A 116277-nucleotide genomic window follows, 5' to 3' on the forward strand; every position below is an offset into this window, starting at 1 on the left:
CACAAATGAATTTAAAAGAGGACAATAACGATGTATGGATTAATTTAGAGCATTGATAATGCCATCGTGCTATTTTTGATAGGCTTTACCAGTTTTCAGCTAGAAAATGACAAGATATAAATTTTAAATCTTCTCTTTCCCGATTCACTAGTTACTTATTCTGTTTTAGATATTCTACCCTCTGCTTTGACGTTTTGCAGTAAGATCTATTTATAATTTTCTCTGTAACTATGATGTATGTCGCAGGGATTCATCTCAATTTTGTGGCTTGTCTTATTCTCCTCCGAACAGTACATTTTATCGTGAAATACAATAGCTGTTTTCATGGATGCATCTGGTTTTTTCCGAATCCCTAACGCTACCTTAATAGACAACTACGTTATTTTTTATTTTTCATTGATACTAAATCAACACCCTCGCAGGTTTATTGTAGAAAGATCTGTTACACACTTTTTACTGTACTGTGTTCATTTTTTTTCACAAACACACACCCATGCAAACACAATTAAAGATCCTGATCATTTGGGGGGGGGGGGGGGGCAACTGATGGGGTAACACCCTGCCGGAGATGGCAACTCTTCTTTTCATCTCTCATATCTTCCTATGCTATTACAGGTATCAGGACACCCTATACAATTTATTGGTCGATAGGTGGCGCTGTTCATCCTGTCGGTCTCGTGGGCCTTCTTTGCTTAGTGTCGGTCTCGTGAACCTCTTTTGCGTAATGTCGGTCTCGTGAGCCTTGTATGCGTAGCGTCGGTCTCGTGGACCTTTTAAGTGTAGTGTCGGTCTCGTGGGCTTTATTTGCTTACTGTCGGTCTCATGAGCCTTTTGTGCGCAGTGTCGGTCTCGTGAGCCGTATAACTCCTGGGCTTATTTTACTCAGTGTCGAACTCGTGGGCTGTATAACTGGTGGGCTGTATGACTTGTGAGCTGTATGACTCGTGGGCTGTATGACTTGTGAGCTGTATAACTTGTGGGCTGTATGACTCGTGGGTGTCGGTCTCGTGACGTGCACCCATTGCACCATTAGCCTTTATATTCAATTTGTCCTTTAAAAACTGGTAAAATTCCGACTTCACTGAAATGTTCAAAAATCAACCCTATTCATAAAAAGGGAAAGAAGACAGATGTCAATAATTATCGACCAATCTCCATTCTGCCGATCACCTGTGAAGATACTTGAAAAGATTGTGTACAATCAGGTTTATTCCTATTTGCATTCAGTAGACGCCATTAACAAACACCAGTCAGGTTTTCGCCCCACAACATTCAACAATGACCATATGTTTTAAAAAAAGTATGTCATTTTTACCCTCATGATGCACGGACATGAGGAAGAACAGCCGTCTGGCTGATCATGTGTCGTGTTGAAATAAATAAATGAAATGAAATGAAAATGAAATAATTGTTATGCCATTCTCCTGATGTCGCTGCCAGTAATTGCCAGCAGTTGCACCCGGCGAAGCGCCCCCTTAATTTCCAAAACGAAAATAATATAGCTACAAACGGCAGTTTGGGATTATAAAATGTCAAATATTTCAAGCTTACTCGCTCCGCTCGCTCATATTAATCTTTATGCCATTCTCCTGATGTTGCTGCTAGCAGTTGTGCCCGGTGCGCCCCTTTAATTTCCAAAGCGAAAAAATAATATTATAGCTACAAACGGCAGCCTTGGGACTGTAAAATGTCAACATTTTCAAGCTCAATCGCTTCGCTCGCTCGCATATTTAATCGTTATGCCATTCTCCTGATGTTGCTGCCAGTAATTTGTCGTTTCACCCGTCATTCCATAATCCATGTAAGGAAAACTTACAATGTTGCTCAATGACTGCGCTGTGGAATGTATCACATTCCGCTATGTATGGTAGTCCCCATTAAGTTTGCAGACTTACAGCGCACGCACACATGCGCACACACACATACACACGCACACACTCACAAGCATACACACCTTCAAAATTACTTTTCCACGAGGTGCCCCCCCCCCCCCTCCCCATGTCGTGACCCACGGTACGCCACTGGTCATGGATAGAGAATCTCATATTAGCCAGCGGAAGCGCCTGAGATCCAACCGCCAGATCTACCGGCATGGGTACCCCTTCGCGGAGACCGAAATGAAAGCACCGGCTGTGCATCCAAGCAGAGCCGTCGAAAACGCGGGAAGAAAGGCGGTGTCAGGCAGCGCGTCGGTCGCCGTAGCAACAAGCCTCAGATACCGACAATCACTATGGCGAATGTAAGGTGTATTTATAACAAAATTGACGAGATAAGAGGCTTAGCGAGATGCATTACGCTTTTCGGAAGTCCAGTCTCTTGTGTTTCACAGAAACATTGCTGTCACCCAAGATCCCTAGCGACGAAATCGACATCGACGGCTTTTAGCTCATCCTAATGGACAGATCACAGGAGGCGACACGAAACACGAAAGGGGGCAGATCTGTATCTACATGAACAAAAACTGGTGCGGAAACTATACTATGAGGTCACAGATGTGTGAGCAAAATATCGAATTATTATGTATATCTTGACGACCATATCCCGGGAGAGTTTGATTAAAGGACAAGTTCACCTTCATAAACATAAGGATTGAGAGAATGTAGCAATATTAGTAGAACACATCATTGAAAGTTTGAGGAAAATCAGACAATCCGTTCAAAAGTTATGAATTTTTGAAGTTTTTTTTTGCAGTACCCGCTGGATGAGAAGACTACTGCAGTGTATGAATAACTTAGATGTCACATGCGTACAACAATATAAGGAAAATATAAAGAGAATTTCACAAAATTCCATCTTTTGAAAAAAGTACACATTCCCCTGACTCGTTACCGATAAATGTTATGGGTAATATCATTCCCCCTGCCTTTAGAAAGAGGCAAGTCAATTGCTCTTTTATTATGCGAAAAAAATGAAAATATGTTGAATTTTCTTTTATGTTTTCTTTATACTGTTGTACGCATATGACTCACCAGCTGTAGTAGTCTCCTCATCCAGCGGTTTCAACACAAAAATTTAAAAAAATTCATAACTTTTGCATCGATTGTCCAATTTTCCTCAAACTTTCACTGATGTGTTCTACTAATATTGTTGCATTTTCTCAATCCTTATGTTTATGAAGGTGAACTTGTCCTTTAAGTACACGTTCTCCTGGCTTACGTCCCTCCCGATTGAGATAAAATGACCTGGGCCCTGTTTTTATCAAAACTTATAATCGAGTATAAGTCCCCAAAATTAATGGGAGTCTGAGTTCTGCGAATAGGAAATAATCTTTAACAGAGTAAAAAAGGTTATACATTACGACAGCTGCAATGTAAACATTGCGTGCTTGCAAGTTGATTTCAATATTAATGGATTGATTATTAATACGGCGGGAAACGATTCCTGTATAACATGATTGTGACGCGATTTCTTGAGCATCGTTATGTCCTTTTTGGTAACGTGACGATTACGTCTCCTAAAATGATCCTATGCTTTATTAGGGTCTAGGACTTGTCCCCCGGATGACAACTCCCCCGGGGACTACTCCCACCTGACAACTCCCCCGGAAGACGTCTCCCCCGGAGGAGTACTCCTCCTTTACACTTGTACTGGCTATGAGTGAAACTATGACTGAGAATTTTCTTATCCCGATTTGTTCGCTAATCATGAAATGTCCACTTCCGTTCAACTGGCATGGAACATGTAAATATTAATGATATATAAATACGAAATGAAAAAGAAAATGGCTTCGTTAAAGAAATAGTGTAAGTCCAAACCCCTCGCTTTATTGCAGCATATTTCGTTGTCGCAAGTTTGTTTTCTAAAATACGTTGGTAACAAGAGCGTCAGAATTTGCAAGTTCGACTCGTAACTATAAAATCATTGGGTAAAAAAGAGGTTACGTATACATACGAAGCAGGTTACTATAATGCTTTCTATAGACAGGTAGGCCTAGAGACTTTCACTAATCGACCCATGACCTCTTATAATGTTCATAATCCCCGACCTTCCATTTCTCCTGCGAGTGCGTATATCTAGGAATGTTTTTGTATCTACAGCCTGTCTTTTCGTTTAGATACAATTCAACCTGATGATCTTACCAGCTGGTCTATTCAAAATATTCTCGCCCATAACACGCGCACATGAGACGCTGTGTTTCTTTATGGGGATGATCAATACGACTTCGATAAAGTGGCACTATTGACTCTTGCGTTGTTTGTATACACAATATCCTTTTCTCAGTTTGTTCTTATACAAGTATTTTTTTTAACAACGTAATAATATTATCAGAATAATATTATTAATGACACTTAAACCCTTCAAGCAACTACATGTAACATTGCTGTTTTGATAACACACAGACGCACAAACATTCACACACAAAACACGCAAGGACACACTGGAGGTATACCTTTAAATTAATTCAATTTCCTGATTTCCGGTGAACCCAGGACTCCTCAGCGGAAGAAGGCCAACATTTAATGCCAATTATGGTACTCAGGTCGCATTATACCAAGATGGCTATCATAGAAAATCCAAAAGGAAGTACGACATAGCCAGTACTGATACACGCAGAAGTATTTCACAATATCTTTTTTGTCATGTACATGTGTACTGTATAATGTTATAGTCGTGGACAGTGGCGTAACTACGGGGGAGGGGGGGGGGGGCATGGGGCACGTGCCCCCCCCCCCCCCCCCTCCGCTGGGGAAAAAAAATTACCAAAATGGTGATTCAAGGGTTAGTAAACTGCTTTTTAAATCGACATGAAAGGGTGATCAAGAAATAACATATTTTCCTAAGATTTCTTTTAACCGTAATTAAAGAGGTATATAGTGTGAAACATTGTTCAAAAAGCCCGGAGCCGACAACGAATTGTGATTCATTGTGAGTCCTTGTTGGCAATCTGTATATAAGCAGGACGTGAGCAGTGTACTCAGAACATCCGAACGGCAAAAAGAGTCGCTGCAATGTTGCGCCACGTGATGTAGAATGTACCCCTTTGTACCTTACGCTTCGTTATATCAAATCTATAGATCATTGATTTTGCAGTTGTTGTTGTTGTTTTTGTATTTGAGGCGCGTCATTCAAATATGAATATTTACGCCTTTATCTTTATAATATAATTATTTTACATATAATAAATCAATGAAAAATTATAAATCTTTACTATCATTTTTATGCGCGCTATGTGTCTGCTGTTATACGGTTGGGACAAATACGTTCTGGTGCATGCTGATAGCAAACTCTGATCAGCCCGGCTCGTTACATTGAGCAGGCTTCTCGGTCGCGCACACAGACCTAGATCCCTCATTTGCCGCACTCAGGACCCTCTGCCCAACGCATATATGGTGCACAAGCAGACTCCCGAATGCGATATATAAACATCAAAATTATGATATTATTTAATATATACTGTCCATTACATAAACATATAATTTACAATAATTCATTTTTTTTTCATTATATAATAAGCAAACATCCGGTTGTGCAGTGTGCAAATCTAAATTAAATAAAACTCAAGAGATAATTATCTGTATAACTCTAGAAGACTTATATAAGTCTTTTAGAAAACCTTCTTGTTCTCTTCACATATGAGATTAATGCCCTCAAATGATCAACATTTTTTGTGGATAATACTTTTCTGATATCCCGTTGATCTTTGCCTCCAATGTCTGCGATCAACATGGCTCTCTCTATCAAATATTTCGGACAATCATATAAAAAATGACTTAAATTTTCCTTTTCGGGGCAATAGGGGCAGTTGCCTGTTTCATGCAAATTTACTTTCCACTTATCATAATTCAGTCCAATATTACCCATACGGACTTGATGAATAAGTATTTGTTCTTTCCTGTTTTTTAATCTGCATTCATATTTTCCACTTACATACTTCTGTACTTCTTTTAAAGGGGACTGTGTTTCTTCCCATCTTTTTTGCCACTTCTTATTAAAATAACTACTCAAAACACATTTAACTTCCATCTTATTGAGTCCATTATTGATTCCGATATGTTTCTCTTGTAGGGCTGTTTTTGCCGCTTTATCTACTGTCTCATTGCCCGTGATGCCACAGTGGCCGGGCACCCATTCAAAGTGTACTATCATACCCCCGAACAGCAGGTGCATCGAAAGAACGTGTATTTCTTTCACAAAAGCATCTTCGAATTTACATGTTTCAAGGGCCCGGAGAGCGCTTAAACTGTCAGTAAAAATTACTACTCCTGTATACACATTACTAAGTTGTCTCAACCAGGTTAGTGCCATAAAAATTGCAGCAAGTTCCGCCCTATATGATGACGTGAAATCCTGCAGTCTTTTCGATTCACTGTATTTGTAATAGGGTGCGAAAAAAGCAGCTCCCACTATGCCTGTTTGACTTCTGGATCCGTCCGTGTATACATGCAAGTAGTGACTCCACTTCTTTTGTGTAATTTCTAAACTCATTTGATTTTGAAACAATGGATTATCTGACTTCGATATTAATCCACTTAACTCAGTTGAGACATTCACTTTTGGGATATGCCAAAGTGGGATAGTTAAAGGAGTTACCGGTTCAACAGGCATATCGAGGTAGACTTCCTCTTTCATCTGCTTTATCCTGTTTCCAAAGGAGTTACTTGAACAAGTTTTGTTATCATAAAATCTATATTGCCAACAATCCCCTACATCTTCCAGCAAGGGGTGGTCGGGAGTTGTTTCAATTCTCTTGATATACCTTGCACTCAGTAATTTTCTCCGCATATCTAAGGGCATCTCTCCTGACTCTGTTTGGAGAGTTCTCAGGGAGGTTCCGACTTTCTACCCAAACATATTGTCAGAGCCTGATATTGAACTGAATTGAGTATATTTTTGACAAAATCAGATGCCGAGTCATATGCTTCACATGCATAATCCAATAAAGAAAGAATAAGGGATTTATATACTGTTATCAAATCCTTTATTCCACCACTCCATTTTACATATGCCAAACATTTAAGTATATTTATTTTCTTTTTACTTCTACATGCTAAGTCTTGTATATGAGATTTCCACGTTAACCTCTTGTCTAAAATAACTCCGAGATATCGGTGTTCTTTTCTCTGAATAAGTGGTTGTTTGTCTAGATAGAGTAAAATGGGCTCTTCTTTGTTGGATCTTGAAAACAGTATTGGTACTGTTTTGAGGGATGAGATGAGCATGCCCCATCTTTTGAACCACTCGTTAAGTATATTCAAGTATCCTTGTAAGCATAACACAACCTCGGTGATGTCGTTACCTGATTGCCAAATTACGCAATCGTCGGCGTATAATAGGACTTTGGGGTTAGGCCCAACTGGAATATCCCTGAGCATCAGGTTGAACAGAATGGGGCTCAAAGGGCTTCCTTGGGGTAATCCGTTAACCATCTCCATTGTTTCAGATATTGCATTGCCCACACGCACCTGAAAGGTGCGCTTTGACAGCATGTTTGCTATAAAATGTAGCAAATTCCCTCGAATGTTTGCCTTCCACAGTTTGACCAGGACGGCTTCGGGCCACAGTCTATCATATGCTTTAACTAAATCAATAAATACTGCGACTGTTTTAATACTCACTTTCAAATTTTTCTGTATTTCATTTTCCAGGTGAATTATATTATCCACACAGCTTCTGCCTTTACGGAATCCACTCTGTATCGGAGATAATAAATCATTCTTTTCCACCAAGAAGTTTATCCTCTCTTTAACCATAATTTCCATAATTTTCATAAAACAGGGTAATAATGTAATTGGTCGGTAAGAACTCAATTCTGTGGGGGGTTTATTTGCTTTCAGGATTGGGATAAAAATTGAGTGTTTGCATGCTTGTGGTATAAGACCAGTTTCCCAAATTCGATTGTAAATTAATAGTAAAAGTTCTTTAGAATGTATGGGCATGTTGCAATAAACCTCATATCCTATTCCATCAAATCCAGGCGTTGTGCCTTTTCTTGAACTAAGTGCTCTCTCTAATTCCCGGAACTGAAAAGGTTCATTATAAACTAATTCAAGACTGCTGTCAGAATCTGTCCTCACCGATCCCCAAACTTCACATATATCCTTATAATTCTCATCATTTTCCTCTTTCCCGCCTACACTACCGAAATATTTTCCTAAAACATGTGCTTTGCTTTTATCGTTGATGATAATGTCCTCTTCGGAGTGTAAAGCAGGCATGTTTTTTTTTTGTTTGTTTCACAGGTATTCCGTTTAACCTCTTTATTGTTTGCCAAACCTTTGAAACTGAGGAGAAGCGGTTTAGTTTCGCACTGAAGGACTGCCAGTAGTCGTGTTTGGCTTTACGGATGGTCCTCTGTGCTTCTGCTTTCCTTCGTATGAATTCGTTTTGCAAAGCCTTTGACCATTGTCTCCTTAACTTTCTCTGTATTTTGTTTCTCTGTTTTATTTTGTCCGCACAATCCTTCGTCCACCATGGGACAGGGTTACGCTTTATGTCTTTTGGGCGGTAGCTTGATATTCCTAATATTTTGGTTAAGCGTACCATAAATTCTTCAAACAACGTTGTTGAAGAGGCGTCTTTCTCGAATTTGTCAACACAATCAACAGTTAACTGATCATTACATAAGGAGGCAAATTTCTTCCAGTTGATCTTTCTGAAAGATTGGTTTTCATCTCCTGTGTTGATTTCACGTAAATGAAAAGGATTTGCGCTAATGTGTAACTGAGTGCATACTACATAATGATCACTTCCAAGTGATTCTGTTAACACTTGCCACATGCATTTACCGGCCAGGGTTGCCGATGTGATAGACAGATCTAAACAAGATGTCTTGCCGGTGTGACTATCCAGTCTTGTTCCAGAACCATCATTTAAAACAACTAAGTTATTACACATCATAAACTTTTCAAGTAATTTACCGTTGAGGTCTGTTCGTAAACTACCCCATAATACATTATGAGAATTAAAATCACCGACTATTAATACTTTCGATGCATCTCTCACCTTCGAAAGTAACATATTCAGAGTATCATCATTCAATTTCTTGCAAGGATTATAATAATTCACTACCGACAACACATAATCGTCCAAATATATATCAATCAGTTGCATCTCTATTTCTTCGTAAATTCGAACCTCCTCAAAACTTACTGAGTCATGAACGTATATAGTTACCCCTCCACCACGTTGTCCATTTTTTCTGTTTCTTGACAGTGTGGTGTATTGGGGAATATTTAACTCAGTATTTTCCGCAAACCAAGATTCTTGTATACATATCAAATGAATTGCTCCTACATGTTCAGAATTTATATATCTAATCAATTCCCCTCCATGAGCATTCATCCCTTGGGCGTTCCACTGGAGAATGACCAGCGCAGTCATGAAAAGGTTTCTGTTTAACTGCTGCATTTTGATCTTTCGATCAATACCTGTTCCATAAGAGAACGAATGAGTGCGAGTATCTCTGGTTCCGTTTGCTCACTTACGAAAATTAGAACAATTTTGACCACAAAGGAAATTATTTCCTCGTTTGAAGCATTCACAAGAAAGTTACTTCCAGGTGGATTTCCTTGTTTACATTCATATGATTGTGTTTATGATGCGTATCGATAATTAAGCTCAATTATTTTATTGTTCAGAAATTTAATTACTCCCTGCTCAGTTCAGTTACTCAATGATTTTTACACCTTTGTACAATCATTTGTTTCTTTACATGTGCAATATTTTTCAGTATTCGTACTCCATTATTGATGATTTTAATACATGCATTTTCATTGAGGGTTAAGAGGTCAAAGGTTTTAATCAACGAAAAAGAAAATATTTATGCATGTATTGTTTGTTGATAATCTCCATGGGAATTTTAGGGTCTTGGTTCAAAATTCAGGGATTTGAGGCCGGGTTAAAATATCATTTTTTTTTATCTTTGTGTATAGTGTTTCCGTCATATCGTTTGTACAGTGTTTCCGTCATTTCGATTCATATCGATAGCCAATTTCACAAATATATCTATTTATTTTGTACAATGTTGTTTTTCTGTTTTAATTGTAAAATGAACAATTTCAGCTAATGAGCTGCATGTTTTTTATTGTCAATAAACCTCCATTGAATTGAATTGAATTGAATTGATTTTTGTTCAGTTTTGTCAGTAGTTGAGTTCGATGCTTGGCTTTCCACTGCCTTACCCTTATTTGTATCTGTTTTCCTGTCTGTTCCCACCATCAGATTGCTGATAGTTTCAACAGCTTGGCTTACAGTACTGGAAGGGAGAGATGGGGAATGCGTGGCGCCGTTTGTTTCTGTGGTTTTGTTCTTGCCAACCCTTCGGCACCGGCTACCGGCAGATTGCCGCTATTGGTTGCCATGGTTGCCGCTGAGGCGTAGCTCACTCGATTGTAGTCTGGGCTCCGTCCCCTTTTCCTTGGTGCGACCAAGAGAGGGCGCAAATTTTCTGATTGCGATAATCGAGAGACTGTGGTCGAAAAAGGGTCCGGGAAGAAAGTTTCAGTTTTACGACTTTCCGATCGGATTTTGACTGAACGCGATAAATCATTCGCTCTGACAGGTCCCGCCCACTGGTCCCGCCCACCGAGAATGGTAGTAGTCTGTTGAGTCAGTCTCAGTAAATGGAATTTGCATCTATCTGATTTCGTATGTGATCTATATTAATGACATGTAGATTCATATAGGTCACAAACTGGTTTCAGAGTATTCAATTCTTCTGCAGAAAAGATACAGTACCTTTTTCTTCACAGTAGGCCTAATACGAACACATGATACTGAATTTACTGCTGAATTTGGATTAGACTGGTCATCGACTGTTATAGGTATTACACAGTTCAGTACCTGTCTCCAGGGAGGCCTCTCACCTCCCTGCTGTCTCCCAACACCCTGCAGATCTTCTCACCATGGGCGGATGGTGTACTGCATGCATGCATTGCATAATTATGTAACTTACCCAATATAAGTGTTTAGTTTGGCCATGGAGCTAAAAACGAATGGCGATCTACGATCGTTTATCTCTAGTACAGAATCCAGTGGTTTCTCTCTAATGTTTTTTTTTCAACTTTGTACAAAAAAAAAAAAATAGGGCCCAACAGTAGCCATGACTGTTCGTATCATAATTAGAAATGTTCTTGATTTTTCGATCTTGTTTGTGCAGCAGGATTTGGTAAGAGAGACTTATTTCAGTCGGCTGCACTGTGTCCGAGTGAATCCATAAACACTTTGAAGATCGAGGCACTGAGTCTAAATATCAAACTGTTCATGATATTATATGCAAATTGACTGGGTATACTACGACTGCAGTCGACTGTATGTTGTACTTGTGGGACAATCCTATAAGATGATACCTTGAACTTCTGGAATCCCCCTTTTTTTTAGCCAAGTATAGGCCTAAACGTATAAAGTAGGTTTACAATTGAATTTCTATGTCTGGAGAACAATAATTCACACCACATGAACCACAATACTAACAGCATAGGCCTAAATACCACGCAATTTCAAATAAAAACATCCACAAATCTTTCTGAGTGTGGCTCTGACGATGAAATTACTAGTAATAAGTGATTTCATTGATGAAATATGTAGCCATCAAAGCTTTATGTGTTATAAAATATAACAGGTTAGAATACAAAAACACGCTTTGATTACGGAGCATAAAAGGTCTACCGCGTTGAGCTTCACAAGGAATAGTATTTTATCAGTTTTGATTAAAAAAACAAGTAAGCTGGTATTTTCTTCAGACCTAATTTACCAAAAGAAGATAAAGATATCACATGTTTGATGGAGAATTTACGTGGCAATTAAACCTACACACTATTTATCCAAAAATTGAATAGCAGGGCTCGACACTAACTTTTATTTTTGGTGGCCCGATCGGGCCACCAAAATCATTAATATTTATTTTTTGATGGCCCGAAAGTAAAATCTGGTGGCCCGCAAAAAAAAAAACATAAGAAATACTAAATCGGTCCTACTGAACATAGAAAATGAAATATCAAGTATTACTGAAGTGATACATGTACCCATGTCTAAAATAAATAAAGAGAAATTTCAATCATCTTACCGTTATTCTGAGTTCTAAGATTTAGCAAATAGGCTTATAGATTATTATAAAAGTTGATGCCTATTTAGGTGCTGGTCAAAACTTAAGTTTGAAACGATAGAGTGGGAGCATTTGCAGACATTTGTGAACATCCGACATCTGTTTTGGCATTAAAAGAGCTGGAAGTTAATAACCGTTATTCATTTCTGATTGTAAAAGCAATTATCCAACATTTACTATTATTTTAACACCGTACGGAGCCGAATGTTACTATCAATTATTTTTTTTTTCAAATGTAAAAGCAAAGAACTGACATTCATTTTAGCATCTTACGGAGCTGAATGTTATCCTTATTCATTTCTGAACGTGAAAGCAAACATCCCAAATTCATTTTAGCATCTAACTGAGCCGATTGATACCATTAATCATTTCCAAATGTAAAAGCAATAATCTGTTATTCATTTTAGCATCGTACGGAGCAGAATATTACCGTTATTCATTTCAAAATTAAAAAAGCAAACATCCAACATTTGTTTTATTATTGTATACGGAGCCGAATGTTACTGCTGTCCACTTCCGAAAGTGAAATGAATTATCTGACAATTTAGCATTGTATACGGAGCCGAATTTTACTGTTTTTCATTTTTGAACGTCAAGGCAGACATCAGACATTAAATATTTTACCATCAAACGCAGCTGAAAGTTACTGTTATTCATTTCGAAATGTAATAGCAAATATCCGACGTTCATTTTAGCATCGTATGGAGCAGAATATTACTGCTATTCACTTCCGAACGTAAAAGCAATCATCTGACATTTATTTTAGCATCTTCCTTAGCCGAATGTTATTGCTATTTACTTTCGAAAGTAAAAGCACACATCCGACATTTATTTAATCATCATTCGGGGTTGAATATCATTGTTATTCATTTCCGAACGTCAAAGGGCAAGGGATCATTCGACATTCATTTTAGCATCTTCCGCAGCTGATCTGTTATTGCTATTTACTTCAAACCTGAACGTGAACATCCGGTATTTATTTTACTATCTATATGGAGTTGAATATTATTGTTGTTCATTTCCGAGCGTCAGAGCAAAATTAATATCCGACATCTATTTTAGCATCTTCCGGAGCTGAATGTTGTTGCTATATACATTCGAACACAAAAGCAAACATGAGACATTATTCTTATCATTCACTTGAATGTGAACATCCGGTATTTAATTTATTATCTATATGGAGTTGAATATCATGTTTATTCATTTCCGAACGTCAAATGGATCATTCGACACTTACTTTAGCATCTTCTGGAGCTGAATGTTGTTGTTATTTACTTTCCAACGTAAAAGCAAACATCCGGCATTTATTTTCTTATCGTATACGGAGTTGAATATTACTAGTATTCATTTCCGAACGTCAAAGCTAACATTCCACATTTATTTCAGCATCTTCTGGAGCCGAATGTTATCCTTATTCATTTCCGAACGCAAAACCAAACATCCGACATTTCTTTTAGTATCATACGGAGCCGAATATTACCGTTATTCATTTCCAAAATAAAAAGCAAACATCCGGCATTTATTTTCTCATCGTACGGAGTTGAATGTTATTAGTATTCATTCCCGAACGTCAAAGCTAACATTCAACATTTATTTCATCATCTTCTGGAGCTGAATGTTATCCTTATTCATTTCCGAACGCAAAATCAAACATCCGACACTTATTTTAGTATCATACGGAGTCGAATATTACTGTTATTCATTTCCAAAATAAAAATCAAACATCTGACATTTATTTTAGCATCTTACGGAGCCGATTGTTACCGCTGTCCATCTGCAAAAGTAAAGGCAATTATCCGACTTTTTGGTGGCCCGAGTGGGCCACCAAAATTTCAGAAATGAAGATTTATTATTTCTGAAATTTTGGTGGCCCGACGCGCGTTTTTGGTGGCCCCGGGCCACCGGGCCACCGTTAGTGTCGAGCCCTGAATAGGCATTGTTTTTCCGAAGGTTCGTTGATCTGAAAATATAAGAGAAACTTTATCATTTTGAAGGTTTGATAGCCCCCCCCCCAAAAAAAACAAACAAACAAACAAACAAACAAACAAACAAACAAACAAACAAACAAGCAAGCAAACGAGCAAACATCAAACAAACAAGCAAACAAATGAAACAAGGTTCGTAAATCCACAAATGGAAAAATTGCATACTTTGTCTTATAACAAACATTCGGAATTACTAACCAATATCGTTCTAAATTAACGAACCTACGGGATTGCAAACTTTTTTTCTTAATTTTTCTTTTAGGGGCTATACAAACAAACATTCGGAAGACCAATCCTTTAGTATTTTAAACGAACCTTATATCGTTTTGGATTACCGAACCATCGTAACAATAAACCCTGAAAATGAACTTCCAGAAAAACAAACTGTAAACAGAAATAAGACATTTCTGACTCCAGAATCATTCAGCATTTGACAATCCCAGCGGATATTATACAATTCTGATATTCACCTTGCATTATAATGATGATGCCATGTAACCATCAGGAGGTAAACTATAATCATCGAGAAGGCGAGAGAGCCTCCTTGATAAACAGGCAAACTCCACAACACCATGCTGAAGGGCATAGATCGACACTTGCTTATATGAATATATCGAAGTGCAAAATAAATTTATTGATTATTCATTTAAACTTTATGATACCACAGTCTCCGGGGTTCACCCCTCAGAACAATACGTATTTACATGATAACAACATGGTATGGACTCCTATAAAGTTTATCTAGCTGCCCTAGATTTTTAATCCTTCATTGTTGGACGATAATTAAAGATGTTCATTTACAGCATGATTAAAAGGAGAAATATCTGGTATTTCCAATGAAACATAATAGTATACGTTACCGTTAAGACAAATTGCAATATGTCGTGCCCCACACTGCGCATCATCAATTTTTATACTACAGATGTTCAATGCATATAAATGCAATTTTACTAATAGCTGGGCTCGAAAGTTATATCATCTGTGATGTGTAAATATTTGCTAAACCATTTACTTCTGGGTATTGATTTCCAATAGGTGATCTTCAACCACACGACAAGAGAAAGTCCACTCCCCATTGAAAAAGAGAAGTAAAATGCATGTCTTTTCAACAGTATGGTTTTGCGGGAGGTAAATTGCTATAGTCGTATCTTATTCAATTTTGCCCCCATTTGTTTGTTTTTTTTTTTTTGTGTGTGTATCAACTATCAATGAGAATGACCTGTATTCCCTCCTGCATTCACATTGGTGAGAACCCATTAAAAAAGTGTTCGCTTTCAAAGTCATAAGACATTTGAGTCACTGGGTACCTGCGTCTGTGAAGCATTCTGCTTCTCATCATTACAATGTCATGATGTATTATCATACTTCGATCAACGCGGCTTGTTTCCTTTAGCTTTGTTTTTCTTTACTGCTATAGGTTACACTAACACCTTTTTATGGAAATAGATGTGTGTAACCCTCCTGTTACTTCTAAATCCATTCAGTTGATAAAATCAAAAGAATTGGCATATTGTTATCGCCACGTATCAGCACATGCCGTGTGATAATAACGACGGGTATTGTTGTGATGGTTAAGTGTGCTATTAATTACAAGTACATAACTACAAACCCTTCTTTTAAGTTTTGTCTAATGAACATTGTTTCATTATCAGAAAAAAATAGTGAACAATAGTTTATTTTCGAATAAGCGAACCTTCGGAATAACAGACATAGCTTTCTTAATAAAGAACCTGTGGAAGAACGCACCATTTTAACCAGCACCATATTTCCCACGAATATATAGCTGCACTATCAGCAAAATCTGTTTTAAAGGCAAGCCACAAGTGTTTTGGTAAAAGGACGAAAGGAATAATGTTGCTTTTACGTTTAGATGAAGTAGTTTGACTATATATGAAAGTTGTTGAATGAATTCCCTTGAGCGTTTGAGTTTATAATTGGATGAATCCTGCGAGTTATGTTGGCCAGGGAGTGAGTTTTCGTAACGTATACGTTTCTCACCTGCACTTTTCCATGGAAATGAGATAATAAAGTTACTTTAATGTGTTCTATAGTGAGATATGGGAGGAGTTCCTTGCAGTTGAGCTATAAGGCTGTCATAATCCTTGAGGAGAAATCTCATGGCAGGGTATTATGTTTCGTTGAATCTTAAAATACCTTATGGAATTCGTCAGTGAAATCCGTCTGTATATGACTCGACCTATATATATAAAAAAAAACAATAACAAAAACACGAACCTCTTCGTTATCCTACCCGCAGGCGCAATCCAATGAATTTCACTTGCCTTTGTTGACCATGACAATTTTTTAATTCCTATCTACAATCAGGCTTTTAAAGACAAAAATTTATTTGGGCACTATCGACTCTTTGAATCTGGTTCCTATACATTTGATATTTTGTAATGATAATATTTTTTTTTTTTTTTTTTTTTTTGGGGGGGGGGTCTGGTTTTTAATATCTTTGCTAGAGTAGCTTTACCAAAAATATGACTTCTGTGACACGGGATCAGAAGTCATGTATATGAAGATCACATAGTTTAGTGATATAGTGGGATTGACCCTTTTACCGATGTCATTCTGTTATTCTCGGAGGAATCAATCTAAAATAAAGTCTGTAATCTGCAATAAGCCTATGGTAGTATAATGTCCAATGAAACATTTTTTTTTTCATTGTATCATAAATCGTGGTATAGGGCCTATGCACCTCCCCTATTTGGATGGAGGCTACGTTTCATGAAAAGACTTCTCTCTCATAAGACACACAGACTTTACTTCTCTTTAATACATAAATAGCTACATAATTGTGAGAGTCTTTGGAATTTCCTTGATTTTAGACTTTGTATAGGCCTATATGATGACTTCGTGAAATCATGGAATGGGCAGCTTGTCTCTCATCATGCATAAAGAAAGCACGTAGGCCTACATAGTGCAGTATGATGAGCTGGCGGTCGAAGTAGTGGGCTCAACTTCAGAACAAAACCCCCTATTTTGGTGGACAATGCTGTAGTGTAGTCATGGAGCTAGTACAAAATGTAGCTCCATGGTTTGTAGCTCCATGGTGTAGTGGAGGTGGGCAGCACTGCCACACACTACCAGCGGGAGTGCGATCAGCTGGTATTCTCGTTAACTAGTAAAACTGTCTGATTGACTGCGAGTCATGAATATTCATGACTACTTTAGCGTGAACTCTTGACCCTGCTCGACCCGGCGAAAGTATTTTACTGGACTCTTTTTTTTCGGGTATCGCAGTTCTCGGCGTATCGCAATCCTCGGGTGTCACGCCCTCATACGGCTTGTCGCGTACAATCACGGCTACGAGTAAAAAGAGTCCAGAAGCTAGACTAACTCGATTGGGAAGAGGAGTTTTCTGTGTCTTTTCTTTTGTTTGTTCTTCTTTTGCCCGATACGTTCTTGCGGCCTCAGCGTATATGACAAACTATGTACCGTCTTTAGCTTTTGAATTTCTTTCGCTCTCTTTATCATCTTACATCCATTCTAAGCCGCAGAGTGGTCGTCGCCACAGTTAACACATTTGGGATTTTCTTTTCTGGGACATTCCTCAAAAGAGTGAGATTCCCCACATCTGACACATCGGGTCTTTGAACGGCAGTTGGCTGCCGTATGACCGTGACGCTGACACTTAAAGCATCTTACAACAGGTGGAATCCACTGTTTTACATTAAATGATTGAAAGCAGAGAATTACCTCTTCAGGGATTTGTTTTGAGTCAAATGTTAAAATGACACTGCGTGTTGGGGTGTAGAAAGTATCTTTCTTTTCCTGGTTGTAGGTTTTTCTAGTTATTCTCTTTACATTAATCACTTTTTGTCTTTTAAGTTCTGACTTGATCTCTTCCTCTCCCATTTCTATGGGTACCCCTGAGATAACTCCTTTGGCGCTCTGATGCTTTTGCGTTTTGACCGGGACATTACCGATTTGCTGAATATCGGAAATTTGTCTGAGTTGTTTTTCGTTGCGGCATTTAACTAAGATTCCTGCGTTCATACTTTTCATGAATTCTGGCGGGCTTCCTGACACGTTTTGGATTGATTTGGCAATTACCAGTAAACTTATGTTGCGAAGAGATTTGGAACGCTCGATGGGGGTGATAAACACTTTCAGATCTGGAGGATTTGCTTTTGGCGTACGAAAGACGTTTTCGTAATTGTCATAGTCCGTTTCGGAATCTGTGGAATTTGACATAGAGTCCCTTTTGGTGCTTATCTCTTCCACCGTACTTGAGCCTTCTCTGTACTTTCGTGTCTTACGCCTGCCTGAAACAACTCTGTAATCTTCTTCATGAACTTTATCATAGCTAGTGTCGCTGTCTGTCCCCTTGGGGTCAAAAGCCCCTTTGGAGTCTACAGCTCTATCGTATTCTCGTGAGGCGGCAGCCACCGCCATGGTTTCACAAGACGCCAATTGGCGGGAAAGTTGAGTTATGTCTATATTGGTGCGAAGTGCGAAATTCCGGATGTTTGCTTACCTTAAAACTGTTCGACGGCGTGCTTCTAGAAAGGCGTATATTCCATATGCCTCAACTATGGCCCAAAAAACATGCAAAGTGAGTCCAAAATATCAAAATATCAAAATTATCCAAATAACAGAGATTCCAAGTTCGGAGCTAGAGGTGGACACGTCCGGCGTCCGTGACCACCGCCTGGCGCAACCTAGTGTTGCTTTACATACTAGTCTATATTAAAATGTCTTGCATTGCCAATAATAAGACTTGACCTGGGCTATTTCCTAACTTTTCCATGTATATAAAACACACACACACAAACAAACACAAACAATATAGGGGATGCTCTAAAGTGCAGATTTTGGATATCCTCCCTCCGCTTGGTCACTTCGACGCCCCCTCGCTGGTCATATCTCCCCCAATCATGAACATAAACCGACACCCTTGACTACCAGTGGCGGATGGGGGGGGGGGAGGGGGGTGCACCGCGGGCACCCCTCTGGCCCCTCTCTTAATTTCCAAAGCGAGTATAGCTACAAATGGCAGTATTTGGGCTGTGAAATGTCAAAATTTTCAAGCTCGCTCGCTCCGCTCACTCACATATAATCGTTATGCCATTCTCCTGATGTTACTGCCATCAATTGCAAGCAGTTGCACCCATTGCGTCCCCCTTAATTTCCAAAGCGAAAAAATATAGCTACAAACGGCTGTTTTGGGACTTTAAAATGTCAAAATTTTCAAGCTCGCTCGCTCCTCTCGCTCGCATTTAATCGTTATGCCATTCTCCTGATGTTGCTGCTAGTATTATTGCCAGCAGTTGTGCCTGGTGCGCCCCCTTAATTTCCAAAGCGAAAGAAATGTAGCTACAAACGGCAGTTTTTGGACCATATAGGGCTCACACCTGTAAATAAAATGGACTGTCCCAGACCCCTTCACAAATTCGTACCAAAGATACCAAAATAAATGAAGAAAAAAATTAATTAAAAATCAATGATGTAGTTTGGCAAAAAACTGAATAGCTGTAGATATTGAGTATGAATTCCTCTACAAACTGCATTTTGGTTGGAAGATGAAAGCTTTTCTGATGGAATTTGAGGGGACTATATTTCATTGGGTACGTGTACGGAAAATAGGTGATTTTTTGAGTGACAAGAACTCGTAGTCTGGCTTTGCGGACCCCTGGACAGAATTAGAGCAGAACAACCCACCCTGGCAATCTGATGGATGAAAGGTAATATCTCACTTATTCAGGTTAGTGAAGATGAAACACCTCATTTCTCCCAGCTATTCTACAGAATTTTTTGAAATTTGAATTTTAACACACGTCTCTATGGGGAATTATTTACCCGTGTGAGCCCTATAGAGAATGCACGCAATACATGCAAGTCTATGGGAAGTATTCATCCCATACAAGCTCTGCTGGTTTATGTTGATCTTGTATTGTGTCAGATCTCTCTTCCTCCCTCCCCCTTCTCATCCCTACTCCCCCCCCCCCCCCATCTCTATCTTGCTACAATTTCTTTTCTTAACATTATGTTCTTGTGGTACTAGATCTTAGTAAATAGCAGTCATCAGTATCACACAACTTTGAATGACTTCTTGTATTGTGTATCTTGTATTGTGTCAGATCTCTTCCTCCCTCCCCCTTCTGCTCCCTACCCCCCTCCCTCTACCTCTCTCCTCTATTCCCCCCCCCCCTCTTCCTTGCTACAATTTCTTTTCTTAATATTATGTTCTTGTGGTACTAGATCTTAAATAGCAGTCATCAGTATCACACAACTTTGAATGACTGTGTTAATCTTGTATTGGGTATCTTGTATTGTATCAGAGCTCTTCCTCCGTCCCCTTCCCCTCCCTACCCCCTCTCTCTCTCTACCTCTCTCCTCTACTCCCCCTCCTCAACTCTGCCTTGCTACTATTTCTTTTCTTAATATTATGTTCTTGTCACTAGATCTTAGTACATAGCAGTCAGTCATCAGTATCACACAACTTTGAATGACTGTGTTAATCTTGTATTGTGTATCTTGTATTGTATCAGATCTCTTCCTCCCTCCCCTTCCCCTCCCTACCCCCCCCCCCTCTCTCTCTACCTCTCTCCTCTACTCTCCCCTCCTCAACTCTGCCTTGCTACTATTTCTTTTCTTAATATTATGTTCTTGTCACTAGATCTTAGTACATAGCAGTCAGTCATCAGTATCACACAACTTTGAATGACTGTGTTATTTTAATGTATTTCTTTGTTTTGGCTACCACTGAAACAGCTCAAAATACATAAAGTTAGTCTGTTTGACAAAACAAAGTCTTATCAAGTACTTTGTAGGCTATAAGGTGATGATGACACACCCACAATCAAGGATAACTGCCTGGATCTATGTATTCATCTTATGAAGAACTGATCAAAACTGCAAGATTTATTTTCAAAAAAACCCTAAAGGGCATGATTTTCTAAAAGTGTCCCTTTGAGAAGCTTTATAATACTTGAAAGTGTAATTTCTCATATGATGTAGGGGCAAATACCATAAAAAACACATTTATGATGTTTAAAAGTCAAATAAGAAATATGACCTCCACTATAATGTCAAAATTTTCAAGATCGCTCGCTTCGCTCGCTCGCCTAATTGTTATGCCATTCTCCTGATGTTGCTGCCAGTAATTTCCAGCAGTTGCACCCGGTGTAGCGCCCCCCCCCCCTTAATTTCCAAAACGAAAATAATATAGCTACAAACGGCAGTTTGGGGATTATAAAATGTCAAAATTGTCAAGCTCGCTCGCCCCGCTCGCTCATATTTAATCGTTATGCCATTCTCCTGATGTTGCTGCCAGCAGTTGTGCACGGTGCGCCCCTTTAAAGGAGACCTCCAGATGATTTTCAGACTTTTACATATGAACAACTATAAATTGGTTATACCGGGTACAGAGTTTCAGAATTTATAGTGATTGGGATGAGGAAAGAGAATGTTTTCAAAATTTATAACAAATCACTATGAACAAGGATGATGACATGACAGCCTCACTAAAGGAATGCCCAAGTTGGGGCTCAAGGAAGCAGAACAAAAGAAGAAGGCATGCATACATTATCGACAGGTGAACTTGCAAACTGGCAGTATTGTAATGGGAATTACACTGCTACATTTCTGAAATATGTGAGGCTCCTATGTCATCATCATTGTTCAGTGTAATTTGTTTAAGGTTTTTCAAAGTATTTTTTCTCTGCTCAAGGACCACAATAAATTCCACAAATCTACACATGGAGTTGTTGATTTATGTACTACATGATGTGAAATTATGAAAATCGTCTGGAATGCCCCTTTAATTTCCAAAGCGAAAAAATAGTATTATAGCTACAAACGGCAGCTTTGGGACTGTAAAATGTCAACATTTTCAAGTCCAATCTCTTCGCTCGCTCGCATTTAATTGTTATGCCATTCTCCTGATGTTGCTGCCAGTAATTTGTCGTTTCACACCGTCATTCCATAATCCATGTAAGGAAAACTTACAATGTTGCTCAATGACTGCGCTGTGGAATGTATCACATTCCGTTATGTATGGTAGTCCCCATTAAGTTTGCAGACTTACAGCGCACGCACACATGCGCACACACACATACACACGCACACACTCACAAGCATACACACCTTCAAAATTACTTTTCCACGAGGTGCCCCTCCCCTCCCCCCAATGTCTTGACCCACGGTACGCCACTGGTCATGGATAGAGAATCTCATATGAGCCAGCGGAAGCGCCTGAGATCCAACCGCCAGATCTACCGGCATGTGTGCCCCTTCGCGGAGACCGAAATGAAAGCACCGGCTGTGCATCCAAGCAGAGCCGACGAAAACGCGGGAAGAAAGGCGGCGTCAGGCAGCGCGTCGGTCGCCGTAGCAACAAGCCTCAGATACCGACAATCACTATGGCGAATGTAAGGTGCACTGCAAAAAATGCGGTGTTAAAAGTGTAACACCAACCGGGTGTTAAACTGTGGGTGTTAAATTTGGTGTTAAATTGACACAATTTGACACCCTTCGGTGTTAATTTAACACCAACATTCTCTCATCCATTGGGTGTTAGATTCTCGGTGTTAAAATGACACCCAAGTGGTGTTATAGTTTTGTCATGAAAAGGGGGTTTTCACTAATAACACCGTATCGGTGTTAGTTGTCCACCAGAGAAGATCACGTGTTCGCAGTCCGATGATCTCATTGGTTACACATGCCAATGCCTGAAATTTGTTGCTGTGGCGCGGAGTCGTCAACGTCTGTCATCGCGATAGTCAGGTTTTCGATGTCGTCTGGGGCTAAAAATGACATTGAATCTATGATGGTGACTTTGCTAAGTCTGTCAGCAGGGATAAGTATCTTTTAAGGTAATTATTTCCTGTACCAGTTATTTTCTATCATAAACGATGTGCATGATTTTCACGGATTTCATCGCATATTATAGACAACTTTGTCTTTGCACGCACATAATACTATAGTATACTATGTAGCGCGGCATACTGTACTAAGTAGCCTATAGTGTTTGCCATACATAATAGGCCATAACACCAACGCGCTGCAGCGGTGAATTGAGTCCGAATTTCGCTGAGGGTTCCTTTGTCCAATAATTGCATTTTAAAAATATCATCAAATTTTTAATATAAAATGTTCCGTGGCATTTTGTATTGTTATTGATGTAGTTTTCTTACCTCTGAGGCTCTGGTGCGGATCTTTGTTAGCGCGCAAATCATTTGTAACCAATGAACCCGACCCGCTACTGACGTGCACGAAGACGAAGTTCGAACAATGTTTGTGTGTACATGTTCGTAGGTTTGTACATGTTCGTAGGTATACTGGTAGGCCCCTAGGCCTACTATATTTTTTTGTAGGGCCTACTGTAACTGTTCTAGGTCCAAACTGTTAGGTTTAAATTAGTACTAGGTACTAGTAACAAATATCGCTCTAAAAAGAGCGTAAATACGCGATTAAAGGGGCTGGGTGGGGGGTTCTTCCGACCCGATTTTTGTTTATCACAACAGGTTACGTGATGTTTTCAGTAGCTACACGTAGGAACGTAGGGGCCTATATAGGACGCTAGTGTTTGCGCGTGGATCTTACGTTAGAATCTACTAACTAGTTTCTAATATGAGTACTACTATTTATGAGTTTGCTAACCGCTTACAAATTTACCGGTATTTCCACCGAGTCCATGTTAAGACAGTGCACTAGATCTATTGTAAGGTGCGAGTTCAAGGGTAGCAAGAAACAGAATCACAGCCCCTTTTAATAACTGGCAGTTGTTCTCTGTCTGAGAACTGATCCTAAATTTTACAAATGAGTCAAAATGGAATACATGTATCATCACTTTTTTTCATGATTCAGGTGAGGGAATATACGTCTACTTTGATGGTAGTATAAATTTGTTGAAATAATCTCTTGAAAAAAAAAAATCCCTTCTGGAATATGCCTCTTCCCCATACTTATGTTATTGCCACACTTAATGATATTGGCAATAGTGCACTTGAGAATCTTGAAAATGACAGAATTGCAAAAAGACCTTTTATTATCTATCTAAAAAACCTTGAAAATGAGAGTAGATCAATTGCAAAATGGCATTTGATTTTTCCATTTCTCCTCAAATAATATTTGCATAAATGTACACTGCATAAAGATGATGAATACCTGGAAGCAGGATATTATTGCCCCCCCCCCCCCCTTGGTGGCTAATTAAAACGAACTTGAAATTATGAGCATATCTCAAGTAGGTATATATAATAGAATCACCGACTGAATTAATCTGAAGCCACCTGAACAAAACCCTTTGTTTTCTGCAGTTCTGATCAAATCTTTCATGCACACAAGATAAATCTGTTTCATGCACTTGTATACAGTAAATACACTAGTGCAGTTATGTGGATGTTCAGTACTTTGAATCCTAAGCCAGTGCATCACACCTTGCGCACCAGTTTGACAGTTTGCGGACTTGTAGCCACTTGATAATTATGTATGTTCATGGTCCTTACACTTGCAGGTTGAACAGTACTTCTCACTCCTTCTCTCCCAGGCAACGATGCCAAGCTTTTTTGAGCAGTGGCCAGTTCTTGGTGGAAGGTCTTGTCAAGCTAGCAAGAGGAAAGCCTTCAGAAACCACAGTCAAGCTGTTGAGTTTGCTGGGAGAACACATGCGGAAAACTGATGTGGATTCATGAGACTTGGAGCAATCATCAAATAGTGTACCACCAGACCTGGTAGCAGTCAGGGTATGCACAATACTATAGGTTTTGAAAGCCCCTTTTTATGTTCTAGATGTCTATCCATCCAATATCGTTTCTTGTGTATCATGCCGCAAGTTGAAAACAATCATCTGTGAATGAAACTTGGTAAGGCTATGTAAATCCAGGGGCGTTCCACAAAACTTGTCATTGGTGACAACTGTTATAAGTAGCTGAAATCTTTGCATAATTATCTGACAATACATTTTATCAAACGTTTCCCTGGAGTCGATGAGGGTCATGAGGTCAATAATCAAGGGTCAGGAGCCCTTCATTATGAAAAAAAAAATGCAGGAAATATCTTGTGACTTTGATTTTTCAAAGGCAGTTGAATGGATTTCACCAAACTCAATTGTAATATAAAAGTTCACAGTCACAAATCAATATGTAATGTAATTTTGTGTAATTTTTAGATGCTGATGAAATAAAGAAGAGTTTTTTTTTTCTTTTTTTTTTATAGAAGCCACACAACAACCCATGGGTTCATCCTACATGAAGGATCATATGTTTTACTTAATGCTCCCTGATAATGCAATGCAATTCACTGATAATTTCTGTTGATACCTGGATACTTTGTTAATGAGTCGTAGAATATATTGTATATAACATGCATTTCTTACAACACAGCATAGAATGTAAGTAACCTGCAAATCCTTCTTGTACTCTATCTGCTTCCACCTCTGAACCAGGGCGCAAGGATTGTGCAAGATTTCTGTGGCTTTGGCTATAGACTACCTTATCCGATTTCAAAAGGTAAGTCTACATGACTATAAGGTTTGTTCAAATATGCAACAAACCCCCTGACATTTTTAGTGTTCAGATATGGTGCGCCGAACCACGCCACTTTCATTATGTTAATGAATGCACATGACTCAAAAAAAAAATAAGATAAAGATAAACTCATGACATTGTATCTTCACTTACTTTTGAGCTTGATTGCACCATAACTTCTTGCCACTGTGTGGCAAAATATATTCCTCTTGCCTCAGTGTTTTTGTTTTGTTTTGTTGCATTTTGACCTGTTTATTTGTTTGTTTTTTGCCATCTCATATCGCATTGATTTGTGCACTAAAATGTTGCCGGAGTTTGTCTCATCATATCTGAACGAGCCTTTATGAGTCATTTTGGACAGGCAGTTAGAACTCACAGTACTTTGGTATTCTGAAAATGAAATTGATTTTTACGAGTTTAATTGATTTTGCATTTTCTACTTTCTATGATCTGTTTTTGTATTAGAAAAGAAATTAGAGGTCAAGGGAAATTTTCTGGGGTTTTTTGTGTTGTTGGACTATGTAATTTATTAAGATCACTTGCTTTTCAATGTTTCACAGGTTAACTTTTTTTTTTGGATGTTGTGAATATTTTTGCGCACTTGCCTTTGTCAGGGTTATGTCCTGATGTCGACGAGAACTTTACTCGTGAATGCTTCAAAGTCGATCCTTGAACTTTAAAGATTGTCTTCCCCATATGTAGGCTAAAATTTTGAAGTTGCTTTTTGATCAGTCACGAATAAGAGAAAAGTGATAAATTTCAAAGCTTCTTTAAGAAAAAATAGGTATAAGTGAGTTTTAATTGTGAAATTATAGTGATATTTAAGTAAAATGGAATAAGATCCATTTATTATCCTCTGCCAAGAAGTGGTGCCTGAATTGTTATGGTTTTGAGTAGTCCATCCCTCCGTGTGTGTGATAGCTTGAAATCTGTTCAAATAATCATAAATGTGAATAAAATGTGTTAAGCCTATGTATGACTGAGTCTATCAAATTGCATTATGGGATCAAAATAAAGGTCACAGTCAAATTTGTCTAGTTTTTATTTGTAATAGATTCATACAATGTCTGTTTGTTTTTCATTGTTTCCTTACATTTTCAGCCTGATGCTAGTTTTGATCACCACTTGAAGAGGGAAAGCAGAAGAAGATGCAGCTCTTGATGCAGCTTGCTTGCTTGAAGATCAGAAGATGCAGCTTGCTTGACAGAGGACGTCAGAAGGATAACATACATGTGTACCAATATTACTTCATTGTTGACCACTTGGCACTACCCTGCCCTGGTGATATCATTCAGAGTGCCTTCGACACATTGTTCAAAGCACATTAAATATGTGTTTTGTCTACGGTATGCAAAACCTCTCATCAACCATTTGGAATTACCCCGAGTTCGTGAACCGAGATCTAAACTTTCAAATAGATAATGTGGTGCTCTTTTCTTTAGGAGTTCCCACTGAAACTGCTTTTTTTTTTCACTGTTTGCCATACGAACATGGACTGAGTGATGGACAAACAATAAATTGCGCCCAGGGGGCCTGTGTACGGACATAATTTGATTCGTTCAATGGTTTTAGAAGACACTTGAAGAATCATCATTGTGACAATGAAACTGTGAAGATACTCCAAGTCCAGTTCTATGGAGGAACCGAGATAGAGACTGATGATATACAGTTGATGAAGCAGTACTCTTCTTTAGTCGATGACAGTTTTTGATGAGGAGGTGATTACCTTTAGTCCAGGGGACATTGAACAACAACCTTGTAATTTTTACATGTCCTAGTTTACATGTGTCAGTATGGAGTAATGCATTACCATGGTAACATCAAATGTTCATAAAGATTACAAATACAGAATGTGGATCAAGCTACTCAGTTTTAAATCAATTCTGTTGAAATTCGATTGTCCAGAAATCTGTTGCCATGGCAATTGCAGTTTTTAAACAAATCATACAAAATTGTGTGGATCACGCTGCTCTCTTAGTTTCTTTTTTTTTTAGCATTCAAATTTGAATTTGATACATATGGTCACTATGATAATATGTTATCTTGCAAGACACTTTTTGTGGAGGTCATAAATCCGTTTCCATGGCAACAGCATGTTCATACAAATCATCCACAAGTACGATGTGGATTCAGCTAACTTCCTCAGATTTTGAGCATTTGACTTTAAATTTGGCACTTGTGACCACTGTATTATGTACCTGTGCAAATCTTATTTTTCGTCATTGTCAAATAGTATGTTGTCAAGTTAATGGTATTTTGTAATGAGAATCGTATAAACTACAAGTGGATTGAGCTTACTCTCTCAATTTTTAGCAATAACCTTGAGATATGACACCTATATATTGTGACAAGATAAATTCTAGATGTGCAAAACACTTTTCTCGTCAATGTTAAACAATGCGTTGCCGTGCTAACTTAATTTTTTTTTAATACAAAGCAATCGAAGATATTGTGATTGACTCATAATTCCCTCATGTTTTAGGCATTTGACTTGAAATTTGGCACGTGACCACTGTAGTGCGCTAATGTGCAAATGTCATCTTTTGTATCGGTCAAAGAAAGTGTTATGGCAGTGACATTTTCAAATTAAAAACTTACACAACAGCTGATTATGCAATCTCCCTCAGTTTCTGAGCATCTGGCCTGAAATATTGCACAGAGTGCTAATGTAATGGCAACCATCTTTTAAAATGAAAATCAAACAAAAAATACTGTGAATTGGGTGAGCTCCCTCAGTTTTCTAGCATTTGACTTGAGGTTTCGCTCATGTAACCAGTGTAATCTTAAAATGAGTCGCACACTGATCTCATTGTTGAGTAATCTTGCTATGGTAACAACTTTTTTTTTTACATTGTACTTTTTTTTTCAACAAAAGGCATACAAGAATATTGTGAATTGAGCTAACTCTCTAAGTTTTAGGTGGGGGTATCAATTACATCCAGTTCGAGTTGAAAATATTGGCCCAAGAAGGCCTTATGTGTGTCATTTGAATATTTAAATGATCCGAATTTCACATGCTTGTATCGTCACTTGCAATAGCATTGGTCAAAAGAAAGAGTATAATTTTTTTTTTTATATTAACATTTTACAACCAGACTGGATGATCTATGTTGAATATTTGAATTATACAGCTGAGTAGGCAATTCAATTTGAACATTTGAATGATAGAGCCAAGAAGATATAATACAGGTACTAGTATCAATTTCATTTGAAAATTCAACTTGATAGTGCCAAGAAGGCCAAAGGTATTCAGAGTGAGTATTTAAATTTGATATTTTAGCCTACAATAGCCATAATGTATCTCATTTGCATAGATAATCAAAGAACCAACTGAAAGGGTCAAAGGTATTCCATTTTGATGCTTATATTGTAGAGATGAGGCTTTCATTACATGTAATGGAATTATTGTGTTTTGTTGTGACAGACAGAATTTATTAAATATTTTGATCAACCTAGTAGCACGTGACTGTCTTTCACCTACTTACATTACTGTGTTATTTTGTGCGATTGAATGTGGAGAGTGTGAAATGATGTCGAGGTATCCACACTTCAAATTGTTAATAAGTTGGCATCACTTGGAATTTATTTCTCACTCTGAAGCGTTGAATCAACACTTCTGTGGTGTCAAATAAACACCAAATAATGCAAACTTATAACACTTTGAAGTGTTAGAATAACACCATGACAGGTGTTGGGGTATAGATTCTAACAACAAATAGTGTTGAAGTTACACCGTCATTGGTGTTAAAGGGTGTCAAAAGAACACCAAAGTGGTGTCAACTTATCAATAATCTAAGCAACACCAAAGCTGGTGTTGGTATATTTTAACACCACGGGTGTTGAACTTACACCATAACTGGTGTTGGGATGCCAAATGAACACCATTATGGTGTCAACTTCTTAACACTCTCTTAAGTGTTGAAAAAACACCGAGGCTGGTGTTGGTATATTTTTACACCCTTTAACACCCATGGGTGTTGGATATTTTAACACCAGAGACGGTGTTACTTCAACACCAGATGGTGTGGTCCTTTATTGAAGTTCGGCCGGTGTTAGATTCAACACCAGTGGTGTTAAATCTAACACCACTGTTTTTGCAGTGTGTATTTATAACAAAATTGACGAGATAAGAGGCTTAGCGAGATGCAATTACGCTTTTCGGAAGTCCAGTCTCTTGTGTTTCACAGAAACATTGCTGTCACCCAAGATCCCTAGCGACGAAATCGACATCGACGGCTTTTAGCTCATCCTAATGGACAGATCACAGGAGGCGACACGAAACACGAAAGGGGGCAGGATCTGCATCTACATGAACAAAAACTGGTGCGGAAACTATACTATGAGGTCACAGATGTGTGAGCAAAATATCGAATTATTATGTATATCTTGACGACCATATCCCGGGAGAGTTTGATTAAGTACACGTTCTCCTGGCTTACGTCCCTCCCGATTGAGATAAAATGACCTGGGCCCTGTTTTTATCAAAACTTATAATCGAGTATAAGTCCCCAAAATTAATGGGAGTCTGAGTTCTGCGAATAGGAAATAATCTTTAACAGAGTAAAAAAGGTTATACATTACGACAGCTGCAATGTAAACATTGCGTGCTTGCAAGTTGATTTCAATACTAATGGATTGATTATTAATACGGCGGGAAACGATTCCTGTATATCATGATTGTGACGCGATTTCTTGAGCATCGTTATGTCCTTTTTGGTAACGTGACGATTACGTCTCCTAAAATGATCCTATGCTTTATTAGGGTCTAGGACTTGTCCCCCGGAGGACAACTCCCCCGGGGACTACTCCCACCTGACAACTCCCCCCGGAAGACGTCTCCCCCGGAGGAGTACTCCTCCTTTACACTTGTACTGGCTATGAGTGAAACTATGACTGAGAATTTTCTTATCCCGATTTGTTCGCTAATCATGAAAATGTCCACTTCCGTTCAACTGGCATGGAACATGTAAATATTAATGATATATAAATACGAAATGAAAAAAAAAGATGGCATCGTTAAAGAAATAGTGTAAGTCCAAAACCCCTCGCTTTATTGCAGCATATTTCGTTGTCGCAAGTTTGTTTTCTAAAATACGTTGGTAACAAGAGCGTCAGAATTTGCAAGTTCGACTCGTAACTATAAAATCATTGGGTAAAAAAGAGGTTACGTATACATACGAAGCAGGTTACTATAATGCTTTCTATAGACAGGTAGGCCTAGAGACTTTCACTAATCGACCCATGACCTCTTATAATGTTCATAATCCCCGACCTTCCATTTCTCCTGCGACATATTGAAAACTTTCGCCCTAATTCACGCAGAAAATCCGACGTAGCAGACGCTGGAGAAAGTGAGTGCGTGTGGGGCGAGTGGCTAGTCGACACGTTAATGGGGGTGGCCTGCAGCACCGTGCGTGGAGGGACATCATGTTCACATAATTTCACGCGTAGCGTGTTGTGTGTAGGCGGCAGAAATTGGGTTAAATCTACAGTTGAGATATAATCTAGGACCTTATCATTCCTTTACAACATTATTTCAGTTGATTACCTGTGCACAACACGTGTATATAAGCACCCGATTGCAGACAGCAGGTGGCAAGCGACCGTTGCAACTACTTACATTATTACCACCTCCGAAGAAAATGCACCAGTCCGACTAGAGCCATCATCGAAAAATGAGACGGAATATGAAATATATTTGGTTGTTTTTGCTCCCAAACTTAACAGTTATGTTGCTCATAAGGCTGCTACGTATCTAGATAATGTCTCACATACAACTGTATCTTCATATTGCATTGAAAATGATATTTGACTAGAAATAAAAGCTTGAAATCACAGGAATTCACACTGCTGACGACGGCAGACAGTGAAGGTCAACGGCTCAAATTTTCGTTGGTAGTCTCGTCACGTGATAGCTCTGTGTGGATTGTACACGTTCCCTATGACAGCAATTGTGACTGGGTAGTCTAGCTTTACTGCTTATTTGCGTCAGGACTGCTCAACCAATGAACAAGATTCTTATATCACAAAAATGGACAGAATCTCTACTTTCTAAAACCGTGCGCCCCAAGTTCGTGCGACTTTCCGTTCTCGAGATATCCCGTGTGGAAGAATTGCAAGACGGCAAAATATGCTCAAATTCGTCAAATTTGGACTGTTCGCCATAGACAAATCTACTCATAAGGTACTTTTCTGATCAAATTTGCGTCACGACTACAAATGTTACAATAATGATATGTACACATGAATAATCCCTAAAGTGTCTACATTCAGAATCCGGGCGCCCCAAGTTTGCTTCTTAAATAGTTTAAAAGTTATGGCAGATTTTGTGGGAAAATGCGTCGATTTTTGACCCGTTTTACGTGTTGTAGCGTTCGCGCGGAAGCGCGGCTTCGCAGATGACCGAAAGTTTTCAATATGGTGCGTATATCTAGGGATGTTTTTGTATCTACATCCTGTCTTTTCGTTTAGATACAATTCAACCTGATGATCTTACCAGCTGGTCTATTCAAAATATTCTCGCCCATAACACGCGCACATGAGACGCTGTGTTTCTTTATGGGGATGATCAATACGACTTCGATAAAGTGGCACTATTGACTCTTGCGTTGTTTGTATACACAATATCCTTTTCTCAGTTTGTTCTTTTACAAGTATTTTTTTTAACAACGTAATAATATTATCAGAATAATATTATTAATGACACTTAAACCCTTCAAGCAATTACATGTAACATTGCTGTTTTGATAACACACAGACGCACAAACATTCACACACAAAACACGCAAGGACACACTGGAGGTATACCTTTAAATTAATTCAATTTCCTGATTTCCGGTGAACCCAGGACTCCTCAGCGGAAGAAGGCCAACATTTAATGCCAATTATGGTACTCAGGTCGCATTATACCAAGATGGCTATCATAGAAAATCCAAAAGGAAGTACGACATAGCCAGTACTGATACACGCAGAAGTATTTCACAATATCTTTTTTGTCATATACATGTGTACTGTGTAATGTTATAGTCATGGACAGTGGCGTAACTACAGGGGGAGGGGGAGGGGGGGGGGGTGGCATGGGGCACCTGCCCCCTCCCACCACCCCTCCCCCCATCCGCTGGGGGGAAAAAATACCAAAATGGTGATTCAAGAGTTAGTAAACTGCCTTTTAAATCGACATGAAAGGGTGATCAAGAAATAACATATTTTTCTAAGATTTCTTTTAACCGTAAAAGAGGTATATAGTGTGAAACATTGTTCAAAAAGCCCGGAGCCGACAAAAAATTGTGATTCATTGTGAGTCCTTGTTGGCAATCTGAACATAAGCAGGACGTGAGCAGTGTACTCAGAACATCCGAACGGCAAAAAGAGTCGCTGCAATGTTGCGCCACGTGATGTAGAATGTACCCCTTTGTACCTTTAATACGCTTCGTTATATCAAATCTATAGATCATTGATTTTGCAGTGTTGCTTTACATACTAGTCTACTAAGTATATTAAAATGTCTTCCATTGCCAATAATAAGACTTGACCTGGGCTATTTCCTAACTTTTCCATGTATATAAAACACACACACACAAACAAACACAAGCAATATAGGGGATGCTCTAAAGTGCAGATTTTGGATATCCTCCCTCCGCTTGGTCACTTCGACGCCCCCTCGCTGGTCATATTTCCCCCAATCATGAACATAAACCGACACCCTTCACTACCAGTGGCGGATGGGGGGGGGGGGGGGGTGGTGTGCACCGCGGGCGCCCCTCTGGCCCCTCTCTTAATTTCCAAAGCGAGTATAGCTACAAACGGCAGTATTTGGGCTGTGAAATGTCAAAATTTTCAAGCTCGCTCGCTCCGCTCACTCACATATAATCGTTATGCCATTCTCCTGATGTTACTGCCATCAATTGCAAGCAGTTGCACCCATTGCGTCCCTCTTAATTTCCAAAGCGAAAAAATATAGCTACAAACGGCTGTTTTGGGACTTTAAAATGTCAAAATTTTCAAGCTCGCTCGCATTTATTCGTTATGCCATTCTCCTGATGTTGCTGCTAGTAATTGCCAGCAGTTGTGCCTGGTGCGCCCCCTTAATTTCCAAAGCAAAAAAAAAAAAAAATGTAGCTACAAACGGCAGTTTTTGGACCATATAATGTCCAAATTTTCAAGATCGCTCGCTTCGCTCGCTCGCCTAATTGTTATGCCATTCTCCTGATGTTGCTGCCAGTAATTTCCAGCAGTTGCACCCGGTGTAGCGCCCCCCTTAATTTCCAAAACGAAAATAATATAGCTATCAACGGCAGTTTGGGGATTATAAAATGTCAAAATTTTCAAGCTCGCTCGCTCCGCTCGCTCATATTTAATCTTTATGCCATTCTCCTGATGTTGCTGCCAGCAGTTGTGCACGGTGCGCCCCTTTAATTTCCAAAGCGAAAAAAATAGTATTATAGCTACAAAGGGCAGCTTTGGGACTGTAAAATGTCAACATTTTCAAGCCCAATCTCTTCGCTCGCTCGCATTTAATTGTCATGCCATTCTCCTGATGTTGCTGCCAGTAATTTGTCGTTTCACACCGTCATTCCATAATCCATGTAAGGAAAACTTACAATGTTGCTCAATGACTGCGCTGTGGAATGTATCAAATTCCGTTATGTATGGTAGTCCCCATTAAAGGCAGCCGATCGCCATCCCTCATGGTACGTAAACTCCGAACGACCGAAGTTTGTGTAATGCTACCACTGAGACAAGTGTATGTGTGTGCGTGTGTGTGTACGCATCATACACAAACATTGTCACCGCGAGCTGCGGTGATTGGAGGAGAGAGGCCAGAAGACGTGTGGCTCTTTTGGCCTCTCTTCATGCGCATGCGCACTGAGAGTGTGCGTCCATTCGGAAGCTCTCGTGGCTCGCTGGGACAGCCATTTCGGGTTAGGAGATAAGCACAGGGAGCTTTCTTGTAGCCTACCGTATTTTCGCTGACCCATTGAGCCAGCGCTATTCTCATTCGGGGGTCACTACATTTGATACAGAATGGGGGAGGCAGCGTGTTGCGTTCGTCTCCGTGCCGCACAAACCACTCGCCACGACTGAGTGTCTTTAAGTTTCAGACTTACAGCGCACGCACACATGCGCGACACACATACACACGCACGCACTCACAAGCATATACACCTTCAAAATTACTTTTCCACGAGGTGCCCCCCCCCCCATGTCTTGACCAACGGTACGCCACTGGTCATGGATAGAGAATCTCATATTAGCCAGAATTATTATGTATATCTTGACGACCATATCCCGGGAGAGTTTGATTAAGTACACGTTCTCCTGGTTTACGTCCCTCCCAATTGAGATAAAATGACCCGGGCCCTTTTTTTTATCAAAACTTATAATCGAGTATAAGTCCCCAAAATTAATGGGAGTCTGAGTTCTGCGAATAGGAAATAAGCTTTAACAGAGTAAAAAAGGTTTTCCATTACGACAGCTGCAATGTAAACATTGCGTGCTTGCAAGTTGATTTCAATATTAATGGATTGATTATTAATACGGCGGGAAACGATTCCTGTGTAACATGATTGTGACGCGATTTCTTGAGCATCGTTATGTCCTTTTTGGTAACGTGACGATTACGTCTCCTAAAATGATCCTATGCTTTATTAGGGTCTAGGACTTGTCCCCCGGAGGACAACTCCCCGGGGACTACTCCCACCTGACAACTCCCCCCGGAAGACGTCTCCCCCGGAGGAGTACTCCTCCTTTACACTTGTACTGGCTATGAGTGAAACTATGACTGAGAATTTTCTTATCCCGATTTGTTCGCTAATCATGAAATGTCCACTTCCGTTCAACTGGCATGGAACATGTAAATATTAATGATATATAGATACGAAATGAAAAAAAAAATGGCATCGTTAAAGAAATAGTGTAAGTCCAAAACCCCTCGCTTTATTGCAGCATATTTCGTTGTCGCAAGTTTGTTTTCTACAATACGTTGGTAACAAGAGCGTCAGAATTTGCAAGTTCGACTTGTAACTATAAAATCATTGGGTAAAAAAGAGGTTACGTATACATACGAAGCAGGTTACTATAATGCTTTCTATAGACAGGTAGGCCTAGAGACTTTCACTAATCGACCCATGACCTCTTATAATGTTCATAATCCCCGACCTTCCATTTCTCCTGCGAGTGCGTATATCTAGGAATGTTTTTGTATCTACATCCTGTCTTTTCGTTTAGATACAATTCAACTTGATGATCTTACCAGCTGGTCTATTCAAAATATTCTCGCCCATAACACGCGCACATGAGACGCTGTGTTTCTTTATGGGGATGATGAATACGACTTCGATAAAGTGGCACTATTAACTCTTGCGTTGTTTGTATACACAATATCCTTTTCTCAGTTTGTTCTTTTACAAGTATTTTTTTTAACAACGTAATAATATTATCAGAATAATATTATTAATGACACTTAAACCCTTCAAGCAACTACATGTAACATTGCTGTTCTGATAACACACAGACGCACAAACATCCACACACAAAACACGCAAGGACACACTGGAGGTATACCTTTAAATTAATTCAATTTCCTGATTTCCGGTGAACCCAGGACTCCTCAGCGGAAGAAGGCCAACATTTAATGCCAATTATGGTACTCAGGTCACATTATACCAAGATGGCTATCATAGAAAATCCAAAAGGAAGTACGACATAGCCAGTACTGATACACGCAGAAGTATTTCACAATATCTTTTTTGTCATGTACATGTGTACTGTGTAATGTTATAGTCATGGACAGTGGCGTAACTACGGGGGGAGGGGGAGGGGGGGGGGGGCATGGGGCACCTGCCCCCTCCCACCACCCCCCCCCCCCCCCCCATCCGCTTGGGGGAAAAATACCAAAATGGTGATTCAAGAGTTAGTAAACTGCCTTTTAAATCGACATGAAAGAGTGATCAAGAAATAACATATTTTTCTAAGATTTCTTTTAACCGTAATTAAAGAGGTATATAGTGTGAAACATTGTTCAAAAAGCCCGGAGCCGACAAAAAATTGTGATTCATTGTGAGTCCTTGTTGGCAATCTGAACATAAGCAGGACGTGAGCAGTGTACTCAGAACATCCGAACGGCAAAAAGAGTCGCTGCAATGTTGCGCCACGTGATGTAGAATGTACCCCTTTGTACCTTACGCTTCGTTATATCAAATCTATAGATCACTGATTTTGCAGTGTTGCTTTACATACTAGTCTACTAAGTATATTAAAATGTCTTCCATTGCCAATAATAAGACTTGACCTGGGCTATTTCCTAACTTTTCCATGTATATAAAACACACACACACAAACAATATAGGGGATGCTCTAAAGTGCAGATTTTGGATATCCTCCCTCCGCTTGGTCACTTCGACGCCCCCTCGCTGGTCATATCTCCCCTAATCATGAACATAAACCGACACCCTTCACTACCAGTGGCGGATGGGGGGGGGGTGGGGGGGGGGGGTGTGCACCGCGGGCGCCCCTCTGGCCCCTCTTTTAATTTCCAAAGCGAGTATAGCTACAAACGGCAGTATTTGGGCTGTGAAATGTCAAAATTTTCAAGCTCGCTCGCATTTAATCGTTATGCCATTCTCCTGATGTTGCTGCTAGTAATTGCCAGCAGTTAAATTGTGCCTGGTGCGCCCCCTTAATTTCCAAAGCAAAAAAAAATGTAGCTACAAACGGAAGTTTTTGAACCATATAATGTCCAAATTTTCAAGATCGTTCGCTTCGCTCGCTCGCCTAATTGTTATGCCATTCTCTTGATGTTGCTGCCAGTACTTTCCAGCAGTTGCACCCGGTGTAGCGCCCCCCCCCCCCTTAATTTCCGAAACGAAAATAATATAGCTATAAACGGCAGTTTGGGGATTATAAAATGTCAAAATTTTCAAGCTCGCTCGCTCCGCTCGCTCATATTTAATCTTTATGCCATTCTCCTGATGTTGCTGCCAGCAGTTGTGCACGGTGCGCCCCTTTAATTTCCAAAGCGAAAAAAATAGTATTATAGCTACAAAGGGCAGCTTTGGGACTGTAAAATGTCAACATTTTCAAGCCCAATCTCTTCGCTCGCTCGCATTTAATTGTTATGCCATTCTCCTGATGTCGCTGCCAGTAATTTGTCGTTTCACACCGTCATTCCATAATCCATGTAAGGAAAACTTACAATGTTGCTCAATGACTGCGCTGTGGAATGTATCACATTCCGTTATGTATGGTAGTCCCCATTAAGTTTCAGACTTACAGCGCACGCACACATGCGCGACACACATACACACGCACGCACTCACAAGCATATACACCTTCAAAATTACTTTTCCACGAGGTGCCCCCCCCCCCCATGTCTTGACCAACGGTACGCCACTGGTCATGGATAGAGAATCTCATATTAGCCAGAATTATTATGTATATCTTGACGACCATATCCCGGGAGAGTTTGATTAAGTACACGTTCTCCTGGTTTACGTCCCTCCCAATTGAGATAAAATGACCCGGGCCCTTTTTTTAATCAAAACTTATAATCGAGTATAAGTCCCCAAAATTAATGGGAGTCTGAGTTCTGCGAATAGGAAATAAGCTTTAACAGAGTAAAAAAGGTTATACATTACGACAGCTGCAATGTAAGCATTGCGTGCTTGCAAGTTGATTTCAATATTAATGGATTGATTATTAATACGGCGGGAAACGATTCCTGTGTAACATGATTGTGACGCGATTTCTTGAGCATCGTTATGTCCTTTTTGGTAACGTGACGATTACGTCTCCTAAAATGATCCTATGCGTTATTAGGGTCTAGGACTTGTCCCCCGGAGGACAACTCCCCCGGGGACTACTCCCACCTGACAACTCCCCCCGGAAGACGTCTCCCCCGGAGGAGTACTCCTCCTTTACACTTGTACTGGCTATGAGTGAAACTATGACTGAGAATTTTCTTATCCCGATTTGTTCGCTAATCATGAAATGTCCACATCCGTTCAACTGGCATGGAACTTGTAAATATTAATGATATATAGATACGAAATGAAAAAAAAAAAATGGCATCGTTAAAGAAATAGTGTAAGTCCAAAACCCCTCGCTTTATTGCAGCATATTTCGTTGTCGCAAGTTTGTTTTCTAAAATACGTTGGTAACAAGAGCGTCAGAATTTGCAAGTTCGACTCGTAACTATAAAATCATTGGGTAAAAAAGAGGTTACGTATACATACGAAGCAGGTTACTATAATGCTTTCTGTAGGCCTAGAGACTTTCACTAATCGACCCATGACCTCTTATAATGTTCATAATCCCCGACCTTCCATTTCTCCTGCGAGTGCGTATATCTAGGAATGTTTTTGTATCTACATCCTGTCTTTTCGTTTAGATACAATTCAACCTGATGATCTTTTTTTACCAGCTGGTCTATTCAAAATATTCTCGCCCATAACACGCGCACATGAGACGCTGTGTTTCTTTATGGGGATGATCAATACGACTTCGATAAAGTGGCACTATTGACTCTTGCGTTGTTTGTATACACAATATCCTTTTCTCAGTTTGTTCTTTTACAAGTATTTTTTTAACAACGTAATAATATTATCAGAATAATATTATTAATGACACTTAAACCCTTCAAGCAACTACATGTAACATTGCTGTTCTGATAACACACAGACGCACAAACATTCACACACAAAACACGCAAGGACACACTGGAGGTATACCTTTAAATTAATTCAATTTCCTGATTTCCGGTGAACCCAGGACTCCTCAGCGGAAGAAGGCCAACATTTAATGCCAATTATGGTACTCAGGTCGCATTACCAAGATGGCTATCATAGAAAATCCAAAAGGAAGTACGACATAGCCAGTACTGATACACGCAGAAGTATTTCACAATATCTTTTTTGTCATGTACATGTGTACTGTGTAATGTTATAGTCATGGACAGTGGCGTAACTACGGGGGGAGGGGGGGGGGGGGCATTGGGCACGTGCCTCCCCCCCACCCCCATCTGCTGGGGGAAAAAATACCAAAATGGTGATTCAAGGGTTAGTAAACTGCCTTTTAAATCGACATGAAAGGGTGATCAAGAAATAACATATTTTTCTAAGATTTCTTTTAACCGTAATTAAAGAGGTATATAGTGTGAAACATTGTTCAAAAAGCCCGGAGCCGACAAGAAAGTGTGATTCATTGTGAGTCCTTGTTGGCAATCTGAACATAAGCAGGACGTGAGTAGTGTACTCAGAACATCCGAACGGCAAAAAGAGTCGCTGCAATGTTGCGCCACGTGATGTAGAATGTACCCCTTTGTACCTTACGCTTCGTTATATCAAATCTATAGATCATTGATTTTGCAGTGTTGCTTTACATACTAGTCTATATTAAAATGTCTTGCATTGCCAATAATAAGACTTGACCTGGGCTATTTCCTAACTTTTCAATGTATATCAAACACACACACAAACAAACACAAACAATATTAAATAGGGGATGCTCTAAAGTGCAGATTTTGGATATCCTCCCTCCGCTTGGTCACTTCGACGCCCCCTCGCTGGTCATATCTCCTCAAATCATGAACATAGACCGACACCCTTGACTACCAGCGGCGGATGGGGGGGGGGGGGGGGGTGCACCGCGGGCGCCCCTCTGGCCCCTCTCTTAATTTCCAAAGCGAGTATAGCTACAAACGGCAGTATTTTGGCTGTGAAATGTCAAAATTTTCAAGCTCGCTCGCTCCGCTCGATCATATTTAATCGTTATGCTAAAACTTAGTATCATAAAACGGGCAGGAAAGTGTATTTTTCAGCAGTTTATCTCGAACACTTTCAACTCTAATAACTTTTGAAAGGATAGTGATACTGCTTTGAAAGTTGGCATTAATTATGGACAGAATGTGTTAATGAGGCATGCTTAATTTCAGTTTAATCTGATAAGCCCTTCATATTTGTTACTCTGGTGGTTTACTTCCTGTTTTTTGCCCCATTCGTTGCACAGCCAGCACGGTTTGGTAAAGATTAAGCGCTTGAATAGACACTGTACTTCAGAGCCTCTTTTCTCAGTTCACACTTTTCCGGAGTTTGTGCTTTCTTTCCAATATTTAGATAGGTTTGGAGAGTTCATTTGTTTTGAGTTATACATCATTTTAAAGCTTAAAGTCTGTTCTTTCAGAATATGGTCTTACCTAAAAATTATTGTCTGGCGACTTTTTGTTTGTTTTGAGGATTTACTCATTGTGTATTACCCATATATGGAAGTTAAAGAAACTAAAAGAATTATATCAATCGGTCAAACATTTCCCAAGAAACAGCTGCAAATGTTGAACACAATTTTTCAGTCATCCAATTTGCTAAAATGCATGCTAAACTTAATATATATTTTTTATAGAAAAATTCTGCTAGCACTTCAATTAATTTATTTTAAAGAAGCGAATTGGTTCTACTTCAGTGTCCAATGAGGAAATTTTTATGGCATCTTCAAAAAAATTTAATCGCCACATGAAAGTTTAGCCCTTGAGCCATGTAACGCGAGTTACGGAAACAAGAAATATTTTTTTTTTCATTCTGAAGGAAGCATTGGAGGTAATTTGTTGGGAATCAAAATTGTCTAAATTCATCACACCCTGATAATGTATGTACACAGGATGTTGACTTGAATAAACACTGTTATCACATTAAAAAATGTCAATGAAAAGTGTAACGCGAGTTACCGACTATAAACACTAGTTTCCCCCAACATAAGCAAATCTTAACACTCAGTTGAGCTAGATTGTGGTGAAAACAATCAAATGCAGTGTTAAAAGTTATGCTGAACTGAAACAAGGGAGGGAAGCCAAATAAACTGTGATTGTATAATACTAGAATCAAGGCCACTGATCACATGCCACATTGAAGAGTCTGGCCAGGCTTTCACTGCATGTGTACATGTACATTGTTGCCACCAGTGAATGAATACATCAAACTTATCTTCGGAGTTTCCGGCATTAGTAGGCCTAATACAGATTTTTTTTTTTTATTATTACAGAATGCTATAAAGCAGCAAGTGTTGGTTCTAATCCTTATTCTGTGGTCTACTGAAGATGATGCCTGCCCGGAGATCAGGAGGTGATAGGTTCGAATCCTGCTCGAGTATGTATGCCCATGATTTTTTTTTTTTTTTTAATCATGGCTGATACTAAAACACTGATCATTTCAGTGCTTATTTACGTTGATGCAGGGCAATTTGTCAACAGTTGCAATGAAAACATCTTACCGGAAGAATTTCATGACTTTGAATAATTACGCAGTACCCGCTACAATACATGCTATAAGGATGAGAACCAACACTTGCTGTCAAAGCAAACTCGCAGTAGGTGGTCTAGTGAAGATGATGCTCATCCGGTGATCAGGAGGTCTTAGGTTTGAATACTGCTCAAGTATGTATGCCATGACTTTTTTATCATAGCTACTACTAAAACACTGATCAATTTAGTGCTTATTTACGTCGATGTATATAGGGTAATACTGTAAGCCAGTTTGTTATTACACTGTAGCTCATTTTCATTTCATTTCAATTTATTTTCATATTTCTCACATATGTCACAATAAAGTACATAAATACGAAAATTATACAAAACATAATTTAGATCAGACTTCATCAGAGCGTAGAGAAGTTTGATTTGATATAAACGCAAGGTCTGTGCGAATTAGACTGTGGTCATAATGCGAAAAAATATGATGGGGCCTGCGTAAAAGCAATAGCTTGTACAGCCGCAGGTCCCGTGAGTAATCAGATTATGGGGAAGTTTAAAATGTGGATTTTTTTTAAAGACCTTCTATGACTGGGGAAACCGATTAAAACAAACAAAGCAAAAATCGTTTTAAATATATGTCACTAAATAAAAATACAGAAAGGTCACATGTTGCAGCAGTATACTTGGTAAGGACATTGGTAGAACAACAACTGGGATTGCAGAGATTCAAGGGGTGTGTTGCAGAGTATAGAAAATGGCGTAATTGTATGACATAAATACATAAGTAGAAGGTGGAATAGTGAGATTTGTCGTGAATGTAAACAATACCGTGTATTAGGGAAATAAAGCTCAGGAGTAACATTCCAGCATGGATCCTAAAACCAAGCATTCCGTGTGACCATAGTAACCGACAGCTGTCACGCGCGAGAATTTCGATATCCGAGTGGAACAATAGGTGCATGAAAAGCGCAACAGGCAGACTGATCAAAAATAGTGTTCATGGTTGGGATCCCGCCGGACAACTAATATACAAATGTGACCCGCTACAACAAAAAGGTCCTAAAGTCGCGCACGGTCGAAGCCGTGAAACTCGAGTTTGAAGTCAGAACATTAAAATTGGTCAAAACTTACTATTTTCTGATTTTGATATATTAGTGGAGTCTAACATGTCTTCTGTCATCTGTCGAAATTTTGAAGCAAAATGATCAAAGGAAAGACCAAAAAATAGCGTTTTTCTGAGCCATGTTTTTTGGCGTTTCAACGAAGCAGAAACTGGTTCGAAAATTTGGATTGAGCGCCACAAATAGGTTCCGCCCCTAACAACGACCGGAGTGATCTCATTGGTCAGTTTGCTGCTTGCTGCTAACCGAAGCGTGAAGCTCGCACACTGCCCAGTCAACTAGTGCGTGCGGGCGGGGTGCGCTATGCTCAGCCGCTTCTCACATCCTGGTCACTGATTGGTTGGTGAGGAGACCGCCAGCGCTGATGTGCTTGAATGAACTCTTCGGGGGTTGCTAGGGCTTACCTTCTATTGTCCAGAGGTGAAAACTAACTTGCGTGTCCTTTGATCGCGATTGCGTCGAAAGGAAGACTTTTAGGGCGCTTTTCTCGAAACAGTGATTTTCCAGACGTCTCGACATGCTCTCTTTTAAACATCGATATCTCCGCAGCCGATTATTTTTATAAAATGTGTTATACATCAATTTAAAGCAGAAAGATTAGGGGATTGTATCATGCAATTTTCAAATAATCGACCTCGCCCGACTTTAGGATCATTTTGTTGTAGCGGGTCACAAATATACTTGGCCTTGAGAGTTTCTTGTTAAAACTATGGGCAGAGGTGACTCCAAACTAGTACTATTCACTGAGGGGCGCAGCCCCGAAGTGAATAGTACTAGTTTGGAGTCACCGAGGCCCATAGTTTTAACAAGAAACTCGAAACTAGGCAAAGTATATTTGTTTTATATTTTGGATCAAAAATTTGAATAAAAAGTGAAAATCATTATAGGCTTAGCCTAACCCCGGGACGCTCCGTGTACACAGTTACACTGCAACACTGCGTGTTGGGGCTGGTCGCAGCGCGCAGTTAAGCTTAGCCGCACTGCGGCGGCAGCGCAGCGCCTGCAATACGCGCAACAGTGCGAGAGACCGGAAATTGAAAAACGTAGCAGCCGTGGCACCGCCAGAGTTGCCCGTCGCATGTATCCAAGCGCTCGTATGGCCGCTGCAAACCTGAACACTAGAATTCGGGACCGGACGTGGACGGACCACGTACACTTGACTGTAAAGAAGGGTGATTGTGACATCATTTTGCAAATAGTATATACTATTTGCAAAATGTCGTCATAAAAGTGACGTCATTTTGCAAATAGTACTTCATGGAGTGTCAAACATACCAACACTCTAAAATAGTTCAAAATACCTATAATCACGTGAAGCTCTTTTAACCAATCAATGGAAGACAAATTTTTGATCCAAAATATAATAAGGGATAGACAAGGGGTAACATAAAGAACAACAAGAACTATACACTACGCATGCCGTACAATGTAGCTGCTAAGAAGATATTCCTTCAGTTTACGTTTGAATGAGGTTACAGTGGTACAAGTTACAAGTTCCATAGAGAGGTCGTTCCAATATTTGGGCCCAGCGAACATAATGTTTTGTTTTTTTTTCGCGAAAATTGTTCGGGTACGTGGAAGGTAATATGCGTAACGTTGACGAGTTGGATAATCATGGACTGTATAATTTCTTGTAAACATTTGGGAAAATACATCCGGTAATTGGCTAGTTGAAAATTGAAACACAAACAGGCCAACGTTGTAATAAAATAACTCGGGAATTTTCAAAATTTTGTTACTAACAAAATGTTCGTTCGTGTGGGATAAATATCCAGTGATATATCCAGAAATTCTAACAGCGCGTTTTTGTACAAGAAATAACGAATCAATAAGGTTTTTAGAAGCATTTCCCCACGCCAGAATCCCATAGTTGAGATAGGGAGAGATCAAAGTTGAATATATGCTCTGTAGAATATTACGTGGAAAATAATAGCTAAGTTTGTGAAGAACCCCGGTATTTCTATCAATAATTCTGCTTACATAATTTACATGGGTTCTCCAAGATAAATCACTATCGATATTAAGACCCAAATTTTTTTTACTGTTGACCTGTGACAGATCAATGTTGTTTATCTTGACAGAGAGAGGTAACACAGGTGGCGAATTACTGAATAACATGTACTGAGTTTTATCAACGTTTAAGGATAATTTGTTCGCAAAAATCCAAGACTGAACAGAAACAAGTTCTCTATTTATTATGTTTATAAGCGCATCAGGATTTTGATGAGAGAAGAACAAATTTGTATCATCTGCAAAACAAACGACGGAAAGAATCTTAGAGGAGTTCTGGATATCGTTAATATATAAGATAAAGGGAAGTGGGCCTAACAAGGAACCCTGTGGAACACCACAAGAAATCAGTTTTGGTTGGGAATCGTGTCCGTGAATACTTACAAATTGTTTTCTATTCGTTGAATAATCAGTGAACCATTCTAGCGCCCTTCCCCGAATTCCGTAATGATTTAACTTATAAAGTGAAATGTCATGGTCTATTGTATCAAACGCCTTGGAGAAGTCAAGGAAAACACCGACAGTGTGAGAAACATCATCTATATAGCATGAGCTATCTTATCAATAAACTTGAGTAATGGGTGAGTTGTACTATGTTTTTTTCCGAAATCCAAATTGAGATTCAGTAAATATTTTTGCCTGAAGAAAAAAAAATAAGGGTGCGTTTATACACAAGTCTTTCAAGTATCTTTGAAAAGGAAGTTAAAAGAGAAATGGGGCGATAATTATTGACAAGGTCTTTTCGCCCTTTTTTAAAAAATGGTAACAACTCTGGCTACTTTCATTTTTTTTTTTAGGAACTTTGCCAGTAGATAAAGATTGATTGAAAATATAAGTAAGAGGCGAAATTATTTCATGAATCACATTTTTTACCAAGAAGTTTGTGATTCCATCATATCCCGAACTTTTTTTTTTATTATTTAACTTATCAACAATCTTTATTATTTCATCTTCGACAATTGGGACAAAAATAAAGATTCCATATTCCTACCACCCAGGAAAGAGTGAAATTCTCGCTGCGCTTCAGGAATTTTATCAGCTAGATTTGGCCCAATGTTTACAAAAAAAAATCATTAAAAACTTCACCTATATCTATGGGGTCATCAATACGAACGACGTCCTCTTGAATATAACTAGGTGCGTTATTATCAGTATTACGTTTCAACGCTCGGTTTGTCACCCTCCACGTACCCTTCACATCAAATTTACATTCGTCGAATTGATTCATAAAATACATCCGTTTGGCTGACCGTAATGCAGAAGTGAGGATATTACGATACTGAGTATATCTGGACTTATTTGTAACTGTGGGTACTTTGCGATATTTATGATAAAGTTTATTTTTCTTATTGATTGATTTTAAAAGTGATTTTGTAACCCATGGCTGCCGGGGTACTTTTTTATGATTTGAATTAGGGAATTTACGACAAGGGATAGCAATATTCAGCTGAGTTATCAAAATATCTATAAAAATATCAAAAGATAGATTTACGTCATTTTGATTATATACAATCGACCAATCAACGAGTTTCAACCATTCTCTAAAACTATTCATGTTTGAGTCTGACATAACACGAAAACCGCAATTTTTATGCACATTGTCAGCAAGTCCAGAGGGTGGATACTACCAATAAGTGCATACACAGGAAAATGATCAGAGATATCCGTAACAACAATACCAGATGAAATATCAGAAAATGACTTGTTAACAAATATATTATCTATTAAAGTAGAATAGAGGTCGGTGATTCTTGTAGGTCTTCTTATGAGAGGAATAAAAGACTTAGACAACAGTTGATTAAGAAACTCTTGACAATTATGATTACCATAACTTAAAGGATTTAAATTAAAATCGCCCATAAGGAAACATGATCTATTCTTGAAATACTTATTCGACAAAATACCGTGGAGTAATTTACTAAATTCAGTAAATTAGAGTTTGATGGCCTATAAATTTCTCCAACAATTACATTTCCTTTATTATTTGGTGCTTTTATCTCAATGAAAATACTTTCAAAAAATTCTGTCATAAAACTGAACTCTTCTAATAACCGATGGTTTAGATTTTCTGTTACATAAAAACCAACTCCACCTCCTTTCTTGCATAATCTATTGTTTGTAATCAGTTTTAATCTATCAATATGAAACAATAAGGAGACACCTCCTGTAACCATGTTTCACTGAGGCCGCTGACACTATGTGTGAATTGTAATTCATCAATGAATAAGCGAAATTGATCAAAATGTTGGTTTGAGCTCCTAATATTAAAATGAGAAACAAAGATTTAATTTTGGTCCGAATTGGATAATGAAATGACATCTTTTTCTAAGCAGTAACTTGTAGAACACATGTGAGGTGGAATATCATTAGGATCAAAATCAAGTTTTAATTCATCGGTTTCTGTGGTTGAAGAAAAATTTAAGTCAGAATTATCACCGTTCTCATTATTTGTAATGGTTACAGAACTTTCACCTTCCAATGACTGAACATCTACAAAAGCATTACTCATATTCATTGTGATAAAACTCAAAGCAATTCATCCTATTTTCGTTGGGAAATGTAACAGAATGTAGAGCAATGTTGGACAAGCCATATTGCCGTTGACCTGGACACAAAATGGTAGAAGACACGTAAACATGTTTGTCTTTGAGACATACATGCACCTGGACAGTTGATGCCGACATTGGAAAAACATGTTTATGCAAGAAGGAGGAAAAATACACCAGCGTGAATGCATGGAATTCGGAAATGCGAATAACAAGTGAACAATTAAGAAGTACGCGGGCACTGCAAATGCGAATGGAATGTGACACTAGGTGGGATAATGCATGAAACAATTTTCCAGAGGTAAATATGAGAACATAGGGATGCATAGGTTCAACTTGTGCGGATGACACTTCGGTACGTTCAATTAAAAATTGCAAACATGTGACCTTCCTTAAGAGCAGACGTGCACATTTGGCGTTGCTAATGAATACAAGGATGAAACATTTAAACATCAATGCAGAGACAAACGAAAGAATAAGCATGTACCACACTAGCTCTACCACAAAGAATATCAATCTACACATTTCTTTCGAATCATACGATATCGACAGCCAGCCCACCCTCTTCTCCCTCCTGCGATTTACAATCGCAGAATTAAGTTTTAATCCATGATATAAAATAAATTATTAAAATCTAATTATCACAGTTTATGATAACGTTCATTATGTAGTACATAGCGGCATAAAAAAAGAAATATCACAACCCTCTCCAAACGAGGGACTCATTACATTATACCTTGTGCATGTCACATGAGTTTAAAAGATGGGGGAATATACTCCGGTAGCCGTGGAAGAAAAATGTACTATACAAATGCATGCCTTGAACACGCATGGTATGGGAGTCTTTCCTTTCTAAGAGGAGCAAAGCAGACAACGAATACATAATGCTAGTAACACGCAGTTATTAAACATTCAGTTAATTGTTGCTTTAAATCACCCGAAAGCCTCCCAACCTACACACACAATACACGGAGTCGCAGCTAGGCCGCCAAACCCGCAACCCCCGCAAGCAAAGCCTGGTTCTAAAACAACATGGCGGTCGGTCTATTTCTTCGACCCGTAACCGATGCATATATCGGTAAAATATCAAAATACAATTTATCAATACAAAGTTATGATTCAATTCTTTTTCATTATTGTAACAATAATAATGTGGGTATCATCATCACCTTTGTATACAATTATAGCCAAAGAGTATAAAACAATAACACAGTGTATTGTTTTTATAGGAACTCAGAAATGGCAGAGTTTAAGTGCAAAATGCGTCAATGAAAAAGACGAAATAAATGAAAGGATATTACTCATGATATAGATTCCAGTCCGACGCAGCCTTTTCTTTCCATTTTAGCACAACCTGGGTTCCAGCGAGAAGTATTTTTGTAGAGACACCTTTCTGCTTTCGTAGGTCGTAGGTCATGTACACATTGCTACAAATTACCTTTTTTCTCAGTTGGTTTGGCACTTCACTTGTTTCCAAAGCGGCATAATGCATAAGTTTGCCAGACATAACAATTTATGGAATTCACTTTCAAAAAAAGAAAAAAAAGATGAACATGCATTTAGATCAGGGGATCAGAATACTCTCATCAATTTATAATTTAGCAGGCATCCATTTCATTGTTTTGTATTGAATGCAGTGACAGCTTATTTCCTTTTATATTGAAAAATACAATTCTTGCTGTCAGGCGGATACTGACAAGTTTTAGATAAGGATCGCATGAATAATCATCACATCACAGATTCTTATCTCAGTGAATTTACAAACCAAAATGCCTGTTGGTACAAATGACCTTATTCTGCTCATGCGCAAAATGGAATTACGAACTGGTTTATTTGTCGATCAGTTGCAAAGAAAAGAACTAGTTTTCACTTCTCACAAATATAGGATTTGAATTTATAACAGATTGTAAGCTTTTTTTGTAAACTTGTAGATAGGGTTTGATACTTCCATGTTTTGATTTAAAAAGACTTTCAACATTGTTCATCTTTACACACTGAGAATTACAATGCACTTACACACCTAAATCATCTTGGTATATATTCAAACATATTCAAGGTCTCTATGAGGAGTGAAGCTTTTTTTTACTCTTAAATGCATTCTTCTGTTGGGTTTATTCGTAAAATAGTTTATAACATTTAGTCATTTTACTATCTACAAATATTGAGCTTCTCTCAAGATATTCAACACAAGATACAGTGCCATCAGAACAGTTGTATGTCATCAATTTGTGTCATCCTATGTTTAGTGGACATAATGTCACGCGAGTTACCGACATAAAGGCTCCCTACATTTTACCAGGTCATTGTAACTCAACTTTGATAGTGTTAATTTATGAGTCCTAACGCACTATCAATTAAAGGTAGGAGGACTTTTATCAAGATTATCTAGTATGAGGAGATTTTCCAAAAAGATGTCTTTATAGAATTGACCATATCCTTTTTGTGTAACGCGAGTTACCGAAATTAAATGATTCAAGAATCCCAACATGTTTGTCCTGTAATTTTCTTTTTGGATTCATTTAGTTGGTGTATGATGAAAAAAAGTAACTTATAGATCCTACCAATTACAAAGTTATATGCACATTATCCCACATAATATACCCATTATTTGTAATGCGAGTTACCGTGGAATTGCCCCCATGAAAAGTTCAACATCTAAAACATTATCACAATCCCGTGATCATTCAAGTTTCAAGTTTATTCAAAGTTTCCACAATACAAAAATTACATAAGAACAATAATATGTAACAAGGAATACATTGTTGAATATATGCGATTTAAACAATTTGCAGAATTGAATATAAATTGACAATGCATGTAGATGCATATATGTAAAGTGGAGGGGTCTTAGAAAAGCAAGCTTGTATAATAAGAACCCCTGGAAAGGCAAGTTAAGACATGTACAGTGACAGAGACATATAACAACTCACTACTATATACAAATATTAAAGCCATAGAATAATTCTAGTGGAATTCCTCAATCCCTCACACACACACACACACACACACACACACACACACACACTACCTATGGAAATTTAAAGCAAAACATAATTGGCATTAGGCTATGTTACTCAATTGGAAAGCGATGAGATGAAGTCATGTATGTAGAATTTAAAAGGAGCAGCATCAATGAGACTGAGAATATCGATGAAGCAAATACTTCCGAGCCAACACTTTAAATTTGGAAAAAGTGGTACTATCTTTAACATCTGAGGGTAACATGTTCCATTCTTTTATGCAAGACACATAAAAAGAATTTAGGGCAATACTGGTAGCTACACGAGGTAGATGCAGAAGATTTTTCTGACGTGTATTATGGGAATGAACAACTGAGTTTTTGACGAACAAATCCAGAAATAAGGAGGGAGAACTGGACATGTGAAGCTTGTACATGAATGCCAATGAGTTAAAAGACACTAACTCGTTTAGAGGTAAACAACACAGCTGTAAGAACTGGGGGCACTTGGCCTAGTAAAGAGTGAGCTTGTTATTAGCCTGATAGCTCTTTTTTGTACAATAAACAATTCATGAAGATGGCTGTTATAAGTATTACCCCAGGCAACATTACAATACATCAAGTGAGGCATTATGATGCTATTATACAGTGTAGTCAAGACACTTTTAGGAACAATACATTTTAGCTTATGCATCACACCAACACCCCGAGAAGCTTTTGAACATACATTTAGTATGTGTTGCTTCCATGACAGAAATTCATTGATAGTAATACCAAGGAATAATACATTTTCGCTTGTAGCTACCTGATGTCCACCAATAATGAGAGAAGAGGTGTTTAAAGGTATCCTCTTATTCCTCGTTCTGAAAATAACACATTGTGTCTTCTGAAGATTACGTGACAATTTATTACAAAAAAACCAACGATAAAGTTTGTTAAGTTCTTCATTTGCGGAAGATATTAAACTGTACGCATCCTTGTGGGAGGACAGAAGACTTGTATCATCAGCAAACAGTGATGTAGCACTGATGATATCATTGATATAGATAAGAAATAATAGTGGGCCTAACACTGAGCCTTGAGGCATTCCACAATCAATGTGTGTGGAAAGCGATTTGGTCCCATTGACAACCACAAACTGCATTCGGTTTTGCAGATTGCTTTTGAACCAGTCTAAAGGAACTCCACGAATACCATAAGATTTAAGTTTGCTTATAAGAATGTGGTGGTCAATGGTGCCAAACGCCTTGGACAAATCTAAGAAAATGCCTAGACAAAATTTCCCTTCATCAAGTGCATGAGCAACAATGTTAGTTAAATGCAATACACCCATACTGGTAGAAGAATATTTGCGAAAACCAAATCGCTTGGGAATCAAAATGCCTTCTACAGCTAAATAATTATTTACTCTTGAGCATACAATCTTTTCTAACAATTTAGAAAATACAGGCAGCAAGGCAATGGGTGTGTAGTTTTCAATGTTTCTGTTATCACTTTTCTTATACACAGGAACTACTTTGGCAATTTTCATCTTGTCTGGAACTATTCCTTGCGACAGAGATTTATTAAATATGTCACACAATGGGACAGCAATGGTATGAATACACTCTTTGACAACCCTAGGAGCTATATTATCAGAACCTGATGACTTAGAGGATTTTAGTGATAAAGCTAGCATTATTATTTCAGATGCAGTAGTGGGCTTCAAAAATAAGGATTTGCTGTTTTTTGTAGGTTTCAAATAATCCTGAAAAGTAATGGATGTACTTGGGATCTTTTCACTTATCTTAGCAGCAATTCCTGCAAAATACTGATTGAAATGTTCAGCCTTTTGGGTATTTGTACTTAATGAAATATCACCATTATACATTTCTGAGGGAAGGTTGTGACATTTCCCCTTTCCGATCAATTTGTTTATTTGGAACCATGTTTTTTTGATATCCCCTTTTATATCATGGAATAGATTTCTAAAATATTTTTGGTTTGAAAAGTGCACAATATTTGTCAATTCATTCTTGTAATCAACACCCAACTACAATATGCTTTTCCTTATCATCAACTTCAATAAAAATTGACTCATAACCAGGTTTACTACCAGGCAAATCGCACCGTAGCTTATAATCGATGGAGTCTTTAATATATAAGGCAACACCACCACCAATGCTATCAGGTCTACAGAAGTTGATTAGGGAGTAACCTTGTAACTTGAATAAATTAGCATCAGTTGATGTCTTAAACCAAGTTTCAGAGACACCAATGAAAGAAAAATCATGGTGTAAACACTCAAGCAACACTTGCAAATTATCATGATTTTTAACAAGGCTCCTAGCATTTGTATATGAAGCATAGTAAAATTCTCATAAGGTTTGCTGCATGCAAGCTTTTCCTGAAAGTCATCACAACTTACATAATTACATTCCCTTACTGTGGAATTTAAGTCATCGTCAGGGTCAACACCCAGTTCAAAGTCATTGGGCATTCATGTTATTCAAAATCTAAACATGACAATCTGCATGTAGGCTCTTGAAAACAGCACAATGCTGCAAGAAAGGTAGACAGTATAAAAACGCTTGCATTAAAAAGGTTCATAGGTACACATACACACACAAGGACACACACACACACACACACAATAACACAAGATATTTGCAAAAACTTCAATGAACAAACACATTAAAGGGACACAGTCCTCACGAAATTTAAAAACATATGTTGTTGTTGGTACCTCCAATGAACTACTTTCACCAAAAACAAACTTTAAAATCACCAAATAAGCTCGTACATTTTGGTTGAAAAAGTGTGACTCTGCATGGTGAATATGCTAATGAGCAAGTCTTGGCGGAGAGTCATACGTCGTCGATGCACAACTCTTCCCAGCCGTGTTCTGCTCGTTATCCGTACGCTCCCTAGTTTACCCGGATGCATGAAGACGTCGGTGGCTACTCCGACTCGTATTTGACATTGCTTCTACGTTGTGTGTGTGTGTGTGTGTGTTTGTGTGTGTGTGTATGTATTGTGTATTATATTCGCACGTGTGGACGGTACAACTAGATGATAGATCTACGGTAGATACGCGTACGCACCCCGTACGCGGTTTGCCCTTCGCACTTTTCCAGTCTCAAGCGCAGCTGCAGCCCTACCTGTCGCCGCTCATGCATGTTCTATAGTACGTACACAGTGTACATATTTGTAGGTAGAAACGATACTACAGAGGCCTGCTAGTACACTACAGGGGCGACCGCATTCAGCGTCGTCTGGTCAGGCTATCTTACATCAGTAGTTTTGCTCGAATCGTGCAGAAAATTTCCCAGGAAAATCCTTTTTTCCGTCCCAGACCAACAAAAGTATCGTGAAAGGTGAGCTGTGTGGCTGGGAAATATCGGAACAACGATGCCGAACATAAGAAACTTAGGGCCGACAAAATCTCGAAATCGTGTTGTGACCTACCTGTGCGTGGACAATTTGTGAAGCGATGTTTTTACGTGGACCGACAGGCTGTGGCCCTCGGTTATAAACCGAGAAAACTCCTGAAACCAGATGCAATCCTGACCATTTTCTCACATGAGTTATAAAACAGAAACACCTTGAGCATCGACTTCGAAGAGAACCGAGGGAAAAAAGCGTAGAGAGGTAAGGAAAGTGGCTAGCTATGTTTAATTTACCGTGGGCCTGCAGCCGGGGTTGGACTGCAGTACAGTGCCACTGAGCTAGCTGCTGCCAGTGCCGACTGGACATGCACGGCAAAGTGGAGCGAAATCATATCCCTACGACCCCTGTGTTTACCCTTCCCGGCTCGCGTCATATTTTTTTTTTTCGAGGAAAGGCGATTATCTGACTACTTACAGAAATACTGAGATACAAACAATATTTTCTTTGAAGAATTCGACTCTCTCATGCACAGGTTATCTTCGGTTTGAATGCCAAAATCGACTGGACGGAGTCGTGTGTACTGTGTATGTATACATTGGTATGCTAAGGATTTGCGCGCGAGAGTGGTTTCTACACTAAGAAGTATGCAACACGGACGGAAGCTAGAAAACGGCCGTGCCTATTTGATGTCAAGTTCATGGTATATTTGGTTTAAAAATACATATACATTTATGTTTACAATATTAATTTTTCGTAAATTATATATATCTAAGCTTGAAATATTTTGTTTAAAATTATAAAACCACAAACTTTCACATTATATGATAAAATTGCAACTAATCATTTGAACACTTAAATTGGTTTTTAGAGGCACGGCTGTCAACTTGGTGAGTAGGGCATGCACTACGTAGCATCCTTTTGCCGGCTCTTTCACGATCGCTTGCAGGAATTATTTTTCAAAAATCGCGTACGGAGACAATTTTTGATATCAAAGCGTATAAATTGGTGAAAGTTTATATTTTTTACTCTTCTTAATTATCAGTACAGTGAAAATCTCAGGACTGCTTCCATTTAAAGGTAAAAGAGGCAATGTATAAAAACCTGGGGGCTTTCTGCCAGGAGAAATTGAATACTTACATGTACATGTATCCACCCTATACTTACTATACTTATACATGTACATGTATCCACCCTACTGACTGTAACTAATAAATGAACAAGACCCATTAGTACAATGTCCCTTGTATACATGTAGGAGTGGCAAATAGTATTGAAATGTGAAATACCAATAATACAGTACTACGTAAAATTCAACAAAAATGTTGTATTGCAACTGATTGACAAATTGCCCTACATCGACGTAAATAAGCACTGAATTAATCAGTGTTTTAGTAGTAGCCATGATAAAAATCATGGGCGTACATACTCGAACAGGATTTGAACCTACGACCTCCTGATCACCGGACAGGCGTCATCTCCACTAGACCACCGAGCTTTCGCCCGAAAGCAAGTGTTGGTTCTGATCCTTATAGCACTGATTAATTCAGTGCTTATTTACGTCGATGTAGGGCAATTTGTCAATCAGTTGCAATGAAAACAAAGGTCAAAGGTCAAAAGGTCAAGTAAAATGTTAAATTTTACTTTTTTCTCTGTATCTTGGAAATTGTTCAAGGTATCTTTATGGAACAAAGTATGTATGCATGTACTAAGTGGCAGTGGTTATCTAGGGAATTTGGGGTTCATGTGGTCAAAGGTCAGGGGTCAAAGTTCAAGGGCAATACTTTTTAATTTTACTATTTTCCTTACATTTATGCAATGCCAGCAGGATTATTTTTTTTTAAACTTGATGTATGCATGTATAACCCACTAGAGATTCTCTGGGATTTTTTTTTTTTTTTGCCAAGAAGGTCAAAGGTCAAAAGGTCAAAGATCAAGTGAAAGTGCTGAACTTCTTTCTCCATATCTCGGAAGTGGCTCAAGTTATCTTTAAACTTAGTACATATATGTTCTGCTAGACATTGATTCTCTTATGAATCAAAGGCCAGATGAAAATGATAACAATTTACTGTTCAATACAGAAATTGCACTTTTTCTCCATACCTTGACAATTACTCAAGTGCGTAAACTTATGAAAGGGTCAAAGTCGAAGTTAAAGTTCTTAAATCCCCAAATACATGCTCTCCAATTCATCCAATTAGGTCAAGGAAGGTGAACATTTGATACATTTGTGACAAACATGTCATTTTACAGTGTAATATTTTGCCAATTTTGTGAAAATGTAATCACACATTGTCCACATGTACTATAGACCTATAAGGAGAATCATGCATTATGGCGGAGGCATACCAGTCGCCATAGCGACATTTCTAGTTCCTTCATATTCCACTATGCAACTTTTTGAGAACTTTGTCTTTGAAACAACAACAGCATCTTTCCAGAGATTGTTTTACATTCGCATCTTCACTTGGTCTCCTTCTTTGAGTAGAGAGAGCTTTTCTTTTTTTCGCTTCGATGAAAGTAATTTTACTGCACTTTTGTTTCTTGGTCAGCTTTGTGTGATGCGCCTTGAACAAGGCTAATACTAATAAAGAGGTCCGCAGCAAGTTATCGCTCTCAGATCAAGACATGGCTTTTTAATTGTGTGTTTTGTTTTTTTTTTTGCAACATTGTTGTGATGGTTTGGGTGCGATCTGCCAGGAATGGAGCGGATTGTCATGATGTGGTGATTTGGTCGAGTCTTGACAAATTGGGAACTTGTCCGGGAAAATGAAGAGACAAGCCGTTTTTTTTTTTCGCATGTTTCATGCGGATTGTGGTGAGGAATCTCACGTTTGGTTATGCACATTTATTGTGTATAACATTTATGCTGTGTAGGTTTTGGTAGTCATTGACTGTGTTTGCATTTGTACATGTATAGGCTACATTTTGTGTGAAGGCCTAGTGCAGATTTTGGTGAGGATTCTCACGTTTGGTTGTGCACGTTGTGTATAACATCTATGTTGCATAGGTTTTTGGCAGTTATTGACTGTGTTTGTAGTTGTATAGGCTACATTTTGTGTGAAGGCCTAGTGCAGATTTTGGTGAGGATTTTCACGCTTTGAACGTTTGCCGTTTTTGCATGAAGGTCTTGTGTAGACCGATTTGGGTGTGGATTCCTCACGTTCAGTTGTGTGCGTATATAGTGCATAGCGTTGGTTTTACGCATTAGGCTCGCACGTGTTTTGTAGTCGCAGACGTATGGCAAGCCATACGGCTCACTGCGTCAGGTCACTACACGTACCTCGAAACACCTACGCGTGCCTGACCACACGTAACGCGTGGGTACACGTCACGTTACGTGTACCCACACGTCGCGTAACGCGTGCCCACACCACACGTAACGTGTAGTGTGGGCACGCGTAACGCCAGGTCAGGCTTCACTGTACAAATTCCATAGGCGAGCCCGACCTGGCGTTACGCGTGCCCCCACCACACGTTACGTGTGGTGGGGGCACGCGTTACGCGACGCGTGGGTACACGTAACGTGACGTGTACCCACGCGTTACGTGTGGTCAGGCACGCGTAAGGTTTTGGAAGTACGTGAGGTTTCTCAAACACCTCGTGTGGTCCAAAACAACTACACGTGCCTAACCTGACGTTACGTGTACCCACGCGTCACGTTACGCGTACCCACACGTCACGTAACGCGTGGTCAAGCACGCGTAACGCGACGCGTGGGTACACGTTACGCGACGTGTACCCTGGCGTAACGCGTGGTTGTACCTGGCGCTACGCGTAGTCCACCACGCGTTACGCGTGGGGTAGGCGCACGTAACGTCAGGTTGACTACACGTAGTCAAGTGTACACGACGCCACGCCAGGCTCATGAAAAATTAGCCTTGTTTCAGGATATGTTTTTGTTTTTTATCTGCTATAGTCGATACGTGTCTAAATATTTTTGATGAGCTGAGATAACTTGTGTAGGGGAAAAATACGTGTCTAAATAATTTTGATGAGCTGAGATATCTTGTGTAGGGGATGAATATCTAAGTTATGGAATTATGATTTCATTATTTCATTTGGAATGAGAGTGTTTTGTTTTTTTACTTTGTGTCTGCTAAAATGAAATCGATACTTTTTAGTGTAGTCTGTTGACTTTTAATGAATAGGCCTATGGCGTTGATTTCGCAGATTATGATTTTTGTGATTGTTTCTTATTTTTTATGTTATATATCCTATATGTGTAGGCATTTGTTTCATGTTACTTTCATTTGTTTTTACCGCTTCTTCAGTATACTGTTCTTCAGTATTACTTTGCACTGATCCTTACAGTACCTGTACAGTATTTGGTCTACATAATGGTGATGAACATAGATGCCAGTTACGTTATTGTTTAATTTAGGTCGTTGGCTGAGCAATTAAATTTTTCCTTTTTAACCACAACTGGAAACTGATTGTTTGAGGAGAAAATGAAACAACCGGAGAGGGTCAGTTTAGCCACAGAGAGACTGAGAAAAAAAAAAAACAGGAAAAAGAAAGGGAGAGGGAGATCGGAAAGGAGAGGAGAGGAGAGAAGATAGCTTGTGGAGCAGAGAAAGGCAGAGAAAATTTGAGCTGCTAAACACTGATGGACAGTCACTCACACCTTACATACACACATAAACACACACACACACACACACACACAAACGATCACATACATACAATTCAGTTTTTTATATTACTTAATTACTACTTTCACTTTAACTTGTGGATCTATGGAATATGGAATCTATCAGAAAAATTTGCCAGTTTCCAAGATTCCCCCTTTTATCACAATCACATGCATCAGATAACCATCATCTGTCTTTCATGCAATCATTTCGACTCACAACAACAAAACAATTGCTCTCCCATCAAATTTTACAATGTTTTGTTTTTTGAGAATCATATTTTCAATGAAATCACCATTTTAATTATGTAATGCACATATCAATAAAATACAGTAATGCAATTACTGCCATGGTCCATATACTCATGCCACTTCTAGTATGTACCAATGAACATGCTTCTGATTCTTGGTCCAATTTCAGTTATATGTATTACAATGTGTACTTGAAATGTTGGTTTTGTTGCAATAACCTAATACAAGGCTGAACATTATCCTTGGTCTAGGGACAACAGTAATAGATGAACGGGTCACTGAAAATTTGTGAGTATTTCCATTGTTCTTACATGTCTTCCTTTCCTAGAAAATGGAAGAAGATCTCACGGCTCACTAATTGCATGTATTTGAGCTATCGTCAAGTGTTGGCAGATCACCATTACTCTTCGCAGTTATTGAAAGTTATTTCTAAATTGCTTTGTTACAGTCATTGTGTGGATATCGCAGTCTGTAAACAGTGAAGGATAAACATGTCACTCAAGGAACCTGGCACACCATTACATTGTTCCCCAAAATCATCCAATTGGAAACAATGAAAACAAACATATTTTGAGAAAGAAAGTATTCATTAGCACCACCAAACAAAATCTGGTGAAATTTTGTCACAGCTCTTAACCTTGCGACAAATGTCCATATCTGCGACAACTTTTACTCATTAATCAAACTGCTATACTTCTGCATTGAAAATCGTTTTTATTAGTATTTTTGCAGTGGTTTTTTACTTTTCTTATATATATATATATATATATATATATATATATATATATGTGTATGTATAATACATGTACACAAAATATAGATATATGCAGTGGCGGATCCGGGGTGCGCAACTGGCCTACACACCCCCCCCCCCCCCACCTTTATTTTTCGTTAAAAACAAAAGTATTAAAAAGACAAAAATGAAATGAAACCTGGAATTGGCACCAGGAATATTAGTTATGCCCCCTCCCCTTTTACAGAATTCCTGGATCCACCCCTGATATGTATATTGACACATACATATGTGCACATATAAACATTCTTATTCACATATGTCATTTGTTATCTGTGGCTTTCACCATGTCAAAAGCACAACCACAGTCTGCATATTTGATGCAGTCACATCAATAGTCATAAAAGCACATGATTTCATTATACTACTAGTATGAGAAATGCATTATGCCCCACTAAAATCTACCTGTTGCCAAACAATCATCTTGTCCTTTTCATACTGAATGCTTGTATACATTTTACACTGTAGACCAAGAACAAAGCTGCGTGTACAATCACCATTTTATACACCGTCCCTTTAGTTAATGCTCTCGAAGTGAAAGAAATTGTCAGTTTTGAGTTATATTATTTTAAAGAGTAAATTCCAGAATGAAAGAACATCGTAAATTTGAAAAGGCAGATAATGAGAATGCATGCCTTGCTGAGTTTTGAAGAGACAGTCATCTCATGTTACTCCTCAGAGATAACATGAAAGAGTTGTTCAATGTAAAATAGCAGAGCATGTGAATAAGTGCTAAAAATGAAATTATTTGCAAGACCTCCAGGACAGTTGGAGTTTCAGAACTGTAGTATACAATTTCACTTGTAGAGACAAACAGCAACAACAACAAAAATCGATATTGACCTGCTATTGTGATTAGTTGCATGGTCAGATTATTCAATATAAGGAGCCATTACTGTCACTAAACTCTCAAGAAATGTTGAAACTAAGGCTCCCATTTCTGTGCATCAACATACCCTGGACATAGGGCACAGTTAAGTGATGAGATCATTTCTTGCCACAGAAATGACCAAAGCATGGAGCTGTAACTTTGCGTGCTTAAATAGTACCACCTTCCAAGTTCAAGCTTGCCGAGTATGATGATTGAGTCAACTGAGTTATACCTTCAAAAGAGACAAGAAATTTCGGAAAAAGAAAGTGGAAAAAGAGAATGAGATTATACTTCACACATAAAACATCTCCCAAGAATCTAACACATGCCTTGTGTTAAGATATATGCACTGAGATGTTAACCTCCCCATATTAAAGAAAAAAAAAGACAAACAAATAAACAGGAAGATTTGACATAGCAAATATGAAAACTCTTGTGAAGGCCTATTTCATGCATTACAATAGGCCGAAAGACATCTGAATTATGTAGACTGCTGTAGTTGATCATTATCAGAAAATGAAGAACATTTTCATCTTTTAAGCAAAGTGAGACTTAATATGAGATGATGTCTCACCTCTTTATACACAGAATATGCAATAAATTTAAAAGAATGTCCTTTCAATGGAGTAAATTATTATTTATAGTCAAACTGCATTGCAAAATTCCTTCATATGAACTGCCATAAAGTTTTATTTTCTCATCATTATGTTATGCATTATTATTCTTATGTATTGTAAATATGTCTGTGCAGCTCTGCATTCATTTGTAGACACGTGTGCATTTCTGCCACCATATATCTGAAATTAAAATTTGCTTACCGGTAATTTATACCTATTGTGAGAATACCAATTGGGAAGTAGAAATCGGTATACACATGTTCTTGTGAGTTGGTTTGTGTGTGAATTCATTAAAATTGTGATACATTTCCATTAAGCGTTGTACAATCATTCAATCATATTTCAACAGTTTAATGTATATGGCTTTCTCAATATCTTTAGATCAATAATAGATAATTACCAAGTGGCTAAATTCTTGTACGCAAGACAAATCCAATGCTCCAATAACATAATGTTGCTATCAGTGCAAGTTTTTTTTTCTTACTTTATTGGTTAAGACACCAATAGCTCCTTTCAAAAAAAAAATAATAACTTCAAATGCCAAACTGACACTAGCTCGCGTTCTTGCATGACACAGGTAAGAACCCAGAATATGATATAAAGCATTGGTTTTAACCCTCACTATAAACTGTCGAGGAGGGGGCTAGAAGGTCCCCCTCGGCATTCCTAGCAATGTCGTCTTCGCAGAAAAACTATGGCTGTGATGTTTCACAACTTCTTCATTTCAAGTGTCTGCCGCATTCTCCCTTTAGAGACCAAATTTTAGATACCCAGGAGGAAATTGCATATAAAATATGTACATGCATGTCAGACCAAGATATGCTCAAAAACGTGATACAGTTGGAAAGAAATTTGTGCTTTCAGTCAAATTTCACAACAGCATAATTATTTTTGCTTTTCTCGATTAAAATCAATAACATCTTTTCATGTTCCGAATACTGTCAACTACATATTGCAATCACACTGTTGAGATCTGGAGGGGGGGGGGGGGGCTGGGAGGAGCCTAACTAAGATTACCCCCATCCCTCCCTTCCCCCTCTTTTATCTTCCTAAACAGTTGAGGTTAACACAATGATAGTAGTTTTGATGAGTTCACGTACTCAATGAAACACTCACCACATAACTCCTTGTTTTTCCAGCTACAGAAGAGCAAATGCACGTCAAGGAGATTGGCACTGTCTTGTTGAAGTATGGCTTGGCAATGGGTGGACTGATAGTCTCCCTCTGAATGTCGATCAATTCCCCAGCTGATGCATTTCTTGAGCTAATTCATGGTAATAAACACAAGAGTCAACCTTTCATAACTTGATTACACTCAACTTCAGCACAGTGGCAGGTGACAGATCACACCCCCCCCCCACAACAACAACAAATAAAATACTAAACCCAGGACAATGATATTCCCTGAAAGTATGAAATAGTCAACATCCCCAAGCATCTGTGACTTGAAGGCCTGAAATTCATCAAACAAATCATATTTGTAGGGGTTTTAGTGCCCTCAAGCACTCAATAAAGGAGCCTGAAGAGAGAGTAATGTCTCAACCTCATTCACACACTTTGAGTCATTTCTATCAAGAATATTATTTTCAATGAGGTAATATTCAGTAAACATCACATCACAAAATGTCTGCATATGAAATTTCAGAGTTCATATGCTGATTCATTAAACACTATACATGTACATGAGTACATGAGAATGTAATGTGCATTACATTCTCACGTACTGCAACTATGCCTTAAACCCATAAACTGCACACATGAAATTTGTAAACATGTATGCATTTCTGTCACAAGATTTGAAAATTGGTATTTGCTTAATTCATGCCTATGAGAGATTACCAACTGGAAAGTGAAAACTTAATGTAAGCATGTACTTGTGTATTTCTTATTATTTTTTAAAAAATTTAATTCATTATCATTCATACAACATAAAGTTTTGACTGAATCTTAACACAAGTAATAAACAATACTGAGTGGCTAACTCTTCCACACAAGAAAAATCTTATGGTGTAACAACAGTTCATATTTCCAGGGAGATGGGACTCACTATTGCAGGTTTCACTTTTGACCTATTTCTCTGGTAAAGGTGTCAAAAGGTGGTAAAAACAAACGAAGAAAAAAATGTTATCTCAAATGTTAAACTGTTTCTTACACTGTAGCTGTTTGCTCTGAACAGAAATATCCTCCCATATTCCATGTACAAGAACCCTGAACCTCGTGTAAATTTACAGTTTTACTTACTGTATAAATTCATTAGAAATTGTGACTCATAATACATTATATCAGTTGATGTACTTGATGACATACTCACCACTTAGCTACTTGCTTTTCTAGATTTTAATGAGCAAAACACACATGAGGAAGATTGGCAATGTCTGGGTGAAGCATGGACTGACAGTCTTCCTCTCAAGTCATGTCAATACAGTCCCAGGCACTTCTTGAGCTACATCATGGTGATAAGACACAATAAAAACTTTGATAATTCGATTGGACACAACTTCAGGACAGTGGTAAATGACAGATCACAACCCTTTGCCCAAACAAAAAAAATAACAATCACTGTGGAAACTGAAATTCCATGAAAGTATGAAATAGTCAACATCCTCAGACAGCAACAACTTGACGTCCCAAAAATCATAAAGGGAAAGGATTTTGAGGAGTTAAGTGATTTAGAATAAGGGTAAAAGAACTAGATTAACCTTACAAAGTAGCATTCAAGGTTTATTGGCTTTGACTTGTGCCTACTGACTTAAGGATCACACACTACTCAGTCAACCTGAGTGAAAAAGAAAAGCTTGTTTGCTTGCCAATAACCGTCTATGATCACCTGTCATATGACATTTTTGTGTGAGTGGGAGAGGGTTGTGGGGAGAAGGAATGATCACAGATTGTTTTGTTACGAGAAATAGGAATGGGAAAGTGAAATGTGATGACCAAGAGGAGTATGATATTAGTTACTGACCAATGATAAACTTCCAATTGGGACACACATACATAATACCTCTACATTCATATCCACATTAGATATTCTGCAGACACAACATACTGTTTATAGTTTAAGAACTGATTCAGCCAGCAAAGTGAAGAAAAATAAAACATGTTACAAATATGCCACCTGACAGAAATTTGAACACCTCAAGATCCAATTTCATCATCTTGTGAGTAAATGCAGTTCACTGTATATTTTGATTTTCTGATTTTTCCTTTTTAATGGCATACATATTGGTAACACACTAACAACTGTTGTCAGCCCAAGATATCTTTAACATTTATCTTATCTTTTCTGACATGACGTACTGCTGCTATGGTCCAGGCTAACATCACAATCTTCTTTGACTTTATTACAGCAAAGTGGTTCCCAACCCTTTCTAACGTATTGATTTTAACTTCACATTTTTTAAAATGTGATCATACACAGCCATGTCGCTGTAAATGAAGTTGCGATGCCATATAATGCTTTGCACGGCGTCTGTTCAGGCTAGTGATCAGTAAAATAGTCTAGGCTAGGAAGATTACAGTGCTTATCAATAGATATTCTTTGCCTAAGAATTCAAAACATAAGTGAACTGGGGGGGGGGGGAGTAACGTGGCCCATGTGCATTGTATGTCATTAATTATGTGAAAATAAGCAATGTGTGAAGAATTAAAAAAAAAACAAAATATTATGCCTTTGCTAGTAATACAGTATGCTGGGGAAATACTCCATGTCTATTACATTCGTGTTCCACGAATCTCCAACGTACTGATCAACATACCTATATCATACTATATATACATGGATTCTATGATTCCAAAATATTACAGAATGACTATCCCAGTGACCTGTCATTAGCCAATTTTCCATGTCCAACCATATATACGGCCAACATAATTTGTACTGGTGCCTCTGTTCCTTTTAATCATTGTTTAGCCTTGCATTGACTATAATTTTCAAGTCTCACCTTAAATATGCACTTTACAAATTTGATAATTTTCAGAATTATGGGGGTAAATAGAGGTCTACTACGTATAGATTCCACTGTACTGTCCAATTAGTCTTTTGCATACTCTTATACTGTATGAGTGTAACGTTAAACAGAATAGACTCTAGCAATATTTAGGCATATTCCTAGTCCTACTTGTTCACAATAAGTAGGTCTAACGCTAGGTCTACTAGTCTATTTATAGGAGCCTACTATTAGTACAAAATAAGGCGCTAATGTAGTTTGGTTCTGTGTAATTATTGAGATTTGGTCATGGATACGACGGTAGATCATCAGCGTCTATAGTATAACCCACAAGGCCACATATTCATTCATGGCAATCACGACGGGCGCGCTCCCCCAGAGCTTCGGCGGGCCACTCCGTCAGGAAAAGTGAAAGTACAACTACTACAAGGCTGGAACTTGGAAGACGGACAAGTCGAGTAATTTTGGAGGGCATTTTCTAATCGTGTACCTACAGTTTTCCTGTTAACTGCAGTTCTGTATGACATGAGACACATTAGTGTAGTAGACAAATAGTTTGTATTGCTATTAATCAATATCAAAAAATCAAATGAACTTACTGTCACAGAGGGGTGCAATTCAATGTCGAGTACATTCAGAGTAGGCCTAGCTAGGTCGGATACTTCGCGTGCGGTGCGGTACAGCGTACGTCTACATTCTTCAATGGGCATGCAGTCTGCCACAGCCAACGTTAGCTTACTGTATATCATATGAAAGGTAATTTATTGTCAATGGTGATGAAAATTATAAAAAGGCACGATTTGTAACAATGATAGATAAAAGATAATGATAATGTACTGTTGTCTGTAGACTGACTACTAAAGTATAGACCTGTATTACAATTTTTATTTTATTATTTTTTTAAAGGATATAAAGCCTTGCGCACGGCTAACTTTCCAGTAGCCTGGCGGCCCGTTAGGGTACACTTGACTACGTGTAGTAACAAGCCGTTACGTGTGCCTACACCTCGCGTAACGCGTGGTGGAGTATGGCAAGCCGTTCGGGTCAATGCGTCAGGTAACTACACGTACCTCGAAACACCTACGCGTGCCTGACCACACGTAACGTGTGGGTACACGTCACGTTACGTGTACCCACACGTCACGTAACGTGTACTTAAGCACGCGTAACGCGACGCGTGGGTACACGTTACGCGACGTGTACCCTGGCGTAACGCGTGGTTGTACCTGGCGCTACACGTAGTCCACCACGCGTTACGCGTGGGGTAGGCACACGTAACGTCAGGTTGACTACACGTAGTCAAGTGTACACGACGCCACGCCAGGCTCCTGAAAAATTAGCCTTGTTTCAGGATATGTTTTTGTTTTTTAATCTGCTATAGTCGATCCGTGTCTAAATATTTTTAATGAGCTGAGATATCTTGTGTAGGGGAAAAACACGTGTCTAAATAATTTTGATGAGCTGAGATATCTTGTGTAGGGGAAGAATATCTAAGTTACGGAATTATGATTCATTATTTCATTTTTAATGAGAGTGTTTTGTTTTTTTACTTTGTGTCTGCTAAAATGAAATCGATACTTTTTAGTGTAGTCTGTTGACTTTTAATGAATAGGCCTATGGCGTTAATTTCACGGATTATGATTTTTGTGATTGTTTCTTATTTTTTCTTATGTTATATATCCTATATGTGTAGGCATTTGTTTCATGTTACTTTCATTTGTTTTTACCGCTTCTTCAGTATACTGTTCTTCAGTATCACTTTGCACTGATCATTACAGTACCTGTACAGTATTTGGTCCACATAATAGTGATGAACATAGATGCCAGTTACGTTATTGTTTAATTTAGGTCGTTGGCTGAGCAATTAAATTCTTCCTTTTCAACCACAACTGGAAACTGATTGTTTGAGGAGAAAATGAAACAACCGGAGAGGGTCAGTTTAGCCACAGAGAGAGAGAAAAAAAAAACAGGAAAAAGAAAGGGAGAGGGAGATCGGAAAGGAGAGGAGAGGAGAGAAGAGAGCTTGTGGAGCAGAAAAAGGCAGAGAAAATTTGAGCTGCTAAACACTGATGGACACAGTCACTCACACCTTACATACACACATAAACACACACACATACACACACACACACACACACAAACGATCACATACATACAATTCAGTTTTTTCTATAACTTTATTACTACTTTCACTTTTAACTTGTGGATCTATGGAATATGGAATTTATCAGAATAATTTGCCAGTTTCCAAAGATTCCCCCTTTTATCTACCTTGCTCTTTATCACAACCACAAGCATCAGATAACCATCATCTGTCATTCATGCAATCATTTCGGCTCACAACAACAAAACAATTGTTTTCCCATCAAATTTTACAATTTTTTGTTTTGAGAATCATATTTTCAATGAAATCACAATTTTAATTATGTAATGCACATATCAATAAAATACAGTAATGCACTTGCCGCCATGGTCCATATGCTCATGCCACTTCTAGTATGTACCAATGAACATGCTTCTGCTTCTTGGCCCAATTTCAGTTATATGTATTACAGTGTGTACTTGAAATGTTGGTTTTGTTGCAATAACCTAATACAAGGCTGAACATTATCCTTGGTCTAGGGACAACAGTAAGAGATAAACGGGTCACTGAAAATTTGTGAGCATTTCCATTGTTCCTATATGTCTTCCTTGCCTAGAAAATGGAAGAAGATCTCACGGCTCACTAATTGCATGTATTTGAGCTATCGTCACGTGATGTCAGATCACCATTACTCTTCACAGCTATTGAAAGTTATTTCTAAATTGCTTTGTTACAGTCATTGTGTGCATATTGCAGTCTGTAAACAGTGAAGGATAAACATATCACTCAAGGAACCTGGCATACCATTGCATTGTTCCCCAAAATCATCCAATTGGAAACAATGAAAACAAACATATTTTGAGAATGAAAGTATTCATTAGCACCACCAAACAAAATCTGGTGAAATTTTGTCACAGCTCTTAACCTTGCGACAAATGTCCATATCTGCGACAACTTTTACTCATTAATCAAACTGCTATACTTCTGCATTGAAAACCTTTTTACTAGTATTTGTGCAGTGGTTGTTTACTTTTCTTTTAAAGTTTGAATGTATCCGACATAAGCTATCTATATACACACACACACACACATATATATATATATATATATATATATATATATATATGTACACGAAATATAGATATGCAGTGGCGGATCTAGGGGGGCGCAAATGGCCCACACCACCCCCCCCCCCTTTATTTTAGGTTAAAAACAAAAGATATAAAAAGAAAAAAAAATGAAATGAAACCTGGAAGTGGCACCAGGAATATTAGTTGCCCCCCCCCCCCTTTACAGAATTTCTGGATCCACCCCTGATATGTATATTGACACATACATACACGCACATATACTAGTAAACATTCTTATTCACATATGTCATTTGTTATCTGTGGCTTTCACCATGTAAAAGACACTTTCACGGTCTGCATATTTGATGCGGTCACACCATTAATCATAAAAGCACATGATTTCATATACTATATGAGAAATGCATTATGCCCCACTAAAATCTACTTGTTGCAAAACAATCATCTTGTCCTTTTCATACTGAATGCTTGTATACATTTTACACTGTAGACCAAGAACAAAGCTCCGTGCACAATCACCATTTTATACACCGTCCCTTTAGTTAATGCTCTCAAAGTGAAAGAAATTGTCAGTTTTGAGTTATGTTAAAGAGTAAATTCCAGAATGAAAGCACATTGTAAATTTGAAAAGGCAGATATTGAAAATGCATGCCTTGCTGAGTTTTGAAGAGCCAGTCATCTTATCTTACTCCTCAGAGATAACATGAAAGAGTTGTTTAATGTAAAATAGCAGAGCATGTGAATAAGTGCTAAAAATGAGATTATTTGCAATACCTCTAGGACAGTTGGAATTTCAGAACTGCAGTACACGATTTCAGTTGCAGAGACCAACAACAACAACAACAACAACAGAAATCGATATTGACCTGCTATTGTGATGAGTTGCATGGTCAGATTATTCAATATAAGGAGCCATTACTGTCACTAAACTCTCAAGAAATGTTGAAACTAAGGCTCCCATTTCTGTGCATCAAGATGCCGTGGACATAGGGCACGGTTAAGTGATGAGATCATTTCTTGCCACAGAAATGAACAAAGCATGGCTCTGTAACATATATTCTATGTGGATGCTCCACACCAGTGCTTGACTACTGGCTTAACCACACAAAGAATGACATTGTGCCTCATCATCTGTGTACTGTACAAAGAATGAGCTCTTCCAGAAGGGAAATATCCACAAGTTTCTAATTGAAATCATAGTCAAGCACCAATACTTCGATGAGTTGTGATGAATTTGTGAGTGTTGCAGCCTCTGACCACTGTCTGCTCATGACTTTCTTCCCTTGCTTGCAGAGAGTGATGACCCCGGCAGCCTGATGAAATGTCTTCAGAAAGATTACTGCCTTCTTTTATCTCCACTGACTGTCGACAGCGAGCTACTCATCCTTTGCGTGCTTAAATAGTACCACCTTCCAACTTCAAGCTTGCCGAGTATGATGATTGAGTCAACTGAGTTATACCTTCATAAGAGACAAGAAATTTCAGAAAAAGAAAGTGGACAAAGAAAATGAGATTATACTTCACACATAAAACATCTCCCAAGAATCTAACATGAGTCTTGTGTTAAGATATATGCACTGAGATGTTAACCTCCCCATATTAAAGAAAACAAACAAACAAACAAACAAACAAACAAACAAACAGGAAGATTTGACATAGCAAACATGAAGACTCTTGTGAAGGCCTATTTCATGCATTACAATACGCCAAAAGACATCTGAATTATGTAGACTGCTGTAGTCGATCATTATCAGAAAATGAAGAAAATTTCCATTTTTTAAGGAAAGTGAGACTTAAAGGGGACCTCCGGATGATTTTCAGACTTTTACATTTGAACAGCTATAAATCAGTTAAACTGAGTACAGAATTTCAGAATTTATAGTGATTGGGATAAGGAATGAGAATGTTTTCAAAATTTATAACAAATTGCAATGAACAAGGATGATGACATGCCAGCCTCACCATAAGCATGATAAGAATGCATGAGTTGGGGCTCAAGGAAGCAGAACAAAAGAAGAAGGCATGCATAGATTTTTCACAGGTGAACTTGTTGAGCAAGTGGTATTGTAATGGAATTACACTGCTACATTTATGAAATATATGAGGCTCTGATGTCATCAACACTGTTCAGTGTAATTTGTTTAAGATTTTCAATTTATTGGTTTCTCTGCTCAAGGACCACAATAAATTCCACGAATCTATACATGGAGCTGTTGATTTATGTACTTCATGATGTGAAATTATGAAAATCGTCCGGAATGTCCCTTTAATATGAGATGATGTCTGATCTCTTTATACACAGAATATGAAATTTAAAAAAAAATGTCCTTTCAATGGAGTGAATTATTATCTATAATCAAACTGCATTGCAAAATTCCTGCCTATGAACTGCCATAAAGTTTTATGTTCTCATCATTATGTTATGCATTATTATTCTTATGTATTGTAAATATGTCTGTGCAGCTCTGCATTCATTTGTAGACACGTGTGCATTTTTGCCACCATATATCTGTAATTAATATTTGCTTACCAATACCTATTGTGAGAATACCAATTGGGAAGTAAAAATTGGCATACACATGTTCTTGTGAGTTTGTTTGTGTGTGAATTCATTAAAATTGTGTGATACATTTCTATTAAGCGTTGTACAATCATTCAATCATATTTCAACAGTTTAATGTACATGTATATGGCTTTCACAATATCTTACGATCAATAATAAACAATTACTAAGTGGCTAAATTCTTGTCTGCAAGACATGTCCAGTGCTCCAATAACATAATGTTGATATCAGTGCAAGTTTTTTATTTCTTAATTGGTTAAGACACCAATAGCTGCTTTTAAAAAAATAATAATTTCAAATGTCAAACTGACACTAGCTGGTGTTCTTGCATGACATACGCAAGAACCCAGAATATGATATAAAGCATTGCTTTTAACCCTCACTATAAGCTGTCGAGGAGGGGGCTGGAAGGTCCCCCTCGGCATTCCTAGCAATGTCGTCTTCGCAGAAAAACTGTGGCTGTGATGTTTCACAACTTCTTCATTTCAAGTGTCTGTCGCATTCTCCCTATAGAGACCAAATTTTAGACACCCAGGAGGAAATTGCATATAAAATATATGTACATGCATGTCAGACCAAGATATGCTCGAAAACGTGGTACAGTTGCAATGAAATTTGTGCTTTCAGTCAAATTTCACAACAGCATGATTATTTTTTCTTTTCTTGATTAAAATCAATGAATAACATCTTTTCATGCTCCGAATACTGTCAACTACAAATTGCAATCGCACTGTTGAGATCTGGAAGGGGGAGGGGGCCTGGGAGGAGCCTAACTAAGATTACCTCCATCCCTCCCTTCCCCCTCTTTTATCTTCCTAAACAGTTGAGGTTAATACAATGATAGTAGTTTGGATGAGTTCACGTACTCAGTGAAACACTCACCACATAACTCCTTGTTTTTCCAGCTACAGAAGAGCAAATTGCATGTCAAGAAGATTGGCACTGTCTTGTTGCAGCGTAGCTTGGCAATGGGTGGACTGATAGTCTCCCTCTTAATGTCGATCAATTCCCCAGCTGATGCATTTCTTCAGCTAATTCATGGTAATAAACACAAGAGTCAACCTTTCATAACTTGATTGTACAGTGGCAGGTGACAGATCAACCCCCTTCCCCCCCCCCCCCCCCAACACAACAACAAATAAAACACTAAACCCAGGACAATGAAATTCCCTGAAAGTATGAAATAGTCAACATCCCCAAGCATCTATGACTTGAAGGCCTGAAATTCATCAAACAAATCATATTTGTAGGGGTTTTAGTGCACTCTACGAAAGCACTCAATAAAGGAGCCTGAACATGAAAAGGAGCCTGAAGATGTAGTAATGTCTCAACCTCATTCACACACTATGATTCATTACTGTCAAGAATATCATTTTAAACGAGGTAAGTTGATATTCAGTAAACATCACATCACAAAATGTCTGCGTATGAACTTTCATAAAGTTCATATGCTGATTCATTCCACACAATGCATGTGCATGAGTACATGAGAATGTAATGTGCATTTCATTCTCATGTACTGCAACTATGCCTTAAACCCATTTAAACTGCGCACATGAAATTTGTAAACATGTGTGCATTTCTGTCACCAGATTTGCAAATTGATATTTGCTTAATTCATGCCTACTGCGAGATTACCAACTGGAAAGTGAAAACTTAATGTAGGCATATACTTGTGTATTCCTTATTATTTCTTATATTTTAATTTATTACTATTCCTACAATATAAAGTTTTGACTGAATCCTTACACAAGTCACAAACAATACTGAGTGGCTAACTCTCCCACACAAGACAAATCTCATGGTGTAACAACTTACAGTTGACATTTCCAGGGAGGTGGGACTCAGTATTGCAGGCTTGGCTTTTGATCCATTTCTTTGGTAAAGGCACCAAAAGGTGCTAAAAAAAAAGAAATTAAAAAAAATTATCTCAAATGTTAAACTGATTCTTACACTGTAGCTGTTTGCTCTGAACAGAAACATCCTCCCATATTCTATGTACAAGAACCCTGAACCTCGTAAAAATACAGTTTTACCTACTGTATAACTTCATTAGAAATTGTGATTCATGATACATTATAGCGGTTGATGTACTTGATGATATACTCACCACTAAGCTATCACTTGCTTTTCCAGATTTTAATGAGCAAAACACACATCGGTAAGATTGGCACTGTCTGGGTGAAGCATGGACTGACAGTCTTCCTCTCAATTCATGTCAATACAGTCCCAGTCACTTCTTGAGCTACATCATGGTGATAAGACACAACATTAACTTTGATAATTTGATTGTACACAACTTCAGGACAGTGGTAAATGGCAGATCACAACCCTTTGCCCCCCCCCCCCAAAAAAAAAACAAAAAACAAAACAAAAACAAAACAACAACAACAACAACAACAACAACAACAATCACTGTGGAAACTGAAATTCAATGAAAATATGAAAAAGTCAAGATCCTCAGACAGCAATAACTTGACGTCCAAAAAATTCATCAAGGCAAAGGATTTTGAGGAGTTAAGTGATTTAGAATAAGGGTAAAAGATCTAGATTAACCTTACAAAGTAGCATTCAAGGTTTATTGGCTTTGACTTGTGCCCACTGACTTAAGGATCACACACTACTCAGTCAACCTGAATGAAAAAGAAAAGCTTGTTTACTTGCCCATAACCGTCTATGATCACCTGTCATATGACATTTTTGTGTGAGTGGGAGAGGGTTGTGGGGAGAAGGAATGATCACATATTGTTTTGTTACGAGAAATAGGAATGGGAAAGTGAAATGTGATGACCAAGAGGAGTATGATATTAGTTACTGACCAATGATAAACTTCCAATTGGGACACACATACATAATACCTCTACATTCATATCCACATTAGATATTCTGCAGACACAACATACTGTTTATAGTTTAAGAACTGATTCAGTCAGCAAAGTGAAGAAAAATAAAACATGTTACATATATGCCACCTGACAGAAATTTGAACACCTCAAGATCAAATTTCCTCATCTTTGAGTAAATGAAGTTCACTGTATATTTTAATTTTTTGATTTTTCCTTTTTTATGGCATACATATTGGTAATACACTAATAACTGTTGTCAGCCCAAGATATCATTGTATTTATCTTATCTTTTCTGAAATGATATACTGCTGCTATGGTCCAGGCTGACATCACAATCTTTCTTTGACTTTATTACAGCAAAGTGGTTCCCAACCCTTTCTAATGTATTGATTTTAACTTCACATTTTTTTTATGTGATCATACACAGCCATGTCGCTGTAAATGAAGTTGCGATGCCATATATGCTCTGCACGGCGTCTGTTCAGGCTAGTGATCAGTAAAATAGTCTAGTCTAGGAAGATTACAGTGCTTATCAATACATATTCTTTGCCTAAGAATTCAAAACATAAGAGAACTGGGGGGGGGGGAGTAACGTGCCCCATGTGCATTGTATGTCATTATGTGAAGATAAGCAATGTGTGAAGAATTAAAAAAAAAAAGCAAAATATTATGCCTTTGCTAGTATGCTGGGGAAATACTCCATGTCTATCAGTTGATAATTAAATTGTTCTGCTGTTCCAAGAATCCCCAACGTACTGATCAACATACCTATATCATACATATTTACATATATATGCATGGATTCCATGATCATGGAAATTAGCAAAAAAGAAAAAAAAATCACAGAATGACTATCCCAATGACCTGTCAATTTTCCATGTCCAACCATAGATGGCCAACATAATCTGTACCGGTGCCTCTGTTCCTTTTCATCATTGTTTGGCCTTGCATTGACTATAATTTTCAAGTCTCACCTTAATATGCACTTTACAAATTTGATAATTTTGAGAATTATGAGGGTAAATACTAGGTATAGATTTTACTGTACTGTCTAATTTGTCTTTTGCTTACTGTCGTACGTCAAACATGTAGATCTAACGTTACATTGTAATACACTTGCTGAAAATAGAATAACAATATTTAGGCCTATTCCTACTTGTTCACAATAAGTAGGTCTAGGTCTATTTATATAGGAGCCTACTACAGTACTAGTACAAAATAAGGCGCTGATGTAGTTTGGTTCTGTGTAATTATTGAGATTTGGTCATGGATACGACGGTACATCATCAGCGCCTATACCTATACACAACCCACAAGGCCACATATCCATTCATGGCAATCACGACGGGCGTGCTCCCCCAGAGCTTCGGCGGGCTACACAGTCAGGAAAAGTGAAAGTACAGGGCTGGAAGACGGACAAGTCGAGCAATTTTGGAGTGCATTTTCTAATCGTGTACCTACAGTTTTCGTATTAACTGCAATTCTGTATGACATGAGACACATTAGTGTGGTAGACCAATAGTTTGTATTGCTATTAATCAATATCATGGGCGAAAAATAATCAAATGAACTTACTGTCACAGAAGGGTGCAATGTCGAGTACACTCAGAGTAGATCCGTTACTCCGCAATTCGTGCGGTACAATCCTGCCATACGTCTCTCTGTAGTTACGTTATACGTGTCTTCAATCGGCAGTCTAGTCCGCCACAGCCAACGTTAGCTTATTTCATATGAAAGGTAATTTGTCAATGGTGATAAAAATGATAATAAGGCACGATTTGTAAGAATGATAGATAAAAGATTATGATAATGTACTGTTGTCTGTAGACTGACTACTAAAGTATAGACCTGTATTACAATTTTCATTTTATTATTTTTTAAAAGGCTATAAGCCTTACGCACGGCTAACTTTCCAGTAGCCTGGCGTGGCGTCGTGTACACTTGACTACGTGTAGTTAACCTGACGTTACGTGTGCCTGCACCTCGCGTAACGCGTGGTGGACTACGTGTAGCGCCAGGTACAACCACACGTTACGCCAGGGTACACGTCGCGTAACGTGTACCCACACGTCGCGTAACGCGTGCCCACACCACACGTAACGTGTGGTGTGGGTACGCGTAACGCCAGGTCAGGCTTCACTGTGCAAAACCCATAGGCGAGCCCGACCTGGCGTTACGCGTACCCACACCACACGTTACGTGTGGTGTGGGTACGCGTTACGCGACGTGTGGGTACACGTTACGCGACGTGTACCCTGGCGTAACGTGTGGTTGTACCTGGCGCTACGCGTAGTCCACCACGCGTTACGCGTGGGGTAGGCACACGTAACGTCAGGTTGACTACACGTAGTCAAGTGTACACGACGCCACGCCAGGCCCCTGAAAAATTAGCCTTGTTTCAGGATATATATATTTTTTTAATCTGCTATAGTCGATACGTGAAAAAATATTTTTGATGAGCTGAGATATCTTGTGTAGGGGATGAATATCTAAGTTATGGAATTATGATTTCATTATTTCATTTGGAATTAGAGTGTTTTTTTTTTTTACTTTGTGTTTGCTAAAATGAAATTGATACTTTGTATTGTAGTCTGTTGACTTTTAATGAATAAGCCTATGGTGTTGATTTCACAGATTATGATTTTTGTGATTGTTTCTTATTTTTTCTTGTTATATATCCTATATGTGTAGACTTTTGTGTCATGTTACTTTCATTTGTTTTTACCACTTCTTCAGTATACTATTCTTCAGTATTACTTTGCACTGATCATTACAGTAGTACCTGTTGGTCTACATAATGGTGATGAACATAGATGCCAGTTACGTTATTGTTTAATTTAGGTCATTGGCTGAGCAATTAAATTCTTCCTTTTTAACCACAACTGGAAACTGATTGTTTGAGGAGAAAATGAAACAACTGGAGAGTGTCAGTTTAGCCACAGAGAGAGAAAAAAAAAAACAGGAAAGAGAAAGGGAGAGGGAGATCGGAAAGGAGAGGAGCTTGGATCAGAGAAAGGCAGAGAAAATTTGAGCTGCTACACACTGATGGACACAGTCACTCACACCTTACATACACACATAAACACACACACACACACACACACACACACACACAAACGATCACATACATACAATTCAGTTTTTTATATTACTTTATTACTACTTTCACTTTAACTTGTGGATCTATATGGAATATGGAATCTATCAGAAAAATGTGCCAGTTTCCAAAATTCCCCTTTTTATCACAATCACATGCATCAGATAACCATCATCTGTCCTTCATGCAATCATTTCGACTCACAACAACAAAACAATTGTTCTCCCATCAAATTTTACAATGTTTTGTTTTGAGAATCATATTTTCAATAAAATCACCATTTTAATTATGTAATGCACATATCAATAAAATACAGTAATGCAATTACTGCCATGGTCCATATACTCATGCCACTTCTAGTATGTACCAATGAACATGCTTCTGATTCTTGGTCCAATTTCAGTTATATGTATTACAATGTGTACTTGAAATGTTGGTTTTGTTGCAATAACCTAATACAAGGCTGCACATTATCCTTGGTCTAGGGACAACAGTAATAGATGAACGGGTCACTAAAAATTTGTAAGCATTTCCATTGTTCTTACATGCCTTCCTTGCCTAGAAAATGGAAGAAGATCTCACGGCTCACTAATTGCATGTATTTGAGCTATCGTCAAGTGTTGGCAGATCACCATTACTCTTCACAGTTATTGAAAGTTATTTCTAAATTGCTTTCTTACAGTCACTGTGTGCATATCGCAGTCTGCAAACAGTGAAGGATAAACATGTCACTCAAGGAACCTGGCACACCATTGCATTGTTCCCCAAAATCATCCAATTGGAAACAATGAAAACAAACATATATTTGGAGAATAAAACTATTCATTAGCGCCACCAAACAAAATCTGGTGAAATTTTGTCACAGCTCTTAACCTTGCGACAATTGTCCATATCTGCTATACTTCTGCATTGAAAATCTTTTTACTAGTATTTATGCAGTGGTTGTTTACTTTTCTTTTAAAGTTTGAATGTATCCAACATAAGCTATCTATATACACACAAACACACACACACGCACACATATATATATATATATATACACACAAAATATAGATACATGCAGGGGCGGATCCAGGGGGCGCAACTGGCCTACACCACCCCCCCCCCCCTTTATTTTTCGTTAAAAACAAAAGATATAAATAGAAAAAAGTGAAATGAAACCTGGAATTGGCACCAGGAATATTAGTTGTGCCCCCCCCCCTTTTTTACAGAATTCCTGGATCCATCCCTGATATGTATATTGACACATACATACATGCACATATATACATTCTTATTCACTTGTTATCTGTGGCTTTCACCATGTAAAAAGCACATTTGTCACAGTCTGCATATTTCATGCAGTCACACCATTAGTCATTAAAGCACATGATTTCATTATACTACTAGTATATGAGAAATGCATTATGCCCCACCAAATTCTACTTGTTGCAAAACAGTCATCTTGTCCTTTTCATACTGAATGCTTGTATACATTTTACACTGTAGACTAAGAACAAAGCTGCGTACACAATCACCATTTCATACACCGTCCCTTTAGTTAATGCTCTCAAAGTGAAAGAAGTTGTCAGTTTTTAGTTATATTAAAGAGTAAATTCCAGAATGAAAGCACATCGTAAATTTGAAAAGGCAGATAATGAGAATGCATGCCTTGCTGAGTTTTGAAGAGCCAAACATCTTATGTTACTCCTCAGAGATGGCATGAAAGAGTTGTTTAATGTAAAATAGCAGAGCATGTGAATAAGTGCTAAAAATGAAATTATTTGCAATACCTCTAGGACAGTTGGAGTTTTAGAATCGCAGCATACGATTTCATTTGCAGAGACCAACAACAACAACAGAAATCGATATTGACCTGCTATTGTGATTAGTTGCATGGTCAGATTATTCAATATAAGGAGCCATTACCGTCATTTAACTCTCAAGAAATGTTGAAACTAAGGCTCCCATTCCTGTGCATCAACATACCCTGGACATAGGGCACAGTTAAGTGATGAGATCATTTCTTGCCACAGAAATGAACAAAGCATGGCGCTGTAACATATGTTCTATGCGGATGCTCCACACCATTCCTTGACTACTGGCTTAACCACACAAAGAATGACATTGTGCCTCATCATCTGTGTACTATACAAAGAATGAGCTCTTCCAGAAGGGATATCCACAAGATTCTTTGCAATCATAGTCAACCAATACTTCGATGAGTTGTGATGAATTTGTGAGTGTTGCAGCCTCTGACCACCGTCTGCTCATGACTTTCTTCCCTTGCTTACAGAGAGTGATGACCCCAGCCTGATAAAATGTGTTCAGAAAGATTACTGCCTTCTTTTATCTCCACTGACTGTCGACAGGTAGCTGCTCATCCTTTGCGTGCTTAGTAGTACCATCTTCCAAGTTCAAGCTTGCCGAGTATGATGATTGAGTCAAATGAGTTATACCTTCAAAAGAGACAAAACATTTCAGAAAATGAAAGTGAAAAAAGAGAATGAGATTATACTTCACACATAAAACATCTCCCAAGAATCTGACATGTGTTAAGATATATGCACTGAGATGTTAACCTCCCCATATTAAAGAAAACAAACAAACAAATAAACAGGAAGATTTGACATAGCAAATATGAAGACTCTTGTGAAGGCCTATTTCATGCATTACAATAGGCCAAAAGACATCTGAATTATGTAGACTGCTGTAGTTGATCATTATCAGAAAATGAAGAACACTTTCATCTTTTAAGCAAAGTGAGACTTAATATGAGATGATGTCTCACCTCTTTATACACAGAATATGAAATAGATTAAAAAAAAAATGTCCTTTCAATGGAGTAAATTATTATTTATAGTCAAACTGCCTTGCAAAATTCCTTGATATGAACTGCCATAAAGTTTTATTGTCTCATCATTATGTTATGCATTATTATTCTTATGTATTGTAAATATGTCTGTGCAGCTCTGCATTCATCCCAGTGACCTGTCAATTTTCCATGTCCAACCATATATACGGCCAGCATAATCTGTACTGGTGCCTCTGTTCCTTCTCATCATTGTTTAGCCTTGCATTGACTATAATTTTCAAGTCTCACCTTAAATATGCACTTTACAAATTTGATAATTTTCAGAATTATGAGGGTAATACTAGGTATAGATTCTACTGTACTGTCTAATTAGTCTTTTGCATATACTGTATTACTGTAACGTTAAACAGAATAGACTCTAACAATATTTAGGCCTATTCCTAGTTGTTCACAATAAGTAGGTCTAGGTCTACTAGTCTACTTATAGGAGCCTACTACTAGTACAAAATAAGGCGCTGATGTAGTTTGGTTCTGTGTAATTATTGATATTTGGTCATTGATACGACGGTATACATCATCAGCGCCTATAGTATAACCCACAAGGCCACATATCCATTCATGGCAATCACGACGGGCGCGCTCCCCCAGAGCTTCGGCGACGGGCCTAACCGTCAGGAAAAGTGAAAGTACAACTACTACTAAGGCTGGAAGACGGACAAGTCGAATAATTTTGGAGTGCATTTTCTAATCGTGTATCTACAGTTTTCGTACTAACTGCAATTCTGTATGACATGAGACACATTAGTGGGGTAGTAACGTTAGACGAATAGTTTGTATTGCTATTAATCAATATCATGGGCGAAAAAAAAAAATCAAATGAACTTATTTTCACAGAGGGGTGCAATGTCGAGTACATTCAGAGTAGGCCTAGGTCCGTTACTTCGTGCGGTCGGTATGGGTACACAGGGTACGTACCTCTACATGATTGTCTTCAATGGGCATGCAGTCTGCCAAAGCCAACGTTAGCTTACTGTATATCATATGAAAGGTAATTTATTGTCAATGGTGATAAAAATGATAAAAAGGCACGATTTGTAACAATGATAGATAAAAGATACCGGTAATGATAATGTACTGTTGTCTGTATTACAATTTTTATTTTATTATTTTTTAAAGGATATAAAGCCTTACGCACGGCTAACTTTCCAGTAACCTGGCGTGGCGTTAATGTACACTTAACTACGTGTGGTTAACCTGACGTTACGTGTGCCTACACCTCGCGTAACGCGTGGTGGACTACGTGTAGCGCCAGGTACAACCACACGTTACGCCAGGGTACACGTCGCGTAACGTGTACCCACACGTCGCGTAACGCGTGCCTCACCACACGTAACGTGTGGTGGGGGCACGCGTAACGCCAGGTCAGGCTTCACTGTGCAAAACCCATAGGCGAGCCCGACCTGGCGTTACGCGTACCCATACCACACGTTACGTGTGGTGAGGCACGCGTTACGCGACGTGTGGGTACACGTTACGCGACGTGTACCCTGGCGTAACGTGTGGTTGTACCTGGCACTACACGTACTCCACCACGCGTTACGCGAGGTGTAGGCACACGTAGCGTCAGGTTGACTACACGTAGTCAAGTGTACACTTCGCCACGCCAGGCTCCTGGAAAGTTAGCCTTGTTTCAGGACATGTCTTTTTTAATATGCTATAGACAATATGTGTCTAATTACTTTTCATGAGCTGAGATATCCTGTGTAGGTGATAATATGATGCGGGAGATTCTGTCTTTGAACCATTTAACAATTTTATATTTTTGTTTGTAATTGGGTTATAAAGAAAAAAAAACACATAACTATGGCATGGGTTCCTGGGGGTTATTTCATCAATTTAGTTAGCCTTGACAACTTGTCAGCTGTGACAGCTTTCATGAAACGGTACCATGGAGTGGCACGTCTATCATTCAGTATTTTTGGATTGTAATTCACGCATAATAATGATTATAAAGCCGTTTACAAATTCTTCTTCCACAAATATTTGTTGATGAAAATGATAACGTGAAAGTTTTATTCTAAATGCACTGTAGAAATTCAAGTTGTAGTACTATTATGTATACTGCATGTGCTGCCTGCAGAGATTATGATTTGCATTCGTTCATTTTTGTGTAATGTGGTCATAATTTTGAGCTGTGCCGCCATGTACATGTATTATGTGGTATACATGTGTACAACAATCTACTGAAGTTTTCTGTCTACGTCCTAATCATAACTAACATAAACACTTGCCAATTTGAATCTCTATTTGGCAGATTGCTGTTTATTGTTTTTCTTTCAGGTCAGTTTAATTCCGGCAGAAGGTCGAAATTCTTTCTTTTTGGACCCATGTCATGGAACTACTCAATTTCTGGGTAGCTTAATGCCTGTATTGTCAATAATCGCATTTAAAAAGAACTGACTTGCTACTCTCATGAAATTAAGAAAATATCTCATCAAAATGACACAATATCTCATCTGATAAGAGATGATTATATCTTGCTTTGATGAAATAGAAATATTTTTTTCACATGTCTCTCCCTGGGCTCCGTATATATACGAAACCCTATCATTATAAAAAAAAAAGTGGACAAAACAATCCATAACTTCGACGATGCTGCCGAAAAATCACCCAGTCTTCCGTTTTTAACACACGCACCATAACAGTCTGCGTTGATGCTGGCTATTCAGAAAGCTTCTTTCATACCACTCCATCCTATCATGGCGAATTCTTGTCATTAGATTCCGACAGTGGCATCTGGTTATGTCATCTGTATAGCGGTTGTATTATCATAGTGAGGGCTTTAGCTTTGTAAAAACAAGCCCAATTCTACTAGCACTTGGAAAGAACCGAACATTTTCATCAATTCAATCTACATTAATGTACCTGTTAGGGATCCAGCAGAGGTGGGCGCACCGAGCGCGTCCCGCCTCTTTTATTTTGTTTTTGTTAAAACGATAGAAATAAAAAGACAACGTCAGCCAATGGACCCCCTTTTTACAGAATTCTTGGATCCGCTCCTGTGTACATTGATATCGGCATGTCTACCAAACATGAATCTGTCCATCGAAGAAAAACAATGACATATTCTCTATTTTCATTAAGCAGGAATGATATACGATATCGAAGCACAATTCAAATGCGATAAATACGAGACATAGATAATGATATCGGTTTTCTTTTGTGTTTCTCTTTCATTTGTCTTTTTGAGACCCTGAATCTCAAAACCGACAAAAAGTCACAAGACATGAATTTCTTAGGTTTAGGGCAGATTCTAAAAGAACACACTCTGAGCTTTAAATGATGTATTCAATTCAAATGGACTCTCCTAACTAATCTAACTATTGGAAAGAAATCACACATTGTTGAAAAGTGTGAACTGTGGAAAGAAGATCTGAAGTAATGGGTGTATTCATGCGCTTTTTAAATCTTCACCAAACAGTATACATAACTGTGCCGTGGAATGGGACAAAACGGGATCTAAACCACAGGATCAACAACAACGAAGGCATTATCAGATTAAGCTGAAATAGAGCATGCTCTAGTAACATATTCTGTCCAGGCTATATTGATGCCAACTTTACAAGCAGTAGCATTCCTTGTTACAGTTCAAAGCGAAGAGTGTGTCTAAGGGTTTGGAAGATGCTATGGGATTTCCATGCTGAAACATACTAAATGATCTCCCTCACTTTACAACAAAAAAGAGGTTGTAGAAAAACTGCTGAAAACACACTTTACCATGCATGTATAATGACCCAAAACTTAAGAGAAATAGTGTATGTGAAAGACTTAAGATTGATCTGGTTTGCCTCCATGTTTTAGCACTGAATGGTGAAACAGATGAGCGTTTCATTGAGTCCTAATGTAAAATTAAGGGTTGCGACCTTTTGTTGGTTTTGTGATGCACGGTCACATTTATTTTCTACAAGTACACAGTACACAATGACTGTGCGTCCATTAGGGAAGGCTGAACATAAATGTTTCTTGTTGCATCAAATTTAATATTTTGAATGCCCCTAAACGGGAAGAAAACAAAATGTCATCAAATATCAGTCAATAACAGTCAAAAGTCATAAAAATTAGGTGAAGAGACTGCAGGTATAGCAAAGGGTTTCATAAATGTTTTGTGAGTTTGAAGATAGAAAGAAAGCCATACCTACGAAGTGAAATTCATGAAGAAATAATGCAATTTATGGACCATGATAATAATGTCAAATTTGGCAGGTACCATGGTATAAGTATATTACTATGAAAAAGTGCTTAAATTGCGTCATTAACATAATTCGAATAACATGCACTTTGACAAAGTTCATAAAGTCATACCACATCAATATGATGAACTGAGATATGAATAGTTTTTTTTCCCCCATGACACATTATGTTCATGAAAATTATTAACGTTGGGGGTATACATACGTCCATTTTTGTCATTAATAGATAATTTTATTGTCCAATTTGGCCATTAGAGAAAAAAGGAATAGCGGGTTTGGCTGTATCACAACAGACCGAGGTTGGCCATGGGAGACTAATGGTGCTCTGGTAACATTGGTCTTGTCGAGAAGCATCTAGCTGGAATGCATGCAGTATGTGACCTATGTGTTGTTCTTCACTTTTTCTTTGCAAGGAAGATGTGCAAATACACTCTCACAGATTTCTGTGACCCGATCACCTTTCTCTGTTGTCCCGGGGCCACGGCGAAACACCCCGGCCCCCATCCTTTCTTTATGCCCCTGAGGCCTGCCGTTACCATGCCACAATCGGAATGAACAGATTTCCAGCAATCATATCACCTCTATCCGACAGAATATCTGCTCTGGTGAAAACATTACTTTAAATAGATATGCACTGAGACTTTTAGCCTGAAACAAGGCTAACTTTCCAGTTACCTGGCGTGGCGTTAATGTACACTTAACTACGTGTAGTAACCAGACGTTACGTGTGCCTACACCTCGCGTAACGCGTGGTGGACTACGTGTAGTGCCAGGTACAACCACACGTTACGTCAGGGTACACGTCGCGTAACGTGTACCCACACGTCGCGTAACGCGTGCCTCACCACACGTAACGTGTGGTGTGGGTACGCGTAACGCCAGGTCGGGCTCGCCTATGGGTTTTGCACAGTGAAGCCTGACCTGACGTTACGCGTACCCACACCACACGTTACGTGTGGTGAGGCATGCGTTACGCGACGTGTGGGTACACGTTACGCGACGCGTACCCTGGCGTAACGTGTGGTTGTACCTGGCACTACACGTACTCCACCACGCGTTACGCGAGGTGTAGGCACACGTAACGGCTTGTTACTACACGTAGTCAAGTGTACCCTAACGGGCCGCCAGGCTACTGGAAAGTTAGCCGTGCGCAAGGCTTTATATCCTTTAAAAAAATAATAAAATAAAAATTGTAATACAGGTCTATACTTTAGTAGTCAGTCTACAGACAACAGTACATTATCATTATCTTTTATCTATCATTGTTACAAATCGTGCCTTTTTATAATTTTCATCACCATTGACAATAAATTACCTTTCATATGATATACAGTAAGCTAACGTTGGCTGTGGCAGACTGCATGCCCATTGAAGAATGTAGACGTACGCTGTACCGCACCGCACGCGAAGTATCCGACCTAGCTAGGCCTACTCTGAATGTACTCGACATTGAATTGCACCCCTCTGTGACAGTAAGTTCATTTGATTTTTTGATATTGATTAATAGCAATACAAACTATTTGTCTACTACACTAATGTGTCTCATGTCATACAGAACTGCAGTTAACAGGAAAACTGTAGGTACACGATTAGAAAATGCCCTCCAAAATTACTCGACTTGTCCGTCTTCCAAGTTCCAGCCTTGTAGTAGTTGTACTTTCACTTTTCCTGACGGAGTGGCCCGCCGAAGCTCTGGGGGAGCGCGCCCGTCGTGATTGCCATGAATGAATATGTGGCCTTGTGGGTTATACTATAGACGCTGATGATCTACCGTCGTATCCATGACCAAATCTCAATAATTACACAGAACCAAACTACATTAGCGCCTTATTTTGTACTAATAGTAGGCTCCTATAAATAGACTAGTAGACCTAGCGTTAGACCTACTTATTGTGAACAAGTAGGACTAGGAATATGCCTAAATATTGCTAGAGTCTATTCTGTTTAACGTTACACTCATACAGTATAAGAGTATGCAAAAGACTAATTGGACAGTACAGTGGAATCTATACGTAGTAGACCTCTATTTACCCCCATAATTCTGAAAATTATCAAATTTGTAAAGTGCATATTTAAGGTGAGACTTGAAAATTATAGTCAATGCAAGGCTAAACAATGATTAAAAGGAACAGAGGCACCAGTACAAATTATGTTGGCCGTATATATGGTTGGACATGGAAAATTGGCTAATGACAGGTCACTGGGATAGTCATTCTGTAATATTTTGGAATCATAGAATCCATGTATATATAGTATGATATAGGTATGTTGATCAGTACGTTGGAGATTCGTGGAACACGAATGTAATAGACATGGAGTATTTCCCCAGCATACTGTATTACTAGCAAAGGCATAATATTTTGTTTTTTTTTTAATTCTTCACACATTGCTTATTTTCACATAATTAATGACATACAATGCACATGGGCCACGTTACTCCCCCCCCCCCCAGTTCACTTATGTTTTGAATTCTTAGGCAAAGAATATCTATTGATAAGCACTGTAATCTTCCTAGCCTAGACTATTTTACTGATCACTAGCCTGAACAGACGCCGTGCAAAGCATTATATGGCATCGCAACTTCATTTACAGCGACATGGCTGTGTATGATCACATTTTAAAAAATGTGAAGTTAAAATCAATACGTTAGAAAGGGTTGGGAACCACTTTGCTGTAATAAAGTCAAAGAAGATTGTGATGTTAGCCTGGACCATAGCAGCAGTACGTCATGTCAGAAAAGATAAGATAAATGTTAAAGATATCTTGGGCTGACAACAGTTGTTAGTGTGTTACCAATATGTATGCCATTAAAAAGGAAAAATCAGAAAATCAAAATATACAGTGAACTGCATTTACTCACAAGATGATGAAATTGGATCTTGAGGTGTTCAAATTTCTGTCAGGTGGCATATTTGTAACATGTTTTATTTTTCTTCACTTTGCTGGCTGAATCAGTTCTTAAACTATAAACAGTATGTTGTGTCTGCAGAATATCTAATGTGGATATGAATGTAGAGGTATTATGTATGTGTGTCCCAATTGGAAGTTTATCATTGGTCAGTAACTAATATCATACTCCTCTTGGTCATCACATTTCACTTTCCCATTCCTATTTCTCGTAACAAAACAATCTGTGATCATTCCTTCTCCCCACAACCCTCTCCCACTCACACAAAAATGTCATATGACAGGTGATCATAGACGGTTATTGGCAAGCAAACAAGCTTTTCTTTTTCACTCAGGTTGACTGAGTAGTGTGTGATCCTTAAGTCAGTAGGCACAAGTCAAAGCCAATAAACCTTGAATGCTACTTTGTAAGGTTAATCTAGTTCTTTTACCCTTATTCTAAATCACTTAACTCCTCAAAATCCTTTCCCTTTATGATTTTTGGGACGTCAAGTTGTTGCTGTCTGAGGATGTTGACTATTTCATACTTTCATGGAATTTCAGTTTCCACAGTGATTGTTATTTTTTTTGTTTGGGCAAAGGGTTGTGATCTGTCATTTACCACTGTCCTGAAGTTGTGTCCAATCGAATTATCAAAGTTTTTATTGTGTCTTATCACCATGATGTAGCTCAAGAAGTGCCTGGGACTGTATTGACATGACTTGAGAGGAAGACTGTCAGTCCATGCTTCACCCAGACATTGCCAATCTTCCTCATGTGTGTTTTGCTCATTAAAATCTAGAAAAGCAAGTAGCTAAGTGGTGAGTATGTCATCAAGTACATCAACTGATATAATGTATTATGAGTCACAATTTCTAATGAATTTATACAGTAAGTAAAACTGTAAATTTACACGAGGTTCAGGGTTCTTGTACATGGAATATGGGAGGATATTTCTGTTCAGAGCAAACAGCTACAGTGTAAGAAACAGTTTAACATTTGAGATAACATTTTTTTCTTCGTTTGTTTTTACCACCTTTTGACACCTTTACCAGAGAAATAGGTCAAAAGTGAAACCTGCAATAGTGAGTCCCATCTCCCTGGAAATATGAACTGTTGTTACACCATAAGATTTTTCTTGTGTGGAAGAGTTAGCCACTCAGTATTGTTTATTACTTGTGTTAAGATTCAGTCAAAACTTTATGTTGTATGAATGATAATGAATTAAATTTTTTAAAAAATAATAAGAAATACACAAGTACATGCTTACATTAAGTTTTCACTTTCCAGTTGGTAATCTCTCATAGGCATGAATTAAGCAAATACCAATTTTCAAATCTTGTGACAGAAATGCATACATGTTTACAAATTTCATGTGTGCAGTTTATGGGTTTAAGGCATAGTTGCAGTACGTGAGAATGTAATGCACATTACATTCTCATGTACTCATGTACATGTATAGTGTTTAATGAATCAGCATATGAACTCTGAAATTTCATATGCAGACATTTTGTGATGTGATGTTTACTGAATATTACCTCATTGAAAATAATATTCTTGATAGAAATGACTCAAAGTGTGTGAATGAGGTTGAGACATTACTCTCTCTTCAGGCTCCTTTATTGAGTGCTTGAGGGCACTAAAACCCCTACAAATATGATTTGTTTGATGAATTTCAGGCCTTCAAGTCACAGATGCTTGGGGATGTTGACTATTTCATACTTTCAGGGAATATCATTGTCCTGGGTTTAGTATTTTATTTGTTGTTGTTGTGGGGGGGGGGTGTGATCTGTCACCTGCCACTGTGCTGAAGTTGAGTGTAATCAAGTTATGAAAGGTTGACTCTTGTGTTTATTACCATGAATTAGCTCAAGAAATGCATCAGCTGGGGAATTGATCGACATTCAGAGGGAGACTATCAGTCCACCCATTGCCAAGCCATACTTCAACAAGACAGTGCCAATCTCCTTGACGTGCATTTGCTCTTCTGTAGCTGGAAAAACAAGGAGTTATGTGGTGAGTGTTTCATTGAGTACGTGAACTCATCAAAACTACTATCATTGTGTTAACCTCAACTGTTTAGGAAGATAAAAGAGGGGGAAGGGAGGGATGGGGGTAATCTTAGTTAGGCTCCTCCCAGCCCCCCCCCCCCCCCCCTCCAGATCTCAACAGTGTGATTGCAATATGTAGTTGACAGTATTCGGAACATGAAAAGATGTTATTCATTGATTTTAATCGAGAAAAGCAAAAATAATTATGCTGTTGTGAAATTTGACTGAAAGCACAAATTTCTTTCCAACTGTATCACGTTTTTGAGCATATCTTGGTCTGACATGCATGTACATATTTTATATGCAATTTCCTCCTGGGTATCTAAAATTTGGTCTCTAAAGGGAGAATGCGGCAGACACTTGAAATGAAGAAGTTGTGAAACATCACAGCCATAGTTTTTCTGCGAAGACGACATTGCTAGGAATGCCGAGGGGGACCTTCTAGCCCCCTCCTCGACAGTTTATAGTGAGGGTTAAAACCAATGCTTTATATCATATTCTGGGTTCTTACCTGTGTCATGCAAGAACGCGAGCTAGTGTCAGTTTGGCATTTGAAGTTATTATTTTTTTTTTGAAAGGAGCTATTGGTGTCTTAACCAATAAAGTAAGAAAAAAAAACTTGCACTGATAGCAACATTATGTTATTGGAGCATTGGATTTGTCTTGCGTACAAGAATTTAGCCACTTGGTAATTATCTATTATTGATCTAAAGATATTGAGAAAGCCATATACATTAAACTGTTGAAATATGATTGAATGATTGTACAACGCTTAATGGAAATGTATCACAATTTTAATGAATTCACACACAAACCAACTCACAAGAACATGTGTATACCGATTTCTACTTCCCAATTGGTATTCTCACAATAGGTATAAATTACCGGTAAGCAAATTTTAATTTCAGATATATGGTGGCAGAAATGCACACGTGTCTACAAATGAATGCAGAGCTGCACAGACATATTTACAATACATAAGAATAATAATGCATAACATAATGATGAGAAAATAAAACTTTATGGCAGTTCATATGAAGGAATTTTGCAATGCAGTTTGACTATAAATAATAATTTACTCCATTGAAAGGACATTCTTTTAAATTTATTGCATATTCTGTGTATAAAGAGGTGAGACATCATCTCATATTAAGTCTCACTTTGCTTAAAAGATGAAAATGTTCTTCATTTTCTGATAATGATCAACTACAGCAGTCTACATAATTCAGATGTCTTTCGGCCTATTGTAATGCATGAAATAGGCCTTCACAAGAGTTTTCATATTTGCTATGTCAAATCTTCCTGTTTATTTGTTTGTCTTTTTTTTTCTTTAATATGGGGAGGTTAACATCTCAGTGCATATATCTTAACACAAGGCATGTGTTAGATTCTTGGGAGATGTTTTATGTGTGAAGTATAATCTCATTCTCTTTTTCCACTTTCTTTTTCCGAAATTTCTTGTCTCTTTTGAAGGTATAACTCAGTTGACTCAATCATCATACTCGGCAAGCTTGAACTTGGAAGGTGGTACTATTTAAGCACGCAAAGTTACAGCTCCATGCTTTGGTCATTTCTGTGGCAAGAAATGATCTCATCACTTAACTGTGCCCTATGTCCAGGGTATGTTGATGCACAGAAATGGGAGCCTTAGTTTCAACATTTCTTGAGAGTTTAGTGACAGTAATGGCTCCTTATATTGAATAATCTGACCATGCAACTAATCACAATAGCAGGTCAATATCGATTTTTGTTGTTGTTGCTGTTTGTCTCTACAAGTGAAATTGTATACTACAGTTCTGAAACTCCAACTGTCCTGGAGGTCTTGCAAATAATTTCATTTTTAGCACTTATTCACATGCTCTGCTATTTTACATTGAACAACTCTTTCATGTTATCTCTGAGGAGTAACATGAGATGACTGTCTCTTCAAAACTCAGCAAGGCATGCATTCTCATTATCTGCCTTTTCAAATTTACGATGTTCTTTCATTCTGGAATTTACTCTTTAAAATAATATAACTCAAAACTGACAATTTCTTTCACTTCGAGAGCATTAACTAAAGGGACGGTGTATAAAATGGTGATTGTACACGCAGCTTTGTTCTTGGTCTACAGTGTAAAATGTATACAAGCATTCAGTATGAAAAGGACAAGATGATTGTTTGGCAACAGGTAGATTTTAGTGGGGCATAATGCATTTCTCATACTAGTAGTATAATGAAATCATGTGCTTTTATGACTATTGATGTGACTGCATCAAATATGCAGACTGTGGTTGTGCTTTTGACATGGTGAAAGCCACAGATAACAAATGACATATGTGAATAAGAATGTTTATATGTGCACATATGTATGTGTCAATATACATATCAGGGGTGGATCCAGGAATTCTGTAAAAGGGGAGGGGGCATAACTAATATTCCTGGTGCCAATTCCAGGTTTCATTTCATTTTTGTCTTTTTAATACTTTTGTTTTTAACGAAAAATAAAGGTGGGGGGGGGGGGGGTGTGTAGGCCAGTTGCGCACCCCGGATCCGCCACTGCATATATCTATATTTTGTGTACATGTATTATACATACACATATATATATATATATATATATATATATATATATATATAAGAAAAGTAAAAAACCACTGCAAAAATACTAATAAAAACGATTTTCAATGCAGAAGTATAGCAGTTTGATTAATGAGTAAAAGTTGTCGCAGATATGGACATTTGTCGCAAGGTTAAGAGCTGTGACAAAATTTCACCAGATTTTGTTTGGTGGTGCTAATGAATACTTTCTTTCTCAAAATATGTTTGTTTTCATTGTTTCCAATTGGATGATTTTGGGGAACAATGTAATGGTGTGCCCCAGGTTCCTTGAGTGACATGTTTATCCTTCACTGTTTACAGACTGCGATATCCACACAATGACTGTAACAAAGCAATTTAGAAATAACTTTCAATAACTGCGAAGAGTAATGGTGATCTGCCAACACTTGACGATAGCTCAAATACATGCAATTAGTGAGCCGTGAGATCTTCTTCCATTTTCTAGGAAAGGAAGACATGTAAGAACAATGGAAATACTCACAAATTTTCAGTGACCCGTTCATCTATTACTGTTGTCCCTAGACCAAGGATAATGTTCAGCCTTGTATTAGGTTATTGCAACAAAACCAACATTTCAAGTACACATTGTAATACATATAACTGAAATTGGACCAAGAATCAGAAGCATGTTCATTGGTACATACTAGAAGTGGCATGAGTATATGGACCATGGCAGTAATTGCATTACTGTATTTTATTGATATGTGCATTACATAATTAAAATGGTGATTTCATTGAAAATATGATTCTCAAAAAACAAAACATTGTAAAATTTGATGGGAGAGCAATTGTTTTGTTGTTGTGAGTCGAAATGATTGCATGAAAGACAGATGATGGTTATCTGATGCATGTGATTGTGATAAAAGGGGGAATCTTGGAAACTGGCAAATTTTTCTGATAGATTCCATATTCCATAGATCCACAAGTTAAAGTGAAAGTAGTAATTAAGTAATATAAAAAACTGAATTGTATGTATGTGATCGTTTGTGTGTGTGTGTGTGTGTGTGTGTTTATGTGTGTATGTAAGGTGTGAGTGACTGTCCATCAGTGTTTAGCAGCTCAAATTTTCTCTGCCTTTCTCTGCTCCACAAGCTATCTTCTCTCCTCTCCTCTCCTTTCCGATCTCCCTCTCCCTTTCTTTTTCCTGTTTTTTTTTTTTCTCAGTCTCTCTGTGGCTAAACTGACCCTCTCCGGTTGTTTCATTTTCTCCTCAAACAATCAGTTTCCAGTTGTGGTTAAAAAGGAAAAATTTAATTGCTCAGCCAACGACCTAAATTAAACAATAACGTAACTGGCATCTATGTTCATCACCATTATGTAGACCAAATACTGTACAGGTACTGTAAGGATCAGTGCAAAGTAATACTGAAGAACAGTATACTGAAGAAGCGGTAAAAACAAATGAAAGTAACATGAAACAAATGCCTACACATATAGGATATATAACATAAAAAATAAGAAACAATCACAAAAATCATAATCTGCGAAATCAACGCCATAGGCCTATTCATTAAAAGTCAACAGACTACACTAAAAAGTATCGATTTCATTTTAGCAGACACAAAGTAAAAAAACAAAACACTCTCATTCCAAATGAAATAATGAAATCATAATTCCATAACTTAGATATTCATCCCCTACACAAGATATCTCAGCTCATCAAAATTATTTAGACACGTATTTTTCCCCTACACAAGTTATCTCAGCTCATCAAAAATATTTAGACACGTATCGACTATAGCAGATAAAAAACAAAAACATATCCTGAAACAAGGCTAATTTTTCATGAGCCTGGCGTGGCGTCGTGTACACTTGACTACGTGTAGTCAACCTGACGTTACGTGCGCCTACCCCACGCGTAACGCGTGGTGGACTACGCGTAGCGCCAGGTACAACCACGCGTTACGCCAGGGTACACGTCGCGTAACGTGTACCCACGCGTCGCGTTACGCGTGCTTGACCACGCGTTACGTGACGTGTGGGTACGCGTAACGTGACGCGTGGGTACACGTAACGTCAGGTTAGGCACGTGTAGTTGTTTTGGACCACACGAGGTGTTTGAGAAACCTCACGTACTTCCAAAACCTTACGCGTGCCTGACCACACGTAACGCGTGGGTACACGTCACGTTACGTGTACCCACGCGTCGCGTAACGCGTGCCCCCACCACACGTAACGTGTGGTGGGGGCACGCGTAACGCCAGGTCGGGCTCGCCTATGGAATTTGTACAGTGAAGCCTGACCTGGCGTTACGCGTGCCCACACTACACGTTACGTGTGGTGTGGGCACGCGTTACGCGACGTGTGGGTACACGTAACGTGACGTGTACCCACGCGTTACGTGTGGTCAGGCACGCGTAGGTGTTTCGAGGTACGTGTAGTGACCTGACGCAGTGAGCCGTATGGCTTGCCATAGTGGAGTACGTGTAGTGCCAGGTACAACCACACGTTACGCCAGGGTACGCGTCGCGTAACGTGTACCCACACGTCGCGTAACGCATGCCTCACCACACGTAACGTGTGGTGTGGGTACGCGTAACGTCAGGTCAGGCTTCACTGTGCAAAACCCATAGGCGAGCCCGACCTGGCGTTACGCGTACCCACACCACACGTTACGTGTGGTGAGGCACGCGTTACGCGACGTGTGGGTACACGTTACGCGACGTGTACCCTGACGTAACGTGTGGTTGTACCTGGCACTACACGTAGTCCACCACGCGTTACGCGAGGTGTAGGCACACGTAACGTCTGGTTACTACACGTAGTTAAGTGTACATTAACGCCACGCCAGGTAACTGGAAAGTTAGCCTTGTTTCAGGCTAAAAGTCTCAGTGCATATCTATTTAAAGTAATGTTTTCACCAGAGCAGATATTCTGTCGGATAGAGGTGATATGATTGCTGGAAATCTGTTCATTCCGATTGTGGCATGGTAACGGCAGGCCTCAGGGGCATAAAGAAAGGATGGGGGCCGGGGTGTTTCGCCGTGGCCCCGGGACAACAGAGAAAGGTGATCGGGTCACAGAAATCTGTGAGAGTGTATTTGCACATCTTCCTTGCAAAGAAAAAGTGAAGAACAACACATAGGTCACATACTGCATGCATTCCAGCTAGATGCTTCTCGACAAGACCAATGTTACCAGAGCACCATTAGTCTCCCATGGCCAACCTCGGTCTGTTGTGATACAGCCAAACCCGCTATTCCTTTTTTCTCTAATGGCCAAATTGGACAATAAAATTATCTATTAATGACAAAAATGGACGTATGTATACCCCCAACGTTAATAATTTTCATGAACATAATGTGTCATGGGGGAAAAAAAACTATTCATATCTCAGTTCATCATATTGATGTGGTATGACTTTATGAACTTTGTCAAAGTGCATGTTATTCGAATTATGTTAATGACGCAATTTAAGCACTTTTTCATAGTAATATACTTATACCATGGTACCTGCCAAATTTGACATTATTATCATGGTCCATAAATTGCATTATTTCTTCATGAATTTCACTTCGTAGGTATGGCTTTCTTTCTATCTTCAAACTCACAAAACATTTATGAAACCCTTTGCTATACCTGCAGTCTCTTCACCTAATTTTTATGACTTTTGACTGTTATTGACTGATATTTGATGACATTTTGTTTTCTTCCCGTTTAGGGGCATTCAAAATATTAAATTTGATGCAACAAGAAACATTTATGTTCAGCCTTCCCTAATGGACGCACAGTCATTGTGTACTGTGTACTTGTAGAAAATAAATGTGACCGTGCATCACAAAACCAACAAAAGGTCGCAACCCTTAATTTTACATTAGGACTCAATGAAACGCTCATCTGTTTCACCATTCAGTGCTAAAACATGGAGGCAAACCAGATCAATCTTAAGTCTTTCACATACACTATTTCTCTTAAGTTTTGGGTCATTATACATGCATGGTAAAGTGTGTTTTCAGCAGTTTTTCTACAACCTCTTTTTTGTTGTAAAGTGAGGGAGATCATTTAGTATGTTTCAGCATGGAAATCCCATAGCATCTTCCAAACCCTTAGACACACTCTTCGCTTTGAACTGTAACAAGGAATGCTACTGCTTGTAAAGTTGGCATCAATATAGCCTGGACAGAATATGTTACTAGAGCATGCTCTATTTCAGCTTAATCTGATAATGCCTTCGTTGTTGTTGATCCTGTGGTTTAGATCCCGTTTTGTCCCATTCCACGGCACAGTTATGTATACTGTTTGGTGAAGATTTAAAAAGCGCATGAATACACCCATTACTTCAGATCTTCTTTCCACAGTTCACACTTTTCAACAATGTGTGATTTCTTTCCAATAGTTAGATTAGTTAGGAGAGTCCATTTGAATTGAATACATCATTTAAAGCTCAGAGTGTGTTCTTTTAGAATCTGCCCTAAACCTAAGAAATTCATGTCTTGTGACTTTTTGTCGGTTTTGAGATTCAGGGTCTCAAAAAGACAAATGAAAGAGAAACACAAAAGAAAACCGATATCATTATCTATGTCTCGTATTTATCGCATTTGAATTGTGCTTCGATATCGTATATCATTCCTGCTTAATGAAAATAGAGAATATGTCATTGTTTTTCTTCGATGGACAGATTCATGTTTGGTAGACATGCCGATATCAATGTACACAGGAGCGGATCCAAGAATTCTGTAAAAAGGGGGTCCATTGGCTGACGTTGTCTTTTTATTTCTATCGTTTTAACAAAAACAAAATAAAAGAGGCGGGACGCGCTCGGTGCGCCCACCTCTGCTGGATCCCTAACAGGTACATTAATGTAGATTGAATTGATGAAAATGTTCGGTTCTTTCCAAGTGCTAGTAGAATTGGGCTTGTTTTTACAAAGCTAAAGCCCTCACTATGATAATACAACCGCTATACAGATGACATAACCAGATGCCACTGTCGGAATCTAATGACAAGAATTCGCCATGATAGGATGGAGTGGTATGAAAGAAGCTTTCTGAATAGCCAGCATCAACGCAGACTGTTATGGTGCGTGTGTTAAAAACGGAAGACTGGGTGATTTTTCGGCAGCATCGTCGAAGTTATGGATTGTTTTGTCCACTTTTTTTTTTATAATGATAGGGTTTCGTATATATACGGAGCCCAGGGAGAGACATGTGAAAAAAATATTTCTATTTCATCAAAGCAAGATATAATCATCTCTTATCAGATGAGATATTGTGTCATTTTGATGAGATATTTTCTTAATTTCATGAGAGTAGCAAGTCAGTTCTTTTTAAATGCGATTATTGACAATACAGGCATTAAGCTACCCAGAAATTGAGTAGTTCCATGACATGGGTCCAAAAAGAAAGAATTTCGACCTTCTGCCGGAATTAAACTGACCTGAAAGAAAAACAATAAACAGCAATCTGCCAAATAGAGATTCAAATTGGCAAGTGTTTATGTTAGTTATGATTAGGACGTAGACAGAAAACTTCAGTAGATTGTTGTACACATGTATACCACATAATACATGTACATGGCGGCACAGCTCAAAATTATGACCACATTACACAAAAATGAACGAATGCAAATCATAATCTCTGCAGGCAGCACATGCAGTATACATAATAGTACTACAACTTGAATTTCTACAGTGCATTTAGAATAAAACTTTCACGTTATCATTTTCATCAACAAATATTTGTGGAAGAAGAATTTGTAAACGGCTTTATAATCATTATTATGCGTGAATTACAATCCAAAAATACTGAATGATAGACGTGCCACTCCATGGTACCGTTTCATGAAAGCTGTCACAGCTGACAAGTTGTCAAGGCTAACTAAATTGATGAAATAACCCCCAGGAACCCATGCCATAGTTATGTGTTTTTTTTTCTTTATAACCCAATTACAAACAAAAATATAAAATTGTTAAATGGTTCAAAGACAGAATCTCCCGCATCATATTATCACCTACACAGGATATCTCAGCTCATGAAAAGTAATTAGACACATATTGTCTATAGCATATTAAAAAAGACATGTCCTGAAACAAGGCTAACTTTCCAGGAGCCTGGCGTGGCGAAGTGTACACTTGACTACGTGTAGTCAACCTGACGCTACGTGTGCCTACACCTCGCGTAACGCGTGGTGGAGTACGTGTAGTGCCAGGTACAACCACACGTTACGCCAGGGTACACGTCGCGTAACGTGTACCCACACGTCGCGTAACGCGTGCCTCACCACACGTAACGTGTGGTATGGGTACGCGTAACGCCAGGTCGGGCTCGCCTATGGGTTTTGCACAGTGAAGCCTGACCTGGCGTTACGCGTGCCCCCACCACACGTTACGTGTGGTGAGGCACGCGTTACGCGACGTGTGGGTACACGTTACGCGACGTGTACCCTGGCGTAACGTGTGGTTGTACCTGGCGCTACACGTAGTCCACCACGCGTTACGCGAGGTGTAGGCACACGTAACGTCAGGTTAACCACACGTAGTTAAGTGTACATTAACGCCACGCCAGGTTACTGGAAAGTTAGCCGTGCGTAAGGCTTTATATCCTTTAAAAAATAATAAAATAAAAATTGTAATACAGACAACAGTACATTATCATTACCGGTATCTTTTATCTATCATTGTTACAAATCGTGCCTTTTTATCATTTTTATCACCATTGACAATAAATTACCTTTCATATGATATACAGTAAGCTAACGTTGGCTTTGGCAGACTGCATGCCCATTGAAGACAATCATGTAGAGGTACGTACCCTGTGTACCCATACCGACCGCACGAAGTAACGGACCTAGGCCTACTCTGAATGTACTCGACATTGCACCCCTCTGTGAAAATAAGTTCATTTGATTTTTTTTTTTCGCCCATGATATTGATTAATAGCAATACAAACTATTCGTCTAACGTTACTACCCCACTAATGTGTCTCATGTCATACAGAATTGCAGTTAGTACGAAAACTGTAGATACACGATTAGAAAATGCACTCCAAAATTATTCGACTTGTCCGTCTTCCAGCCTTAGTAGTAGTTGTACTTTCACTTTTCCTGACGGTTAGGCCCGTCGCCGAAGCTCTGGGGGAGCGCGCCCGTCGTGATTGCCATGAATGGATATGTGGCCTTGTGGGTTATACTATAGGCGCTGATGATGTATACCGTCGTATCAATGACCAAATATCAATAATTACACAGAACCAAACTACATCAGCGCCTTATTTTGTACTAGTAGTAGGCTCCTATAAGTAGACTAGTAGACCTAGACCTACTTATTGTGAACAACTAGGAATAGGCCTAAATATTGTTAGAGTCTATTCTGTTTAACGTTACAGTAATACAGTATATGCAAAAGACTAATTAGACAGTACAGTAGAATCTATACCTAGTATTACCCTCATAATTCTGAAAATTATCAAATTTGTAAAGTGCATATTTAAGGTGAGACTTGAAAATTATAGTCAATGCAAGGCTAAACAATGATGAGAAGGAACAGAGGCACCAGTACAGATTATGCTGGCCGTATATATGGTTGGACATGGAAAATTGACAGGTCACTGGGATGAATGCAGAGCTGCACAGACATATTTACAATACATAAGAATAATAATGCATAACATAATGATGAGACAATAAAACTTTATGGCAGTTCATATCAAGGAATTTTGCAAGGCAGTTTGACTATAAATAATAATTTACTCCATTGAAAGGACATTTTTTTTTTAATCTATTTCATATTCTGTGTATAAAGAGGTGAGACATCATCTCATATTAAGTCTCACTTTGCTTAAAAGATGAAAGTGTTCTTCATTTTCTGATAATGATCAACTACAGCAGTCTACATAATTCAGATGTCTTTTGGCCTATTGTAATGCATGAAATAGGCCTTCACAAGAGTCTTCATATTTGCTATGTCAAATCTTCCTGTTTATTTGTTTGTTTGTTTTCTTTAATATGGGGAGGTTAACATCTCAGTGCATATATCTTAACACATGTCAGATTCTTGGGAGATGTTTTATGTGTGAAGTATAATCTCATTCTCTTTTTTCACTTTCATTTTCTGAAATGTTTTGTCTCTTTTGAAGGTATAACTCATTTGACTCAATCATCATACTCGGCAAGCTTGAACTTGGAAGATGGTACTACTAAGCACGCAAAGGATGAGCAGCTACCTGTCGACAGTCAGTGGAGATAAAAGAAGGCAGTAATCTTTCTGAACACATTTTATCAGGCTGGGGTCATCACTCTCTGTAAGCAAGGGAAGAAAGTCATGAGCAGACGGTGGTCAGAGGCTGCAACACTCACAAATTCATCACAACTCATCGAAGTATTGGTTGACTATGATTGCAAAGAATCTTGTGGATATCCCTTCTGGAAGAGCTCATTCTTTGTATAGTACACAGATGATGAGGCACAATGTCATTCTTTGTGTGGTTAAGCCAGTAGTCAAGGAATGGTGTGGAGCATCCGCATAGAACATATGTTACAGCGCCATGCTTTGTTCATTTCTGTGGCAAGAAATGATCTCATCACTTAACTGTGCCCTATGTCCAGGGTATGTTGATGCACAGGAATGGGAGCCTTAGTTTCAACATTTCTTGAGAGTTAAATGACGGTAATGGCTCCTTATATTGAATAATCTGACCATGCAACTAATCACAATAGCAGGTCAATATCGATTTCTGTTGTTGTTGTTGGTCTCTGCAAATGAAATCGTATGCTGCGATTCTAAAACTCCAACTGTCCTAGAGGTATTGCAAATAATTTCATTTTTAGCACTTATTCACATGCTCTGCTATTTTACATTAAACAACTCTTTCATGCCATCTCTGAGGAGTAACATAAGATGTTTGGCTCTTCAAAACTCAGCAAGGCATGCATTCTCATTATCTGCCTTTTCAAATTTACGATGTGCTTTCATTCTGGAATTTACTCTTTAATATAACTAAAAACTGACAACTTCTTTCACTTTGAGAGCATTAACTAAAGGGACGGTGTATGAAATGGTGATTGTGTACGCAGCTTTGTTCTTAGTCTACAGTGTAAAATGTATACAAGCATTCAGTATGAAAAGGACAAGATGACTGTTTTGCAACAAGTAGAATTTGGTGGGGCATAATGCATTTCTCATATACTAGTAGTATAATGAAATCATGTGCTTTAATGACTAATGGTGTGACTGCATGAAATATGCAGACTGTGACAAATGTGCTTTTTACATGGTGAAAGCCACAGATAACAAGTGAATAAGAATGTATATATGTGCATGTATGTATGTGTCAATATACATATCAGGGATGGATCCAGGAATTCTGTAAAAAAGGGGGGGGGGCACAACTAATATTCCTGGTGCCAATTCCAGGTTTCATTTCACTTTTTTCTATTTATATCTTTTGTTTTTAACGAAAAATAAAGGGGGGGGGGGGTGGTGTAGGCCAGTTGCGCCCCCTGGATCCGCCCCTGCATGTATCTATATTTTGTGTGTATATATATATATATATATGTGTGCGTGTGTGTGTGTTTGTGTGTATATAGATAGCTTATGTTGGATACATTCAAACTTTAAAAGAAAAGTAAACAACCACTGCATAAATACTAGTAAAAAGATTTTCAATGCAGAAGTATAGCAGATATGGACAATTGTCGCAAGGTTAAGAGCTGTGACAAAATTTCACCAGATTTTGTTTGGTGGCGCTAATGAATAGTTTTATTCTCCAAATATATGTTTGTTTTCATTGTTTCCAATTGGATGATTTTGGGGAACAATGCAATGGTGTGCCAGGTTCCTTGAGTGACATGTTTATCCTTCACTGTTTGCAGACTGCGATATGCACACAGTGACTGTAAGAAAGCAATTTAGAAATAACTTTCAATAACTGTGAAGAGTAATGGTGATCTGCCAACACTTGACGATAGCTCAAATACATGCAATTAGTGAGCCGTGAGATCTTCTTCCATTTTCTAGGCAAGGAAGGCATGTAAGAACAATGGAAATGCTTACAAATTTTTAGTGACCCGTTCATCTATTACTGTTGTCCCTAGACCAAGGATAATGTGCAGCCTTGTATTAGGTTATTGCAACAAAACCAACATTTCAAGTACACATTGTAATACATATAACTGAAATTGGACCAAGAATCAGAAGCATGTTCATTGGTACATACTAGAAGTGGCATGAGTATATGGACCATGGCAGTAATTGCATTACTGTATTTTATTGATATGTGCATTACATAATTAAAATGGTGATTTTATTGAAAATATGATTCTCAAAACAAAACATTGTAAAATTTGATGGGAGAACAATTGTTTTGTTGTTGTGAGTCGAAATGATTGCATGAAGGACAGATGATGGTTATCTGATGCATGTGATTGTGATAAAAAGGGGAATTTTGGAAACTGGCACATTTTTCTGATAGATTCCATATTCCATATAGATCCACAAGTTAAAGTGAAAGTAGTAATAAAGTAATATAAAAAACTGAATTGTATGTATGTGATCGTTTGTGTGTGTGTGTGTGTGTGTGTGTGTGTGTGTTTATGTGTGTATGTAAGGTGTGAGTGACTGTGTCCATCAGTGTGTAGCAGCTCAAATTTTCTCTGCCTTTCTCTGATCCAAGCTCCTCTCCTTTCCGATCTCCCTCTCCCTTTCTCTTTCCTGTTTTTTTTTTTCTCTCTCTGTGGCTAAACTGACACTCTCCAGTTGTTTCATTTTCTCCTCAAACAATCAGTTTCCAGTTGTGGTTAAAAAGGAAGAATTTAATTGCTCAGCCAATGACCTAAATTAAACAATAACGTAACTGGCATCTATGTTCATCACCATTATGTAGACCAACAGGTACTACTGTAATGATCAGTGCAAAGTAATACTGAAGAATAGTATACTGAAGAAGTGGTAAAAACAAATGAAAGTAACATGACACAAAAGTCTACACATATAGGATATATAACAAGAAAAAATAAGAAACAATCACAAAAATCATAATCTGTGAAATCAACACCATAGGCTTATTCATTAAAAGTCAACAGACTACAATACAAAGTATCAATTTCATTTTAGCAAACACAAAGTAAAAAAAAAAAAACACTCTAATTCCAAATGAAATAATGAAATCATAATTCCATAACTTAGATATTCATCCCCTACACAAGATATCTCAGCTCATCAAAAATATTTTTTCACGTATCGACTATAGCAGATTAAAAAAATATATATATCCTGAAACAAGGCTAATTTTTCAGGGGCCTGGCGTGGCGTCGTGTACACTTGACTACGTGTAGTCAACCTGACGTTACGTGTGCCTACCCCACGCGTAACGCGTGGTGGACTACGCGTAGCGCCAGGTACAACCACACGTTACGCCAGGGTACACGTCGCGTAACGTGTACCCACACGTCGCGTAACGCGTACCCACACCACACGTAACGTGTGGTGTGGGTACGCGTAACGCCAGGTCGGGCTCGCCTATGGGTTTTGCACAGTGAAGCCTGACCTGGCGTTACGCGTACCCACACCACACGTTACGTGTGGTGTGGGCACGCGTTACGCGACGTGTGGGTACACGTTACGCGACGTGTACCCTGGCGTAACGTGTGGTTGTACCTGGCGCTACACGTAGTCCACCACGCGTTACGCGAGGTGCAGGCACACGTAACGTCAGGTTAACTACACGTAGTCAAGTGTACACGACGCCACGCCAGGCTACTGGAAAGTTAGCCGTGCGTAAGGCTTATAGCCTTTTAAAAAATAATAAAATGAAAATTGTAATACAGGTCTATACTTTAGTAGTCAGTCTACAGACAACAGTACATTATCATAATCTTTTATCTATCATTCTTACAAATCGTGCCTTATTATCATTTTTATCACCATTGACAAATTACCTTTCATATGAAATAAGCTAACGTTGGCTGTGGCGGACTAGACTGCCGATTGAAGACACGTATAACGTAACTACAGAGAGACGTATGGCAGGATTGTACCGCACGAATTGCGGAGTAACGGATCTACTCTGAGTGTACTCGACATTGCACCCTTCTGTGACAGTAAGTTCATTTGATTATTTTTCGCCCATGATATTGATTAATAGCAATACAAACTATTGGTCTACCACACTAATGTGTCTCATGTCATACAGAATTGCAGTTAATACGAAAACTGTAGGTACACGATTAGAAAATGCACTCCAAAATTGCTCGACTTGTCCGTCTTCCAGCCCTGTACTTTCACTTTTCCTGACTGTGTAGCCCGCCGAAGCTCTGGGGGAGCACGCCCGTCGTGATTGCCATGAATGGATATGTGGCCTTGTGGGTTGTGTATAGGTATAGGCGCTGATGATGTACCGTCGTATCCATGACCAAATCTCAATAATTACACAGAACCAAACTACATCAGCGCCTTATTTTGTACTAGTACTGTAGTAGGCTCCTATATAAATAGACCTAGACCTACTTATTGTGAACAAGTAGGAATAGGCCTAAATATTGTTATTCTATTTTCAGCAAGTGTATTACAATGTAACGTTAGATCTACATGTTTGACGTACGACAGTAAGCAAAAGACAAATTAGACAGTACAGTAAAATCTATACCTAGTATTTACCCTCATAATTCTCAAAATTATCAAATTTGTAAAGTGCATATTAAGGTGAGACTTGAAAATTATAGTCAATGCAAGGCCAAACAATGATGAAAAGGAACAGAGGCACCGGTACAGATTATGTTGGCCATCTATGGTTGGACATGGAAAATTGACAGGTCATTGGGATAGTCATTCTGTGATTTTTTTTTCTTTTTTGCTAATTTCCATGATCATGGAATCCATGCATATATATGTAAATATGTATGATATAGGTATGTTGATCAGTACGTTGGGGATTCTTGGAACAGCAGAACAATTTAATTATCAACTGATAGACATGGAGTATTTCCCCAGCATACTAGCAAAGGCATAATATTTTGCTTTTTTTTTTTAATTCTTCACACATTGCTTATCTTCACATAATGACATACAATGCACATGGGGCACGTTACTCCCCCCCCCCAGTTCTCTTATGTTTTGAATTCTTAGGCAAAGAATATGTATTGATAAGCACTGTAATCTTCCTAGACTAGACTATTTTACTGATCACTAGCCTGAACAGACGCCGTGCAGAGCATATATGGCATCGCAACTTCATTTACAGCGACATGGCTGTGTATGATCACATAAAAAAAATGTGAAGTTAAAATCAATACATTAGAAAGGGTTGGGAACCACTTTGCTGTAATAAAGTCAAAGAAAGATTGTGATGTCAGCCTGGACCATAGCAGCAGTATATCATTTCAGAAAAGATAAGATAAATACAATGATATCTTGGGCTGACAACAGTTATTAGTGTATTACCAATATGTATGCCATAAAAAAGGAAAAATCAAAAAATTAAAATATACAGTGAACTTCATTTACTCAAAGATGAGGAAATTTGATCTTGAGGTGTTCAAATTTCTGTCAGGTGGCATATATGTAACATGTTTTATTTTTCTTCACTTTGCTGACTGAATCAGTTCTTAAACTATAAACAGTATGTTGTGTCTGCAGAATATCTAATGTGGATATGAATGTAGAGGTATTATGTATGTGTGTCCCAATTGGAAGTTTATCATTGGTCAGTAACTAATATCATACTCCTCTTGGTCATCACATTTCACTTTCCCATTCCTATTTCTCGTAACAAAACAATATGTGATCATTCCTTCTCCCCACAACCCTCTCCCACTCACACAAAAATGTCATATGACAGGTGATCATAGACGGTTATGGGCAAGTAAACAAGCTTTTCTTTTTCATTCAGGTTGACTGAGTAGTGTGTGATCCTTAAGTCAGTGGGCACAAGTCAAAGCCAATAAACCTTGAATGCTACTTTGTAAGGTTAATCTAGATCTTTTACCCTTATTCTAAATCACTTAACTCCTCAAAATCCTTTGCCTTGATGAATTTTTTGGACGTCAAGTTATTGCTGTCTGAGGATCTTGACTTTTTCATATTTTCATTGAATTTCAGTTTCCACAGTGATTGTTGTTGTTGTTGTTGTTGTTGTTGTTGTTTTGTTTTTGTTTTGTTTTTTGTTTTTTTTTTGGGGGGGGGGCAAAGGGTTGTGATCTGCCATTTACCACTGTCCTGAAGTTGTGTACAATCAAATTATCAAAGTTAATGTTGTGTCTTATCACCATGATGTAGCTCAAGAAGTGACTGGGACTGTATTGACATGAATTGAGAGGAAGACTGTCAGTCCATGCTTCACCCAGACAGTGCCAATCTTACCGATGTGTGTTTTGCTCATTAAAATCTGGAAAAGCAAGTGATAGCTTAGTGGTGAGTATATCATCAAGTACATCAACCGCTATAATGTATCATGAATCACAATTTCTAATGAAGTTATACAGTAGGTAAAACTGTATTTTTACGAGGTTCAGGGTTCTTGTACATAGAATATGGGAGGATGTTTCTGTTCAGAGCAAACAGCTACAGTGTAAGAATCAGTTTAACATTTGAGATAATTTTTTTTAATTTCTTTTTTTTTAGCACCTTTTGGTGCCTTTACCAAAGAAATGGATCAAAAGCCAAGCCTGCAATACTGAGTCCCACCTCCCTGGAAATGTCAACTGTAAGTTGTTACACCATGAGATTTGTCTTGTGTGGGAGAGTTAGCCACTCAGTATTGTTTGTGACTTGTGTAAGGATTCAGTCAAAACTTTATATTGTAGGAATAGTAATAAATTAAAATATAAGAAATAATAAGGAATACACAAGTATATGCCTACATTAAGTTTTCACTTTCCAGTTGGTAATCTCGCAGTAGGCATGAATTAAGCAAATATCAATTTGCAAATCTGGTGACAGAAATGCACACATGTTTACAAATTTCATGTGCGCAGTTTAAATGGGTTTAAGGCATAGTTGCAGTACATGAGAATGAAATGCACATTACATTCTCATGTACTCATGCACATGCATTGTGTGGAATGAATCAGCATATGAACTTTATGAAAGTTCATACGCAGACATTTTGTGATGTGATGTTTACTGAATATCAACTTACCTCGTTTAAAATGATATTCTTGACAGTAATGAATCATAGTGTGTGAATGAGGTTGAGACATTACTACATCTTCAGGCTCCTTTTCATGTTCAGGCTCCTTTATTGAGTGCTTTCGTAGAGTGCACTAAAACCCCTACAAATATGATTTGTTTGATGAATTTCAGGCCTTCAAGTCATAGATGCTTGGGGATGTTGACTATTTCATACTTTCAGGGAATTTCATTGTCCTGGGTTTAGTGTTTTATTTGTTGTTGTGTTGGGGGGGGGGGGGAAGGGGGTTGATCTGTCACCTGCCACTGTACAATCAAGTTATGAAAGGTTGACTCTTGTGTTTATTACCATGAATTAGCTGAAGAAATGCATCAGCTGGGGAATTGATCGACATTAAGAGGGAGACTATCAGTCCACCCATTGCCAAGCTACGCTGCAACAAGACAGTGCCAATCTTCTTGACATGCAATTTGCTCTTCTGTAGCTGGAAAAACAAGGAGTTATGTGGTGAGTGTTTCACTGAGTACGTGAACTCATCCAAACTACTATCATTGTATTAACCTCAACTGTTTAGGAAGATAAAAGAGGGGGAAGGGAGGGATGGAGGTAATCTTAGTTAGGCTCCTCCCAGGCCCCCTCCCCCTTCCAGATCTCAACAGTGCGATTGCAATTTGTAGTTGACAGTATTCGGAGCATGAAAAGATGTTATTCATTGATTTTAATCAAGAAAAGAAAAAATAATCATGCTGTTGTGAAATTTGACTGAAAGCACAAATTTCATTGCAACTGTACCACGTTTTCGAGCATATCTTGGTCTGACATGCATGTACATATATTTTATATGCAATTTCCTCCTGGGTGTCTAAAATTTGGTCTCTATAGGGAGAATGCGACAGACACTTGAAATGAAGAAGTTGTGAAACATCACAGCCACAGTTTTTCTGCGAAGACGACATTGCTAGGAATGCCGAGGGGGACCTTCCAGCCCCCTCCTCGACAGCTTATAGTGAGGGTTAAAAGCAATGCTTTATATCATATTCTGGGTTCTTGCGTATGTCATGCAAGAACACCAGCTAGTGTCAGTTTGACATTTGAAATTATTATTTTTTTAAAAGCAGCTATTGGTGTCTTAACCAATTAAGAAATAAAAAACTTGCACTGATATCAACATTATGTTATTGGAGCACTGGACATGTCTTGCAGACAAGAATTTAGCCACTTAGTAATTGTTTATTATTGATCGTAAGATATTGTGAAAGCCATATACATGTACATTAAACTGTTGAAATATGATTGAATGATTGTACAACGCTTAATAGAAATGTATCACACAATTTTAATGAATTCACACACAAACAAACTCACAAGAACATGTGTATGCCAATTTTTACTTCCCAATTGGTATTCTCACAATAGGTATTGGTAAGCAAATATTAATTACAGATATATGGTGGCAAAAATGCACACGTGTCTACAAATGAATGCAGAGCTGCACAGACATATTTACAATACATAAGAATAATAATGCATAACATAATGATGAGAACATAAAACTTTATGGCAGTTCATAGGCAGGAATTTTGCAATGCAGTTTGATTATAGATAATAATTCACTCCATTGAAAGGACATTTTTTTTTAAATTTCATATTCTGTGTATAAAGAGATCAGACATCATCTCATATTAAAGGGACATTCCGGACGATTTTCATAATTTCACATCATGAAGTACATAAATCAACAGCTCCATGTATAGATTCGTGGAATTTATTGTGGTCCTTGAGCAGAGAAACCAATAAATTGAAAATCTTAAACAAATTACACTGAACAGTGTTGATGACATCAGAGCCTCATATATTTCATAAATGTAGCAGTGTAATTCCATTACAATACCACTTGCTCAACAAGTTCACCTGTGAAAAATCTATGCATGCCTTCTTCTTTTGTTCTGCTTCCTTGAGCCCCAACTCATGCATTCTTATCATGCTTATGGTGAGGCTGGCATGTCATCATCCTTGTTCATTGCAATTTGTTATAAATTTTGAAAACATTCTCATTCCTTATCCCAATCACTATAAATTCTGAAATTCTGTACTCAGTTTAACTGATTTATAGCTGTTCAAATGTAAAAGTCTGAAAATCATCCGGAGGTCCCCTTTAAGTCTCACTTTCCTTAAAAAATGGAAATTTTCTTCATTTTCTGATAATGATCGACTACAGCAGTCTACATAATTCAGATGTCTTTTGGCGTATTGTAATGCATGAAATAGGCCTTCACAAGAGTCTTCATGTTTGCTATGTCAAATCTTCCTGTTTGTTTGTTTGTTTGTTTGTTTGTTTGTTTGTTTTCTTTAATATGGGGAGGTTAACATCTCAGTGCATATATCTTAACACAAGACTCATGTTAGATTCTTGGGAGATGTTTTATGTGTGAAGTATAATCTCATTTTCTTTGTCCACTTTCTTTTTCTGAAATTTCTTGTCTCTTATGAAGGTATAACTCAGTTGACTCAATCATCATACTCGGCAAGCTTGAAGTTGGAAGGTGGTACTATTTAAGCACGCAAAGGATGAGTAGCTCGCTGTCGACAGTCAGTGGAGATAAAAGAAGGCAGTAATCTTTCTGAAGACATTTCATCAGGCTGCCGGGGTCATCACTCTCTGCAAGCAAGGGAAGAAAGTCATGAGCAGACAGTGGTCAGAGGCTGCAACACTCACAAATTCATCACAACTCATCGAAGTATTGGTGCTTGACTATGATTTCAATTAGAAACTTGTGGATATTTCCCTTCTGGAAGAGCTCATTCTTTGTACAGTACACAGATGATGAGGCACAATGTCATTCTTTGTGTGGTTAAGCCAGTAGTCAAGCACTGGTGTGGAGCATCCACATAGAATATATGTTACAGAGCCATGCTTTGTTCATTTCTGTGGCAAGAAATGATCTCATCACTTAACCGTGCCCTATGTCCACGGCATCTTGATGCACAGAAATGGGAGCCTTAGTTTCAACATTTCTTGAGAGTTTAGTGACAGTAATGGCTCCTTATATTGAATAATCTGACCATGCAACTCATCACAATAGCAGGTCAATATCGATTTCTGTTGTTGTTGTTGTTGTTGTTGGTCTCTGCAACTGAAATCGTGTACTGCAGTTCTGAAATTCCAACTGTCCTAGAGGTATTGCAAATAATCTCATTTTTAGCACTTATTCACATGCTCTGCTATTTTACATTAAACAACTCTTTCATGTTATCTCTGAGGAGTAAGATAAGATGACTGGCTCTTCAAAACTCAGCAAGGCATGCATTTTCAATATCTGCCTTTTCAAATTTACAATGTGCTTTCATTCTGGAATTTACTCTTTAACATAACTCAAAACTGACAATTTCTTTCACTTTGAGAGCATTAACTAAAGGGACGGTGTATAAAATGGTGATTGTGCACGGAGCTTTGTTCTTGGTCTACAGTGTAAAATGTATACAAGCATTCAGTATGAAAAGGACAAGATGATTGTTTTGCAACAAGTAGATTTTAGTGGGGCATAATGCATTTCTCATATAGTATATGAAATCATGTGCTTTTATGATTAATGGTGTGACCGCATCAAATATGCAGACCGTGAAAGTGTCTTTTACATGGTGAAAGCCACAGATAACAAATGACATATGTGAATAAGAATGTTTACTAGTATATGTGCGTGTATGTATGTGTCAATATACATATCAGGGGTGGATCCAGAAATTCTGTAAAGGGGGGGGGGGGCAACTAATATTCCTGGTGCCACTTCCAGGTTTCATTTCATTTTTTTTCTTTTTATATCTTTTGTTTTTAACCTAAAATAAAGGGGGGGGGGTGGTGTGGGCCATTTGCGCCCCCCTAGATCCGCCACTGCATATCTATATTTCGTGTACATATATATATATATATATATATATATATATATATATGTGTGTGTGTGTGTGTATATAGATAGCTTATGTCGGATACATTCAAACTTTAAAAGAAAAGTAAACAACCACTGCACAAATACTAGTAAAAAGGTTTTCAATGCAGAAGTATAGCAGTTTGATTAATGAGTAAAAGTTGTCGCAGATATGGACATTTGTCGCAAGGTTAAGAGCTGTGACAAAATTTCACCAGATTTTGTTTGGTGGTGCTAATGAATACTTTCATTCTCAAAATATGTTTGTTTTCATTGTTTCCAATTGGATGATTTTGGGGAACAATGCAATGGTATGCCAGGTTCCTTGAGTGATATGTTTATCCTTCACTGTTTACAGACTGCAATATGCACACAATGACTGTAACAAAGCAATTTAGAAATAACTTTCAATAGCTGTGAAGAGTAATGGTGATCTGACATCACGTGACGATAGCTCAAATACATGCAATTAGTGAGCCGTGAGATCTTCTTCCATTTTCTAGGCAAGGAAGACATATAGGAACAATGGAAATGCTCACAAATTTTCAGTGACCCGTTTATCTCTTACTGTTGTCCCTAGACCAAGGATAATGTTCAGCCTTGTATTAGGTTATTGCAACAAAACCAACATTTCAAGTACACACTGTAATACATATAACTGAAATTGGGCCAAGAAGCAGAAGCATGTTCATTGGTACATACTAGAAGTGGCATGAGCATATGGACCATGGCGGCAAGTGCATTACTGTATTTTATTGATATGTGCATTACATAATTAAAATTGTGATTTCATTGAAAATATGATTCTCAAAACAAAAAATTGTAAAATTTGATGGGAAAACAATTGTTTTGTTGTTGTGAGCCGAAATGATTGCATGAATGACAGATGATGGTTATCTGATGCTTGTGGTTGTGATAAAGAGCAAGGTAGATAAAAGGGGGAATCTTTGGAAACTGGCAAATTATTCTGATAAATTCCATATTCCATAGATCCACAAGTTAAAAGTGAAAGTAGTAATAAAGTTATAGAAAAAACTGAATTGTATGTATGTGATCGTTTGTGTGTGTGTGTGTGTGTGTATGTGTGTGTGTTTATGTGTGTATGTAAGGTGTGAGTGACTGTGTCCATCAGTGTTTAGCAGCTCAAATTTTCTCTGCCTTTTTCTGCTCCACAAGCTCTCTTCTCTCCTCTCCTCTCCTTTCCGATCTCCCTCTCCCTTTCTTTTTCCTGTTTTTTTTTTCTCTCTCTCTGTGGCTAAACTGACCCTCTCCGGTTGTTTCATTTTCTCCTCAAACAATCAGTTTCCAGTTGTGGTTGAAAAGGAAGAATTTAATTGCTCAGCCAACGACCTAAATTAAACAATAACGTAACTGGCATCTATGTTCATCACTATTATGTGGACCAAATACTGTACAGGTACTGTAATGATCAGTGCAAAGTGATACTGAAGAACAGTATACTGAAGAAGCGGTAAAAACAAATGAAAGTAACATGAAACAAATGCCTACACATATAGGATATATAACATAAGAAAAAATAAGAAACAATCACAAAAATCATAATCCGTGAAATTAACGCCATAGGCCTATTCATTAAAAGTCAACAGACTACACTAAAAAGTATCGATTTCATTTTAGCAGACACAAAGTAAAAAAACAAAACACTCTCATTAAAAATGAAATAATGAATCATAATTCCGTAACTTAGATATTCTTCCCCTACACAAGATATCTCAGCTCATCAAAATTATTTAGACACGTGTTTTTCCCCTACACAAGATATCTCAGCTCATTAAAAATATTTAGACACGGATCGACTATAGCAGATTAAAAAACAAAAACATATCCTGAAACAAGGCTAATTTTTCAGGAGCCTGGCGTGGCGTCGTGTACACTTGACTACGTGTAGTCAACCTGACGTTACGTGTGCCTACCCCACGCGTAACGCGTGGTGGACTACGTGTAGCGCCAGGTACAACCACGCGTTACGCCAGGGTACACGTCGCGTAACGTGTACCCACGCGTCGCGTTACGCGTGCTTAAGTACACGTTACGTGACGTGTGGGTACACGTAACGTGACGTGTACCCACACGTTACGTGTGGTCAGGCACGCGTAGGTGTTTCGAGGTACGTGTAGTTACCTGACGCATTGACCCGAACGGCTTGCCATACAGACGGTCGGTCTAGCGAGTCGTGTGTCGGGTTATTGCAGTTTATGAGTGTGCGTATGCCAGATGTGTATTGTGGGGGCTTGCGTACACATTGGCTATGGGTCACGCCGAATATTGTGATATTTTGGAAGGTTAGCCTCGGTTAAATGCTGTAGTATATTTTCCTTGGTAAGGCTAATCTTTTGAACAATCGTGCTATGTGGTCGTTTGTATGGAGTGTGTATACACTCATTTAATGTTTTTAGATCACATGCTTATGTGATGCAGTGGTGTTTTGATTATATACCTGATTTGAAGGCTTAGGGATTTTGTTGTTTTCTGCTTTGTGTTTATCGCAGGAAATTTTTGCCTACTTTGCATGTGTGACTGGGTTTTGTGTGTACATGTATATTCATACGTGGTGCATTTTTGTTGGCAAGGCTTTGTAGTTTTGTGAGAAATTGTTACTTCTTGCAAGTTTTGATTTTGATATTCCCATAATGGCTGATGTGGTGCAGAGCTTTGTTGATGAACCCACACTGGAAGGTTTTAATAACCTTAGGAAGGCAATGTTAGCGAGTTCTCCGGTTCTTGCAGCGCCGACCTTCGACAAGCAGTTCATATGGTGGACGCCAGTGACACAGGAGGAGGAGGAGCCCTGATGCAGAAGGATGACAACGGAGTTGACCATCCCGTCGCGTATATGTCCAGAAAATTCAACAAACATCAGTGACAGTACTCCACTGTCGAGAAGGAGACGTTGGCGCTCGTCATGGCTCTTCATCATTTTGACGTACACGTGTATTTGAACATTACAAAGTATCCGTTGCTGGTGTACACAGACCACAATCCGCTTGTGTTCCTGTCGCGAATGAGGAACAAAAATGGACGCCTAACCAGATGGGCGCTAGTGCTACAGGAGTATAACCTTTTGATACAGCACGTACGCGGAAAAGACAGTGTCGTTGCAGACGCTTTGTCCCGTGGATAAGATAGAAGTACATGTGTATGCGTATTTCCACGGATAGGACAAAAGGACACCAAATGTGCTTATTATCCAGAGATATTCAATAGACTGGTGATGACATGGAAGCACGAACAATATTAGACAAAAGAAATGTGTTCCATGTTATTGTAAGAGAAGGATATTTCTCATGTCAAAAAAAGTGTTCTTGTTTTGAAAGGATGACACAAACATTGTGTACACTGTTTTAATTTGTATCCATAATTTTTTCTTGTCTGCATGGAAAAAGCAGCATGTTCTCCAAATTGTTATGATTTTTGCACCAAAACAGGGCAAAATCATTTCCAGTATTTTATGCTTTATGTGCTGAAGAAAAGGGTTTTGAGTAATACAGCTTATTTTGATACAGTGTATAATGTAGACATTGTATTAATTGGAACTGCAAATTAAGTTGCATTGCTGTTAGAAAGCACACACAAACACACAAAAGCTGTTGCATCCCTTCAAATGCTTAATTTGCAAGAGTTGGAATATTTGTGATATCACAGAATTGATCAATTATACACATTTTCCATAGCATAGATATCGATTGAGTGAAATTATGACATTATGCTATTCATAATGTTGTGGATGTGAAAGGTTCATGAGACCATACAGGTGTACAGTCATAACCAGGTTATATTCATGTGATATCTTGTTTCAGAAACAGGGAGAGTAGGCCTATAGCAGGTGTTCATAATTGAATTGCTTTGCTATACTCCAGTGTACTTACTGTACATACATTTATTGTCTTGACGAACAAGGCTTTACAGTACTTGAAGAGACGTGTCAAGTAATTAGAAATGTAGAGATGTTTGTCAGACCAAACAGTTGAGCTGAACGCATTGTTACGTCAGTTTTCATCAAAGGTCAGATTGCTACAAGCTCGCCATGTAAAAATGGTTACTAAGTACTGTAAGTGAATGGCAGATTACTTTTTTTTTTTTATTCTCCACTCATGGGATGGATTGCCCTGGTCAGCTAAAAGCTGGTTTTCACAGGGGTCCAACCAAAATACAAAACATGCCATCAGTACAAACAACAAATCAATCAATAATATACAACTGAAATTACATAAAAAAGCCAGAATGGCATAAGCTACAATTTAACTAAGGAAAAAAAAAAACCTACATACTAAGAAATTAGAAACCATAATCAACATCAAAAATCGAGGAATGGGGGTGGGGGATGGGTGAGAAAAATCGTTCTTGTACAATCTCAAATAATCTACTAATTTCGTTGACTCATTATCCTGCAAAAATAGGTATGTCGGGGCTGTGATTTACGTAGCGTTTGAATGCTTCAATTGATACGCTATAATTGAAGAGGGATAATTAAGCTCATTCCAAAGTTTGGCCCCTCGATAAGATAGGGACCGTTTACCATAGTTGGTCTTCGGTTGAATGAGTTTCAGTTTGGATGGGCCGGACCTTGTGCTATAAGCAGTCTGTCGAAAACAAAACATTTAATTTAAATATTATTGGTGACATTTATACAACAACAAAACTGTATAGAGTTCGTTATTTAAACTGCATGATTATCAGTGTATGCAGGTTAGTCAGTGATATGTGTAGCGGTTTTTTCTCAAGCATATGCACATCAAGCTAAGAGAGAAGTTTGATATGTCCATAGTTATGGTATATTGTTTCATGATACAAGTACAGTGTATTTTGTTCTGAACCAGCAGCATTTCTTATGACTTCGACTAGGTATTGAAATGTTTGGCCATTTGATACTCATAAGCATTTCAGGAAAGCTAAAGAAAATACATGCTTCATGATTTATGACCACGCAGAAGAAAACACAAAAGAAAACAAGGAATGTTGTGGTTGTAAAGTTTTGCGCGTATACGCACGTGTATGCTTGTTCCGAGCAGGTAGTGGGTCTATATTTAGACAGTTAGCCTACGCTCAAGGAGGTTTTTGATATTAAAGGCTCATAAGTCTGAGCTTGTTTATATGAAAGATCCACTTTAGTGTATGAACACACAACCGTGTATTTTGATGTACATGTATTGTGTTTCGGAACATGTTTGTAACGTCTGTTTGCAGTTTAACTGGAAAGTTCTTCCATAACTTCCCGTCTTAACTCTTTACGTGCCACGTTCGCACGTCCGGCTCAGTCGACGGCTTGCCAACTTCGCATATTCTGCTCAACAAACAAAGCCGCCAAAACCGATCGATAAATCGCTAATCCCGCGGTACAATCCAAGCGTTTCTCACGCTTTTCTTCCTTTCACATACGGCTTGCATTCTATATGGTGATTGACTATCAAGCGGTGTTCACAACTAGATTTGCGTGTACATTCTAAGTTTATGTCACTATTTTATGTGCAAAAGTCATGCCTTTACAGTGATGAAGGTACTGGTAATTCAAAAGAAAAATTGAAAATAGAATTGTTATACATTGCATTGGGAAGCAAAGTTTGGCATTCCTCTTTAACTCTGCTCACTATTATGTCCAGCTTAAAAGAAATTTGTAGAAGTTATATAAATTGGAAAAACAGAATTATTTTTCAAAGCATGACTACCTTCGTGTCTCAGAATAACGTGGCACACAGGGGGTTTCCACCATGGCACATAAAGAGTTAAGGGGGGGGGAGATGTGATGCGCCTTGAACAAGGCTAATACCAATAAAGAGGTCCGCAGCAAGTTATCGCTCTCAGATCAAGACATGGCTTTTTAATTGTGTGTGTGTGTGTGTGTTTTTTTTTTTTTTTTTTTTGCAACATTGTTGTGATGGTTTGGGTGCGATCTGCTAGGAATGGAGCGGAACATTTTGATTGTCGTGATGTGGTGATTGGGTTGAGTCGTGACATTTGTTTGCACATTTTTTATTACTTTTGGTTTCAGCAGCTGGCTAGCTGTTGGGAGGGTGGTCCTTGTCCTCCTCTGCATCAACAATTGTGCTGGATCAGCATCTAGCCCATCGATCGGTGTGTTCCGATAGTCAAGAAATGCCAAATCTGGATCTGTTCCATCTCTCATTGCCTTTTTCATTAGACATTGCGATTTGCACTGTCT

General features: G+C 38.4%; 5 long non-coding RNA genes across 5 annotated transcripts; 3 read left to right on the forward strand and 2 right to left on the reverse strand.

Annotated features, from left to right (window-relative positions):
• Window positions 1–24622: 24622 nt before the first annotated feature.
• On the forward strand, window positions 24623–26756 carry LOC140245805 (uncharacterized). Its single transcript, XR_011902375.1, has 3 exons — window positions 24623–24722; window positions 25424–25487; window positions 26607–26756. It is a non-coding gene; the product is annotated as an uncharacterized lncRNA (long non-coding RNA).
• A 33697-nt stretch (window positions 26757–60453) lies between these two features.
• On the reverse strand, window positions 60454–65553 carry LOC140245804 (uncharacterized). The gene is made up of 4 exons (XR_011902374.1): window positions 65457–65553; window positions 63222–63353; window positions 62027–62174; window positions 60454–60525 (listed from the first exon to the last, which is right to left on the reverse strand). It is a non-coding gene; the product is annotated as an uncharacterized lncRNA (long non-coding RNA).
• Window positions 65554–71529: 5976 nt separating this feature from the next.
• LOC140245807 (uncharacterized) lies at window positions 71530–75272 on the reverse strand. The gene is made up of 3 exons (XR_011902376.1): window positions 75013–75272; window positions 72702–72836; window positions 71530–71622 (listed from the first exon to the last, which is right to left on the reverse strand). It is a non-coding gene; the product is annotated as an uncharacterized lncRNA (long non-coding RNA).
• Window positions 75273–84953: 9681 nt separating this feature from the next.
• Window positions 84954–90061, forward strand: LOC140245803 (uncharacterized). The gene is made up of 4 exons (XR_011902373.1): window positions 84954–85050; window positions 87154–87285; window positions 88333–88480; window positions 89989–90061. It is a non-coding gene; the product is annotated as an uncharacterized lncRNA (long non-coding RNA).
• A 12829-nt stretch (window positions 90062–102890) lies between these two features.
• On the forward strand, window positions 102891–106627 carry LOC140245808 (uncharacterized). Its single transcript, XR_011902377.1, has 3 exons — window positions 102891–103150; window positions 105324–105458; window positions 106535–106627. It is a non-coding gene; the product is annotated as an uncharacterized lncRNA (long non-coding RNA).
• Window positions 106628–116277: the final 9650 nt, after the last annotated feature.

The sequence above is a fragment of the Diadema setosum genome, unplaced genomic scaffold (genome assembly GCF_964275005.1).
Source record: "Diadema setosum unplaced genomic scaffold, eeDiaSeto1 scaffold_35, whole genome shotgun sequence".
Taxonomy (NCBI): domain Eukaryota; kingdom Metazoa; phylum Echinodermata; class Echinoidea; order Diadematoida; family Diadematidae; genus Diadema; species Diadema setosum.